Genomic DNA, 123,964 nt, shown 5'->3' on the forward strand with positions numbered 1-123,964 from the left:
TGTAGAGTGGCTCTTAAATGCAGTATTTGGTTTGCACGCCAGAAAATGTTTGGCTGATGGTCTTGCACAGGAATGAACTGGGGTCTTAACTTCCTGCACCTGCTGGGGAAATGAAAGTGAAGAGCAATTTTCCTATCAACTTTATAAAGTTTATTTTAGAAAAAAACAACAAAAAAAGTTTGTTGTTGTCCACTAATCTGCAGTTTTTATTAAAATGTTCAGTTTTCTGAAATTACTTGAGATGTTAAAGTTTAAAAAAGGGAAAAATTCCCAAAGAGTAAACCATTTCTTTGAAATTATTTGAACCTCAATAGTTAAATTTCTTCGTGAGCAAATGTGCTACCCTGACAGAAAGTACGCTTCGGAGCACCCAACAAAAAGAAAGAAGCCTCGAGACGGGAAGAATACCAGGAGGTTGAAAAACAACATGCTATCTTAGATGACCCCACCCTTGCATTGACGTGTTCTCCCTACCATGACAAAGGTGGAATGATTTCATGTAATCCATGGACACCAGTGAGGATCACAAATCATTGAAGAAAAATGGTTCAGAGCACTGTCTAGTGGGTCTAGATGACCCAACTCCCAATGTCAAAGTGCCTAGGATAGCACAAGGGTTAAATTCTCAGGTTAACCAGGAGCAAAAGAGCAAAAGAAGGCCTGTATTTTCTTTCAATGGTATTTAAATCTCAGGATGTGAGCTTCTTTAAAGCTTCTGGTAATAATTGTGTGAGTGAGGTTGTGAGTGTGAGCCTTTGTGAGCGTATTTACTATTTTACAATTTGCTCTGATTATTAACCAGTTCAATGGCATTGTGGTAGAATGCTATCCCTGAGACTGGAAGGTTGTGAGTTCAAATCCATGACCACGTCATACCAAAGAGTCTAAAAATTGTCCACATACTCAATATTTCCAAGTGCATGGAAGTCATCAGCAATGATTCCGATCTACAAAAATGGAGACTCCATGTTGCTTTCAAATTACAGGCCAATCAGTATCATACCCACAGTGTCCAAGCTCGCAGAAAAACCTATTGCCCAAGAAATTATTTCACACCTCAACAATTCATCTTTTTCTCTTCATCCAATGCAGTTTGGTTTCAGAGCTCAGCACTCAAAAGAGACAGCTAACTGCTTTCTCATATAAAGCATCTATTAGATAAAGGTGGGGTAATTAAGCCTGTGTTTCTTGACCTGAAAAAAGCTTTTGACACTATAAATCATAAAAAAAACTATTGACTAAACTGACCAAATTGAATTTCTCCTGTAACCAGTGAGGTTCACAAATCATTGAAGAAAAAAGGTTCAGCACACTGTCTAGTGGGTCTAGGTGACCCAACTCCCAACTTTAGAGTGCCTAGGACAGCACAAGGGTTAAAACTATGAAATGGATGGAATCACATTTATCAAATAGATCTCTGTCAGTTAGGGTAAATCCTCAACGTTCCCCTCCTCTGCAATGTTCTTTTTCAAAATAAACCTTAAAAATATTTTGGCTGATGTTTTTGCGGCAGGAAAGAAAATAGAAGTTGTTGAAAATTTAGAATATCTTGGAATTTTAACTGATTCAATTTTAAATCTCAAATCCAAAAAGTATGTAACCGTGTTAAGTTTAACATGTCTAATTTTAGATTTATTAGGACAAATTTGTCACTGCAAGCTGCTACAATGAATGCAATGACCTTATCACACATGACATACTATCTCACTACCTGGTCGCAGGCAAACAAATCAGCATTAAATAAGATCCTTCTTCCAAGGAGTGACACGAGGGTTGGTTCGTCTGTATAGTTCCTCTGTGGAGAAGTGCCTTCAGCCATGGTGCCTTCTCCGTAACAGCAGCACACGAATGGAACTCTGTTCCTCACGTTAGTAAAGACCTCACCACATACACTCTGTTTAACCCTTGTGCTATCTTAGATGACCCCACCCTTACATTGACGTGTTATTCCTACCATGACGAAGGTGGATAAAGGTGGAAAGATTTCATGTAATCCATGGACACCAGTGTAGATCACAAATCATTGAAGAAAAAAGGTTTAGCGCTAGTGTTTGTCTAGTGGGTCTAGATGACCCAACTCCCAATGTTAAAGTGCCTAGGATAGCACAAGGGTTAAAAAATGCCTAAAAAACTGGTTTATATCACAACAAACATGTCTACATTGAACTATATTGATTGCCTGGCCCTCCTTGTCCAATCTGTCACCTTTGTGTCTTGTTTTTATGTTTCTTACTGTGTGCATGCTTTTATTGTTTTTTAAAAGATTGTTTACTGTACATGAATATTTTCTATTAATGTAATTAATTGATGCTTTGAGCCACCAAATGGTTCCCAAGCATGGCTGTGTCTGCAGCTCACTGCTACCCCAGGGGATGGGTCAAATGTGAAGGATATTGAGATTTTAACTTTAAATTATGTCTTAAAAGCTGTTTTTTGTGGCAATGCTTAACAGACCTCCCCAACTTCTTTTTTTTACAGCTATTTTTCAAGATATGTTAAACAATAATTACACATGAACCTGAAACTGTATAAAAAATCAATTACAAGTAGTAAAATTTATTTTTTAATGCAGAAATCCCAAAAATTGAGATTAAACAGGTTTTTATGATTTATAACAAAGGTCAAACATTTAGATCCATCCATCCCTTTTCATAACCCGCTATATTGCTTTTAGAGTCATGGGATTGCAAGAGCCTAGCCTGGCAGGGTGCACCCTAGACAGGTCTGTGGCGGGCCACACAATCACACACCCATACACACTGCACAGTCACACCTACGGATAATGTAGAGTAATCAATCAACCTATGAAGCATGTTTTTGAACTGTGGGAGGAAGCCAGAGTGCCTGAAGAAAACACTTGCATGCACAAGGAGAACCTGCAAACTCTTCTCAGAAAAGAGCCAGTTGGGATTCGAACCAGTGTCTCCTTGCTGTGAGGTGAAGGTGCTAACCACTGCAAAATAAAAATGTATAAATGCAAAGACAAAGTCAAAAAGTTGTGAAAATGTCTAAAAAACCAGACAAACTCCACTAAACAATAGACTAAGTTCCAAGGATTTATTCCAAGAAGTATTACAATTATGTGTTGCAACTTTAATTACGTTTGTTTGAACAATGATGCATTTCTACATCATTGTAAAGAGCCGATGTGACTGATCGGTGAGTTCACAGACTACTGAAGGTTAATGTCAAGCAGAAGCTCAGTGAGCTTCAGCCTTAAATATTTGTAGAAGAACGAATGAAAGCAGAACTTTTCCTTAAAAGTTACATCTGATTTCTTTTTATGTGAGCAGTAGCTCTGGCTGAATGAAGCCTTTATGGTAAAACTTCAGAAAAATGCAAATGAACTGACATGACTCCGAGACAGACTCAGAAGTTCCTCTTACGTTGGGTCATGCTCACATGCTTTTTTATTTACATAAAACACATACTACTAAATTTCCATTGTGCATGTTTACACAAAACAACATTCTAAAAATGTCACCAGGATTGGCATAAAATCTTTTTACACAACATATCTCACACAAGAAAAAAAAAAGTGTTTTAGTTCCCCAGTGACCAGTTGCTATGAAACCCTCCCACCTCACTCAATAGAGTGGCTTAAAAAGGAAACTGCTTTAAAAGAGTGAAAAGGTCACATGAATTATGCATTATCAAGTGTCATCATATTATAGACGAACCCTATTTCATGTATGTTTTTCTCATTTACAATGCTTTCCATTTTCCTTGAAACATAATGTGGAATGTGGACCCCAGTGACTGGACCTTTGACCTCTTGGGTGCATAGATGTGGAAAGTAATGTGTGACTAATGGCCATTTAGTGCTTCATATTTCTCTTTTAGCTTTGTTTGCTCTTTTTCATACCAGTTTAAAACAGGATTTTCTATATAAGGGTGAAATACTAAAACTATTTGTATGTTCAGACGCATCCTAAACTGTAGAAAAATCCACCTGATATTTCAATTCATTCTCTTTCAAACAAACCGCTTAGAAGAAAAAGATCTAACACCATGTTATTAAAAGTTTGCTGAAGATTTATATCATTTGCAATTAGAAAATATCTCCTGTAAGCAAAGAACTGGTGTCAAGATAAATTCTAAGCTTATTTTATGCCTAAAGCAAAGTGTAAGAAAAGCAGTTTTCAAATAAAAAATTGGATCAATTAAACAATATGAAATTCAGATTTTATCGTAGTTCATTTATTCATTTTGATATACTATTTGTATTATGCCAAAAGAGTAATTTATTTCTGAGATTGTTTTCTGAAAATTTTAATTTTGTTCTTAAAATGTGGACTTATTTTCTGTATAGTAAATTTCTTTTTTTATATATATTTTTTTTTTAAATAATGACCAATAAAAAAAGTAGTTAAAGGAAGTGCAAAAGGCCAGCTAAATCACAGTTCTGCTCTCTTCCACAAACAATAAAAAATAGAAACTAAATGAACTTTAAAGAAAAAGGGTTTATGCCATCTTGAAAATATAAAATAGGCTTTTGGCTGCTTTCAAAAGAAGAAAAAATGCAGGACAAACATGTAGATACATATCAAATAACCCTTTAGTGTGGATACAGCAATTTTTTGTTTTTCAGCGTGACTTTGGATGATGGAGTATGTGCACAAAGTGTAATACACACTATTTATAGCTCTATCATCCCCCTTTAGAGTTGATGGCCTTTAAACTGAACTGTTTAATTGTCTTGTCAGTCCGTTTTTTTGCCTTTTTTAGAGCACAACTTTACACTCGAAGCAGCAAACAGATGTTTAAAGTGCTATGAACCAGACTGAACCTACTGTAATGGTAATAGGATACAATGCGACCAACAGTGTTTTCCATAACCTCCTGACTTGCAGAAAAAAGTCCCAAATGTCCTCTATGCATTCAAAAAGAAGTTAATACTGTAGCATGCAGTGGTTGGAAGATATTCAGGTTTAGGAATGTCCTCTACAGAGGAATAATTTGCATTGCTGGTAGTCAGGAGTATGTGGCAAATTTGCTATGAAGCAAATTTATTTGCCGTCTACATCTTGCCCATGAATAATAAATTCAATATATGTTTCAAGACAACTATAGGACTGGCTACTCAGCTAACGTTGGTAAAGATCTTGAACTCTCCAATCTCATTTTTTTGTGGTCGATACGAGATGGAAAAATTGGTGCAAAGCAAACTTAGAACCTGCTGGAGAAGAAAATTTAATAAAAAAACTTGATCAAATATTGGACATATTAAAAAAACATATCTCACCATAGTTTGAAGGATTCCAGTGATATTTGTATTGATATCTTACATTGTAGATTTACACCCTACACATATAGCTTACATCGATGTTTAAGAGTAATCCATCCATTCATTCATCTTCTTCCTCCCATTAGGGACCGGGGCAGCAGTCTATGCAAAGATGCCCAGACTTCCCTCTCCCCAACCACTTCTTTCAGCTCCTCTTGGGGGACGCTGAGGTGTTCACAGGCCAGCCGAGAGACATAGCCTGTCCAGGGGTCTTTCCCTGGACACCTGCCCAATGGGATATGCCTGGAACACCTCCTAAGGGTCCAGGAGGCATCCGGACTAGATGCCTGAGCCACCTCAACTGGCTCCTCTGAAAACAGAGAAGCTGCGACTCTGCTCCAAACTCTCTCTGAGTGACTGAGCTTCTCACCTTATCTCTAAGGGAGCACCCAGCCACCATACAGAGGAAGGTCATTTAGGCCGCTTGTATTCGGTACCTCGTTCCTTCTGTCATGACCCAGAGCTCATGACCATAGCTGATTATTGGAATGAAGATTGACCAGGAAATTGAGAGCTTTGCTTTCTGGCTCAGCTCTCTCTTCACCACAATGGAGCGGTACATAAATTGCTATGAAATGTCATGACTTACAAATACATCAGGGGAAAACCCCACCAGCGTCACTGTCCCAGCTAGTAATTAACAGTAGTATGTCAAAGATTTGGCAGTTTATTAATCACGCAAGTGGGAAATGCATTTGCAGCTTTGGAACAAGAGCAATGGATTTAAACATTTGCAGTCCTGGTTTCATTATTAAAGTAGATGTTATTATAAGAGACCTTTGTGTACTGGCTCCCTATTCACACAATGCATTATCAGAGTAAACATCCATATAAATGATAATATAATACCTTTGGCACACAAAAGATTTTTTTTTTGATGAAATATGACTTATTTTCGCATCTCATTTTCCTATCCGAAATTAAAACGACTCGATCTCTGAGGCTCTGGCTTTTGCTCCTTTTGAGTGCCGCCCATTTCATGATGTCAACCTAGAGCCGGCCTCAGCTGCGTGTTTGCATTTCTCAGATGAAAACAAACATCTGAACATTTGCAAAGATGGATGCACATATTATGGAGCCTCACAAAAGAATTTTGCTGATCACCAATACCTCAGTGGGAAAAGTGCAAGTGTGTTAGCCTGGGGGGAAGTGCTGGCAGAGCAGACTCTTCCTGGAAGGGGCGGTTCCTCACTTTCATACGTTAGAACCTGCTCGATTACAAGGATTGGGAGGGGCTGGTACTCAGAGCACAGGTTTTTTAGAGGAATGCTCAGAAATGCGAAAATAGATCAAAATACCACTTTGAGGTTGTTTTTTGCGAGGAATTAATTTTTCACTTAAAAACTCAAAAAGTTGATTTTGCATGATATAGGCCCTTAAAGACCAACTCGAATAAAATATTTTTGATGCTTTTAACATGTTTTTATGGCATTTTTCTGATGATGAAGGACATTTATAAAGAAAATTAAGCTCAACATTGCATTGCTGACTATTTCTTTATTCAAATTGTGAATCAGGAGCAGATTATAAAATGCCATTTGAAATTGTGATGTAGATATGTATGTAAAATATGTATTTGTAAAGAGACTTTCAGGAACTATGTCCAGGAAAACATCACAGGTTTTTTATTTTTTAGTTTGGCTAAAATCAGCATAATCATAATTAAAAGATGCTTTCAAAATACCATATTTTTCAGAGTATGAGTTGCAGGACCCGGGACTTGCTGTCCTGCTTTAGTCAAAGTAAAGAAAAAATATTAACAAAAACAATATTGTCTAGATGCAAAAAAAAAAAGGTATGTAATTAGGGTGGGGTTACGGTTAGGGTTAAACTATGTGTGGGCACTGCAGCAATGTGCATTTTGGCTGCACAGATTAGGTGTGGTCAAGATGATTTTTTTAATCAGTTTTTGTACTTGGTCGCATATAAATATTTGCATATAACATTAACCTAAGAAAAATATCATAAAGTTCAGGAGGAGAACGATCTGTTTGTTCTGGACAGCACTTCTTCTGTGTTTCTGCGCTGAGTCAGCAGCAAATACTGATACCCACAAATACAGTAGTCTCTAGGGGTTTTTAGTGGGAAACTATTACTAGTTGTTAGTTGGAAAAAATAACGAATATACGTGACAGTATTAATTTTTGAAATATTACAAATAAGTCACACCCCACGCCAATTTATGCAAAAAAGGCGCGGCTTATACTCAGAAAAATATGGTAGATCGAAAGATGATCAAAGTGGGATTTTAATGTCTTACTTATTCCTGTATCACAACAAAACAATGTCACAAACGTTTTACTGTGTGTTCTTTGGAAAACACTTGAATCTTGCATCTCATGGTAGAAGGGACTGACCTCTGCAAAAGTAAATCACACCGTTTGATCAAAGTGGTCCCTTCCACAGTTACACGAGTGGAACCTGTTTTTTGTCAGTTTCACAGAGTGTTCTGAACATCTGGCTTTAACTGTTAAGTATCATAATTACACAGAATGCACCGGAAACCAAGAGGTTTTTGTTGTTGTTGACTGTGTTGCTGCTGACCTCACTTTAGCTTGCATACTGAACCACTTAAAAAACCATAGAAACATGCCTTTGATGTGCTTTTACAATAATGCACTAGCTCTTTTCGGAAACCACAGCCTCTGCAAACTGTCTGACGGGTACAAATTGTTGAACTTTTCTTCAGTTTTTATTTCTTTTTGCTTATATTTTTATGAAACACCACTTCATGTTCTTATTCTAAAGTCACAAAGACTGATTCAACCCTAAGGGGCTGACAATGGTTCTCATTTGACATTTTAAGCATGCAGCTGCTAAGCAGCATCTAACATGGGCATAAGAACACGCTGTGCAAAAAAAAAGGACAATTTTTCATTAAACAATGGTAAACTTAATGGTAATTTACTGAGTTTGAGCAGACACAATTTGTGTCGTATTGTCTACTGATTAAAATTATTTCGTTTTCTCTCGGAATGGGACTTTAGGGGTGTCTTGGCAAAGAAATGTTGCTCAATGCGTTACAAAAACGCTTATGGAAGCTCATTGAGGCAATAAAGGAACCTTTTTTTCATAAAATAAATTATTTCTGAATCAGATAAACCTGCCTAACATGCAAAAGCAGGGAGTTTAGGGGCGAGAAAACTTCAAAAAACCCTATACGTAAGGAAAGGTTTAGGCATTTCAACTGAAATACTTCAATCAAAGTCTGTAGAACTGTCTTGTTCTAAACACACCCTGAGAGTAGTCCACTGAACCTTGCAGTCGACCAACCTGAAGAAAATGATGTATTATACCAAAATTCAAGCAGTGTTGGTTAAAATAAAGTACATGGCATGAAAATTTTCCTATCATTTTAACTGGCAAAAGTAGCTGGTCAGTCAGTGGTTTTGCATGACTGACCAGCACGACATGTTTTGCTTGAAATCTTTGGGTTTTTATTACGTACTAAAAACTTTACTCAGATTGGGATTTTTCTTTAGAGACGTATTCATGTTTAAGAGATGCACTTGTAACTTGTACAGAACTGATGCTAAACGTACATGTGTTGGGATCAAGCAGACAGACATCACACCAGCAGAGGTCTAGATCCAAGGACACTTGCAGGGACATCTGCTCTCCCTTCTCACGCCACTTGATGGAGAAACGTCAACTCTCACTATTAATGGTTTTCGTGCGTGAGGTGATGCATAGATGGCGTGCTTACTCACTCAGGCCGAGCATTAAAGCCTCATAAACTGTCTGCGGGACTATTGTTAACCATAGTGTAGGATTGATCACTGCACAAAACACTGGGTGAGTCTGAAGCTAACAGCAAATCCTCCTGAAGTTACAGTATAGAAAACAAGAATGATTTAGCTCTACAGACAGATCACACCCAAATATCAACAGTTTCTGCTGGTAGTAGGTCTTTTTTTAATAACCTGACAGCGCAGATATGCATTGGTTAAATGTCCCCCAGTGTGTGGCTTCTGCTGGGTCCCCAGTGGGCACGCTTTAAAAACAACAAGAGGTTTTGTTTTGCAGCCTTGTGGAAAGCACACAAGGAAGAGAAGTCACGCAATGACCTCAGGATGTTTTGTTATCTCTGCATGTAGAAATTCAACCTCATGGCCTTCCAATTAGAGGGAATTTCTGATGTTTTTTTATTTACTTTGAAATTTCAGTGAATATCTTTAAAAACTGAGAATAACTTTAGACTGAGAACAAGTTAAGCAGACCAATTTCTCTATAAAATCCCTTCCAGATTCTGTTCAGCTTGCATTCAGATTCAGTACTGCTTTCATGTTTGACCTACTTTTACATGACAGAGATGGTCACAAAGACGGAGAGGAAAAAGGAAATTGATAAAGAAGACAAAAAAGGACTGGCAAGCAGGAAAGTTAGTGCAGAAGGACATAAAAAATGTAAAGAGGAGAAATAAAAAAATAAAAAAATTATCCATCAAGTATCAACAGCAAGAATGACAACATTAAAAAGTCGAGAAGAAGAGGTCTAAACAAGCGAAAAGGGGGGGAAAGAAAGCAGCTCAGGGTGCCTTGAAGGGTATAGGCTGAACCAGAAAGAGGAGGGAACCTCTGCTTCTTCTAATAAAGCGAGTGTATTGGAAGGCTGTGAGAAACGTTAGACTGAGCTGTGAGCGGTGTTACAACAGAGAGGGAGGAAGAGAAAAACAGAATAGAACGAGCTTTGTGTAGCTGCTGAGAAAGGACCCATGTCTACACAAAGAGGTAGGTATACTGCTACGACTGGTACACATGTGCTCAGAGGCAGGAAACCTTTTTTTTATTACCCAGTGTCTCCAGCAGCATGTACCCATACGTAAGGTCTCAGCAGAGGGTGTTCTCCTTTTTCCCCTCTCCCTTGCTTTATTGCTTGCAACCGCTGTGAAGCAGTGAGGCAGGTGTATCACTTATGGGGGCGTTGAGGAAAACCAAATCCAGGTGCTTTTGTCTGCTTTTATTTTGAAGTGACACAGTGGCTTTTTTTCCCCATGGGATTATCTTCTCAGGTAAAGGTCTTTGTATGCCTTTGATGAACTTGCTTTTCAATGCGTTACTGAAAGTTTAACCCTCAGGCTTATTTGTGTTTTTTTCAATGCAGATGCTGTACGAAATTATTAAAAGCATAAGTTAATTTGATAACAAGTCCAAAACATGCAGCGTTAGAAGGGAGTTATGGTTTTATTTAGATTGTGTGTGTCTAAGTCTTGTATGAAAACCGTGAGCTCTGCAGATCATTTCGTCAACTCTTTGGTGCTTCTTTTTTATCTTACCAGTTTATTTCTACTTAGGAAGTTGCAAGCTTTCAGGATGAAGTCCTTTAATTAGATTTACTCAAGAAAGCCATATTTCATGACCATAAAACTACAAAATGCCCAATGCATGAGATTTTCTCATTTTGACATGCAGTTTCTCTTTACGTGTTTTACTGTTTAGATTCAACACTGAAACTCGGCAGTTATTGATCTGCTGAATGAAGTTGCTGCAGTTTCCCACAATTATACCAGTAGAAAGCCTTTTTCTTCTAATTCATTACATATTTCTTATAGTTTATGGTTTTAGGGAAGATGTCAAATCACAAGTTGATGCCAGCTTGTTCGTATGACGATGCCGGAAAACGTACTTCCCTTTCTAACATGTTCAGATATCAGATGATGCTTTCGGAGGTTCCCTTTCAGTATTTCACAATAGCCCTGGCTAGACTTCACAGAAGCTGACTTTGCTGTCTGTTTGGAAGTGCTCGATTTGTTTTTTTTAAAGCCTACAAACCTTTGCGAATATTTTTTTCCCTCTTAAGTGTCTCATTCCAAGACTACATGACAAAGAAATACATTTAACAAACAGAGATCTTTGTGGCTGAACAAGTGTGCTAGACAGTAAAACTGCTGCAGAACAAAATCAATAAAAAGAGTAAATAAGAGGATGCATGGAAAGTAATCCACTTGTTTAACATGTGGGATGTTATCCTCAGTATTACATAAGGTTACACAATGATTCACAGCTTTGAGCAGTGGCTTACAATGCCAGATCCTCTCAGTGAAGTTTTGCAGCAATGTGTCAATACATCATGGTGAAGATGTTAATATAAACATAAGGAGAGACTGCAAATGGTGGTCTGACTTTCACTCCTCAAGCCTCTACTTGTATTTTAAAAGTGTGTTCTTAAAATGCTGCTGTTACCTTTTTTTTAACATTGCAGAACTTTTTTAGGTAAATGTCAAATTGCCATCTAACATTATTAAGCAAGACTTTTGGCAAAAAGGAGAACAAACTTGAGTAGACGGAATAATTCATTCGGATTTTCCAGAAGATTAGGCTCTTAAACATAAAGTTGCTTCTTCAAACTGACAAACATTTTTCATTATCCTTATTTCAAATGTGGTGAAAATCAGGATGGGCGTGTGGCGGCAGTATTTTCAATAGATTTCTTTACCTTCTTTTTTAAAGTGTGGCACATCTTTATCGTGTCCCACTTCCTCCGATTGTTAGGTTGTCTTAAGTGGACTCTGGAAAGTCTGAGGCAGTTTTTTTTTGTGTTTATTTGGAGCAGGATAAGCAACAAGCATTACTTTATTGAGGTTTTATTTAGTACTCCATTCATATGTGTCTGACAGCTTGTTGTTTTCACTCATGCAGACTGCTGTCTTCCTGTAGAAAAACACCTCCCACGAGGTTTCAGAGAGATTTCTGGAGCTTTAAGAGATTCCTTCCATTTCGCTGATAGTCTTAAAAATCAGAGCTTTGTAAATAAAAGTCCTTCTACTTTATGGGTTAAATTTGCCAGATGTCACTCACATAAAATGGCATTTTAAACATCCTAAAGCTTCCTTTCTCAGTTTGTTAAAGAAGGTAAGTTGCAGGCTTTTAAGCTTCAAACTTTACTTTGTTACGGCCAGCCTGCAATCTTTTAAATGCTTCTATCTTTGAACTAAAGGGATAAAAGAGGTTTCTCTCAGGACTCAACAATAAGAGAGATCTCAATTTACAACAGGGTTCACCAACCTTTTTGAGACCGAGGGCTATTTCATGGGCACCAAGTGGTATGAAGGGCGCCACTAAAAACCTCCTAGCCCCCCCCCCCCCCCAAAAAAAAAACAACACAATTTGAGGACTTCCTTTTGTGTGCCCTATTTTTATTTGCTCATTTTACACAAAAAAACATGCATGAATTTGGTAGACTCGTATTACAGGGGGGGGGGTCAAACTCAGTTGCAGAGGGAGCCTAATTTCAAAACAGACTTTAGGTTGCAGCCGAACAAGATAAATATTTATTGAACACACTAAAGCTAAACTTTTAAACCTTTAAAACTTTAACTTAATTTTAACTTTTTAAACATAAATGTAAATAAAAACAGACAGGAATATTAATCCTCACATTAATGGATTACTCAACCACCTCAACCTATTCTCAAAATCTTTACATTACATGAATCATAAGAATGTCCAGAAATTGCGTAATTTATTTGATCTATTTAAACTTTTGTAATAGACCCTTACTTTTAGTGATTATTTTTTAAGTTATATTTGTTTACATATTTGGGTTTTCTTTGTCTACCTTTATCTCAGAATTGATATTGTTGTCATTGACAGACATGCGGTGGTTGTTTGTTGAATATTTGCCTCAATAAAAAAAAAAAAAAAAGATTTTTTTTGGGTGCATTCCCTGCGGGCGCCACAAGGGTTGCTCGCGGGCGCACTGGCGCCCGCGGGCACAGGGTTGGTGACCAATGATTTACAAGGTAAAGTTTTACCTGTATTGTAGAGAACTGCTTCCTTCTTGTAAGCTGCAAACAACTCTTATCCACAATTTGTTTTTCAAAAGTAAGTCAAAATGAAATAGTAGGCCTAAAAAATTGAAATTAAAATTTAAGGTCAGGGTGTCACAAGAACAGGCAGACAGTTGGTTGCAAATGCAGCAAGTTTATTAGCTCAGCTAAAAGTCCACAAAGCCAAATCAGGGTCAGGCAGGCAGGGGTTAATAACGAGCATTACAGCATCAGAGAAGAAACAGGAGTAGTCAGGATCCAGGCAAGAGTCAGGGCAGGCGGCAGGCACATGGAGTCAGACACAGGGTCAGGAAAGCAGAAGGTCAGGTCCAACTACAATGCTCAGAGTGACACAAGGAATACTTCACACTGAGTGAGGCTCAGTGCAGTGCTTAAGTATGCTTTAATTGATTGGGTGAAATGAGAGTCAGGTGTGTGGGATCCAGAAATTGTGCGCTGGGGTTGCTGGTAGATGTAGTGAGGTTAGAACTCTGGATATGGTTCCTGCTGGTGACCAGAAGGAGAGATAGAGCTCTGACTTCTGACACACTGGGTCGAAATTGGCCTTGCAACAGACTGGCAACCTGTTCAGGGTGTACCCCGTCCTCGCCCAATTGTTGCTGGATTGACTCCAACAACCATGTGACACTGAATGGTAGTCAGCGGGTTCTAAAGGATGGATGGGCATAATTTGACTATACTTCTTTTATTTCAGTTAGTAATAGGATATATATCAATGTTGAATAGTCTTGGTTGGTCAGAAGTTGGGGCGCTGTCTTCCCCTCTGGTGACCAGGGGGAACCATCTCCAGAGTAGCCCGACAGAGGATGCCCTTCATCTCCCAGCAACCCTGGCGCACAGTTTCTGGATGCCACACACCTGACTTTCATTTGCAATCACTCACAGTATACTTAAGTACTGTACTGAGCCTCACTTAGAGCGAAGTATTGTCTGTGCCATTCTGCATGCATTACCGGGCTTTATATCTGGATCTGATCCTGTTTTGTTTCTGACTCTGTTTGTATGCTGGCTGTCCTGAATGTCACCTGGATCCTGACCACTCTTGTTTCTTCTCTGATGCTACCATGCTCGTTTTTTACCTCTGTCTGCCTGGCCCTGATTTAGCTTTGTGGACGTTTAGCTGTGCTAATAAACCCTGATGCAGTTGGAACCAGCCTTCTGCCTGTTCTTGTTACAGAATACTTCTGCAAACATGGATCCAGCAGCAGGAAGTCCTAGTCCGACAAACTCGGCAGGGTTTGCTTCTTTGATGCAAAGTCGCGAGCTAATTGGTTGGCAACACCAAGTTTTTGGTGGACTTCCATCATAACTGTAAGTACTTTGGTTTGGTTTTTGGTCATGGCTTTGTTCATGTTCTTTTTGCTGTTTTCCCTCTGTCAGTGAGGTTAAGGTTGCAAATGATCCACAACTGTCTTGATTTATGCTAATTATCATCAGTGTATTCAAGTGTCTGGCTTTCAGTTTATTATCTTGTCATCTGCTGTGTCACCTTTTTGTTTTTGCTCTGGTTCTTGTCTTGTTCAAATTCATTTATTACATTTTTTAAATATCATCTACAGAGCCAAGTCTCCTGCATTTTGGGTCTTACTACACCACCAGTTCTTCAAATCAAATCAAACTTTATTTGTGTAGAACTTTTCCAACTTGTGTTACTCAAAGTGCTTTACATAAAAAAATACTAAAATTTAAAAAACAAAAGGGTAGTCATTCGTCAAATATTTTTTATAAGAACATCTAGACCATAAATGTGGCCTTAGGAGCTTCTGGAAAATCCTAATCCTAGAGAGAAGCAGCAAAATAAATATTTGAGTGTGAAACTGCTTCGTCATGTGATGTTTAAAATAGTTAAATTACATAAAAGAAATATGCTGAAGAAGTCTAAAGTGAAGCTTTGTTTCCTAGACGACAATAGAATAAAAAGTAGACTAGCACAAGCCCAATAGCCTTTTTATTTCTTTCATTTTTGTGAATGATCTAACGGTTAATCACGGTCTTCTGTTTGGTGCCCTGATATTAACAATGGGCTCTTATACCAGAATATGACAGACAGCTGCTTTCCAAAGAAGATGGCACCAAAACATGAATGAAAAGGGGAAATTAGGAAATGTGTGTACCAACATACAGCACACTGTGCAACTGTTGGAAATTTAATAGTCAGCGAAGTTCCTTGTTCTCTTCAAATGTTCATTTTCCGCACTTGTCAGACAAAATTCAGACTCTTCTCAAGAAACTAAAACAATATCCTGTTCCCATTTATAATGCGTCTTTTGTTAGATTTCAGAGTGGCCTTTTCTTGTGGCCAGTCTAAGGCACACCTGTGCAATAATCATGCTGTCTAATCAGCATCTTGATATGGCACAACTTTCGAGGTGGGATGGATTGTCTTGGCAAAGGAGAAGTGTTCACTATCACAGATTTAGACAGATTAGCGAACAATATTTCAGAGAACTGGTTATTTTGAGTATGTGGAAAATGTTTCACATCTTTGAGTTCATACCATAATAAAATGGGAGCAATAACAAAAGTGTTGCGTTTATATTTTTGGTCGGTGTATGTTTTCTCCAAAACTAACATTCTCCAAGTTTAATTTTTAACATTTATTTTATTTTATTTCCCTTAAGGGGATCTTAACCTTTTAACGCCTTAATTTATTTCCAGTGGAAAAAAAAAAGAAATTCACACGTTTTTGCTTTCAAGGACAGTAGACGCTATATAAGCTAACTTTGGAGCCAAAATGGTTTGATGACACTTGTGTCATAAGATGTCAAGTGATTTTATTGATAACAATCTATGACAAAAACTGTGAAGTTTGAGCCTGTTAGTACTTAAAACTTAATTTTTATATTTCTAATGTTCAATGAAGAAAAAGGACACTTTTCAAACAGTGACAACCGTGTTCCCAAACCACCATAGCAGAACTACTTTAAAGACCCACCAGTCATATTGTTTTTGTCACCTTCCTATCATTATAAAGCCACAAAGTAGTCATCTGATGTGTCACACCTTGACTCTCTGCAGTTTGTACCGTCATAACTACATCCCAAACATCCTTATTCCCACCGCCTTCCTCCTGTTATCGTAACTCCTGAAAGTTTAACAAGTCTTTCCTTGGTTACATGTTTGACCAAAGTCTTCATTTAGCTAATGTAAGGTACAGATTCTTCCAGGATGTGTATCTCGTTTACAGATAGTCTCATACCACGTGGTGTGTATCTTGGGTCTAGCCTTTAATCGTGTTTAACTGTATGAATACCCAGCTTGATGTTGCAAGTTAAATGTCAGACCTCTTGTTTGCTGAGATAATTTGGCCTGGCATTATGTCTCTCTCAAGTATAGAACGTCACAACCTTGCCTTTGTGTAACGTAGCATTTGGGGATTTGTGCCAATATCCAGTAAATGATCATCCTTAGAAAAAACTTTCCAGTTGAACATTGTGTTATATGTCTTAAATGTTTAAAGTTTTTGTGTTGGGGGATAAATGATCTGAGTTCTACTCTTCTACACAACACTCACTCCTGCACCAAGAAAAATGGGATGATGTCAGATTTCCTAAATATCTTACAAGGTCTCCTTTAAACTGGGCCTTAGGACTGGACTACTTGACAATATTTACATTAAACTCCTTGAACTAAATGTTTGCAGATGTTATTCTCCCCACTCAGGCTTCTACTTCCTGTTTTTCCCCCCCTTCCTTCCCCTAGTCATTGTGAGCCATGCTGGCCTCACCTTCACATTTAATCTGTGTTTGCAGAGCGATTGCACTTAAAAGCTGTTGTGAAATTACTGTGCCAACGTGTTAGTTTGGTTTTACAGAAAAGGCTAAATTTGGGAGGAAGTCTGCAATGTTGGTAAGTTGAAGCAAAGGATTTTAGGACAGCAATTGGAATCAAATCTCTAGTGCGTACAAAACTGAGCTGAACGACGAATAAACACACGAGCACACTTGGAAGTTTGATCAAGGAAATCTGTCCTGTGATCTCAAGCCCTTAATTAAGATCCTTGGAAAGTCTTGTTTTCTGTCTCGGCAAGTGTTTCTTTTCATTCAGCTGCCAGAAGCAGGGAAAACAGCAGGAAATGCGCATGATTCATTCCTTTTTTTTACTTCTTCATTAAAAAGAACAAAAAGTATTTTTTGTTTTTAAGGGGCTTAAAAGTAACAGCAAAAAAAGGAATGTACAGTAACACATTTAGAGCTCTATAAACACACACAAACACACACACACAGACACATCTTGGGTTGGGGTTTTGTAACTGCGTCCAGACATCAGTGACGCTAAAACTGCTTATGGATTTCAGCAGACAAATTCCAGATGTTCTCCTTCATTCTGTGGTAAATAGTTCCGATATAAACGTTAAAGTAAATGCAAATCAAGTAAAGCCTCTTGGCCAGCACATTTGCTTTTACTGCTGTGCTTCGTAGTACGTGTACTTTCTAGGAAAGCTGCACTGACGGCTGCACTGGATTTGGTTGCTAGCTGTGTGCAGGGCAGCTCATTTCCTGTGTTTCCTGAAAGTTGTGTTACAGTAACAGTGCCTTGTGAATTTTAAGAAGTTTAGGGAGGAAAAAAGTGAAAGAAATTTAGAAAAGATATAATGTGACAGATAAAGAAAAGTTTTTGCAACAACACAATAAAATTGTTGCTGTTATTTAAGCTCTAAGTTTAACAACATCTTTTCAAACAGTTTGTCCATTGTTGCCTTTCAAATGTTTTCCAAATACTATTTGAAAAGGATAAAATATATATTAATTTATTCTCTGCAGACTCAAGGTCTTTTTATTTCCTTTACCGCTACCACTATTACACAAATGTCAAAAATTGTTCTTCACAAATGCAAGCTACATTGCATTTGTGACTCAATCAATATTTTCAAATGCTGCCAAAAGTGCACCACTCCATTGAATGCCAAACTTCAAAGTTCAAACTAAGATAATTATTTCCTAACACTCCACAACAAGCACATATACTAAAATGGAAACTACGTCTAATTTCAATGGGAAAAGAACACCAAATCAAAAGTTATACTTTTTAACTCTGCTGCTGCAGCAGATTTCACAAAAAGAAATATTTGCATGTAGATAATTCTTTTAATGCTTAAGTTTACAAACAGTAATTTTTTTATATTTTGTTAGAGTAAAAAAGGTTTAATTTGTCATGTATGAACATTCAAGTTTAAAAAAGATTAATTTTTAATCATGAAAATGTCATTGTAAAGTCACATTTTTCAGGACTTTCAACCCAAATATGTTTTTATTTTTCTAAGAACACAAGAGTTTTCAAACAAAATAAGACATCTCGCAACTGTCTCTTTGGGGGAAATTAAAAAAGAAACTTTATAGAGTACAAGAAAATCACTATTATTTTTAGTCAGTTACTCACTTTCTGGTTAGCATGTTTTTAAATAAATCGTTTAAAAGTAAAGCAAAAGAGGGGAAAAAAGCATCAGCACCATCTGTGAGAGGATCCTTACATTTGCAAGCAAGTCATGTTTTGAGTCTGCACAAAAACTTACAAATACACAAAAAGTTCTCAGCAACGAGTGCACTTTTAACAAATATGCAGACACGTAAACACACAGCCAGTGCAGAAAGCTGGGGATCCCAATCCTTCACTGAGATGACATCACAGTCTGTCTGTAAGGAAAAAACAGCCAAACAAGGGAATCCCCGCTTCTGCTGCTCCTGTGAGTGCAACTGGAAGAATAGGAAGGATCAGTGGAGTAAGTAACTCTCATTAGTTCACAGAGAGTTCCTCTAAAGGGGGTTCACATGCACAAGAGAGCACATGCAAGCACGCTTTAGCTGTGTCTCCATAGAGACCAGCTTTACGGCCCCAGCTTGGAAAGGAAATGCCAAACTCGGTGCTTCAGAGGAACTCACACACAGCGCACACACAAACTGTCCAGCGACAACGGAAAAAACTGTCCTCATCTTCCCACTTTCTCTTCTCTTCTTGTCCTTCCTACTTTTTTGCTCGCCCTTTTGTTCACTTCCTCTCTTCTCTTCCTCTTATGATCCCCCTTCTCCCCTATCAGAACAGAGTTCACTGGCTTTGAGGTAAGCGGACTCTTTTACTATCTGTTAGCCATTGCAGCTTTAGTGTGGTTTGTTTTCCTGCTGTGGACAAAGGTGCACTCCTGTTCCTCAACTGCTACAGGCTCCTTCTACATAGTTAGGAGAAGTTCCAGCTGCTGGAGCCTGGCAGCTATTAAGTGCACTTGATTTGTGTCAGCATGTTTGTTAGTTACCAGCCTTCTATTGTACCTGTGTTTATGTAAGTGTGATATTTTTGTGGAGACTTTTGCGTCACATGTGACTGTAGGGAACCTATTTTCCTCAACAAGGGAATATGTGAGGATGTTATCAACAACACCATCTATGTGTATTTGTGTCTCTGTGGTTAGAGGTGGAAACCCCATGGGCACTCAGGATGGAATGGGACATAAACAAAGTTTCCTTCAACACAACTTTCAGCTTTTTTGTCCTTTTTGGTCAACATTTACAGAATAAAATAGTTTTTATTTATTTTTAATTTAGTTCAGTTAGTTCCCAAAACAAAGCCATTTCTTTTTTTTAAACTAGAAATCTTGTTTATCTTTAAAATGAAGAATGGAATAGACTTTCTACTGTTCATCACAACTGGCATAGGTTCTGAGCATTAATCAGAAACCCATCTGCAGTCCTTAGTTACCAAACAAAACAATTAAGCACTCCACATGGCCCCAAACACATTTTTTATAGCATCATCCACATCTGGATGCAAGACTAAGCCCCTGTTTTTTTTTTCTTTTTTCTTTCCATGTCTCACTGTCTTCCCCTTTCTAACCCCGCAACCCCCTGGCTTCTCCTTCCTGTTTGTCTGTCTTTCCGCCCCCACGACCAGAGATGAAAGAAAAGAACCCCTGGCACCGGCCTGTGACCATCATCATCACTGTGATTGGCGTCATAGCGATTGTTACCTTGGTGACAGTTCTAGTTATACAAAACAGGACTATTGCCCAAAAATATAAGGTATGTTGCATAGTAAAATGTTTGAAAGGTCTGTCAGTTGTAGACTTAATTGTCTTACGGTGAAGTTAAACACTATTTGTAGCTATTATGATTTTATTAACATGCATTGTTTAAAAATCAGTGAACGTTAATTTCGAATTTAAAAGAATTTTGTTGTGAAAAATATACACATTTAAATTCTAGGTTCTCCATATTGGGGTGCATCTTATTCACTAATCATAACATGAATTCCTTTCTTTCCTCACTTCAGTATGGGATTGTGCTGGATGCTGGTTCTTCCCACACATCGCTTTATATCTATCAATGGCCAGCAGAAAAGGATAACAACACTGGAAGAGTTGAACAGAAACATCACTGCCAGGTAGCAGGTGAGGTATGCACTCATTAGCTGGGTGAAGAGAGATGTTCTTGATTGCAGCAGTCCAAACAACTGAATGTCAGTACAAAGATCAAAGCGAAGTAAGAAGTGATATGAATTCCATAAACACTGTACTAAATCATTTAATTTAGTTCATTTCGAATCAATTTCCTAATTTTTCCAACATACTCAATTGTGAATTACAGAACATTTCTAGTTATCTGCCATTACTTTTAAAGTTAAGTATTTTAAATGCAATTAAAATGGAGGAGAAGTGTGATGGTGGTGGTAAAGGAGATATGCAGAGTTGGGGCAACTACAGAGGAATAAAGCTGATGAGCCATACAATGAAGTTATGGGAACGAGTAGTTAAAGCTAGACTAAGAGCAGAAGTGAACATTTGTGAGCAGCAGTATGGTTTTATGCTAAGAAAGAGCACTACAGATGCAATATTTGCCTTAAAGAAGCTGATATAGAAGTACAGAGAAGGTCAGAGAGAGCTACACTTTGTTTTTGTAGGGTGACCAGAGATGAACTGTGGTACAGTATGAGGAAGTCTGGAGTGACAAAGAAATATGTTAGAGCAGTGCAGGACATGTATGAGGGCTGTAAGCCAGTGGTGAAGTGTGCTGTAGGGATGACAGAGAACAGAGGAATCACAGAAGGAATCACCATGGACTATGATGTTTGCAGACGATACTGTGATTTGTAGCGAGAGCAGGGAACAGGTGGAGGGAAGCTAGAGGGGTGGAGGTTTGTCCTGGAAAGGAAATGAATAAAGGTTAGTCGCAGCAAAATGGAGTACGTGTTTGTGAATGAGAGAGACCCAAGTGGAAGAGTAATTTTAAAGGGAGGATTTGAAATATCTTGGGTCAACAGTCCAGAGAAATGGAGAGTGTGGAAAAGAAGTGAAGAAGTGAGGGCAGGCAGGTTGGAATGGGTGTAGAAAAGAGCCAGGTGTGTGATATAAGAGTTCCAGCTTAAATAAAAGGAACGGTACTAAACTGTGGTGAGACCAGCCATGTTGTTCAGCCTACAGACGGTGGCACTGAGAAAAGACAGAGAGTAGATCTGGAGGTAGAAGATATGAAGATGCTGAGGTTCCCTGTCCATAATGGGGGTGACCAGGATGGATAGGGTCAGGAATGAGTACATCAGAGAGGACAGCACATGTTAGATGTTTTAGGGATAAAGTCTTTAAATCCTATTAAATCCTATTGAAACAATTTATTGTCTTTAGCTTTATTCTTCTGCTAGTTTAATAGCAAATTTGTTGTGCTTTCAAAGAAAATTTTAATTACATTTTGTGTGTTTATTCCTGTTACATTAAATCAAGCTTTGTTTTTTTTTGTTCTTGAGTTTTTATACTGTTTGCGTATGTGTTTAATACTTAATATTTAAAACAATTTGGTTGATTTATTGTATGAAGAACCATTTTAAATGTACCTTCCTTAACAAGGATGAAGCAGAACTCTGATGCTCAGGTTGAAAACAAAAAAATTCCCTCGTCAATTAATGTAACTTACAAACAGAACAAAGCAATGTCACCATGCTAGGCATGAACAAAAAAAGGAAACTAAAGGAGGAATATATGCAATATAAATGGAGGTGTTATTGAAAGAAAAAAATCACAGAAGATTGTATTCTTTTACAATTGTGATTCATCCTTTGAGCTTAAAACGTAAAAAAGGTTAAGAAGGCAAATTTTCTCCGTGCAGGAAATAAAAAAACATTATATTGAACGTATATTTTTAGATATACATACAAAAAATGACAACAGCTTTGATCTAAACTAGTTTGACTAGAATAGAGAAATGATTAAATTTACCCCCTGAAAATGTTTATATCCTCTTATGTTCTTCTTACAGTGTATAAATAAAAGGTTAACATTTCAATTGTTAATAGATCCTCTTTTTATATGATCATGCATAGAGTTTATAATTTAAGTTTTTAATGATCTCTTTTTTGATGACTATTATTAATCAATGTAGACTCCCATCATGCCTGTGTAAACTTTACTTCAGGACAGACCTTGTGTTGAAATTTTAACAAATTTTTGACTCTTTGGAAAGTGTTTCATCCTAAGAGCAACTTCAGTTTTGTGCAACCTAATGCTTAAGTATTCACCAAAAGTCAACTTCATTATTGACCCAATGGCATGCAGGTATTTAATCAGTAACATAAAAAAACCTTGAGGTCTAAATGCACGAGGGATGTCATTCTTTTAGAATGTTTTAAAGCATTTCAAATTAAAGGACTTCACATATTTGCTTTTTTTTATTTTTGTGACAGGTAAAGGGATCTCAAGCTATACGGCAACACCTTATAAGGCAGGGGAATCGCTAATTTCCTGTCTGAAAGAGGCTAAAGAGAATATCCCCCAGAAAATGCACCCAGAGACCCCACTTTATTTAGGAGCTACTGCAGGAATGAGATTGCTGAAGTATGGAGCACATACACACATACATGTACACATGCTAGGCTATGCAATGTATTTATATATCTTTTCTTTGAGGGCATTACCCCAAACAATACAATCGTAGGATCTTATGCATTTGGGAATGCTTGTAAGGATAGACAGCACTTACTGATCCATTGCTTTATGAAACACCAATATTGCACCATAAACTATGATATGAATAGAAAATATTTTCTACAATAGAGTCAATTTGGTTCTCATTTAAAGATTAGTTCCAAATGGTAATAACAGCCTTCAAACCTTCAGTAGAAGACCCTCATTAACACTGACAGAAGCCTTTCTCAATAAAATCACTTTTGGACATTTGCACCCACAGCAATACAATCCTCCATGGATTTAGGGTGCATGCAATTTGCATACCAAAAACTAATTGCACAGCCTGAATAGGGGAAAGCAATATAAGTTGCATCATATCATGGGTAAAACCCATGCAACTCACGTTGTTATGATCCATCTAAAGCTTCATCCAGGCAGACGTGCTTTCCCTGCAAGAACAAAATGCTCTTGTCTCTAGTTATTTCCACATGCGAACATTGTGATTTATGACCTTGTAAAGTCTATTGCATTAGTGCATATGTTACTGTCAAACCCATTTTAGATGATACAGTCTATTTATTATTTATGTGCTGCTGTATTGACATGAATAATGGATGTGGCTGGATCTACTGTCTGTATACAGGTTGGAAAACAGCTCAGCATCAGATGAGGTTTTTAAGGCTGTGGAAAAAACCCTCAGAGGTTTTCCATTTTCCTATCAGGGAGCCAGACTACTAGCTGGTCAGGAGGAGGGCGCGTTTGGCTGGGTTACGGTCAACTACCTGGATGATCGCCTCACACAGGTTTCCATGGGGGGTTTTAAATACACTTCTGTGCATAAATGTCCTACAAGGCATGGTTTTGTTTGCATATGAGGGGATAAAGTTGCACACGTTGTAATGATGAAACTGCATAGAAAACCGAATGTTAAAATAACATAGCTTTAAAAAAAACAAATAAACACATGATTTGAGAGGATTTGATGCTTTTGATTTTAATTTTAGTTATTTAGCAAGCAAACCTGAGAAAAGAACATGGCATATTGTTTCATGTGCCTAAAAAAGTGTGCAGTACCGTAATAAACAAAAAATCCAAAATCCCTTATTGACTTAAATTGTGTGGGGACTGATGGTCTTTTGAATGACAGGTGACAATGAATTTCACAGCTCCTCAATGACCTCAGTGAGTGTGATAACTGCCAGACCTGTGCGTCTCTTCTATCTGCTGGTGTCAGTCACATGGTGGAGATGGTGGCATTTGCAAAGCCATGGAAATGAGTCAGCAAAGGGCCACTTTCATGTTCACTTTTTGGTCTGTGCAGCTTTTTCCTCCCACTAATTGCATTCAAATCTCTACGTAAGCAAACAGGATGTATGCATGCTCAAATTGTCTATTCTGGTTTTTTTTTCTCTACATTTCTTTTTTAAGCCAGTCATTCAAGTTCATGTTTGCTACCATTCAGAGCACTTTCCTAAAAAGGCCACTTTGCTTCACAAATGATAAATGCAAGAACAAGTTGCAGAAAAACCCAAAAGCTTTTTTTAAGCCAAATACTTCACTTTCCTTTAATTGATGTTTTTACTGCTACTTCTGTTCACCTGAAGCTTTGTCCCACTATTTAATCAGTCTATTTTAGCAACTGTTGGCCCTCACGGTTAGCACGCTCATGTTATTGCTACGTCTCCGTGTTTGTCTTCATCACAGGGTTTGGAAACCACAGGTGCCCTTGACCTTGGTGGAGCCTCAACTCAAATTAGTTTTGTTTCTGATGAGTACAACGGGTCAGAGTCACCTGACAATGCAGTGAGCTTTCGGCTCTACGGATATGACTACACCCTGTATACTCACAGTTTCCTGTGTTATGGGAAAGACCAAGCTCTGCGGTTGGCGCTGGCACACCAAACTAAAGTAAATGTCTTCAATTTATAATGCCTAAAAATGACACTGTATGAGAGCTGAAATATATGATAAAATGTTTAATAAATGTTGAATTTATGAGGCTTCCTCGCCATTTTCTCTCCTAATGTTTCTTTCTCTCCTAGTCAGGTCCAACAGCAATCATGGATCCTTGTTTCCACAAAGGTTACAATGAAACAAAGCACTATGCTGCCGTCTATGACAGTCCTTGTGTGTCAGACCAGAAACCCCAGATAGTCTCGGAAACCTTCATCCATTTGGGGGGAGGAAACTTTACACAATGCCAGGAAGTCATCAAAAGTGTCTTCAACTTTACTTCCTGCAGATACAGCCGCTGCTCTTTCAATGGGATTTTTCAGCCGCCTCTGCAAGGGCAGTTTGGGGTAAAATGAAACAAATCTTTCACCACCAAGACCTTCGTACTGTTCATCTATACACAGCGATTCCTCAGTATACACAAGGCCACAAGTTTTATTTAAAAGAAACAATGACCAATTTTTGAGTCAGGACTTGGCAAGACATCTTTCTGAGCCACATTCAAAGAGTTGAAAAACATGATTGCACGTGATAAAGTTCAAATGTCATTATAAGGATCAGGCTCCTGCCTTTTTATGCCTCGTTTCATCTTTTTTTCATCAGACAACTGCTTGGAAAGTCTTTGATATTAACAGCTAAATCAAAAAGAAACTTTTGAATTCAGTCTGAAATTCAGTATTTTACGATCCTTTTTTATATTAAATGTTAGGAAAACTTAGGGAGAAAGTAAAGATGTGACACTTTTTACAACACTAACAAAAACATTATTTTTTGGGTGAATCACATCATTGCCCTTAACGAAACATAGTACACTTGAAGCTTATTTTAATTATAGGTTATTATAAGTATGGCAAGTATACTTTTGTCCATGTACTGTATGTGTAGTGTAGGAAGTATACTAACTAAATACTTCTTTAGACTAAATTGGAACATTTTAAGTTTACATTAGAATGTATATAAAAAGTAAACTCAAGGTATACTGCCTCTCTTTTAGTATAGATTAAGTGTACTTGTAGTACACTCAAGCTACTTTATACTAAGGGTTGATTCAGATATATCAGTTTTTGTCCTCTGACGTAAGCTGTGTGTTTCTCATTTTTAGGCTTTTTCAGCTTACTTCTTTGTGATGAACTTTCTAAACCTGACTGATACATCAGTCCCTCTGAAGACGGTGATGCAAAAATTATCAGACTATTGTGCCACCCCTTGGACTCAGGTTTGTGCGTATTTCAGCATGAAAACTAATTTTGCAGCACTTGTCCAGTTCCTGTCTGCCAGTAATCTCCATCCATTTCTCTCCCTCTCAACGCCTACAGATCAAGAAAGAACATGATATCCCACTTAAATATCTGGCTGAGTACTGTTTTTCCGGCACATACATCCTCACCCTAATGATGGAAGGATACAACTTCACCTCAGAGACCTACTCCAGCATAAAATATATCCAAAAGGTCAGTTGGTTTCTGTCCATGTCCAGTAATCTTTAAAAATAAAAAGACATTTTGCTATGATAACATGCGTGTTTAAGCATTTTAAGAGATATAGTTTGTTCATTTAAAAAAAAATTTTTTTTAATATGTGGATTAGATGCTGTTAACTTCTTACGGAAACTTGCAACTTTAACGTATTCAACCAAAAAAATATTTCATTGCAGACATTAAAGAAAGTCATGCAAAGAAGAACCCCATAAAAATGTGTTTAATATGCAAAGAAACAAAAATGTCCTAATCTAAGTCTTGTTTAATATGCCATAGAATTTACCATCCCTACATATGAAATGAAAATACTATGATTAGATAATAGACTGATGACAGAGAATATGGCACTTAAAATAATAAAAGTGCACACGACCTATGATATAAATTAACGCTTTCACAAGAAATGAAATTGGTAAACTTGAAGAAATGTTAACATGGAAGGGATAATCAGAAAATGTGGTTGGTATGCATATAACTTTCTTTTTTTAAATACTAAAACTATAATACATAAACAAAAAAAACCAGGGGATCTTCCCTCTGATTTTTTCTTATTTGTTTACCACCTGATGTAACTTGATGAACTGATAAAGAGAGAAAAGCAAAGGAGCACCAGGTGTTTTTTGATTTGAGGTTTCAGGCAAAAACTGTTTATCTGACACAGTACTTAAGAAACCATGAAGCACCCCAGGGCTTGTGCAGGGAAAAAACAAAAACTCAAAAACTAGTCACACAGAATCTGTAAACCGAAAAATGATGCACTGAAATTTCCCAAATCTATAATAAAAAACAGGACAGTGTGTCCTATGAATAATAAAAATCCAAAGTCAGGAATATTTTTACATAAAATTTAATTGAATTTTGTCATAATCATCCAGGTTTCTGTTTTTTGAGAGTAATGTATGTTTCCCTTCATCTGCTAGATAAAAAACAGCGATGCAGGCTGGACTCTGGGCTACATGCTGAATTTGACCAACATGATTCCAGCTGAAGCTCCAGACTCTCCTCCTCTAACATACACCAGCTACGTCTCTGTAGTAACCGTAATGGCAATACTGCTCTTCGTCATTTTCATCCTCATCTTGTACTCTTTATGGCCCAAATGCAACACAGAACCAAAGATAATATAAACATTTGTGTGAAAAGTTCACTGACTTTGCAAACATGCATGGTTTATGTGAGTTTGTGTCTGTGTGTGTGTGTGTAGGAGCATGTACATGGGCTACAGCCGATTTTCCACTAAGGTCAGCTGAATGTTTTGGAAGTACTAAAACTCTCCTGTTTAAAGATGTGTGTGTATGGGGTAAGAAACCGTCAATAAGAAACATATTCATAAAGACAAAAAATATGAATGCATTTAGTTTTACGTTAGACATGTCTGTTTTGAAAAATATTTTTCTTTGTTTGAATATGACTCTTGCAAGTCTTGAATACAAGATTAACTGTTTGAATCGATGTTTCCGGTCTCGATGTATATTCCTGTGACCCCGGGACATACAGTACAGACCAAAGGTTTGGACACACCTTGTCTGTCCAAATTTTCCAACTTTTGGTCGGTACTGTATTTTCGACAGTGAGCTAAGAGGACAAATTTCATATTCAAGACTTGCAAAAGTTGTATTCAAAACAGACATGTCAAACATAAAACAAAATTTTGTATTTCGATATTCTTGCAAAGTTCTGAACAAAGTATTAATTTGTGCACAATTTTGTCTTTACAAATACGTTTCTTATTGGCAGTTATCTTACCCCATACGTGTGGACGCTACAGAGAATGTTTGCATTTCAACTTGTGCTCGTCTAAACACGAATGTATGAATTTAATTTCTTTTTAAAGAGTGAATGTGTGCAATATCAGTTTTTAAAAAAATCAAATGTGAAAATGTAACCGTTTAAATAAACCACCAATGTTTATACATAAACCAATGATTCTGCTTCCTTGAGAAACTAATAAAACATAAGCAACCGTCTTACGGACATGTTGCAAGATTTACAATTTACATTATTTTCAAAGGGTGAACTGGATTTGACGTGTAAAACAAATAAGTTTAGAACCTGTAATTCATAAAACTCCTAAACCAAAAAGATAAAAACATCAACAGAACCTTTGGAAGCCCATTTATAATCTTTAGATTTGTAACAGCTGTTTCAAAATTGAAAATAAAGAGGATACAGATAGTAAATCTTAATGATATAAATTTAACAATAACATATGTACAGAATAGAACCAATAACACTGTCAAAATCAAACCCACATGTAACATGAAAATACTTCCCTCTAGTGGTAATGGAAGGAAGTTTCTACATGACATGAAGAACTAAGGCTGTTATTATGACCTGAAGGAAACCAAGAAGGTAAACATGTTTACACCTCCAATACTTTCTTTTTAAATATAAATACATTATCTGCAATAAAAATGCTCAACCTTGTGGGTTAGCACTATTTATTTTCTCCGTCAAAGGCAAATTTCTGATGCAAATGTCATTATAGATATGTGCAAAGAGATGTTGTGGGTGTCTAGCGAGCAAAGAGTGCCGCTAAGCAGTTTCAGCTTTAAGACTGGGCCAGGAAATGGAAACTTGTGGCATTTCCATCCGTTTTTGAAGGCCCGGCCCTTCCTCTCCCTCAGATCTTTATCTGCAGAGCCAGGAGCAGCAGCGGCAGAGAAAACAATGCCATTCTGATCATTTGTGGGTGGTTCCTGCTTTCACACCACATGTCTGTGTTGCTGTTGGCAGAGAGCAATCGCTTTTTGAACGATTCAATTCTTACCCTTGAGTACCAATCTACTCTCAGGAAAGCCCACACTCTTGACATTTAGAGACGGGGTGCATCCTGAGCAACAAAGCCTAACGGAAAAGTTCATAAATCAATTCCTTTAAAATAAAAGGTACTTGATACTCCCCCTATAGGCTGAGATGATGCCTTTTATCCCTGCTCTCAGTTAACAGCTGATCCTGAAGGTGGGATGTAAGGTATTGAGGTGCCGTTGTGACGCAGGGTTTCTGCCTGTTCGGAGACAGATGTGATGACCATTTGTGGATCTGGCGGCGATATGTGATCTGCGGTCTCTGCCAGCTGCTCGCTCATGTGATCACGGTCAATGATGTTGGTGGTCTCAGAGTCCAGGTCTCGAACATTTTCCTGGTAAAACCTCTGCCTGAAGCGTCTCATCTGAGGGAGCTCGCAACACGTCTCCATCACCACCAGGACGCAGACAAGGCCCAGCAGCAAATAGACTGAAGGCAAACAAACACAGAATAAAACTAATGTTTGGGCATAAAGGATGTAGACTAGAAAAGAACTGATACTAAAGGGAGGAACTAGAAAAAAATTATTCTCTTCACTTTCATAAAAAATGAGAGTTAAGGAGATCAAGTAGACAGGAATGCAGAAATAAATATTTAATAATTCAGTGCCTCTCTGTGTGGATTTTCAAAATTACAGCGAAGACTAACAGAGGGACGATAAGGATAATGTCACATCCACAAAGGATCAAACTTGCATCTCAGATACTAAGATGTTATAAACGTCCATCCATGTCATCTACTCGCAGAGTCAAGTGCTGATTTGGGGGATTTTGTTACTTCACATTTAATGCAGAGTCAATGAAAACATCATTAAAATAAATTCCCAAACATCTATAAAGTAGATATTATTTCAGATGTTTTCTCTTTTTTTCATTTGAAGTGTAACGTGTAGTGTTAAGTCTAATTAAATTGTTATTTTCTTCTTCTTGGGAGGGACAGAGTTGCATTTTGTGCGAAAAACAAGTCTAAATTCCAGTTTCATCTTAAATTGTCAATGATGAGGTATATACAAAACATACATGAACAACCTTTAAAATGATTGCATCATATTTGCAAGTAAAACAACCATATTAAAAGATATTTAGTGTATTTCTGCTTTGATACTTAAGAGGTAGTTTATAGGCGTGTTGTAGGTGAATATGACAACATTACTTAATGCTAAGCTGTATTACATTCGGTATTAACTGTGTGTTTGCTGGTGTGTCTTTTACCCAATGTACACTGTTTAGTCAGAAAAATTAGCATTTGTCTGTTGCGCAAAATTTGGAGCCTTATGTGGCCTCAAATAAAAAAAGACTAAAAAAGGTTTGTGTGCAACAATCTGGAAGCTGAAGTGGAACTGTTCTCAGACAAAATAATGGCTTTTCTTTGAATTAAAGTTAAAATGAACAGATTTGAATGGCTGTCTGTTCACCCAGGTGCTTACCTGTGATGGCCAGCCGGTACAGATGTGGGTGGGGGCTGGCCCCTTTGCTGTGAGTTTCCCCCGGAACGTAATCCCCAAGGCCGATTGTCGTCAGAGAGATGAAACAAAAATAAAGAGAGTCGAGGAAGTTCCATTTTTTTTCCAGGTTGACAAAAATCCACGAAGGGATGAAGATGAACAGAACCGCTATGATGATTGCTAAAACAGTGGCATGGATGAGAGCAAGTCTTGACTTTGACATCGCCCACCGACGATGGAAGTAGGAGACGGGGCGTCGACTCAGGAGGTTGACGAGTCTTTCCACACAGGTGGAGAGGAAGAAGAGGGTCACAGGAATCCCTAAAAGGGAAAAGAAGATGCAGAAACCCTTCCCTTCATCGGAGAGGGGAACAGTGTGGCCATATCCTGGAAGCACAACAGAACAAAACTCTGTGTTAGTAAAAGTGGGGCTTATATGAACCTTAAGTAACCTACAAAGCACAGTGAAGCTTTATACAAACACAGCAAGATGCCTTGTTTTGGTTTCTTGCTCCGTCCAAAGTGTCTGATTCAGAGTTTCACACAATCCTTACCGCGAAGGGGGGTCTAAGGGCAGGGATGCCAGTATAGCTTAGTCAGTTTGTTAGTTCATTTTAGTATTTTTCTATTGAACTCTTTGTATTCGTGATCCTTTTGATTTCATGTTTTACTTCGAAGCCCATCGAGACGACTGTTGTTGTGATTTTGGGCTATACAAATAAAATTGAATTGAATTGAATTGAACTGGATACAAGTAATAAACAAGTAGATAACTGAAGAAAAAGTCTCACTCTGATCATTTTGATCTGTTGTAAAAAATCTCCCCAGTGCTCTTTTAATTCAAATTATGCCAATTTTAGGGAACATTTGAAAAACCTGTGTTGTTTTCTTTGACATAGATTCTGCAGAGCGGCAGTAGAAATTCACCTCTGAGTTGCGGGCGCGAAGTAAGCCTTCCCCCATTTCCCGTCATCCATTTGTTTACACGCGCTTGCACCAGTTTATAGCCCCTTTCAACCCCGATGTATCATTCATTACCCGTGCAACAAAAATGGTGAGCGATATTGGAGCTATCCAGCCATACAGCTCAGACAAGGAAGACGAGGAAGGGAGCTTGTGGCTTGATGTAGTAACTTTTAGGTCACTCTTACAACCTTTGTCAAACTGCCTTTTTTTTTCTACTCCTGATTCTCAACAGTTTACAAAAAGAAATGCTTAGTAATTTTAATCGTAATTTTCCTAATATGCGTCTTCCGTCTTGACAAAAATACCACAAGAACATTACCGATAATCTTTTTTTTCTTTAAGTCTTAAGATGCACTTACAAAAAAAAAATCTCTCTGGCTTTAAATCTTATCCTAAGTGTACATTTTTGTCAATTTTATAAAAGTACAAAAAGATACAAATAGAGGAAATTATTTTTTGTGTGTTTTACATTCACATGCCAAAAGTTTTTATTCTAATTGATGTATGTTCAGATTTTTAACATTTTATTTTAGAATGATTTTATTTTAAAACACCAGTACTTCAAGGTTCATGCATTTCAGCTCATTTACTTGATTTGATTTTTGACACAATATGCATTGAAAACATTTGAGATCTTAAAGGCTACTATCCTATTCAGTGCAATCATGTAAAAGAAAAAGATAAATGAAAAAGTGAGCCTAAATAAGCAGACTATTTCATAAAAATAAAAAAAACTTCTTCCCAATCTCTAAAACATTCTTAACTAGGGTTAAACTAGTAGCCAGACAGAGGATGTTTTTGTGTGGTCATCAGCTGAGGGTCGTGTTCAGAGGGCAAAAGGTGAAAGTTGCAAAACAATGTCACTGGCTAACTTATTTTCTTTTAAATTGACAAAATTGACCCCAAAAAAATCGTTAATTTGGAGGTAGACTCGATGTTCTTACAGGATACATAGAATACTGAACACAACAATGATGTGAAGCTCACCTGTGGTGGTTAACACGGTGCTGGCGAAAAACAAGGAAGACACAAAGTCCCAGTTATGGCTGGTATTATTGTTTCCAAGGACGGATACTCCATAATTACTGGCTTCCAGCGCGCGAGCCAAAAGGTTGTCCAGGTGCGCGTCGGACACGCAGGTGTGGTTACTGAGGAAGTCCCGCCGGATGGCTTTCAGCTCGTCGCGAAGCTCTTTTTCGTAGGGCAGCTCGACGGCGGAGAAGATCCCGGCGCCGACCAACAGGTAGAAGATGTACGCCACGACGAGAAACGCGAAGTTGATGGTGGACCGGTGCCGGTGCATCCAGAGAGCGCACCAGCTCTCCACGGAGCGCCACATAATCATGAAGAAGGAAGCGAGTTTCCCTGCGCTCGAGCAGTGTCATTTAATAAAGTTACCTCTTTGTATTGTCTTCCTCATTCTCCACGTTTCATTGGAAGCGCAGCGTGACGTCAGTGACTTACCTTGCCAGGTAGGGCGTGCGTGTTCAGCCGGTTTGTTGCAATGCGCATGTTCGGGTAGTCGCCGGTCAGACAGGTTAAACAGGTGTTGAGTTTCAAGTTAAAAGCATCAAACTATAAAATTACTAACAAAAATTTTAGTGAAATAAAATAGAAATTGATTTAAAAAAATGTATGCTTTATTAATTAACTATTTTTCCTGCAGCTGCTAAACCTAACTAGAGAATTTTTTTGTTAACTTTTTATTATACTCTCTGTTGCTTTTGCTTTATTGTTGGATCTTAATCTTTGTCAATGCAGGGCTTCTCTTTTCAGCTCTTCTTTCTGCCTTCAAGGGACAAAGAATCTTGAACAGTCAGTGTAACCAGTTTCTATGTTTCCAGTTTCTTCTGCTTGTTAATCAAGAAAATACTTGACCTAGTTTAAATACTGAGACATAATGCACTGCTCCTTGAGCCATTTAAATATGCCATTTAGTTTGTATTTATTAGTGACATGTTACTTTGTATATATTTATCAACTTATCACATATTAAGGAAGATGTTTACGATTATTATCAATGTTGTCACCCAACTCTTTCTCTCTCACCTTCTTTGTATATCAGCCTCCTCCTTCACTACATATGAAATTCCTCTTTGCCCTCCCTCTAGACCAGGGGTCTGCAACCTTCAACACTAAAGGAGCCATAGGAAATATATATTCTTTAAAAAATTGAAATGTGTTTTTGCAATGTATTAGTTCATTTTCAATTTGACACCCTGTGCAAAATAGGATCATCCAGCTGTAACAAATGCACTTCAATGAAAAGTTTTATCCAAATCAAGTTTAAAAATTGCATTTTCCATTAGACCTTAAGTCTCCTTTGTGTCTACTTTTTCCTACTTTCTCATGTTACCTGAATTTAAAAATTGGTTTATGATCAAATGGAAAAATTACAAAGCTTTGGAAATAAACATTCAAAAAAAAACCTAAACATTGTTTGGCAGGATAAGATAAAATATGCTATAAACTTTTTCTAATTCTTAACAAAACTTACAATAGGTCAAGTATCTTTTTTTTTTCAACCAAACTTTTGCACAGTTTAGTTTGACTGTTTTGGAAGCACCTCAGCCATGTATTCATCAACTTGACTTAATAAAACTAAATGGTATAAGTAGGTGACCTGTACTTTTTAAAATCTTTTTTTCTATGGCCAGAAGGTCACAAAGCTAGAGCTAGACAAGCCACATGTGGCTCCAGACAGTTTTAGTATGAGACTGGGGTGCTCCAGAGCCTCAGGTTCCAAACTCTTGCTCCAGGCTTCTTCACTGCAGCTTCAACCTCTGTGTCTTTTTACCAACATAATCCTTGTTCCTCCTCTGAATGAGTCCAAGCCATCTCAATTTGGCTTTCTGTCATTTATCTCCAGAAAGAACATCTAACATAAATTGTTCCTCTAATGTATTCATTCATGATTATCTTCATCCCGGTCACTCCCAAAGAGAACCTCGACATCGTCATCCTTCCTACCTTCAGCTCTTCCTCCTGTCTCTTTCTCAGTAATGTCTAAAACATGGCTGCTCTCTCCACAGTCCTCTACAGCTTTATTTAAAATTCTCGCTGACACTCTTTAGTCACACCAGAAACCTTCCTTCACCCCAGGGATCTGCAACCTTTAACACTTTAGAAGTCAATCGGGTGTGTTCTTTACCCAGGAGGAGCCACAAATTTTTGGCAAGAAAAACAACAAAACTGCTTTGTGTTTGTTATTGTAACTTTTACAATATGTAAAGTGAATAATCAATTTTTTAGGGGCACAAATAAAAACATAGAAATATAAAGAAAAATTGCCTTTATAAAAAATATATTTTTACTTTTGACAAAGACAATTAGTTTTTTTTTTTTTTTTTAAATAAGACACTTTGTGAAACGGAATCATCGTGCTGTAACAATTAACTCCATAGAAAAAATGCTAACAATGCAAATAAAAAATGTGCTTCTTCAATGGTTATATCTTTAATTTACTGGGGCGGGTTCTCATCATTTTCTCTACTTCCTGTTACTGTTAACTTGAATTTTTAAAGCCGTTCTCTTCTGGACAACCAAAATAATGTTGTGTAGCATAAGATTTCTTGAAAATTTTTCTTATAATAAACAGGGCTTACAAAATAAATCAAAGCTTTTACTAACATTTTGCTAAGTTTTAAAAAATTGGGCATTCTGGTTGTTTTTTTTTCTGTCGTCAGTGGATTAAAAAATTGCACAGAGTTTATCTTAATGTTATAAGACTATAGGCCAAAAATGAACAAATATAGTATATCTAAAGAAAACTGAATTAATGCTAACTAACCCAATTTTATTTTTAATTACTATCCTTTTATTTTTCTTCAGCCAGAGAGCCACAATGAGTAAAAGATCCACGCGTGGCTCTGGAGCCTCAACTTGCAGACCCCTGCTCCACCTGTTACCTACCTGCTTCACCTCCTTCCCACCCTCTCTGTTGCCAGCATCATCTGTCAGTTTTTTCATCTGTCTAGCAAAACAAGAATGGGTTTAAATTTGATACTTGGTACAGTCCCACCTTCACCTTGTGCTGCATTTAACTTTTTCTTAGCTAACCTTTTCCTCTAAGCCCACTCCAGAACTTCTTCATTCCACCTCCAACCATTCTCTTTTGCTTTCCTCATTCCAGATCACACATCTAATAACTTCTTCCCAGTCTTCTTTAGCTGTAGCTGTCCAGTCTTCTTGAAAAAGCTGCTAATTTCCCAAACCCAGTTTCAACTCCTCCCCTAACGGCCACACAGCACTCGTCCTTTTTAAACTTCCACCACTTGGTCCTCCTCATCTTTCTCACCATGCAAGTCACCCTACACCAGGGGTGTCAAACTCCAGGCCTTGAGGGCAGCCTACTGCTGGTTTTCCAGAAATACTGTCTTACCTGGTGCTGATTACCTGGATCAGGTGTGTTAACCCAAAAAGGAACTTCAATGGCAGGTCAATTGGAAAACATGTTGGATACCAGGCCTCGTGGCCTGGATTTTGACAACACTTCCCCACACTTCCTACTCCCTATCATTATCACTGACAGATTTTGCTTCTACCACCAGATGGCGCCAGAGACAACATGTTTTGCGATCTTTTCTGCTTTTGCGTCACTTGACAAAAAAAAGGGGCAGCAACAAAAGATGTATGGGTGTGAACAAAAGATGTATGGGTGTGTAGAGTTGATTTAAAAAAGCGTATTTTTTATCAATATGTTACTATCCTTTAATTATACAGCTTACCTCATTATCATTTTTCATCCATCTCTCTCATTTATTGCAATAAATAATTATTTACAGCCATTATAAAGGTGCAAATGAAAAGCGTGCTAGAGGAGTAATATACAGCAAATGAGACAGCCCAGAATCAATACTCTTACATAAAAAGCAGACAGATAGATAGATGATGGTCACTCATTAATAGACTTGGCTGGATGAAGGCCCAGATTTTTGCTGCATCCTCTCTTGTCTTTCTCTCTCATTGTTATGAATATTTTCTGAATTCAGTGTGGATCTCTGGAATCTTGTTGTGGAATATCTTGAAGATGAAAACTGTTCAATTGTCTGAAAAAAAAAAAAAACCAAATAGCTCATTGGTAACACAAGAGTGCCATTAGTGGAGGTATGTAGCTTCTGTATCGTAAAAGTATGATCAAATAAATCCATTTAATGCTTCACATTTTAATGCCAAAATCCCAAAGAGGAATGTTACTTTTTATTCTAACCACTTCATGATTTTTTAAGAGTCTATGGTATCACAGATTTATTCACACATGCATTGACTGCTCCCTGAAAAGAAATAATGAAACAACCCACACTTTACACAGCCTGAGCAGTGTGACATTAATTTGGTTTGCTGGGTACATCACTTCCATTGCTCTTGAACAGGGAAAGTCTGGACTTATTAGATTAGTTTTCTCTTCCTCCCCAGCAAATTGGAGCTTTTGTTTCATAGTCCACAACAAAAGGAGGATTTTTAAGGACATCTTTTTAATCCCAATACTCTAAACTTTCTAATCATTGTGCAAGAATAAAGCACTGATGCTTAACTAAGTTGGGGTGTTTCTTAATCTACTATTATTTAGATGAACTGCTGTCTTTTTTTCAGAATAAACAGACCCCACTTGACCAAATGAAACATAGGAAATTGTGCTAAGTTTCCAATGTGAAACATTTAGCTCTAAACAAAACACACAGTTGTTCATTTGATTTTTTTGGGGGGTCAGAGATTTTAATTGGATAAAGATCAAAATGGAATAGCGTTACTACAATTTAGCAAAAAAAAAAATGAGAAAAATAGATTCAAAAGGTTTTTGGAACAAATACAAAACATACATCCAACTCAATAACTAACAAAACCAATTCTTATGTCATCCTCTATCTTCAAAATCAGTTTCTAAGGTTATTTTTCATCCCTAATGAATCAGATGGATTGAAGGTTGTAATGGAAGATCTTACCTCTGCATTCGTATCTGAGGTCTGAGAAGAGGACATGCTCCTGAGAGAAGACGAACAATCCCAGCCTGCCTCCTGCCAAAGTGTGGTCATACACTGCCCCTGAGTCGGACAGAATCTCTCTGCCCTCATAAACCACCACCCTGCCGGGCAGCACAATCAAAAAAAAAAAAACACGTCATCATGTGACACTATACCAATGATTTGAAAACATATATTTTGGTTTTATTGTTACGAGCTAGGAGTCATTTTTTATGGTTGCGTATGTAAGAAACATGAGTTTGGGCAACAAACAGCAAAGATGAAATCCAGGTTGGATTTCATCTCTCCTATCACCCTCCGATCCCCTCCCCCCTCTAACATCCTTCTTTCTTCTTCCTTTCTTTTCTTTTCCGTCCGGTCCAGCAAAAAACTGTTACACATATAATGAATATAAATAAAGTTTAGTCTAAATTACAAAAGGGGTTTATTCAAATATACATCTGGTGTGTCAGAAGATGCATAACCCCACGTTGTAAAAGTAAAATATGTCCAACACAAGAGGCCTTCACCTCTCATCTGTTTCCTCAGCTGTTGGACAGGACAAGTTTAAAAAAAAATGTTTTGCATGATGAACTCCACCATTTGATAGCAAATATAGTCATCTCAGAGAATGGTTAACAGTATGTACTTGTATAGCACTTTGCTATCTTCTCAGAGGGTCCTAAGCCCTTTACAGTAATAGGCCCATTCACCCATGCACTTACACATTCACACACTGAGGGCAATTCCGCAACCGAAACTGGTACCAACCAACAGGAGCAATGTGGGATTCAACGTCTTGCCAAAGGCCACTTCAACTACAACCAAATCTGTGATTTTTCTAACTGAGGTTAATCATTTTACTTCTTCGCCACAGAGGTGAAGGAGTTTATTCCGCAGAGATTTAGGATAATGTCCTCAAACCATCACACCACTCCTCGAAAAGATCTAACACTACTGATGCAAAATAGCACAGTTGACTAAGTTTGAACTCAACGCTGAACAAGTCCTCCTTCTTACTTGTTTGGGTTCTGGTGCATGAGTTACACCCACCAGCACATACATATGGAATTTAATCTTCATGTCTGAAATCACACAGAGTCTCACATTAAATAGCACTGCCACTTCCAAAGAACATCAACTTTTGGCTTACATTTTGGCTTTGTTGCACAATTCTTATCCACATCAACCACATGTAGCACAGTAATTTTTGGAGCTGACTGTTGAAGGAGTTCAGAACAAGAGCAAAGAAACCTGTTGGACACTGGCAGAGGACATTTTCTTCATTGCCACCGCTAACACTGCTTATTCCACAAATGTATGTTTTCTTAAAAACTGGGGAATAAAATGAAAAAGCACTTTACAATTAAATAAAGTCTTTTAACAAAGAAGTAATGTTGAAGGTAATTTGTTTTAATTGTGTTTAGAAATTACTTGTGTAGATATGAAAAACATTGTAACATCACACCAAAAATATCAGTAAAAGTCCTTTTCAAGTACACTTCTTGAGAGTACACCCTTGTGATCATTTGTAAGTACACTAATGCTTTCTCACTCAACATTATGACCATTGATTATATCTTCAAAGGAACACAATTTTTTACATCTCTTTTTGGAGCTTTATTTTGTGTGTCTTTGTATCAAGCTGATAATCTTTTGAGGTAACTGGTTGGGTTTTTGTCATTTGACGGTAAAAAAAATCCACATAGGTTTGGCTTAGTTCTTACTTTTTTCAGTTCTGTCATATAGCTACCTGATAAAGCCAGTCTTTGGTCTGTGTATTAGATGCATCCGGTACGCTGTGAAGTCCTTCCAGCCAATTTTGTTAGGGTCATGCCACAGTGTTCTGACCTGAAAATGATGGAAAAACTTTTTCTGAAGCCACAACCAACTGATGACACTTTCAAGGTTAATGTTTTAATTATGGAATTTCTTGCAATTAGGAATAAAGTTGATCAGACAGTAAGATGAAATGTTATAACCTGTTTTCTGGTGTTTCCAGTGTGCCAAAGAGCATTGCGTAGAAACTCTCCTGGTCCTGTGTTGGAATTCACGAGTTTGATGGAGAGTCCGGCCGTGGCAAAAGCTTTAGATGGTCTTTTTTCCCAGTAAGCTTGGGACACCTGTCCCCCACAAAGACAAAAACTCACAGGATTAATAATATAACATCATCTAAAACTCAAACTTTAAGGCTAATGTGAGATAACTGTAATGTTATGGCACAAATGGCACAGTTCAAGTAAAACATTAAAAGATTGGTCTGAGGATTGTTTGTACCTGTTTCCACATCACAACATAAAAGCGCCGACTAGACTGGTATGCAAACACGATTCCCGCATAGTCGTCATCTCGGTTGGTGTTGACATAAAATGTGACACTGAAGTCTACGGCGCTGAATTTGTCAAATCCTGTTCAAACAAAACGTAATCATTTTTCTTTATCAGCCAGCTAACTAATAAAAAAAAAATCGTCTTACCTATAGCTACCCCAGGGTCTGAGTTGGCCTTTTGCAGCAGTTCAGTTCCCTGACTGCGGATAATCCAGAGGGGGTCGGACTGTGTGGTTCCTTTGGGGTCCAACAAAACGCCCTGAAACTTCCTGAAGTCTGTGGAAGTGATCTCCTGGTTTTGTGGACAAGGGTCCAGAGCGTCTGGTATGGTGTCATTATCAAAGTCATCGAAGCATGCGTCTCCACTACCATCACCTGAGAGACAGGAGAATATGGGTCAATATTGGACAAGCTCTGACTGGAAGATCACAGGCTCAGTTCCCACCTTGCCAGGCCATGTGTCAAGGTGTCCTTAGGCAAGACACGGAACCCTACATTGTTCCTGGTGGTTACAGGTTGGGGCACAAATCAGTGTGTAAATGTGTGTGTGCATGGGTGAATAGGACTGTGACTGTAAAGCACTTTGGGCCTTCAAGGAACGCAGCAAAGTGCTATAGAAGTGTTTGCCATTTGCAATTTAGAGATCAAACAACCTCTTAATCATGATTGTAAGTGAATACATTGATCAGTTTTAGGTTGGACAACAATACTGATGTTGAGTGGTTCCGTTACCTGAACCTCTAGAAGGCATCAGCCTAATATTTACACGATGAAGGACAAGTAAGACAACTCATTCATGCCCATTTAAATGACAAAACACATTTACCATCAGAGTCCAACTGGTCCTTGTTGGGAACCAGCCTGCAGTTATCCCGATCATCAGGGATACCATCATTGTCATCGTCATGGTCACAAACATCTCCTTTTCCATCCTTGTCATGGTCGGCCTGGTTGCTATTGGCGATGTAGGGGCAGTTATCCAGAGAGTTTTGGTGACCATCCTCATCAACGTCCTCGTTGTTGTCGCACATATCTCCCACGAGGTCGCTGTCAGAGTCCAACTAAAAACACAGTCACTCATTGGAAAATGTACATATATGTATGCTTTATATTAAGCAGTATTGAAATGATTTTATTCTGTTTTTTTTTTCTTTTTTAAACCTGCAGTGGGTTGTTTAGAAGGGGACAGTTGTCACATTGATCTCCAACACCGTCCATGTCTGTGTCCCTCTGGTCAGTGTTGTACACAAATGGACAGTTGTCATGTTCATTCAGTACCTCTGAAAGAAACGAAACACTGCAGGTAAACAGTTTGGCTGAAAAACATAGTTAAAATTAAGAGCTTGATTAAGCTTGGTCCAACTCCTAATTTTTTAAAAACGAATTGTCTTTTTTGTATGTAGTTAATTACCTCTGTAGCAATGCTCTTAGATTGCAAAAAGGGTTTTATTTCAGTCCTTTAGGACTCATTCAGTGATTGAGGGCTCCCTCATGTCTCATTAAGTTCACATTTTTGTTTAGACACGTCTCAGGATTTCCAAGTGTGTACCCACAGAATCTCAATTGATCTTTTTGCTATTCACTCAAAAGGTAATCTACAAGAAAAGAGGTTTGCTGTTTAACAAAATTCAATGATTTGGAAACATTATGACTGAGGATTTAATTTAAATACGGAAGGTAAAAGTTGTAGCCTGAAATGCTGCCAGTTTATTGTTTGAACAAAAACAAAAAAATGTGACATATTTGTCCCGTTTTGCATCATCTCATCTCATCAAACAACCCTCTGTGAGCTTTCGGGAAGCTATGAGACCAAGCTCTGAGTCTGACAGGTAAATATTCTCCAGTTTTAGCTGATACATTTTTGGGCCTCCTTCATTGCATTTTTCCCCTTTCATTATAAAATAAATGCTTTCATGGGGTGACAGGCCTGGACCATAAGCAGGCCAGATCCAGCACCTGGTTATCTTTATTATAAAGTCTGCTAGTCCTAATATGTGCGTGACGTTGTTTTGGCAGCTAGTACGTTTTAAAAAATGGCTGCAGATGTTATGTATGATTTCAAAAACCTATTTTCCCAGAATTTTCCCAGAACTTAAACACTTGATTTATCAGACCACACGGCAAATTGCCACTTCTCCTCATTCCATCTTAAATGAGCTTGCCCAGAGAAGGCTGTAGGGTCTCTGAGGCATGTTCATGCTTTTTGTCCTTGTGTAGAAACATTTAATGTACATTTGTGATAGCAGTGCTAAAGTGTTTTCACTGCTTATGGCTTTTAGAAAGACTCCTGGTCCAGTGAATAGATTCAAGACTATTTGACAGGCAGAACTCTGTGCAGGCTAGATAATGATTCAACTACTGTCTATTTCTGTCTCGTCCTTTGAACATCAGGGTTTTTCCTGATCTTCAGAACGTGCTAGAGAAACATTGATGAGAGGTTGGCGGCAGAATATCCAAAGTACTCTGGTAGACAATGAGTTGCGTCCACTGGTTCCTCAGGCTATGTTCACACTGGGAATGTGTTGAGTGTTCAAGAACCCGCTATGTGGTTGCATTATTGCGCATTCAGCTGGACAAGCAGGGAGTATGAGGGAGAGGCTTCTTCTTCTCCTGTTTTTTTTACTGTTTTCTAGCACTTGTCCTCCAATTACAAGTGGTAGAGGCTCAGTGTGAAGAGTCAAAGCGATGCTAAACCCAAAAATCTTGCCCCAGGATTTCTCTTTCACAGCTCTATTCCGATGTAAAGACCTGGCGTGTGATCAATCAACGGGCGTTTTTTACGTAGAGCCCGAGACTGGAATTAGAAGCTTGCGTAGTGATGAGTGAAGAGTTTTGGACACGGAAGTCCAAAATGAGATTTTATTTGCCTGTACATAGAGCTTTCATTGAAAGTGGCCAGATGGACATGGTTCAACGTGTCCAGTGTGAACGTAGCTTTACTGACCGTGCACAAATGCTGCTTGCACGGTGTGAGCTGGTGATACATGAAGGCACATAAGATGCCCCCAGGATGTGTTTAGGATACACACAAACTGTGCTTTGATTGTCTAATTGCCTCAATTCTAACAGTAAGGCTGCATGCAAGGGGCATCAAGGAGCATGCACTTATCATTTGATAAGAGCTTATGGGCCCCTTGCACAGCGCACAGGGTTTGGGGGTGTTGAAAAAATGAAAAATTGAAAAATCTGTACGACGTGCCTGTTTCTCACCTACTTCACCTTTACTTACCCTTTTGTGTTGTATAAGTGTTCACTATGACATGTTGCCCACAGCATACACATAGAAATTAATGTGCATGAACACTTTGGCTTTATGGTCTCACTAAGCAGTCTACGACTTGGATATTTCCTGCGGCGTACCTGCATGCCCCATACAAGTTTTCCCATTTTTCCTCCTCAAATTAGCCCATTTCCACCCATAAGGTAGCTGTGACTAAGGCCATGAAATGAATGCCGAGAGATGCATGACAGACGCATCTAAAAAGTTATTTTAGAAGTGTACTTGAGCTTTTTTGGCTGCATTTGATGTCTCTGAACCCTGGCCTTTTAAAAAATGGACAAACAGGTGAAGCAAACAAGGTTGACAGTTGTTAGAACACATCCAGTAAAGAGGTTGTAAAGGTGAGAATTTGTTGATCTCCTGTCATTTTGTACACAACGCTCCTGCTTCTTTGCTGTTTCAAGAGCAAATATAAAATGAAAAATTGAAGTACTGGAAAAACTGTCCCTGGTGCAGTTTTTATAAATAATAAATCTAGTTGTGAAAATGCTAACATTTTCAAAACTAGGCAGCATGTTTGTGTCTGTTGTAAACATGGACCATTTTACATTGAGGCGATCACTTGTATAAAATTTTAAGTTACCATTTTCGAACAGCCTTTCACATTTTCTAAAATAAAAGAACTTCACTGAAGTAAAGAATTTTAATCATAACAATGATTTTCAACAATTAAACAAACTAGCTGCTATACACTCTACCATCAGCATTCAATATTATTTCGTTTTCATACTATTCTTTTGCTTGTGTAACAGCATTGAAGGCCATCAATTCGGAGTAAAATTTGCTTTGACAGTTTGTTTAATGTCTTTTTTTTATTTCCGTATCCTACCGTCTCCGTCTATGTCGATGCTGCAGGCGTCGCCTTCTCCATTGTCATCAGTGTCTTTTTGCAGAGTGTTGCTCTCAAAAGGACAGTTGTCACAGCTGTCTCCCACACCATCCATATCAGAGTCGAACTGCCGTGGGTTGTACATCAGTGGGCAGTTGTCCTGCATCATACAAAAATATGCTCATACACTCTTGGTGAAGTGAATATACATGTTTTCACTGTGACAAATTTAAACTTTGTACCTTACCATATCATCTATGATGTTGTCATTGTCATCATCGGGATCACAGGCATCTCCCTGTCCGTCTTTGTCTAAGTCTTCTTGCCCAGAGTTTGGCAGCTTGGGGCAGTTATCCTGCAGCCAATCATTACTCTCTTTAATGACATCAAATCAGATCACATCCTGAGACACAATTTTTTTTTTCTTTTTACCTTATTACCTTTTGACAGTGATACGTGGCATTCTGCTTACAGGTCAGTGAATAGTCGGGCCAGCCATCCAGATCAGAGTCCTCTCCGCAAAGAAAGCCATCGCCAGCAAACCCGACAGCACATACGCACTTGTACAGGACCTCAGACGCTAGGCCAAGGTATACACACTCAGCATACTTGTGGCAGGAGTGTGTGTTATCTTTGCAAGGGTTGTATGGTTCACACACCTACAACCAGAACACCGCTTACTGAATCCAAAACCTTCAATTATTCCTGGGTTTCAGAAAAATAACATGCGTAAAATATTTATTTGATGAAGAAAACACCCACCTGCCTGGTATTCAGGGCTTGTTGCAGCCCAATGCCGAACGGCTGAGTGCCTTTGAATCGAGGAGGACAGGGCAGGCAGTAAAACCCAGGGTCTGTGTTTATGCACTTTGTTACACACACACTCTCCACTTCACACTAAGGACATAACAGACAGGATAATAAAGTCATTTTCGCTTGAAGACTGCAAAAGAAAAAAAAATGCGCTAAATGTGCATTCTTGACAAGCAGGGAGGGGCTTCTTCTTTTTATTTTGCTACTGTTTACTAGCGCATGTCCTCCACCTACATTTGGAAGAGGCTCGATGTAAAATGTCGAAGTGGTGCAAATCTTGCTCCAGGCTTTTTCTTTCACAGCTCTATTCCGATATAAAGACCTATTTTCATAGAATTCTGGTCGGGCACAAATCAAAATGATTAATTTCTCCTCCATGATCAATTTTCAAATGGTTGGCGCTTCCGTGGATTAAAAGGGACGCCATCCATACGCAACTCCCAATTTAAGTTCCCAACTGGTTAAAGTTTCAACCTGGTTTAACTTGCATCGTCTCTTTAATGGCCACGCATTTTGTACATAGAGTCTAATAACAGTGGTGGAATCTACACGTGAAGAGTTTTAAATGCAGAAGCCCAAAATGCAGGTTTACATTGACTTTTCATCAGAAGTGGCTGCTTGAATGTGCATTGCTGAGGGCGATGTGAGCTTGATGCTTTTAATCTTAAAAGAAATGTAAAAATATACAGGACTTTTTCTAAGGTTTTTGGTGAAAGGAAGGTATGAGTAAAAGTTTGGGTCAAAAAAACAGCTGACCACAAATGTTTTTGATCCAATAAATCTAAAAATTGTGGATCTAAATGGCAAACAGCCAATTGTGAAAGCAGATTAGAATTAAATTCATTTAAAATATATATCTTTAAAATTTATTTTGGATTATTCGTGTCCAAAATTCTGTGTGACTTTATTTATGCAGTCTGATTATTATTCTGTCATTTTCACCTCATTCTCATCTTCACAGTGAGTGCCATTCCCTTTCAAACCCAGTGGACAATGTCCACATTCCCAAGATCCGTCCCTTGTTGACGTGCATTCCACACCAGGAAAACAGGGATTTGACATCAAGCACAAATCTGAAACATATGGACATTTGAAAAGTTAAATCAGAGAAATTTGCTGTGACCATAACACAAAAACAAAGGATAGGGTCACCAGCATTGTAATAATTAAAAAAGAATCACAAGCCTTTTTGGATAAGTGAGTATTATCTTCACTTCAGTAGTTTGAGCTTGTCTTGTTTGACTTTTTAAAGTGCCGTTTTTACAGTTCAGAGATAAGATGAACATGCATCCAGCAGGCTTATGCACCTATAGGACATGGTTGCTTGTTGCATGCCTCATAGTCTGCAGCCTCTCCAGCACAAGGCTTTCCACCATGCTGAGGGGCCGGGTTTAAACACTGGCGCTGTCGACTCTTAAGGCCTCCTCCACATGTCATGGAGCACTCTGACCAATGACTCCATGCTGTCCAACCTCCTGCAACTGTGCACAAACATGGACTTTACATCAAAGCTAAAGAAGAACCATGATGTGTGTTAAATGTGCTTCTGTTCTTACTTGGGCAGAGTGTGTTTTTGCAAGGTTGGGTCTCCATGGCAACACCCTTGCATGCCTTGCCACCCTTCTGAGGTGGAGGGTTGTTGCACAGTCGTACCCTCGTGATGTTGCCATCTCCGCATGTGGTTGTGCATGCAGACCAAGGAGACCAAAAACCCCAGTTCCCACCAGCACGTGCTGAAAAAGAAAGACACATAAAACAAATCTTTTTCTATTGCACATATTTAAAAAAAGCCACATTAATAAAAAAATTAGCTTTTAATGTATTATTATTATACTGTAAAAATTGCATTTTGAGTCATGGTTTGGCTTTTCTAACGACTAGAACAAGTGGAAACTCCAACATTTGTCAGAGCAGACATGCAGATGGATTTCTTACTCTTGCGGTCACACTTTGTCAGTGTGCAGCTGCGAGTTTGGAGCGAGGGGCCAGAGCAAGAAGGCATGATGCTGTTGCAGGACCGGCCACGTTGCTGCCCTCCACGCCCGCAGGTCGTTGAGCAGTGCGTCCATTCGGACCACGGAGACCATCCATCTTTATTGTCTTTGTGCACAAACATAAAGAAATGAAAGATAAGTTTAAATTTATTAGTTTTGGGGATTCCAAATACATATTTCTGACAGAGAATCTTACTCACCAGGACAAACAGGACAACATTTTCCATCAATAAAAGATGGATTGATGCAAGAGACGGGGGGACATGACACCTGCTGACAGACCACTTTCCCATCCTGGATGAGACAGAACAGCAGTGATAAATTTACATTTTTGCCAAACATAATGTCATCTGATCCAGATGTTTTGTCTACAGTCAGAGAAATGATATGCTTTCAGGAATAAGTCTGGCTCCCTAACACATTCTTGACAAAACTAATGATGTTTCTTAAAGAGAAACAGACAGGGAGGAACTTGAGGCAAAAGTATGATGTAGAAAAACATTCTAGAATTAAATGAAACCATATTGGTTGCACACACAACACCATACAACGTTTAGAGTCAAGTTAAAGAAATAATTTCATTTTTAAAAAAGGTCTACATTTATTTTTAGAGAAGGAAATATCCTACAAAAATCCATTACATTATATAAATGCAAATCTGTAACTTTGTTAAAGAGAAAAATTGCAAATTATAATTTAAATTGTTTGTTGTTAATTTTAGAAAAAAAATGGTATTATACACTTATGTCTTCCTCTACATTGTAAGTCCTTGTAAATTTGTTCATTGAGTCACAGATGTACCACTCTCTCATGTTCTTCTTGGCTTTATAATCATGCAAAGGGATTTTTTGTTATGCAGAAGTGGAAAGATGATTCTACAGTGTGGCACTACCCAAAATAATTGTTTGCTAAAGCATTGAGACCGGCCTTTTTCTGGAAGTCAGAACCAGGCCAAAGCCCTGGGAAAAAGATCCATGCGATTATCTGTCTTCCATCATACTTCACAGTTGCCACAGTGCAGTCAGCAATAATGTGATTCATCTCTCAACAGAACACATTTCCACTGCGCCATAGTCCAGTCGAGTTCGGATTTGGCGCTTGACATCACACTTGCTGGTGTGAGGTTTGCACGCAGCTGGTCAGCCATGGAAACACATTTCCAAAAATAAAAAACTCGATCCTTACAGGTTTTGTTTTTCCATGAATGCCTGAGGGGATTTGGAAACCTAAAGTCATGGAATCAACACTTTAAAAGTTACTTTTTTGTCTCCATCTTCCTTCTCTCTGTGGCTTTAGGATCTTCTGCTTCATGGAAAAATAGCAGATTTTCTCCACCTCTGTTCAGTAATGCGAAAGCTGGGAGTTACACACTTAAAACAATAAATCGTACTTATTCACCTGATTTTAATTAAAAACCAGAGCATATCGTGTTGCTATTTTCTCAAAGAAATGGACCGTAACAGCGTGAGAAGATTCTGTGAGGTTGTCAGGGTGTTATACGTCCAAACATTTGTGACTTTCTGTGGAACTGCTTGAGAAATCGTCGTGCCACTGTGATTAATGCAACCACAAATCACCTGGAAGTCCATTGGAAAACCAATGTCACCCAAAGCTCAGATTTGCAGAGTAACCTTAAAGAACATGAAGAAGCAATAAATCAACTCATCACCAGTATTTTTTTTCTTCGGGAAAATCCTCCCAGATGGACAGATAGAAATAAAAACCTTCAATGCATCTTTAGAGAAAGATGCTGAACAACAATTATTTTTACTGCACCAGTCTATTAAATAATTTTGGATGTGCACTCCAAGAAAAATTCATCTTAAGGCTTGTTTTTCAAATCTGCCACATGAATTACCATTCAACATACTGAGATGAATTATTGTACCAGCAGAAAATCCATGCATGGGGAGAACATGCAAACTCAAGACAGAAGAGTTCCAGCTGGGATTCCAACCAAGACCTTTTCACTGCTGGGTGTGAGCGCTAGCCACTGCACCACTGTGCAACCCTCATGATCTACTCAACACTAATCTATACTCAGATTTACACTTCCAAGTATTCCCAAAATAAATTTTGCATGATTTTGTTATCTTTTTACTAATTTTTCACACATTTTCATTTGTTAGTACGTTTGTAACACATCTACTTCTGTAACCATCATGCAATTAATGAAATCACAAAAAAATTCCATCCAGTTCCAATTGTTCTTTTGTTGAAGAAAGAGTTTATATTTTTCAGCAAATTAATGTTCTGTTTCATGGCCATGCTGTATAAAATGAAAACTTCTTTCTTCCTCTTTTGGCTTCTCCCATCAGGGGTCGCCACAGCGAACAAGTCGCATGGTATATTTGGCAATGTTTTACGCCGGATGCCCTTCCTGACGCAACCTTCTCAAACCGGGCTTGGAACCGGCACAAAGGTAGAGAAGGGAACAGGGAGCAGCCCGGAGTCGAACCCTGGTTTCACGGATGGAAGGCGCCGCAAACCAGCACGAGCTAAACCAGCTCCATATAAAATGAAAACTGTTTGCATAAAAAAAATACATTTATTATTGTGTAAATACAGTAGATATTGTATGTCTATCGCTTCCAAAACATAGAATTTACCAGCAAATTGGTGTGCATTTGTCTTTCAATGTTGTGCAAGCTCAATAATTGTTAAAACAATTTTTCTTTATTACAAAGACTTTTAACTTGTCTTAAAGTATTTTTTTTTCTTAATGCAAAACAAAATGTGTAAAAGTGACACGTCATAAATATGGATCAGAGCTGAGGCAGATGAGCTGATTTGAGCAGCTGATCCTCTATAGAGAAAATCTTTGCTTGGTGTCTGAGTCGGAATGTCACGGCATGATATTTGTTCAACACTGACCTGGCAAGCACAGGAGGTGCAGCTGTCAACCTCCCACTCCTCCCCTGCTTCGTACACCCGTCCGTCCTGCACACACCACACCTCCCCATCTCTGTCTTTGTCAATGTCATTGTTGTGTCCGGCTCCATCGCCTCTGCTGTTGTTGTTGCTCAGCTCGGCCAGAGTTATCCTCATCTCCTCATTTTCTCTTGACTGACACAAAAAAATAAACAAGACATTTTAAAAGCGTTTCTGTTTAACTGTGTCTTATTTACACTAAAGCAAGTCCAGCTACTCTGGCCAAGAACTATAGTGCAACGCCAAGCAGACAAGCCTTCATATTTTTTCTTATTTTTTCCACTTCATCAAACGAAGCTTACTACTAAAAGAAACTCAAGGTTATAAAAAGATTGTACGGTACTTATTTTTACTTCAAGTAATGGAGTTTAACTCACAAATTCCCATATTTTGGAAGACAAATTTTGGTTTTAAAAATTGTGCAAAAACCTTTTGGCGTCACAAGTTATTTATGTTTGTGTTGTTTTTGGATTCAAACCCTCACAGAAAAACTGTAGGATGAATCTACAAAAACAAATTTCAATTTTAATAATAACTGACCATAATAATTCAACATTTTTCTGTTTCATAAATATTTTTTTCTTTCACATTTTTTTCTTTAAACAAAAAACAAGTTTATGATGAAAAAAGTTAAAGATTCCTTCTCTGAGCTGTAACCCTATAATTCAAGAGATTTGATTTTCTATCTACCAGTAAAGATGTTTGTCTAAGTGCCAGTTATCACGTCCTTAAGGACAAAATTATGCAACTGTTTTGCAGCTGCAGAATCCTATTTTTCAGTTGCTTATTTACAATAAAATATCAAACCCATTCTAATTGGATCCAAATTGTTCTAGCAGTTTCAATGGATTATTGTTTCTTTTTTTTTTAACTTTTTTTCATTTTTTTACAAAACACTACTAAATGCTTTTGAGACTTTGCTGAAGGATTTTTTTTAAACCACATATAGACTATGCTGTGTCCTCTGTTTTAATTGAAAATCACCGAAAAAATACATATTTATCCTTTTTTCAGGAAAATGCAACAAGTCTGAAATGAATCCATACTTCACACAAAAAGAGATTACACTGCTACACACACACAAATTATCTCTGAATCTCAACTATATATCAAAGTTTCAGTCAAAGCAAATAATGCCTTTTAAATGAGTTGAGTATAAAGTGACCAATTTGTACTTTTACTCAGATAAACTCTCCAAGATGTTTGAAAATGTGTTCCCCTTTAGTGAGTTTGTGCGTCTTACGACTCTCTCCAGATCTTCAATGAGGTTGCTAGTCACTATACGCAGACCGTGGATCTCAGTGATCAAATCCACTAACTCATCACAAGGATGACGACACATTTCCGATGAAATGTTGCTGACCTTTGCTCCACCTGTGAATGAGGCACAAGACGGGATGCTGTACATTTAGGGGTGTATGTCTATATCACTGCGCCCCCCAGAGTGCAAGAACAAACACACATGTGTGGTACCTGCACACACAGCTGCTGCACAGAGGGAACACAACAGCCAGGGCAAATCCCTCAGAGGCCACATTCCTGTTCACACATGAATCAAATTTGTAAGAATCATAAATAACCACAGTATATATCACAAACAGCAAGCAGCTCTTTTGCCTTACAGAGAAGATTAAAAAAATGAGGATAAAAAAGGAATTAACCTTGCATCCCTGCTTACTTGGTGTTGATCTGCCTTTCTTTGCGATTAGAAATCACAGCTGGTAGGCTCGTCCTTCTCTCAGCTCCACAGGGGTTAAACTGGAATGTCTTTCTCCTTCTCTCCTCTCCTTGCTTCCTTGTCTCCTCTTCTTGTCACCTTCAGACCAAAGAGAAGTTGATAACTTGAAGCATTCAAATTGAATTGGAGACCTGCGTCTGGATCCTGGATGTAGAACATTAAGACAGCTCTGTTTGTTCTGTAGAAAATCTCTGCGGTTATGTATTTGTTTGAGTGAGTGTGTGTGTCTGTGTGTGTGTGCATGAGGCTGGAGCAGGGGCCATATATTACCCGTGTGTCTGGCGACGAACTGCGCTGCATATCTCCCAGAAATCTCAGAGAAACCCAGCTGGATGAAGGGAGCTGTGTCTGTGTGCACGTGTTGACGTCTTGATGCTGGTCTCCCAGACACATCAGCCACACTCTGCATTCCCAAAACTGAACACACAAAGCCATGTCGTCCCTCAATGACACACACGCTTGCTGGCTACGCAGGTTTTCCAATATTTTGGGAGTGGAAAAAGTGCCATAAATCTTTTTTTTTTAAAGTAGGTTTTACGTAACATTTTTCGTGTGTGTCCCAGCAGTCTGCAGAGGATCATTTGCTAAAGATGAGCAAGCCCATAGAATTTTAAAAAATACGTCTCTGTGTTTGTTTTTTTCCCCACAGAGTCAAAAAGGCATCATCGTCCCGAATCAGATTTTCCATCTGTAGACTCCACTTTGGAATAATGAATCTCACAGATGCACAGTGCACACAAGTGTCTGCTCATACATTCACACTGGAGCAAATGTTGCACAAGTACCTTAAAACACAAAGAGCGAAAAGGAACAGATAACACATTTCTATCTGAAGGAGCTTCAGTGCAGCAGGTGTTGTCACTCCTAAGAGAAAAGCCCAAAGGGAAAATGAGCTAAGGAGATATAAAAAGAATTTGGTGAGATTACCTGGCAAATTCTGAAGTGAAACTTTTGAACTAACATAGGCACAGCATGTTCTGGATTTTTTCTTCAGGTTTCAGTTGCACACTGTGTGTATTAGAAAAAATAGAGGTTTCAAGATGGCACATCACTCAGAGTGTGAGAAAATTAAAGGGTAATTGATCCTGCAGGTGATACCTTAGTTACATGCTTTTATTGTGAAAGACTAAGACGGTTCAAAGTGATCAGGTTTTTCTGAACACATTAAAGATTGTCTTTTTTTTGTTTTTACTTTTCCCGGTTGGACATGTTTTGTACCCAAGATAATCTAGCTATTTAAAAAGTTAGTAATACAATGGCCAAATTTAGGATTTGTAGTCTATCTATTTAGACAAAGTATTTTTACTTTTTTAGATTTTATGTATTTTGAGAGGGGAAGTCAAAAGCAGCCTCTTAAAAGCAAGTAGAATTTTTTTTATTACCATACCTTTATTTATTTGACAAAAAAGTGCGACTAAAAAACAGTATTCATTTTTTGTAGGGTCATTGGGTCATGTATTTATGGAAGAATGTAATAGATTATCCATCTTTTACTTTGCCAATGTTTGTTTTGTTAAAGTTATGTGATTAAATTTGGGTCACATTTTTGATTTTGACAGGACCTATTAAAAATCCCTTTTTGCTTTTGTGTTGCACATTCGCTGCATTACTTTTGATTGCTTTCTGGCCCAGTTCTGATAGGGTTTAAACTGTTGGACAGATGGCCTTATACATGCCCCCTTGAACCCCCCAGTGAGTTCAACTTATGCAGCCCCATTGGCTGCAAAACAAGTCCATATAATTACTGACTTATATCTGACAATGATAGTAAACTATTTTCTGCTGCAAAGCTATGCTCGACCTTCTGCAAACACGCCACAGGCCACTAAGGCCAAATGACTTTTGGCTTCATCTTTCATTGGAAAGTGTTCATTATGAGTTTGTTAATAGACAACATTTGTGTTTAAATCTTTTTTTTTAATAAAAGTTTTTTTTTTTTTCCAGCTATTTGACATTGAACATGATGCATGAACCTGTGGGGTCTGAGATGCAGCACCTTTGTTTTCCATTTTGGGATTCTTTAGGCATTGCATTCTCTGACCTTGAGCTAAACTCTTTCTTAGGAAGGCTTACAACATCTTGAATGCACTCCACCTTGGGGAAAAAAATGCTTTTACAGTATAATATTTATATCCAAAATCAGAAATTCTATTACAATCCAGATTAATTCACTCCAAACATCTAAAGATATTTAGTACAGCAGCTGCTAATTCTTGTATCTTTGCAAATATAAAAAAACAAAAAAAACAAAACAAAGATGTTGCTATTTTGCCAGGTTACATTATGAGTACACACCTAAGGGACTGAAGGAGGATTGAGAAAGCAGTAGACAATCAAGCAGTTTAAGAAAAGTCGCAATGCAACAATTGCCTCATTTCTCTCAAAATAGAGAACTCAAAAGGACTATTGTACTCTAAGCCGTCTCTGTGGGCCATTGCTTTTGTCCTGCTATTGCTGCCCTGCTCTAGGCGTGTAGTCTTCAAAGAATTACATGGGCTTAAAGCAAAAGGGATTTACGTGGAATAGCGCACAGTGAGAAGAAAGAAGTTGGTGTTAAAGGTGTCCTAAAAGAATGAAGAACAGCCACAAAGACAAGACTAAATAAAGAGAGAACGCTTCCTGTTAGTGGATCTGAATAGGGATGGGTTAGTGGGTCAATGGAGTGGGAAAGGTGCAATAATCCATTTATCAGATCATCCTTATATTCTGCAGATTAGCTTGCTGCTACACACAAATAAAGAACTACTGGGATTTGTAGTCCAGACATCAACATTTCTCACGTTACTTACTCCACTGCTAAATAAAATGAGTAAAAAATTCTAACCACATTGACAGATATCTTTAAATAAGCAAATAATTTCTGCCAATGGGTTAACAAAAATTGTCTTACTGAAAATTTTATTTTAAGAAAAAAACTTGTCTCCAAAATGTGTTATTTTCTTTTGGAAAAACCTTCTTGATAAGACTATATTTCTTGCAAGACCAAAAATAATTTAATTTAATTTTTCTTAAAACAAGTTTTTTCCCCCTTAAGTCTTAGGTTTTGCAGTTTCAAATAACAGTTTGATAAGAATGCAGATCCTCTTAATCAAAGCATTTCAGAATTGTTGGCTTTTATTTTGAAATACAGTACAGCATACATACTTTACTGTCAACAAGACAGAAAACAAGACAATTTCTTGAAACAAAGATCTATTTACTTTCTTAAGATTCGGTTTTTAGTGTCAAATTGCAGTTCATAAGAATGCAGATCCAGCAATTTAAAATATATGAAACATATTTATATAATGCAATGCACGTATAAAAATATGTACATTGTCTTTAACCCCTGAAGGTTAAAGGCGGAATTTTGTGCATGAATAACCCCTTATTATTTAGACTGGGGCAAATAGACATTGAAAATATTGTAACACTTGAGTGTATGGCCGCCATCTTTACAAATGGCTGCCATCTTTACAAATGGCTGCCATCTTTACAAATGGCTGCCATCTTTACAAATGGCTGCCATCTTTACAAATGGCTGCCATCTTTACAAATGGCTGCCATCTTTACAAATGGCTGCCATCTTTACAAATGGCTGCCATCTTTACAAATGGCTGCCATCTTTACAAATGGCTGCCATCTTTACAAATGGCTGCCATTTGTGGTACATCCATGGCAAATTTGGTGCTTGTTCCACAAAATGCACAATTGGCTAAAATATGCTAGAATGCCATATTTTACTTAAATGTAAAAAACAATATGAGTATTTAGATATTACAGGTTAATAAAATATTTTGAATCTACTCCTTGATTTTTCTGAGTATTTATAGAACAGTGAAGATTATAGTTTTTAAATTTTAGATTAAAAGAATTCTAATGTATTTTAAGGAAAGTGTCAGCAATTATTTGATCATAAACCTTAAATCTTAAAATAAACAATTAGGTTAAAAGTTGAGGATGTACTGCATCACACTAAAAGATGGCAAATGAGAAATTCTAATTACACACATCCATGCAGAAGGCGACCTTTGACCCCTACTTTGTGCCCCCATTACTGTATGTTAAAATAAACTGAAATCCACGCCCATGGTCATACATGAAAGTCCAATTTTATCAAAGCTCTCCCTGCTGGTTGCTTAAATCAAAGTCTGACTTAAAAGTAAGTGTTTTTTTTTTCCCCTGCAGAACCTGCAAGGCCCCTATCTGCCATTAACCCCCTGTGGTGTGCCATTCCTAAGCGGGTGTCTGTGTGATGTGAGGCCGGAGCGGAAGCGGCTCCTTCTCCTTTACGCACGGGAGCTTTGACCAGCTCAATTAGCGTGACACACTTTCCACGGTCGGCCACAGCGGATTATGTCCTCTGACTTCAGCGGCACACTTTCCAGAAGCCACTGCGATCTACGGGAAGCTACTCTGTCCGTCCAGGTGACCAACGGGGGGGACATGACCGTGGACGGGGACATGGAGGGGTTTGTCCCCCAGAAGGAGATAGTGTATAACAGCCTGCTGCCGTACGCAGACAAACTGGACCGAGAGGCCACGGAACTTTTGTCAGAGATCAAAACCAACCTGTGCAGGGCAGTTCTCCTCAGGGAACTCTGGCCCGGGGTCGCTTTCTGGTCCAGGAAACTCTTCTCGTAAGTCCTGAACCAAATTTTAAATAAATGTATTTACAATAAATTATTAAACACACACATTTATAAATAAATGATGCTAAATTGGTCTTTGATATTAAGTCTAAATTCACCAAAGAGAACCAGTTAAAGAGGCTGATTCCTCTTTCAGATTTCTGAAGCTGTATGGCCGGAGGTTCAGCAAGGAGGACCACATCCTCTTCATCAAACTCCTCTACGAGTTGGTCACCCTCCCAAACCTGGAGCCAAATATGATGCAGTGCTACGCCCGGCTGCTCATTCAGCTCCTCAAGTGGGTAGAAAGCCTTTGCACTTGCGTGTAATGGATGTCTAGCTGCTTTTCCCAAAGGTGTTCCTCCCGGTGGCATCCAAGCTCATTGCAGGAAGAAGGATATATATATATTTTTTTGCTGACCTGGAAATGTGCTAACGGCTTGGAGAGAGCTCTCTTTCACAGTACAATGATTGCACACCTAATAATACTTAATCTGACATGAGATCATTTGATCCACTGAAGCTAAATTCCACCGGATATAGCTTCGATGTATAATAAGATCAGACCGCAGCCCTGTTAGTAAATATCGCTACTGATAGAGGGTTTACTGGTTGTCGTCACATGATGTTGTTAAAGTGGATTTCTTACTTACCTCTCCACCTTTTGGACAGCAGCCATCTGCAGATTTGAGCGACCTGAAGAAGAGAAAGGACAAATGTAGCTAATTAGAGAAGATCCTATCTGGGAAAAGTTTTAACCGAGGGAAGTTTTGAGTCCATCAGGCATAGATATTGATTGGAAAGATTGTAAAGATAAAGCCATATTGCGACACAATGTCTATTTTTCTGATAATTCATTGAAGTCATGCCCAGCATTTTTGGCTTCAAATACGTCAGATGATTAAAACATAACCTCAAATATCATAAGTAAAATAACAATAAAAAGAATAGTATATTAAAAACATAAAGATAATAATAATAGTCCTTAAAATAAATAAATAAGTGGGTAAATAAATAAATGTATTAGGTAAAGAAAATGGACAAATTAAGAAATAGATAAAGGATAAAAGACTTAAGCAATAACTGAAGTCATGTAAAAGCCAGATTGAAAAGGTGGGTTTTGAGGCTCTTCTTAAAAACCTCCACAGTCTCTGCGGCCCTGAGGTTCTCCAGCAGGCTGTTCCACAGGTGAGGACCGTAATGGTGGAACGAAGCCTCACCGTGTGTTTTGGTCCTCACCTAAGGAACGACTAGGAGGCCAGTGCCAATGGACCTAAAGGTCCAGCCGTACAGTCTTGAGCCAGATTCCAGCACAGACGAGGAAAACAAAGACGTACACGGATCTATTTGTATACAACTGGATGCATCACAATGGAGCAGACCAGGAACTTGTGGCTTGCCGTAGTAGCTTCTACGTCACACCTCCAACCTTTTCCAACAGCATTTTCTTTTGACCGCTGCTGATTCACAACGATTTGAATGAAATATTCAGGTATACAATTTTAAGTGTAATTTTTCTTTTTAATCTATATTATTAGAAAAATGCTACATACATGTTAAAAACATTGTCCCAATAGTGTCAGGGTTCACATCAATGCCTAAAATCCTTGAACATTTTTCAGAATGTGCTTTTCAAAATTTAAAAAAGATATATTTTTATATAAATTGCTCCAAATTCGTTAGTTATGCAATATTTTTCCCTAGAAGTCTCCTGAACAAACTTTCCATATAATAAAAAATATGTCGTAATTTGTTGTAAAAAGTTTCCGTTCATTTTTTTGGACTTTCTGCTCTCAGGAAAAAAAGTTTTGATCTCTTTGATATGGCAGCCCCACAGCTGTTGTAAGAAGATGGAAAGCACAAAAAAAATTGCATTGGACACACTTAAGATGTGCTTGGATTGGAGCTGCAGGAACCGCTGTTGTTACACAATCGTTTGATCTGCATGAGTGGAAACACATGCAAAGCAGGGGAAATTGATGCTGTTTTGACATCAGGTTTGGTAACACGTAAACATCATCCTATTGTTGTAGGTTTATCCTGTTTACAATCAGTGGGTGGCACAATGACAGAATACATGTACCAGTGGTTCATATTTAAGAATACAAAACAAAAGTACCTGCAATTTGTTACAATTGCAATTTAAATACAGTTTTTTTTTTAAAAAGAATACAGTTCCATTTTTGAAGACACAGAATAGCATTCTGATATATTTTTTCTTTTTATCTTTAAATCCAATGAGAAAGGTACAGAAACAAAACTCGGGAAATCACCAAATACAGCATGTTTGTTTTCACTGTGAGGAAAATTCAAAAGCCAAGTGCCATTATGCACAGTAATGGAGCAGCGCTGCTCCTGGATACTTTTGTGGACTCCAATAAAACCCTATCAATAAAACCCTTTACACTTCATTAGAACAAAAATTCAATTTTCCCTCTCTGTTACTTTATTATACAGTTGGGCGGTTCTGGGATCAGCTGGATCAGTTTTCCCAGAGTCTGCCTCACTGCGGCATAAAAGCACCCATCTGTGTGAACTCTGATGTAAAATACGAACATTGTTCACTTCGGTGTCATAAAGACAGCTGATATAATATTTCTAAAGCTAAATTACAAAGTTTTATATTTACAATAGATTGTCTCTCTTATTTTGAAATGCATTTCAGTGGTGTAAGAACCTGTATTTCAGATTTTACACTTGAAATCAAACTGCAAGTTGATGTGTATTGTCATTAAAATAACACATCAATAGTAAATTAAAATAATTTAAATTAAAATAAATTAAAATAATTATGACAGAGGCAAATCAAGAAGAAGTTTGTTCTGCCTTTTGTTGTCGGTTTACCCTGTTTGCAATCAGCTGGTGGCAAAACACAGCGCTAAGATGATTTTTGTTTTGTAAAAATGTTTAAAAGTACTCGAGTTTCAAATTGATACTTCAGTGAAGTGATGAAGATACATAGTGTTTGGTGACAACCTGAACTTGGATTTTTCAAAGCTTGTTGTTTTTCGAAATCTGGATATAAGATGAACATTTAGCAGCTTAAGTATTTTTAAGGCAGAAATGCAGACAGAAAATGAAAATAACTTAATAAAATAGGAGAAATATCTCTGCGTTTAAACAGGCAGTGAATCAGAATGACTCAAATAAAAACAAATGAAGAACGTCAGCTCTATAGCAGATTATTTACTTTTTAAACCCTGACCAGACCACAGACTCCACGCTATTGTCTCACAGGTCAGATCTGTCACTCCTGCACTGACGCTCAGATATTCTCCAAGACCGTCCCATTCGTCACTTCCCATTTGTCTTTAGTTGTTCCCCTGATTTTCACATCCATCACAGAGCAACATCTTCATGTGAATGCCATTTGTCTGAGGGTTTTCCATGAGATGAAAAGAGAAAGATCTGGGCTAACGGTATATTGAGTGCCAGATTTCACAGCTAAAAGCTGAATTTGATACGTAACATTAAGCATTAGGTCTCAATGGGCTTTTCTTGCCATCCCTCGCATTTCACAGCCATTTCCCCCTATTGTTTCTTCCCCTCTTCATTTTTCAAACCTCCCAAATGAGAGTCTGTTCCATCACTGTTAGACGGATAAAGCAAGAAGGTGACATGAGGAATGTGGTGATGTGGAAATTATTCATATTCCCAAGTGAAAACACTTTGAACCCTTTCAGCAAATTCAATCCAACAGAGCCTGCGAATTTACAGGAACACATTGGTAATCGAGTACAGATAAGGAATTCTACAGAGAATAAAAAAAAAACGTCTGCCCATTAAGCTCATGCAACACCCGCCTGTGGCTTGATATGAAATCTAAAAGCTGAGCGGGATGTTCGGAGTAAAAGCTAATGTTAGCGAGCAGCTATGTTGACGTTCAGATGTTAAACATCTTTCTTAATCTCAGTGGAACCACATGCATGTGGGTTGCAATGTGAGCATTCAAACTAGCCGAGCATGCACCAGCAACTTGTTAATGCTTGCAGCTGTCAGTCCTGTTACGCTTTATTAGCTGTAAAGAATCAGTGGGTTATGTTTGCAGACATGTCTTTAAGTCATTTTGTTGAGAGCTGCATGTGAGAGTGACTCATTTTCCCATGATCACACAATCAGCCACCTCTTATTGCACCATTTTCCCCTTCAATTCTTTTCCACTTCTATGAATATTCATGACCATACCTGACATGCTCTGAAAGTCTAACCGCTTAAAACTTTTTATTTTTTTTTTCAAACAGGAAAAAGGAGCTGCTGTCAAGGGATGACCTGCAGTTGCCATGGCGACCACTCTATGATTTATACGAAAGGGTCATCTACTCCAAATCCGAGCATTTGGGACTCATCTGGTTCCCCAAGTATGTAGTTTTACTACTACATGTCACTGCTGTGTGATGAAGCATTGCATCAGGGCACTTTCCATCATTCATTTTTTTAAATCTATTTTTATCTCAGAGGTTCTGCTTTTCCAAACTTTTTGGGGAGGAGGGTTGAGCTTTGAAAGTATGCTAAAGTTTTCTGTTGCCAGGAATTTTTTTTTTAATAGGAAGACAGATGTTTCTGATGTGGAACAAATCTACTTGGTTGGTCTGCATGTGTGTTTGGTGTTATGGAATGGCTTTCCAACAGCCTCACTTAGACTTTACCTGCAAGTAGGTAGAATGTGAAATTAAAGATGTGTTCATTTTATTTGATTATTTAAAGGTGTAAATTCAGAGCCATGATTTTCACAAAAAGCAAAAATAACATTAAGAAGACTGCACAAATTCATCACAATGAGGCCAAATTGTTGTGACCTTTTTTGAACAAGTCAAAAGGTTATGATTCGATTCATGCCATGAAAATAAAATGCATTATGCTATATTTAAATCAAGTATTTACAAAATAATTTTGGAAAATTATGTTAATGTACTGTATGAAGTAAAACAAAAATCATTTCAAATTCTGTCTATGGTAACCATTAATAAAAATATGTGCTTTAATGAAAGTCATTCAGATTTTTATTATCTTATAACACAATTTTACAGATACCATAGTGAAATTCACAATAATAAAAAGCCTAATCGGATTATAAAATGTGCCACTTGATCTTTTCCTAAACATCAAGTGGCACTTCAATCTTAATTCCTCATTTGGCAAAAAATAATTTCAGCTGTGTGCTAATAGTTTGTTTTATTTCCAACATGTTTGATCAACTTTCATTTGATTAACTCAATATATTTGGTTGACAACTTTAAAAAAAAAGATTAATTACATCAAGCAGCACAAGAACGAATTGGGACAGCAACAAAAACAAACAAACAAACAATAAACACACAGAGCTATGTACAAATAATTCAGAAAGAAACCACTTATGAAGATAAAGTTTTCTCTGCAGCACTTCTAAGCTGTATTAAGTTCCTGTTTCAGTTTTAGTTTTCGAAGGAGCTATAGATTACTTTTCACATGAATTGGATGTATTGGTGGACTGAGTTCTTCTAATTGTGTATGGATGAATTTTCTTCACACTTTGGCTTCCTTCAGCAGTCCAAAAATAGGCTTCAGAGGTTAACTGGTGACAATATAAATTGTCAAAAGTGGGTTGGCTCTGTTATTTCCGTGACCCCCAAATGACATTTCAATAAGGATGAAAATAAGAAGGAAATGCGTCCATTATCTTTGGTGGTTAATCTCTGGGCAGCTGACATCTTGTGTGTTTAGGATGAACTCGGTTCATAGAGGAATAAACCCCAGAACCTAGATGCTGGTGGTGGTTAACGATCACATCATTCTAAAGGATTGCTTCAGGGGTGGAGGAATTTCAACGTGAAATATGGTTGTGTTTGGCTGAGAGAAAAGGTGAGCTATTTAGCTATTGGTTTAAAGAAAAAGCCTAATGGATAATGGTGTGTAGAGTGACAGAACAACCTGTAGGTGATCCTCCTTGCTTAACTAAAGGGGGTGCAGATAAAGGATGAATGAATGGGTTGTCTTTAGTGTTTGGGTCGTCTGGTGCTATTCTGCAACACACTTTCAAAGTACACACAATTCCACCATAGTGCGAGTCACATGTCCTGAGAAAATCAGACGAAATTCAGCATTTTAGAGGTTATTTTTTGTTGTTTTTCAACACTTCCTCAAAACGCCACCGGTTCAGTTCTTGTACTACTTTCATGATTTGTTCTTGGTGGTCTCAGGTGTTAACGTTTTTACTGCGGTGGGAATAAATGGAGACTAATATGGGATGTGTTGACTGTTTCCCGCTGGGATGACAGGTTTATGCTTGTTCCTCGAGTGTATTGTTTTTCTGCTTTTTTTTATTTCCTTCAGATCATTTTGTTCAACTTTGAAACAGTTGGTCAGTTATAATGAGACATCTACTTGACAACTTTTTCCTTATCTTTTATTTACACAAACACACATATGTTTCTTTCTTCTTTTCTACAGCTCAGTGGACCACATTCTGAAGGCTTTGATCAAAAGCTGCAGACTGTAAGTCTTGTTCGCTGTGATCATTTAAGCTGCTCGTGTTTCTCTGTGATCTTCGCTCGAGTTCTGTGCTGTAGATCAGTCTGTGTTTTTGTCCACATCTGTTTGTGCTCACGACTGTTCTTTTTTGTGTTTTTGCGTGCGTTGGTTGGATTCATTGCCAGGTATTTTCCCGCGTCCGCTACAAAGGAGATGCTTGATGAGTGGCGCCCCCTACTGTGTGTGTTTGACGTGGTTATGCAGAAGGCCATCAGCAACATGGAGCTGTTCCTGCCCACCATCATGCCCCCTGAGGAACACAGCCAGGGCTTCCAGTAAGTGGGGCCAGCTGGAGCTGCTCTGTTTTAGAAACAGTATTGTGTGCCAGGTGCTGCATGTCTACATCCAAAGTGAACACGCAGGGTTTAGAGCGTTTACACAAAGCCCTTCCTATGGAAACAAAGCTAGTTTTGGTGTCAAATAATTGATTTTATTTTACTTTTACTGATGCTTGTAGTTGGCAGCTTCACTGCCTTCTTCGTTGAACCCAAAGGCTTTTTCATGTGTGGACTCACTTTTGGAATAAATAGCAGGAAAATTTCCACTTCATATTTCCTCAACTTTTTTAATCAATGTGTGAATATCTCGCTCAGATTACAGAAAGTGAGTTCATGTTCTTCTCTGGGATTAAAGATAAATTAGAGAGACTTTAGCCTTAAGTGTTTGTGTGTCATTAGATGATGAGCCAAGTGTTTTATTTTGTGTGTTCATTCAGGTTATGGTTTAATGAGCTGATGAATCTTTGGATGGCCGTGCAGAACCAGCCAAGCTGGGAAGGGGTGAGACACAAACGCACTTGCCGTGATCTCGCCGTTTTTTAAAATCACTCAAATCTTGTAATCCAAACAGTTAGTTGGGTTGATTTGTAAATTTTTATGTCATTGGAAATCAACATTAAGTTAAAATTTGATGGATATTACAGACCTTAAATTTCCGTTGGTAGATTAAAATGGATTCAATCATGCTAAGGAATCGACTCGTGAGGTTTCTGTTTTCTTAAAAAAAGACTCTTTAAATTTTCCTGTCATGATGACAGAAATGTTGTTGAACTGTTGCCGGTTTCCACTCAGCGTGAAGATAAGATTTTCCACTTGCGTTTTGCTCTGCTTTTATTCAGCCTTCAGGCCCAAGACGTTCTGGCTGAACAACCCCCAAACATCTCCATTTTTTTTCCCTTTTTCGGATCTGTTCTTTGAATATCAGACTTCACTTCTGGGAATTGTCCGTGGACTCACAATGATTGCTCTCCAAATTTTATCTTGCAGCACCTTGTGAACCTGTTTGCTCGCCTGGCCAATGATAACATCGGCTATGTGGACTGGACTCCTTATATTCCCACAGTGAGTCATTAGCAGAATGATATGCATGTCCATGTGAGCTTGTTAGTCTGTTTGGCTGGGGGAACACCGAGTCATGTATGCAAAATGAAATGACTGTTTATGTGTAGATCTTTACCAGGATTCTGCGCAGTTTGAACCTTCCAGTTGGGGTCAGTCAGATTGTGGCGCCACGATATCTTACCAACTCATATGACATTGGGTATTTGGTTTTATGGATAACAGCTCTTCTGGTAAATCTTTAATTTCTTTTTTGAATTAGATTAGTTAAAAACTGCATTTTGGTGATTGTCTCCTAACTTGTGTCTTGTAGGGTGGAGCAGGAAACCCAGCACAGAAAGAGCTGACCTGTCTGTTTAACAGCATTGCTTCCTTTTACCACCCATCGAATCATGGCCGCTGGCAGGTATAGCTCCTTTCCTCACACTCAGAAACTCTCTTGTGGTTTATTTACCATTTATCTAACATCTCTGTAAACAGAGCACTTTCTGAATACTAAATCTCTGCTGGCAGTCTCGACTCATGCGGCTGCTTCAGCGTCTCCCGGTGAGTGTCGTGCGACGCGTGCACAGGGAGCGTCATGCCGCACCAAGCTGGATCACAGTGGTGCCCGAAAGTCACCGGTTAAGTGATGCAGACCTGCAGGAGTTCACCCGCAGCCTCACTGGAGCTGCCCTGCTGGCCATGTTTAGGTACTGCACCTAAAGAGATCCTCTCTGATGGAAATTGTGTTTTTTAACATGTTCTTCTGGCCTTTTTCTGATGATGGAGGATATAAATGAGACATTTCTCAGTATTTCTTTATTTAAATCATTGTGAATCAGGAGCAGATTAAAAAATGCCAGCTGAAAAATCTTGTAGCTGTGACATAGAAGTTAAAATCAGCAGCCATAACCTCGCCGCTCTGCTCCATTCTAATCCACTTGCAGACAGATAGATCCATGTACGTCTTTGTTTTCCTCATTTGAGCTGGCATCTGGATCAAAACTGTGCCGCTCTGTAGAAGCTATGAAAATGACACAGGTGTTTTGATTTAGGCTCAAAACAGTTTAATCATAATTAAAAGACTTCTGGGAACATTTTTAAAATAGATAAAAATGATCGCAGTGGGACTTTAAGAATGTTTAAGTTCCTTTTTTCAAGCAGACTCCATTTAAATATTTTTTCAAGGAGTGAAACATATAATATACCTTTCCTTTTGGTGGTTTTGTCACTTTTTAAAGACCAAAAAAATTTGTAAACAAAATAAACTTCAGAAGATTAAATAAATTAAGCTACAAAAAAGTAAAACAAAACAACAAAAACAAATCTTGTTAGGATGTATTTTTCAGGAAAGCTATTTTACAAAAACAGGCTGTGCAACGACTTTAAAAAACAACAGACACAGTACAAAGCCAAACTTATGTGAGAAGGCTGATGGAAATTATTTCTATCCCAAAAAATTTATAGAAAAAAACTAGGGGTGTCACTGTGGGTGGAAGTGGCTACATTCTGTTGCTTTGTCTGGGCTAGTCAGTGGTTGTGTTTGCCAACATTTAATGATCAGAATATTTGCAGGATTTTTCACCAGAACTGCAGTTAAATTCATTTGGAGCAGACCTATAATAGACCTAAAATACTGTATGTAGGCGGACTTGTTGCTTTAAACAGAAATCAAGCAGATAAGTGAGCATTTTCTATGTCCAACTGCTTTTGTCCCTGCTCATCATATCTATGTTCAGTGACTTGTAAACATGTAAACAGCCGTTGAGCACGCATCTAGTTATCTAAGCGCTGAGCCTCTTTAATGAGTTGCTGGATGCACTCGGCCTCAGCCGCAGTGAGTATAATCTGGACAAAGACAGGTCATGTCTGATTATCTGCCTGTTGTTGTCCATGCTGTTCTCTGCTTTACATCCGCTTTATGTGCGTGTGCCCTCTCCTTTGTTATTTGCAGTAAAACTGGAAGCACAGATGCAGCTTATGCCTTTCAGAACCTCGCCCTCCTCACGCCACAACTGGTCATACCGCCTGTACTCGAAAAGTAAGATTTAGGACTGCCCTAAACATGAATTCACAGTGACAGTTTGTTACTGCTTTTCTTTTATTTGAATGACTTAAGGTGCCGTGTTTCAACAGAAATGTAATTATATGCAGCCTGGCACTGAATCATCTCTCATCTTCTTTTGTTTTGTTGTCACGACATCCATACAACAGGACCTACGCTGCGATAGAGACACTGACGGAGCCGCACACCCTAACTGCAACACTCAGCTGCATGATTGGCATGGCACGAAGCCTTGTTTCCCCTAACAACCATTACCCAGAAGGCCGTGCGCACGTGCTCCCACTGCTTATGGGCTCCCTCCCAGGGATTGACCCCAATGACTTCAGCAAGTGCATGGTAAATAATAAATGAGTTGATTAGTAATTAAAAAGAATTTTAGACAACTACACTGCATGCTTGTTTCATTGTCTTTGTGAATTCCCTGCCTGCTTTCTGAGGTTTATACCATTAATTGTTCTAGAAAGTTGAATGAGTCACTGAGTTTGAAGAACCTGCAACTAATTTGCCTCCATTGCCTGCTTTAAGCAATCAAACAGACCAGTGTTCTCTTTAGTTGCACCCATGGTGTTTCTTCCTAATTAATATTTATATAAAAATAAATGAAGGCATCTGAAGAATCTTATCTGCCAAGTAGTTTAGCATAAACCATGATCACAACAGATGAAATAAATCGATCCGTTTTGCCTCCATCCAGATTACGTTCCAGTTCATCACCACCTTCACAGCTCTGGTGCCTTTAGTGGATTGTTCATCTGCTCCCTTTCAACGCTCCGATCTCACAGAGGTAAAAGGAGATCACACAGATTGCAAATAAAGAATCTGATTGTTGACACACTGACCTGTAAGTGACCTGTAAAATGCAGGAGAAATTAATGACTTTGTATTTACAAAAATAATATGTGAGATCTCCAGAGAGGTGAAAGACGTTCACACTGTCCTCTGCAGAATAGAGTTGTGAAAAAAAAGTCTGGAGCAAGATTCATGAGATCTGCATCATTTCGACATTTTGCACCAAGCCTCTTCCAACTGTAGGTGGCAAACATGCACTAGTAAACAGTAGAAAAAGACAAAGAAGAAGAAGCCCCTCCCTGCTTGTCCAGTGTGAACACCATGGGCTAAAGGCATGTTCAAAAACTTCTGTTTAACATCAACTTACACTTAGTTAAATCCTAAGCTAAGTCCTAAGGAAATGTAATCAGCTTGATGTCTAGTTCCATAATTTTTACACAATAATGTACATAAATAAACTCTTAAGATCACTATTTATTTCTGCAAGGCTACCATAGACATTAATCTGAGGTGTGGTTTGGAAAATATTTGATGGCAAGGACTAAGAATGGGATTTGAGGTATATTTATAAAGCTTTTTCTGACAAGTCCCTTTAGTTTTGGTATAGGAACAGCCTGCCATTGCAGGCAGACTCAGGTCGTATTTGACAGAGTGCTAACCTCATAAAAAGGTTAGCATGAAGGAAAACTTATGATGCTACTGTCCAAATTCTGAAAGCATTTGGCATCAATTCTGCGGTGCAACTTTATGTCATGAAAGCCTCCAGCAGCAGAACAGTTTTTGTATCAAATCTATTCTAACTGTATTAAGGTAGTATACTTTTCTATTCTGGTTGACCACTCGAAGGGCTTTTGCCACAAGCCACATTAACCCGTTTACACACACATTCACACTTGCTCATCGAACACACTCTGATTGAAGTGCAAAAGATTACGTGTTTGCCCCGAGGAAAATTTGTGGAATGTCAAGGTTAGGAATCAGCAGATGACTCCTCCACTTAATCCGCTCGGAAAAAATCTTACCAGCTCTACAGTTAGTGCAGGTGTGTCACCTCTTCTGTCTATGCTTTGCCCTTTAGTACCAACGCATATGTACTCCTGAGTCACCAATTAACATAATTATCTGAATGTTAAAAAGCATGCTGCTATACTTTTAGTTTGTGTTTTTTATTTTTCTCAAGATTTTGGCATAGTTTTAGCTAAAAAGATCATTAAACCTTTTAATTTATCCATCATTGATTTACAAATTACCTCAAGGATTTGGAATCAAGTTTTCACATAAGAACTTTAGGATGTGCAGCCTCTTTTTTATATACAATTTAGAGCTCTACTTACTATATTTAACCTTATTTCACAATCTTCACTTTATCTATAATAATTATTTTTTAAAACAATGCTTAAAGAATTGATCCAATATGTTTGGCTGGGTACTTTTGCATTTGTAGTATTGTTTACCAATATGTTTTTCCCCCAAATGTTTTGCATTTTAGGGCAGGGCATAGAGTAACAGTTTCATTTTTCTCTGTATTTGATTAAAAGCAAATATAGTCTCAACTATTTTTGTGTTTAAATATATGTAAATGTTTATAGTGTTTGAATTTTTTTTTGGTATCTGGAGTGAAATCCAGCAACTTTCATAAAGTTTACAGCTTTTTACACCCACATTACCTTAAAAATAACAATGATGGAATGCATTCCTCATTTCTGATTTTTAAAAAATCATACTTTTTAGAAAGTGCACTAATGTGAAATTTCCCACTTGTTTGACAGAAGTAGACTTCCCATGTCTTTGACTGAGAAAACAGTGGCACAGTCTGCTTTGCAGGATGTTCAAAAATCCAGCTGTTGTTAGTTTAAGTAATTTATAAGTCAGGGCAAAAATTAGGTATATAAATTCAATATAGATTTTTTTCTCAATCTGAACTGCCTTGTTACTTTGAAGTTTCTAGAAACAGACAGCAATTTTTTTCATTTGCCCTCCATCCAGCTTTTGTGCTCAGCTGACTATTTCATCCATATTTAAAAGGAACTCATTGTGTTTCCTCTCAGGCCAGCAGGGAGATTTAAATCCTCCTTCCTTTGGTCAGGATATGGGCATTCATCCAGATTGCTGTGACTGATAGACCCTTAACACATTACATCCAAAGGGCTTGTTTAAAGCAGACTTTGTTTTTCCTGGAAAACCTTAAAATTGTCCAACAAAACCTTCCCCACCTCCAGCCACTGAAGAAATTAGGAACATGAAATAAACAATTGAAGGGTGAAATCTTATTCTGTTGTGAAATATATAGGTTTTTCAGCTGCTTTTTAAACATACCATCTTAAACATGTTTCTCCAAAATGCAAAAGCTCATCTCCATCACTTAAAACCACACACTTTTAAGGATTCTTTCAGTCCTTTAAAAACTATGAAGATATTATTTGCTTACATTGTCTGTCTCTCCTCCAGATTGAAAAAGATCTGTGTTTTGCCTCTGCTGGGTTTGAAGACTTCGTTCTTCAGTTCTTGGACAGGTAAATTAGCAAGTCAGATTGTAACAAGTGGAGCTTTGTTGTCAGAGCCTGAACACAAGATTGTCTTTCTTTTTGAAAAATAAACTCACTGCCTTTCAAGTCAAACTGCTTTTTAGTTATGCCAATCATATTACCGTTGACATCTTTATTGCTGACAAGTGACTTTAGCATTTGTGTGTTTTGTGTGTTTGTGTTTGCCCTTGTGCAGGTGTTTCGCTCTGATAGACAGCAGTACGTTAGAACAGACGAGAGATGAGACGGAGACGGATACGCAGACTCATCTGGAGAGTCTTGTGGAACTGGGACTGTCCTCGACTGTGAGCACAATCCTAACACAGTGCTCCACAGAAATATACAAGGTAACGCATGAGTGCACCAGCACAGTGGCTTGTCTTAGGGCTCCTTTAGTGATAATCAAAGTGAAAAATCAGTTGCGACAAAGAGCCTCCTGGTGTGTCGCCTCATGTTGCCAGTGTCTGGGCAAAAAATAGAGCACTTCAAGACATGGAAAGGATGACATCAAACTGTCAAGTAGATGTATAATCTGTGCTGCATGCCGTACTGAATGAATGATGGAACACGTGGCGCTGCAGAAGGATACCAGCATTGGTGTTGTTCAGTAGATGCTGAAGATAGTGCCTCTGATATTTCCAGCATGTTCAGGAAGTTGCCCAAAGGCAACTTTTAAGATATGAGTCAGATGCAGTTTTGGTTCAAAAGTATGTCGAGCTTCGTAGATAAGCTGCGGAAGGCATGGATGCATCTGGTATCTGTGTCATGTTCCAACAGCCTGCGCAGATGCAACCATAAAAGCCAGACTGTGCTCGACAAATGTCTAAGTGTACGAGATCTTTTTTTTTTTTTTTTTGAGGGAATGTGAGGAAGTCATTTCCAGGAATATTTTCCTTAAAGTTGAATTATCATGATGGGGTGTTTTAACACTAAATGAGCTTCTCCTGCAGAAATGGCAAGAAGCCCATGATGATCTACCCAATTTTCTGAGGGTTCATAGATGCTATAATGAACTTTTCTTTTGCCAAGTAGTTTCAAACTGTGAAAACGGAGGCCATTACTGAAATTTAGAGCAGAAGTGATTCTTTTTTTTGCATCCATTATGGTCTTTAAAGATTTGGATAAATCTTTATTGTCTGTCTCCAACTTTACATAAAAAACATTAGAAGTCTAAAATAACTACTGTTAAAATATTTAACCGCAATGCTTGTTAATGAGATTAGGATTGCAGGTAGCTTTTAAAAAGTAAAGCTGTGAACAATAGCCTTCATTCATAAGGAGACGCTTTTTTGTCTGAAAGTAAAAAAGTCCTCACACAGACCTGAGGGGAATCATCTTTCTTTTTATTGCCTCAGGTTGCGCTGCAGAAGCTGTATAACTTTGCCACGTCCAGCATTTTTGAGACGTGTGTTTCAGGTCGGATGGTGGCTGACATGTGCAGAGCTGCAGCAAAGGTATGCTTGTCCTCTATGATACGAAATTTTGAATTCCCATATTTTTACAAACTGAACTGTATTTGCTTTCAAATGCAGATATATAGAGAAAAAGTATTTTAATTTTTTCTTTTCCTGCATTTATTTTCTTTCTCATGTCTGTTTCCCGCATGCTTTTGTTGTTAGTGCATACCTCTTTAATGTGTCTTACACTTGTGTCTGCAGTGTCATCCTGCTGAGTCTCTTCGTCTCTTCGTCCCTCACTGCTGCAGCGTCATCTCCCACATTACTGACAGTCAGTACCACGCTGTGCATGTAGTGCAGTTCATTTAATAGGAAAGCTCTTACCACACTCACAAGCAAACAGGTTTTTTTTAATGTGCGTCTAAGTTATGACTAATTAAATACAATTTTGAAAAAAAAATGTAGGGGACTTTACAGCTTGCAAGAAACAGATGTGTACTGGTATTAAAGTCGTTTTCTGCTGCAGAACAGCTTTGGCCCAAATAACTGGACTGGATTTCTCATTAGATGTTCTCTCTGTCTCCATTCGGCTCCATCAGGGAGATGTTTGATCACAATGAGGGACACAGGAAGCAGTTTTGCAACAATATTTTCCAAAATAATAAATACCAGAAACCCCAGAAGAGAATTAAGGATATAAATCAGATAATTCATGTCATTTTTATGTTTTGTTCATTTATGTGCAAAATCACAACTTGAACTAGTCGTTATAATGTAGAGTTTGTTAACAATCATTTATCACATTTACTGAATTGTTTTCCACATATTAATTGACAATTACTCTGCAGAGACATTTTTCTTAACCCTTTTGGTTGATGTTTATTGGCAGCGATCTGTTTTCCATTATTTCAGGTTTATCAGCATAATAATCATATAGATGTGTTGCTTGAATTCACCTTCATGCCTCATATTTTCTGTTTTACACCTAAAATATTTACATATTTGTATTCCTGTGATGATTTAGGGGTTTTCCCTTTTGTCGGTTCTAACTTGCAGAGTTTTGAAAATGAAAATAGAAAAAGGTCTAACTCAGACAATTTGCAGGCACCAGCACTGCTGTGTCAGCTAAATGGATATGCCGTTTTATTTGAGAGTTTTATTGGTTCTTTATCCTCTTCCCCGGAGGTCTCTTTACCGTCACAAAGTCAGATTTTGTTGTAAAAGAGTAACTGACACTTTTTGCAAAACTGCCAACTGTAGCACAGTGGCTCCTGAGACTTGCAGCGTGGTCATGACTAAAATGGACATGGCTTTTGCTGAGCCTGCAATTTAATCGTTTAAAAAATGTTAACAGCTTTGGAGTCTACTGACTCTTTATGGAGTGGATGTATTCTGTTATTTCTGTTGAGGTGTTTACTATTGTGTACTGAGAGTGCACAATATTGCATTTTGAATATTAAGCATTTAGTCATAAAAATATGTACTTATTTATTTCTAACGTTTACTGGTTCCTCTTGTCAATAATCAGCATTGATTAGATGCAGGAAATTTTACTGTTTTTCCTTGCAAATGCAACATCTGAAATTGAATTGTCTCTTGGTTCAGTTAATCCTTCCCCAGGGTTGTGGCCAGCACATGTTAGACACTATTGGAATGCAGCATAACAGTGCACGTTTATGCAAAATTGAGACAGCTGATTTCTGCATAACAAGAAAGGACGTTTACTAAAACAGTGATTTTTTTTAACACAGCATAAATATGAAATTATTTTTGTTAACATAGATGATGAAATCCAGAATGAAGAGGGGCTGGATAAAGAGCTGCTGTGGAATCTACAGCTCCTGTCAGAGGTGAGAGGACAAAGGCTTAAGTGCAGTGGCGGAGCTAGAACATTGCCGGGAAAGAGGCAGAAGACTTTTGAAGGGCTGCAAATGAGAACAGCAGAGTAGAAAGTGAATGGATCAAAAATGCATATTTTCATTGATATTAATAATAATACAGCAGATATTTTAGCTTAGGTGCTATTACTAACATCTAGAGAAGCTTGTATTGATGATTATTTTAAATCGTTGTCAATACTGATACTAATATTCACTCAAGGGGTGGTCCCCCCCCCCTGCACCCCTGCAGCTCCACCCCTGGTTAAATGTCTTCACACTAAAAATCCTAGGAACGTGTTTTTCTTAATACTAGGGGTTCATACTTCAACGATTACATGATTTCAAATGCTACCTAACAGTTGTTGGCAAATAATATTGTAATAGTTTATTGTAGACCCCTGCTTTTAAGTTTGCATACTAAAACAAAAGGGCACACGATGCATCTAACCAGTAATGTTTAAAGTCAACTTACTTGAAATAAAATCTACAGTATTTAAGCTCACATTAAAAGACATGAATTTGTACCTAAATTACATATTAAAATTGAAATAAAATACAAATTTGATATTTAAAAAAATGGACCAGCAAAATCAAGTTCCATCCCTGGATGAGTCATAGTGACCCCTCCCAGTGGGTGGGGGGGTTAAATGCCCTGCCCATGTGTGCCCATTTATATTTGACATTTCAGATCCAAAACAAAAATAAACAACAAACTGGTGGGTTTCTTTATGGATTACATTTGCCTGATACTACAGACACACTTCATTATCTGCTCTGTGATAATTGATCTAAGGCTCACAAGCAGTCTGGATTATCAAGAAAAAAGTAAAGACCATCAAAGCTGCAGGTGAACAGACCTGAGTGTGGAGGCATGAAACTGAACTAACTTTTTAGCCAAAACTGGAGACAAACTGAAACTTGACTAGACTTACTTCAAATATGTGTGCTGTCATGTGCGGAAATTTATTATTATTGTTATATATTTTGCCAGTGTCTTTGATGAGTTTGGTCACCCAGGCATTCAGCGATGCATGACCAGACTCACAATTCCATTGTTTACTGTTTGAAATTCTGTTTTTAATACAGGTTTTTATGAGACTTGTTAAGAATAAATATCAATTCTTGATAGCATAAACATTCTGCTGAAACCATGTTTTCATTTTTTTCACATTTTGTGTTTTTTTAATGCATAAACGTATGAAAAATGTCTGCAGACTCAAAAACTCAGCAATAAAAATGCAAAAAGTTGACAGCTCCAGTTAATACCTACATCTTAAATGTGTATAGCATTTTTAAAAAAATTGACTAAAAATATTGGATTACCACTACTTTCATCTGTCTCCATATTTTATAAACATAAAAAATTGTTGCACTTACAAAAAAGAGGTTGAATCAAAAGAGATTTTTTTTGCAGAGGGCATTCTCATGGTCATAAATATCATGGAGTGTCGCCGTTAACCTGAACATATTGACACTCTTTCAGTTTTGCTTTATTACCCTTGGGAGTTTAAAGCAAGTCAGAGTGAGCCAGACGCTGTGATTTATTGGACGGCTTTAGTATTTAAGGTGCAACTCTCCACTGAATTGCATATGAGTGTGTCTGTGTTTTTTTATGTGTGCATTTGTGTTAAGGTAACGCGCGTGGATGGTGAACAGTTGTTGAAATACCAAGGGGACCTGGAGCTTATCCTGTGCGTGTGTGTGCGTCTGCGCTGCAAGCACGCGTACACACTTGCCTGCAGTCTGCTGGAACACACACTCCGGTCGCTGTCCCTCATTTATCCCACCGAGTACCGCAGCACCTCTGGAGGCTTTAATACCGACCTCCCTATTCGGGTAAAACACACACCTTGAAACTGCTGCAGCAGCACAAAGAGAACAAAACAAAAGCCACATTATTTAATCTTGCAAGCTGACAGTTAAATTAAATCTAGCCGCTGGTGTGTAAGCACACAGTTTAGGTGAAAACAGTTCCATTTGTTTACTGGCTGCCATCACTGGTATTACAGTAGTTAGTCAATAAATATATTTTTAAACCAAAAGTAACCTCACTTTAGTACTTTAAAATGAGATTTTTTGAGTGGATTTCTATTAACTTTAACTGCAAGGAATTAGTCACTGACATTTGATGACTACAACTAGGTTTTGAAGACATACAGGAGTCAGTAGTGATAAAATCTGTCAAGGTGATTCAAAGCTTTTAGCAGTTTTTGTACTCTATTTGGATCTTCCTTTTAAAGTAGATTTTGCAGTTGTTTTTTTTTTGCAAAACTGGATTTGGAAAAAAAAACATTTATCAACTATTGTCTGTGTTCCGCATATGAGTGTGAACGAGGTAGCAATTATAGATTGTAGACGTATACTGTGTATTCCAGAGAGAATGTGTGTATCAGCACACCACAGGATTCACATTAACCGTATATCATAGGCTACTAGCAAATAAATGTTTTTTATTTATGACTAAATATCTATGCAATAATTTTCAAAATAGGAGAAACTCATTCTTTGAGGACAACTGACAGAAACTGGCTTCCTTCTGAAAATATTGGGATTTAAAATGTTTTAAAATGTCGCACTAAATTTCCACTCCATTCATCGTTTGATCCACTTTAAACACATTCCCAGTGGTCTTTTAACTGGGATTATACTGTTTAAGCCAAAATTAAAAAAAAGCTGTTGTTATGTAGGACATATTTTCTGCAGAGCAGCAGGAGTTCATTGGAAATTCACCTCTAAGTTGTGGGCACGGAGCAACCGCGGCCCCCCCTTCATAACGGAGCCACCTGTTTACCTGCTTTCCGGCGAGCCCCTCTCACCCCCAACCTAACGTTATTGGTATCCAGTCCTACAGTGTAAACCAGATGCCAGCTCAGACGAGGAAAATGAAAACGTTAATTGATCTATTTGTCTGCAAGTGGATGCGTTAGAATGGAGCTGGTGACCTGCCCAGCCCAAATAAGCTCCTCTTTCAAACTGCATTTTTTCGTCTACTACTGATTCAAAATTATTTGAATAAATAAATTTTTCTTTATATATTTTCTTTATATATGTCCTCTATCATCCGAAAAATGTAACGAGAACACGTTAAAACACGATTTTAATCAGAGTGGGTCTTTAATGATTAAAAAGCTCCCTAAAACAGATTATAAAGACAAGGCCTCTCTCTTGTTTACTCTTGTTATGGAAATATTTTAGACTTTTTTCCCTCTTTTCTTTTGTTCGGAGATAGTTAAGTTTGTCAATATCTTTTTTCTTCCATGCAATTATTAATACTTTGCAGCTACGCAATAGGTTTGAAAGAATCTTGAATTTATTTAGCTTTCTTGCTGGGAGTTTACTCATTGAAATTCTAAAGCTCCATCTCATAGTTGTAAATGTCAGCTTTTCTCTAATAGTAGTTCATGGTCACAGAGTTTGTCTTTCTCTTTAGATTTGATCGTAAGTGTTTTTGAATGAGAGTTTTGTGGGTTACATTCCTGTGGCTGGATTCAAATCCTATGCACGTGTTTTAATTATTTAGATAAACGTTGCTGTGGTTTTGACCTGCTGTGTAGTTTGGCCTGCCTCTTGGAAAAAGCGGTAGCAGCTCTCAAACATTTTCTGTCTTGTTTTTCAGGACTGGGGCAGAGCTGGAGATGTGGCAAACTTGGGTGTGTGCTGGCACGTGCCCAGCCAAGACGAGGTGAATTTTGTCTTCCAGTTGTTGTCTCGTCTTCTGCGGCCCGAACTGGAGCGAATCAGACGGCATGTCTCTGGAGTTCAGCCAATGTCCAGGTATTCTTTACTCTACCACAGTTTTGCCATCTACCTTTGTATCTAGGCACACATTGAAGCAAAACGCAAACCTAATGGTATATTCTGAAATGCTATAAAAGTGTTGACATATTTCAAGCAGTCACACACTACATTAAAGGCCCACTCTAATCATTTACCGTAATTATGGTTATGCCTTTTTTACCCAAAATTCAAAAAGTGTTGTTTTTTTATTCAATTAAGGAGAGTTGCCGTAGTTCAGGGGTGTCAAACTCAAATTCACAGTTGGCCAAAATTAGTCAGTGAAGTAAAATCAACGGCCAAACTGAATATTTATTGAAAAATTAACTGCAACTGATACGTAATGTTTAACATTTTCATATAGTGTCTTCTTATGTTATATTCTGTTGTTACAGCCACGTTAGCTCCGCACACAAGACAAGCAGGTCTGTCCTTTATATTCGTGAACAGATAATCTGCCTTCCACCTGTCTGAAAAGCTCCTGTTGTCCATCTTTTGTTCGGCCACTTTTTGGAGGGTGAAATTAATTTGTCTGACGTGACAGGAGCATGGCTGTCAATGACTGTCAACAGAAAAAAGGAGCGCTTGCTGGTTTCGACTGCGTGCCAATGTATAGGCACAGCATTGTGGGATTTGTAGTATGAGCGGTACAGTATATACCGCGGGCCAGCTCTAATGCACATTTGATATGATCTTGTGGGCCTTAGTTTCTACACATGTGCTGTAGTTCATTAGAAATGGGCGGAACTGTTGGAGCGGAGTAAGCCTACCCCCCATTTCCCATCATTCATCTGTTTACACTGTCAACCCGCCCGGTAGCTTACAGACCCTCACAACAACAATGGTGAGCATAGGAGCCATCCAGCTGTACAGTTAGTGACAGATGCCAGCTCAGACGAGGAAAACAAAAATGTACATGGATTTATTTGTCTGCAAGTGGGTGCATCAGAAGGGAGCGGAGTAGGGATCTTGTGGCCCACCGATTGTAGCACCCACGTCCCTGCTATATGCTTTTTGCAACTGCATTTTTGCGTCTGCTGCTGATTCATAATGATTTTCAATAAAGAAATACTCAGAAACACATTTGTAATCTTAATTTTCTTTATATATGCCACAAGAAGATGCTAAAAACACAAACAACATTTTTTTAGTGGATTGAGTCTGTAAAGTGTAATGTAGCCTCTAATTCACAGGGAGGAGTTGTTGCAAAGTCTTGCTATTGTGCAGCATTGCCTTCTGGGAGCTGGAATCATGCTGCCGCCTTTGGATGGACCGCACGTACCAGACCTGTAAGACTGCAACTATGCACGCAAATATTAGTGCTTCTTTTACAGCGTCATTCACGTTATTCTTCTTAGGGCGCCATCCATGGTCAATCTGGGGGAGATCAAGCTGCATGTGGGCATTGAGTACAGTAAGCCAACAGCCCTCTTTCACACACACCCAGCTCAGTTAGCGATAAGTCAGCTCTTTCTGGATTCTGTGCCCATAAGGGATGTCTGTGTGTCTCGTCCTTGCCAGATGATTCACAGGAGAACTACAGAGAGTCCATCTGCCAAACCATGAGACTGCTGCTTCGTGAGTAAAGACTTCCCAAACATTTCTTCAATCCTCACTTGAATTTTGACCACACAACAGTAAAATCCATTTTTCTCTATCCAGACCACATCTTGGAGCACTCAGAGGATGACACAAAGTCCCTCTTTGTCATCATTAAGGTGTCTAGCCCTTATAGTATCTCTGTCAGTAGTGAATAAAATGTTTTTTCGGTCCCACAGTAGACCTGTAAGAGTCTCACTGTGCCCTCTGTTTGTCTAACTGCAGATCATCAGTGACCTCATGTTTTTCCGTGGCACTCACAAAAAAGAATTCGACTCGCGTTGGAAAAGCTTCACTCTCGTCAAGAAGTCCATGGAAAACAGGGTCAGTTAAAGGCTTGTTGTTATGAAGGGAGTTCTGTCATTTTCAATCCATCTTATGACTTCTTGTTTTTTTTAATATGCCATCTGTCCTGCAGCTTCATGGGAAAAAACAGCACATCAGAGCACTGCTCATTGATCGGGTTTTACTCCAGCATGAGGTCGGTGTGACAGGGCATAAACGCCACGCAGGGTCACAGACTGAAGCATGCATGACTTAGAGGGGATTTAGTTAGTTTTATATACTGAGTGTTGTGTTCTTTTGTGCAGATGAGAAAGCTGGTGGTTGAAGGCAGTGAATATAAAGTGGTTCATCAGGAGCTGCTGTGTGATCTGCTGCTGCTGTCCACCAGCACATACAGCCAGGTACAAAACTAACAAATGAAATGAGAACATCAGCACGGTCCTGACTCACAGTGGTGTCCTTAGGTCTTCAATCTGAGCTGAGGAGGAACTGGCTGTGGTTTTATGTGTCTTTTGGTGTGTTTTTGTACGATTGCAGGTGCGGAGCAGAGCCCAGAATGTGCTGACGATTGCAATGGGAACCTTTAGCTTTTCCTACAGGGACATGATGCCGCGCATCATCCAGCTGCTGTCGCCACAACACACTGCAGGCACGCAGCAGCAGTTCAAGGTACCAGACATGCCTTCAATCGGGGGGGGGGCATGGTTGTGTAGTGGTTAATTCACTCACCTCACAGTGAGAAGGCCTTGGTTTGCATGTTTTCTACATCCATGCGTCAGCTTTCTGTGTGCACTCCGGTTGTCCACCTCTGTGTGGCCCTGCCCTGGGATAGGCTCCAGTAACCCAGTAAAATTAGATGGATGGATGGATGGATGGATGGATGGATGGATGGATGGATGGATGGATGGATGGATGGATGGATGGATGGACGGACGGACGGACGGACGGACGGACGGACGGACGGATGGATGGATGGATGGATGGATGGATGGATGGATGGATGGATGGATGGATGGATGGATGGATGGATGGATGGATGGATGGATGGATGGATGGATGGAAACCTTCAATGGTACTTTTTTTTGTAACGTCAGAATACCACTTCTGTAAAATATATAAAAAGTCAGCAAACTAATGCATAGCCATAACTAAATGAATTCACATGTATTTCATGGACTTTTAAACAATCATTTCACAGAATTTTTGTTGAAGAAAAATGTTTTTTGATTGTTGCCTTCCAGGCCACAAGTTTCAGGCTAATTTAAACTTTACAGGATGACAAAACACAACAAGAAAAATGTTCTTAGCCTGCGACGAGTCTAAAGGGTTTTAGACTAATGGGAAAATGTTCAGAGAATTAATATAGTTAATGGGAAACATAAGTTCCAGCCTTCCATAGCAGTGAGTATTGGATTAACATGATTTACTCAGCAGGAACAGCACAGTTTACGTCTGTGGCTTTTTAATTGAAAGCAGGTGTAAATGAAAAATGGTGAAGGATTTGACAGGGCCTCAACAAACATACATTCTTGGAAAAGATATTTCCAGACCCGACATGATGTGTTTTCACAGTTTCTGTAGTGTCATTTAAATTTGACAAAAAAACACAATCCTCTAAAAGTACCTTTATTTTGTTGACTGAGACTTTTCATTTCCTGCTTTATGTGCTCTCATAACATGCATGTCCTTACCAGGGTGCTCTCTACTGCCTTCTGGGTGCACACTGTGGCTTCTCTGTGGCCAGTGTAAGGGACTGGGACTGTGTGGGGGAGGTGTGGCCCGCTCTGGTTCGCTGTGGTTTGTCGCCCTCAATGACCCTGGAGAAGCTGTCCATTGGGTGCTTGCTGGACGACATCACAGACAGGATCCATCGCCAGCACGACACCATTGGGATCTGCTTCACTGTAAGCAGATCGCCGATGCAGCAGACCGCACTGTGCTTTTCACACGAGGTGTTTCATGAACCACATTTGTCCTCTTTGGCTGTTTTCCTCCTTCTAGGTATCTGAGAGTTGTGTCCAGATAGCCAACCAAATTGCACACCTTAAAAGCCCCATGCCTTGCTCAGAGATACCCTCCAAAGAGGAAGTGAAGGAGGGGATTCAACGCCAGCGAATCAGAAATGTGGTTGCTGCACGGTAGGAGGATGAATTTCAATAGGTGTTCTTTTTTTTCCTTTTCAGCGGTAGAGGACTTAAAGCTACCTCATTTTAAGTAAGACTCATCACCAGTATATTTATGCTCTTTTCAAACAGAAAGTATGAGAAGTTGGTCAATGACCTATTGGACTGCCTTGAAGACAGAGACTTGTAAGTGGCTTTACCATCTGTGAACTTTGAGTCCAAACCATTGACTGTAAGAGAAATGGGCCGAGTCACCCATAGAAAACGGCTCATTTCCGACTCCAACGAAATGAAGTCAATTTATGGAGAGAAATTAGACTCAGTCGGATTTGTGCGTGCGTAATTCTTGATTTGTGCGTAAATTAGGATTTGTGTATGCATATTCTTGCTTTGTGCGTTTGTAAATTAGGATTTGTGCATAAATTTGGATTTGTGCGTGATTTGTTACTCACATAATACGTTTTATGTATAAGTTAAAAAAATATAAAATGAAAAAAATACAAAATGCAATTTACGTATGCACAAATTAAGATTACAACAGTTTGAAACTACTTACACACATACATCTTTAAAAAACACGCACGAATCCCTTGTTACGCACACACGAAGCCAAAGTTACGCACGGATCTCCCGTGAGACTGATTTCACGTCTCACAAATTTGTCCGTAAGTGCTGCGTTTAAATACCAGTGGAATGCTCGGTCATTAGAATTTTCCTATCAGCCTTCCCTTCTAAACGTATCCAGACAATGACTCAATCAATACATGAAGACAGTAGATCTTAGTGTTGAACATAGAGGCTACTTACTTCGGGGCGCTGACCACCGAGATGGGCCGCCATTCTTGCCGTGACTCTCTCAGTCTGACTGCCTTCGATTTTTCCGGAAGAAAAAAAACAGTGCCCCCTACTGGTCGTTCCTGTTACGCATTTTGTATCAATTCGGTGTCTTGGAGAATAATATACTTTTAATATATATATTAGCGTTCAAAAGTGAACGTCATATTCTCAGATAATAATTTTTATTTTCCTTTAAAGTTTTTTTAAGCCCTGCTACACCCACTGAAGGAAATACGTTTAGAAGGGAGGGCTGATAGGAAAATTCTAATGACCGAGCATTCCACTGGTATTTAAACGCAGCACTTACGGACGAATTTGTGAGACGTGAAAACAGTCTTACGGTAGATCCAGGTGTAACCTTGGCTTCGTGTGTGCTTAACAAGGGATTCGTGCATGTTTTTTAAAGATGTATGTGTGTAAGTAATTTCAAACTGTTGTAATCTTAATTTGTGCATACGTAAATTGCATTTTGTATTTTTTTCATTTTATATTTTTTTAACTTATACACAAAACGTATTATGTGAGTAACAAATCACGCACAAATCCAAATTTATGCACAAATCCTAATTTACAAACGCACAAAGCAAGAATATGCATACACAAATCCTAATTTACGCACAAATCAAGAATTACGCACGCACAAATCCGACTGAGTCTAATTTCTCTCCATATCAATTCAGTTGCCATGTTTGGAACCAAACAACATCAGTAAATAGTGATTGATCTGCGTCAGTCTGAATCAGTGTTTCTTTGGCAACCATTCTCATCGATCAGGAGTGAGCATGTTGGAAGTCCACTACAGAAAAAAGACTGGGAAAAATAGGAAAAAAATAAAACGAGCAAGAACATGTTTAAAAAAGGTAGGAGAGCAAGAATGATTATTCTGACAAATATAATGACTGGGCAATAGCTGTTCATTTCACAATAGAAGCATATAGGATTTTGGTGGGTACGTCCTGTTTGAAACTGAAGGAAGGAGAGTTAACTCAGTCCAGTTCTCATATACAGTCAATGGTCAGAACACACCATGAAGTTATATTCTTAAACATAAAAAAGTCAGTGCGTTCATAATGCACCATACTGAGGTATATTTGTTTAATCATACTAATTTAAAGGTTCCAGTAGATAAGAGAGACAGAACCAAATGATTATTGTAACATTTCTTCGAATGTTTGTTTCTATTTCAGGCCCTGGAAGTTTGAACACATGGCTACAGATTTGTTGGCTCTCTTGCTGAGGGATGATCACCCGCTTCCCCCAGATGCCGTACTCTACTTCACACAGAGCCTTGTACATGATTCCATCAGCATACGCAAGGTCTGCATTGCTGTGTGTTTGTATAGATTTTCTTTTTTTCATTTGGACTAAAATCCAAACACTTTATGGTAGGATCTGTTTCCTCCCTTTGGTTATGAAAATGGAAATGTGGTGAATAAAAGCTTCTTTTTTTTTCCTCCTGCAGTTTTTCAGATGTGAGATTGAGCTTCCAACACACAATTGCCCTGTGGTTTCTCATGCAAGAGCAGCTCATAAGCATAGATATTGAAAAACCGCGCTCACACACAGGTCGAGGCAGTGATTGAAGTGGTCTAGAAACAGCTGCTGTGCCCCACTTTCATATAACATATGAACTGTAAAGCATGTACTATATTTATCATGTTTAATGTTAAGTTTTCAAAAAGTAAACTTACTTTTGGTATTGGTAATTTTCTTTTTGATATAAACGTCTCAAATAATAGTTTAAGTTAAGCTAGAATTGCTTGTCCTGCAAAAAAACAATAAAAGAACAATAAATGTAGTAATATATTTGTGTCATAACAGCAGATCCTAACAGCCGCTGATCAATACTGCCAGTTCATAAAGGTCTAACATCCGTGTTACATCTGAGGCACAGCGGATTTTAAAACAGAGCTGAACACAAGGCAAACTTTTTTCACTTACATGCACACAGGAGCCCACATCCCACTTTGTATTGTAGCGTATTAAACAAACGACCACACTGAAACTCAATGCAGGAAACGTGCAACTTTTTAAGAATAGATTTCACACTTCCTCGTGAAAAGAACAAATTATTTCTCTCCGTGTCACAGCACTCCCCCTGCCTTCTGTCTATACAGCAATGCATCATTTTAGCTCTTTTCTCTTTAAGCCCCCTTAAAGGCCACGTCTTCTCTAATTCGGATATAAGTTTGTTAAAAACAGGCAGGTGCATTTATTATGTTCACTAAACAGGACTTATTATGGCTGCTTTTTTGATAAATGAAACAAATAATAAAAAAGAAACTCTAAATTAAGTTGTATAAATAGCTCAGGAGTCTTATCTCACACAACAGAAAAAAACTTACTTTAGTTTGGACTTAAGGCTGTTTTCTTTTGGAGACTTTTGCATGCAGAAATAAAAGATGAAAAAACACTGCCAGAAAAGGAAATCCCCTGAAAGGATATTATGTTCTCCATAATATTATTTTACAAGACCTAAAGGTAGCCTATTTGTTCTACTTATAAAAGTAAAAGCCTCTCTGAAACATATGGGAAGTTTTATGATGACAAACAAGAGACACATTGAAAAACTGTATAAAAGCATGTGTTTTTTATTGATTTATTTTTGCTGTTAGGTTGCAATTTCAGCAATGGCTGGTATCCTGAAACAGTTGAAACGGCCAAGAAAGAAGGTGGCTGTGAAGCCGTCAGATTTAAGTGAGTTAATAAACAATGATTCCCCTTTATTTACATGAAGAACAATGGGTCTTTGCAGTTCTTGATGTTGTTTGAGTAAATAAAGGATTCATCGTGTAGTTTTAAGTATTCATTTAGTAAATTGCCTCTTAGAAAGCAGCATACGTCTTGATTTGGTGATTGTTAAAGGATGGATTTCTTTACGTTGTAGGCCAGTTTTGGTTTTATTCCTTCTGCAACTGTCTGAAAATGCTAATTTGTGTGTGTTTTGATTATTTTGCATTTTTCGCGTAGGTGGCATCCAGGATCCAGAGGGGGTGTGTGTAGGTGATCGTCAGGCAAATCGCTGGCTGCAGTATGACAGCAACAACCTCCCCCTGAGTCAGGAGCAGTGGGACTCACTGCAGTTTGTGGAGAAAACCCACTGGGGCTACTACTCCTGGCCGAGGTAAAGCCGAGATGACTGAGCGTTCAGCCGGTGCTCGACCAGCAGCTGAGCGGCTGATTAACTGTTCTGTTGAAATGAACTAAATATCTGATTGACTGAACTGCCTGGCTGATTTGGAGCTTGTCTTTGTGGCTTTGTGGCCACGTTTGTGTCGGACTAACTGCTGGATGAGTGATCTGGGGAGGGGGGGGGGATAACTAACGGAGGGGGTTGCACTGACTTCCTGTCACGGCAAAGCCCAGATAAGGTTGAATGAACGACTTACTGCCTGCCCTAAATAGCAGAATTGATGTATAGGCTGGCTGTCGTGGTATGCGGGTGGCTTGCTGACTAACTGACTTTATAATCAGCCATTTATCCTTTGTGCTTATTTGAAGAGAGTATGTGTCTATCCAGATTTCTTCTTTGTGTTGTTATCTATAAATCACAGCTGCCTGTTTTACTTTCCTGCTCCTTTCAGAGAAATGATGATCTATGCAGCTTCAGAAAAGCCACAAGATGACCTGCCATATGAGGAAATGAGTGAGGTGAATTCTCAGGCTGCACCACCCACAACATTATCACTGTGAGGCCTCTCTAATGTTTTAAAAATACTTCTTTTTTTTTGTCTCTCAGGGTGAAAAGATCATATATGAATATTTCTCAGACCCCGAGTTTATTGTCCAGTTGATAGAGTTTCTGTCTTTGGAGGAACGGAAAGGAAAAGACAGCTTCAACCCTCGCCGCTTTTGTCTCTTCAAGGTGCAGTTTAAATTCTCATGCTGTGACGCTATGACAAGCTATTTTTTTGACAAAGAAGTGACACAGCGCAGTGCTTTTCGCCAAGGCTGAACTCAAGAAAGCTGCAATTTCTTTCATCATCTCCTGTGATTTATTGTTCTCTGTCAGAGAGTGGTTCACTTGCATCAACCAAATGGCTGTAATCTGTCTTTTTCAGAAGAAAAAAAATATATATCTTTTTTTCTTCGTCGCTGAATGAACCCTTATGTTCATGCACACTTGATTTGCAGGGACTTTTTCGTAACTATGGCGACATATTCCTGCCATTAATGTGGCCTCACCTGGAGCGGCTTGCCGGTGACCCCCACGAGAGCTCACAGCGCTGTGTGTGTGAGATTACTGCTGGTCTAATCAGAGGTAGCAAGCACTGGAGTTTCAGCAAGGTGCTGGAAATACACACGCATCAAAAAGAAAAAAACACACTGCACAGGTTTTTTGATAAGAAAAGTCAATATCAATAAGAAACTTTCATTACTGCTTGTGTGTGTGTCTGTGTGTGCGCTTAGCTGGACAGGTTATGGCGGCTTTTGTGCCCTTTGATCCGGACGGCATTAGCCAACATCACCGTGGAAACCTTCACAGACTGGGGCACATGCATCGCCACAGCTTGTGTGAGTTCATGCAAACAGATTTATCATACAAATTACATATGACTGTTTTCTACTGACAATCTTTCAAAATTATTATTATTGTTTGTGTTTTTTTTTATGTCAATAAATCAATACAGCAAATCTAAAGCAGAAAATTGTGTCGGTGTAGAATTTCTGAATGAAAAAAAACTGCTAAATCTTTCATTTTCTAATGAGTGCTCAAAGTAATTAGCATTACAGCTAAATGGAACTAGTTAAGACTCAGATTTTTTTGTACTTTTACGTTTTTGTTTAAAGATCCACTACGAAAATCGTAATTTTAGTGTTTTAACATTTTCTCGTGGCATTTTTCTGACAAAGAAGGACACACATTAAGCAAATTATCTTGTAAATTGTATTTCTTGATTTAAATTGTTGTGAATCAGAAGCAGATAAAAAATGAAAAAAAGAGCTAATTTGTAACGTAAAAAATACACTGCACCGAGCTTTAAGCAACAGGGAGGGGAAGGGAGGTTGGGGTTGCCTATAACTCACAAGCAAATTTCTATTGAATAACGGTTACTTTGCAAAAACTATCCTAAAAAAAAAGATACAGTTTTTTTCTATATCATTTTAGCAAAAACAGCATAATCAAATAAAAAACTAATAGGAACGCCTTTACAATAACTCAAAAGATAATTGGAGTGGGACTCTAAATTTTATTACCAGCCAGAACAAAGGAGGAAGGAGAAAAGATTGCTTTAGTCAGAAAATAAAAAAAAGACCTGTGAAAGCTTACAATTAGTAATGTATATTTACATTAATCCCAATGAATTTATATTGACTAAAAGTTGTAGAGGTTTTGGATTTTCGGTTAATGTTTGCTTGACTTTCACATACGCTGCCTATCACTAGCAGGAAACTTCAAAACATCCAATTCTCTGTTTTATCACCGCTTCCCTTTGAACTTGTGCCACTTCAGTGGCTCTTAAACGGTGTCACCTGCAATGCTGACTCTTTTAAGGACATACTGCTGTTTAAAAAAGGTTTAATAATTTGAGCAATTTGAACTAGAATATTCACTCCCCCAACATTTTAAGAGACGTTTTAGCTAAAGTCCAGTAAAATCGAACCAACTGGTGAAACATTAGCGGTGAATTTGGATAAAAGTGGCAAATTTTGAGCAATTAATCTGTAATTTCAGATTAAGTACATCTGGACAGATGATCACAACCGTGAAAAAAGTATTGGTTGGTCAAGAATATCAGTATCTGAAACGCATTTTTCTGTCAAAATATAACACTTTTATTTCCAAAAGGACTCAAACATTCAGGCAATTATCAAACTGCTACTCGCTCATCTGAGCTACTTCTGCTAAAAATGACTTGGTGCTGCTTTTGGATGTTGACCCTTAGGAAGGAAGAGACCCCAGGAAACTCCACTGGCTGTTTGAGTTGCTGATGGAGAGTCCTCTCAGCGGAGAGAGCGGCTCATTCAGGGATGCCAGGTGTGAAAAACTGATGTGGAATGCTTGTAATGACATGAGCTGAAATATTTTGCTGCGCTGAAGCACATCAAACCGTATCTGTCCATCTTCTGTGTATTTTTTAGCTTGCTGTATGTGCTTCAGGGAGGTCTGGCCCAGCAGCAGTGGAGGGTTTCTGAACTGCTGCACAGGCTGCTGGCTTATCTGGAGCCTAAACTCACTCAGGTTTACAAAAACGTCAGAGAGCGCATTGGCAGGTAAAGCAACAACAAAAATAATCAAACTTCTTTCAACTTTATTTTGACTTGTCCTCTGTTCTTCTAGTTGCTTCTATTCTACACATTTTACTCTTCTCCCCTCGCCTTGCTTTTCTCTCCTCACTTACCCCCTCTCTCCAGTGTCCTGACCTATATCTTCATGATAGACGTGTCCCTGCCACACACCAGGCCCACGTCTTCCCCCCACGTGGCAGAATTTGTCACTCGGGTCCTAGAGAGACTCAAGCCCCTCACATCAGAGCCAGAAATCCACAACCACGTCCACGAGGAGAACACCCAGGAGACAGATGAGCGCACCCAGGCTGTCAAACTGCTCAAGACAGGTCAGAATGTGGATGCTGGACTGTTAACTGTGTGGTGGATGAACGTGGTGGAGGCCACAGATGACTAAAGCTTTGGAAATACACGACTCCTCCAGATCTTTTTTGATTCAACAGAATAATTCAAGTTGAAAACTTCTTATGTATTCAGCTTTTACTTTTATTTAAGAGAAAGTATTGGGATGCAAAGTACTGATGATGTGCAGTTCTTAGGATCTCTAATAGATTTTATGAAAAGAATTTAAGTCAGATCTTGGCAGTGTTACAGTAATTTAAGAGCTATATTTTATCATTAAACTGCATTCATTCGTGGCTCCTTCAGGGCTACTGTTTTGTCTGTTAGGGTGCACGATATTTAGGTCTTTCTGGTGACTTGCAGATGTGGTGACCTTTCCATTTCTGTGTTGGTGCTGGACGATCTCTGATGAGGCAGTGTTGAAGCTCATCCTTTGACATGCAGCGTGGTGTCATTCTTGCACAGTTTAGCATTAAGAGTGTTTGACAGCTTTTAGGGTAATTGTTGGCACCTATTGTCTCTTGTGTGTGCGTGTGAGACACAGTTCTGGTGAATGTAATCTGAATAAATAAGTAGGTAGAGACACGTGGACAAAATTGTTGGTAAGCCTCTGAATGAAAGAAAAACACACACTGATATCCCTAATTTGACTTCACAGTGGCAAAAGTACAAAGGAAAATGTGCTAAAAATCAACCAATGATAATCAGACATAGTTTACTCATTCCACAAAAAAAGAAAAAGGCCTGGAAAATAAAATGATGGCGCCCTTACTTAAAATTTTGTTGCACAATATTTATGAGGTGCTATACGCCAATGGGAGAGCATCTAAACAAATGGATTATGGGAAATGGGGGCAGGCTTACAACAAACCAAAAGTTCCTCATATAACTCAGAGGCAAATTTCTAATGAACTACTGCCACTCTGTAGAAACTATGTCCTAGTAGATGACACAGGTTTCTTTGATCTCGCGTTTCTAAGACTCCCATCTCATTACCATGAGCATGACCATTGTATAGAACTTGGTACATGTGTTCTACCCTGTAGTACCTTATCATTCCACTAGAGACAGTAGAAGGGCTTTTCCTGCTCATTTCAAAATGGCTGCTTCCACGAAATCTCGAAAAGAGACTCAAAATTTTGTGGCTAGAAAATCTCATCTATTGTAATTCATTTTTTTCAATGACAACTTGCTGTTGTAAACTAATTCAAATTTTGTTGATAATTAACACTTTATAATACAGTTATAACATATTAGAAATTTGTGAATATTGAAAAAAAAAGTGGATTTCATCGAAAGGTTTAAAAAAAATGTTTAATTTAATTTGTAAAAGAAAATTGAATTTTCTTTTATGTTGTGGGCTTTACAGGGTTAAAAAAGTGTTTTTTCGTTACCTTTTTTAAGCATTTGTGGGACCAAGACTGCATTGTCAGCTTTAAAAAAAAGTGAAATTATTTCCATATGAGAAGGTGAAAATATTTCATGGAAAAGCATAAACAGATTTCTCCTGTAACCAGAATTTCAAAAGAAACAAGCTTACCGATGTGCATCTTAAAAACCTCTCCTATTATGTTCATTTGTTTTCAGATTTGTATTTCTATTACATTTATCTTTTACACTCTTATAACCTCTTTGCCAGAGTCTTTTCCATTTTTTTTACAGCTATTGTTATTGTTATTGTTAAGTCTCTATTATACAGTGGCATAAATTGGGATTTGTCTTTTGCTAGCAGAGCTGTGCAGTTATGTTCCAGCTAAAGTTCCTGTTATTTGGCAGTAACCCAAGCTTATCTTTGTGTGTGCATGCACACATTGGCCAACCTTTCCTGTGCGTTTGCAGTGTTAAAGTGGCTGATGGCGAGCGCTGGGCGAACTTTCACCACCCCTGTTCAGCAGCAGCTGCAGCTCCTGCCTCTGCTCTTCAAGGTAAGAGCACACAAGCCCACAGTTCCCACCACAGCATTATTACCCACTCAATCTTACTTGCCCATTAAACTCAATTTCTCTCTTCATTTACCCAAAATGGTGCGTTGCTGTGTGTCTTCCTGCCTCTCTGTCTCACTCTGTGTTTGTCTCTCCCTGCAGATTGCCCCAGTGGAGATTGATGAGAGCTATGATGAGATGAAGCAGGATGCGCGCACGTGTCTTTCTCTCATGTCCCAGGGCTTGCTGTATCCTGAACACATCCCTCTGGTTCTGTCAGGATTGGAGGAGGTATGTACACATAAAAATAAAAACAAACTGTCCTTGTGTCTTAAGGTCCCACTCCGATCATCTTTTGATCTATTTTCAAAGTGTTCCCAGTGGTCTTTTAATTATGATTATGCCGTTTTTAGGCAAAGTTTTAAAAACAGTGTCGTTTTCTACGACATAGTTGCTGCCGAGCGGCACAGAGTAAGCCTTCCCCCAATACCCATCATCAGTCTGTTTACACTCTTTAGTTTACAGACCCTCACAATCCCAACCTAATATTACTGGTGCAACAAAGATATTGGAGCTTTCTAGAAATACAGTTTTGAGCTGGAGGCTAGTTCAGACGAGGAAAACGCACATCGAATCTATCTAGTCTAGTCTACAAGCGGTTGCATCAGAATGAAGCGGAGCAGAGAGCTTGTGGATTGCCATAGTAGCTTCCATGTCACACCTACAAGCTTTTTCCAAGGGAATTTTTTTGTCTGCTCCTGATTTACAACAATTTGAATAAAGAAATACTCAGAACTCAATTTTCTTTATATGTCCTCCATCATGAGAAATTGCCACAAGAACATGTTAAAAACACCAAAAACACGATTTCTTCGGGGTGATTCTTTAAACCAAATTGTATCTCAATTAGGCTAAGTTTTAACCAAACTATGCCCCTAAATATCCTATCCTTCTAAATAACCTAATAAACTACAGGAATTGGGGGATGTTTTTTTTTCCATCTAATAGCTAGCACAAAAGATTTCAGATAAGGAGCTTGGGGTTGTGTTCCTTTTCGCAGCAGTGAAGCAGAGGATGTCACATTCCTCTGGGACTCCATGATGTCATCATCCCGGGAAAGAAAAAAAAAGCCTGGAAAGCAACCAGACGCACCAGATTTGCTAAAAGCCTTTATGCGTCTGAGTGCAGCTGCTCCTAAGCTCTTCACACAGCAGTCATGCTGCATCGGCCCAAAAATGTCCACGCTAATTCACTGCTGTCGCACAAGATAGCAGAGCCATGTTCCGAACAGAGTCTCCTAGGTTGGACATTTTGGTCAAAAAAAAATAAAAAAGAACTTAAAACTTGCATCTTTCTCTTCCCCCCTCGTTCCATTTCCAGATGACAGGTAGCAGATCGTGGCACGCTCGCTTCTCGGTGCTGACCTTCCTCCAGATCATGGTTTTTTACAACCTATTCACCGTGCTCAGTCTGCCCACCGAGGTTCTGCGAGTCCAAAAACTGGTAATGCAGCTGCTGCTCGACGAACAGCTTGAGGTACTCCACAAAAAGACGCCTCCATTCAAATAAATGATTGCCAGCTCTTACAATTCACGCTAAAAGATAGCTCTCTACTTTTTTTCATGCTCCGATTACACAGCTGTAGCCTAGCACTTCATAATAGCTGTCCAAAACCCCGACTACATTTAACTTCTCTTGCTCCTCCTTAGAATTATCAACATTTTTTTATGATTTGATGAAGTGATATATCTTTTGTAGTTTTTGACCTATTTTGCCTGCTTTTAAACAGTCCCCATATGGATGTACAGAAAAGCAAAATCCATTATATCTTTTTTTTATTTGCAGTATTTGCTATATCTTTGTGGAAGTTTCTATTTTAGCACATCAACTATCACTCCCAGGATATTCATAATTTACATCAAGGGATGTAAGAGGGCACTAATGTTCAGCTAACATCTTCTTTTCTGCTCATCCTCTGTCCTGCATCCTCCCCTTTCACGGCTTTTAATAAATTACACCAACCTTCCCCTCACTCAGTTGGTTACAAGCTTCTTCTGACTTTACCAGGTCTAATTTTACATTCCTCCTCTCTTCTCTTTCCCGTTCTCCCTGAAGGTTAGGGACATGGCGTGCACCACCCTCAGCGGTTTACTGCAGTGCCAGTTCATCCCTCTGGACTCCAGTCTGCAGACTCAGCTCCAGACGCTGAGTCAGACCTGCATCCCCAAGGCCAGAGGGGAGCTGGCCTCCACAGGTACATGCTTCAGCTCACGTCACTTCCACACAAGAAGGCAATCACAGCAATACTTGCCCTATTACCCTTCCTTATCTCAGGGGAATTGCAAGCTTAGACGTTTTTAAGCCTATTTTCACTTTCCCATTTGTGTGTCTGCACGTTTCCATCCAGACTTAGTGCGGCGCCATGCTGGAGTGCTCGGCCTGAGTGCGTGCATTCTGTCGAGCCCCTATGACGTCCCGCAGTGGATGCCTCAGATACTGATGGAGCTGAGCGACCATCTCAACGACCCGCAGCCTATAGAGGTGCGCCGTTATACTCAGACAAGGAGCCCTGAAAGCTGTGATTTGAAACAATACAATTTCATTGTCCAATTGAGGAGAAAATTGATCTTTAGTCTTTATCTTATGCATGAAGAATACACACAGTGTCGCTCCAAGAGCAGACTTTTACTTCCTCATTTTATAGTTTGAAGGTTTTTTGATGAGAATTGAAAGAAATGAAAAAAATTAAAAGAAAAAGTTGAAAGAAAATATTAGGGAATTATAAAAAAAACATTGTTCACAAATAATTTAATTGTTTTAGCATTTAGTTTTTTCGGAAAAAAATCATAATATTGCAAAAAAAAAAAATATTATTCTGCTTGAGAATTATATTCTTTGCATCATATAACAGATTAAAAATGGATTCGGCTCAACAATGTTTACGTTTTTACAGAGCTCACATAGTTGTTAATGTGAGGGCTGCTGTATAGACTTAATGTTTCATCTCCAGCCACCCTCAGCCCACACTCTCCTAGTTTTAATGTGAAATCCAGCAATGAAATATAGAGTGAGAGCCATGGTTAGTTTTTATCTGTTTTCACACCTGAGCTTTAATGAAGAGGAAGAATTGCTGCAAACATCCTCTTTAATGCAGCCCTGCTCTCTGCACTGCACCCTGATAATGAGAGTGAAGGGCAGCCCTTTGGGCTCAGCTGAGAAAAGGTTGTTCCTCTTTAATCCAATGAGTATTCCTATTGTTTAGCTCGAGTAGGGAAGGTAATTACAAGTTAAACTTTCTTATATTTTAAAAAGTTTTTATCCAACTCGCAAAGGAAAGGTACGTTATCTACTAAATATATAGACATTCTTTTGAAATTTGGAAGAACTTTGATGTTATAGGTAATTCTTATTCTTTATTTTTTTGAGAATTTATTTTTTAAATGATGACATGACAAGAAAACCACTTAACTTAAAAAAAAAATCTAGCAAATTTGTCACTTCAATAAGTCTAGAACTAGCTATTGTGTGCTGTCCCACTTACATAAAATCCATAGGCAAGTATGGTTATGTGTTTATGGGGGTTTGGAACTTATGGATGTTTGGCGATCTTCCTATTAGATGACGGTGAAGAAGACCCTGTCGGAGTTCAGACGCACTCACCATGACAACTGGCAGGGACATCGGCAATGCTTCACTGACGACCAGCTGCTCGTGCTCACAAACCTGCTGGTCTCTCCCTGTTACTACGCCTAAAGGTCTACCCAACTCTCCCTGCGCTGGACTTTCCAAACACATTAGAAAAAGAAAAAAACAACTTCTTTAAAGCTGGGAACTCCGAAAAATGTGTTAATTCTGGGACTTCATGAGGCACTTTTGGCCTTTAGTTACAATTCAGAGGAAATCCATTTCAAATTGTGACACCAAGCTGCAGAGCAGCCTCAAAGGCATAAAAATCCTTTAGGTTCCACTTTTTAATAATCTTATAGCAATAATGTCAAAATAAAAACTAAAATCAGGTCATTAAATTTCAAACAACTAGAGTATAATCAAGAAATATATTATTATATAAAAGTAAATTATTTAATCTGATATTATTATTTATATATAACACAATTGTCTAACTATATAATACATACATATATATATACATATATATATATATATATATATATATATATATATATATATATATATATATAAAATGGAAGTTGATCAAATTAAGAAATACTGTATAATATCAGACACACTCCTAAACTGAGAAAGCATTCGCTAGTTAAATCTGTTTTTTTAAAACTCCGGTTTTATTTCTACACAGCACTCTACCACAAAGGCTTCTTTTTGCATGGATAGGTTTGTGCCAAAATGTTTAAAGTTGTTCCTGCTACAGCCAATACATACCTGTAAAGAGTTTAAAAGAAAAAATAAAATCAGATAAAGGTGTGGTTGTTGTTTCTACTCTGACTGTAGTTTTGTACTAAAAGTGATGGGACTTGGGTGCCATCCCTTTGTTTGATGACAGACAGTCTTTTCAGGATGATAAGTAGCAAAGACATGCTTGAGATCTTGATAATTACATTTTCTTTATTTCTAAATGAGGATATTTATCCTTTTTGGGGACATTTTGTGATTGGATGCTGATATATTTGATCTATAATTCTACTTGTATGTTGCATATGGGACATGACTGTCCAGCATTAGGATGCAGTTTGCCCCATGGAGTTCAGTGACATCCTCATTGCAATATTGTAGCAATCGTAAGATGTCACCATTTATTAAAATTACATGTGATTTCTCTTCAAAGTAATAACCTATAACAAAGCTAAAGCCAGCTTTCAGTCACACAAAATACAGGTACAGTTGTTGAGAATGTCCTGCAGGCCTTTATTGTGAAACATGATGTGCTGCTTGGCCAAAAAGAAAACATAAATGTTTTTATTTGGATTTAACAATTCACAAGTATGGGTAATAAGGGGAAAAAAAAACTTCTTAATATTTTCGCTCCAAAATGTAATTTTTCCCCCACAACTCATTAGCTACTTTAACATTTCTGTAGAAAGACACATCTTGTGGTCATGAAGAAGAAGCCCTGGCTATTGTCAGGCAGAAGACAGAGTTCACTCAGGACAAACTGACACCACACAAGAACTATAACAAACAACCATCAATTCTAATTTTAAGACTTTTTTAAAGGCCTTTTTTTTTAACAGAGTTTTCAGCAAAAAGCAACAAGTTAACATCTGATTGCAGTGAGATAAGTGATCAATACAGATTCCGAAGCAGAAATAAAACCCTGAAAACCCTCTTCTCCATCTTATAACCTGCAAAAAACATCAAAAAGTTGCCATTTTAGGAAATATTTTTACTAAATCTTTACATTGTTACGTTTATTGTGATTGATTTTTCCCAGGGCTATGTTGTTGTGAAGTGGTTACCATCTGGGTTTGGCCCCTTGGCCTCTTTGCATGTGATGGGCATGGCCTGTTCTTGGTGTTCCTTGCTTCCACCTGGAGACTGCTGGGAAAAGGTCCAGCTGCGACCCGGATTAGGAAGAAGCAGGGATGGAGACTTGATGAGTAGATAGATTATTCTGTACGTTTAACAATCTTTCTCTCACTAGGGATTCAAGAGAAAACAGATGTGCATCTGAATCCTCAGGCAGGATGGACCTCACAGCATCGGCTAGCTTGAACAGATACTCTGTATTTTTCCCGCTGGGGCCTGTAGAGTTGATAATCTGATTGGCTATGTCGTCCATAGAGGCGGGGCCAAGGTAGTTTGGATTACCCTGAGAGCCGATGTAGAGCAGTGTCTCACATGGTGAAGAAGTGGATGATGGACGGGGATAGAATGGGACGGTGATGACTTGATAACCACCTTTTTCTCTGTGGTCGAGGTAGTCTTTCACCTCCTGCTCTCGGCCTTCTGGCAGCTTGTAGGCAACACCCCAAACACAGCCCTGAAAAATAGTATAAAATCGTATAGAAGCAGAAACGGATAGGTTGACCACGAGAGGAGGTGGTATGTTGAACTATACACACAAAATATATTACCAGCATGTAAAATGGAAAAAACAAATGTTTTTTTTATTTTGATTTATAAAAAAACTAAACATTTCACATTTAAAAACATTTTCTAAAATGTTTAAATAATAACAAAACTTTAAAATTGTCACAAAATTAAATATAAATCATTTCTTCAGAGAGGCAGGGTATCATCAGAAATTCGCCTCATCCATCTGTTTACATGCCCTCTCACTAGCTTACAGCCCCTTTTGAGTCAAATGGCAGCTCGCAGTAGGAAAACAAGCACCTACATGGATTCATTTATCCAGCTGCTTATTACAGAGTGGTACCATTAGGAAAATGGGCCATACAAAGATATAAGACTGATTGTATTATCATTTAACTACATCCCTAGTAGAAAACAGAAGGGGACAGTTAGCACTCTTTACATCTTGTAATTGACTGAAGCGTCTCGCAGTTATACCCTGTTAAAGTTTTAATCAAAAATTATTTTGAAATTACATAAATCCTGAGCTATAAGTACCAATATACTCTGATTACTATGTGAGACAAATCTCAGTTGCTTTCTGTACTGCAATAAAAGAACAATTGCAGGTTAAAAAAAAGAAGCAAACAAGTAGGCAGACCTTATCAAAGAAAATGTGATTGCTTTAGGAAAATGTCCATAATAAACAATGGTCTGTACTTGGATGTAGGAAATGAATCGTGATTGTATGAAATGAGTCCATTCCTGTAGCATTTATGGACAATATTTCCATTTAAACTGCTCATAATTTTAAAGCATTTATCTACAGTTTTGATAATCTCTCAAATAATGTAGACCTTTTTAATTGTGTTTTTAAAAATAAATTTAAAATAATTTTTTTTACAGGTTTTGTGTACTGTGCAGGCTGGCTGAGATGAGATTTTTCAAGGTTGTTCGAACAGACTGTAGAACGAAAGAACAATGTGACATGACAACTTTTGAGTAATTTTTCAAATCAAGACTTGGCTCTGACTTACTTCTGGATCTTCCACCACAGTAACAACACGGCCGGGCTGGAAAGAACAAAAAGGATTAGAGTCGACAAGGTTGCAAAACACTGTATCAAATGTTACTTTATTAGGCTTACATCTTAAGTCTTAGTCTCGTAATCTTAAGTATTAAATTGGGTGGGTGTTCATAAAAACACAGGATTATTTTATGCCCCACATCCCTGGTATCATGTTGTGTGGCCTCCCAGTTTGTGATCTAATAACCAATCTTTGAAACCGATAAAGTGGGGGACCCAGTGTTCATTGTACTAAATGTTATTGCATGCCATCCCTATCATTTAAGATTTATTGTATGTCATGTTTTTCTAGTTTATTTTGAGTCAAAATGTGACATAAACCCGCACTTAAAAGACAGATGGTGAGGTACGCAATAGCATCGTCTCAACAGAGAGGGCGCTAGTGAGCTCTCTAGTAGAAAATATATGTATATAAAACCTAAAATTATAAAAATAAATAAAAAATGACAAATAAATAAAAACAAAAGGGGTTTATACAAATGTATACCTTGTGCACATTATAAAGTACGCTACGGTAAAGTCTATTGCTAGGAATCCTTAAAAATTAACTTTTATGTTGAGTAATATTCCAATCATGTTACTAAATAAATGTTTTACAAAACAACAAAAAAGTGGTTACAAAAAGTTTTTTAAGTAAGGATCGGTGAAGGACATTGTTCGCCAGCTGGGGATGGGGGGTTGTTTTCGCGAGTGTCTCCGGTCCCTAACCCCCGTAAATATCGGGTAGTATGAGACTGTAGTCTCCAATTTTGGACAATTGTTCCACCAGCATTACTTTTAAATAGAAGAAAGCCAGCTGTTTTTTTTTTTATAAAGATGTAACAGGTGAAAACATTTTTCCATTTGGTACCATTACCACCACAAACCTATACAATGACGTACAAGTATGACCTGTCTGTCTCTGTTGGCATACATGGAGATAATATTGAACTCTACAAGCAGCACACTTTAAGTGCGTTTTCTCTTTTTTAGTAAATGCTCAATAACCGTGTCAAAAGCCCTTACCTTGCCAGGAACTCCTCTGTGGTCGGTACTGCCCTGCCAAAAACGCCGGCTGAACCCTTTAATATAGCCAACTCTCTTCTCCTGATAAGGAAAATCAACTTTCCAAATGAGGGACCCGTAGCCGAACACCCACATAGTGCTGTTAAGCTAGCGTTACCCTGACAACAACAGAGACGGTCGGAGCTGGATGAGAGGTAGTAGGTTTGTTCTAAGTGCTTACAGGTTAAAGCAGAACTTGCGTCTCTAACAGGCCAGTCATGTTGACCTATCAGCGCACAGGTAATATTTAACTACCGGCATATTTATACTTGCTACGACACCTGCTTGTCCCGAAAAGAAATTGTCACGTCATTTTGATTACGTAACTAGAACCATTTCCTTTTACGCCCTTTCAGAAGAAAATTCACTCGTCAATTATTTTCTAATGACATTGAAATAATACAAAATAAGGATAGACGTTTACTTTTTATATATTAAAAAAAGTACATCTAGTTATATTTTACATCAATAGGAAATGCGATGTTGTGATGCTTATTTTGCTTTCAGAAGTTAGACTTTTATTGTGAAGGGAAGTCACCTGGCCGGACATTTAACTTTTTCAATCTCATAATCTTTAAGGGTAAAAGGTACAGGTGAGAGGAATTTAGTAGAAACACTGGTGCGATAAACGCGACCATAAAAATAAAATATTTAACAAATAGCTAAATAAAATCACTGACAATCCAGTTCATCTCATTGTGAAATGTTGTGCTACTCCATGAGAAGTTTGTCACAAAAGTTAAAAATTGCTCACTTAAGGCAAATTGATATTTTTTATACATATACTTAAACAGTTATAGATAAATAAATGCAATAAAAAACGTATCCAGGACTGCGTTTATTTGTGCTGCTGATAAATAAATACATGCAAGCTTTCACAATGTTTACAAAGTTGCATATAACACTAACAGATGAACAAATAACATATGACTTCTTGCTGCCTTGGCAGATGTTTGGTGAATTAAACCATATTTAACAAACTTAGCAGGACTAATTCTTTTTTATCTTAACTCATGTATTTATCCCAAACACAAAATATTTCTATTACCCTTTATTAATGAGTAACTTTTAATTTCCCTTCAATAAATATCCATTTGTGTCATTTACATCAATGAACTGAGCACCCAGATTTTTATCCTAACAGCAGGGGGTGCTGACTTTCTATTTCCATACTGCCTCATATTTAGTACTTCCATAGCAAATTGTTTTCATTTATGCAAGCGTGTGAGTTTTTCAGAAACAAATGAAGTGGATGGCAGCCGTCTGGTGTAATGTCAGTTCCATGAACAGCTGCCATGCTCATTCTTGTCTTTCTGAGAAATGTTAGTCAGCAAACCTTTGATCCGATGTGCCAGACTCTGTGGCTTGACTCTCCAGCTGGGCTGAAAAAGGTTGCAAAGGAAAGATCTGGCACGCTGGAAGCCTTTCTTAGAACTGAAGCTAAACCAGCACAAGTCTAAAGCTCAGTTTTTACAGCAGAAATGAACACAAAGGTTGGATGGGTTTTTAAACACTAAACATACATTTTGTGGTTTCAAGATTGTAATTGTGCTCTTAATGTAAATCAAATAATCTATATGTATTTTTCATTTAAAATGGTGCATCTCAAAGTGATTAAAAATAAGCATTCACTTGCAAAATGTGCAAATGCAAAAATAGACATTTAGAGGAAAGAAAAAAAATGGAGTGCTGTGAAGGGATAAAATATGTTTTATAATATTAAGGAGGTGCAAAATATTTACTCGGTTGTTAAGATGTGCTGATAAAACATATACTCTTGCTCAACAGAGGGGTTGAAAAATGCACCAGGAAAACCTTGTGGCAGAGACAAGGGGACAGAATTTTACTGCAAGATTACTAGAACGTCTGCTGGAAGACCCCTGAGAACTTTACTGGAGGATTACACCTGCTATATCTAAAGGAAGAATATATATAGAGACCAGTCAGACAGTTTCTAGTATAAGCACAACCACACAACAGTTTGTGTTACATTGATCCAATCATTTATGACCTGTTTGCTCCTTTCCTCGTCAACCAACTCAGGGAAGTGTCCAGTAGAACGCCTCAACAGCTGTCAGACTCCATAATGTGCATAATCATATTGTCATATTTATCACCTGTATTTTGTTGAAACACCCTTACACAATCTAATTCCTGATCTTACTCTATAGAGTTTTTTAAGTCTTTGAATGTATATGTTCTGAAAAAAAACATGTCTCCTTATTTTACAGTAATTTTAGAGAAATACAATAAACTCAAACACTGCAAAATAAAAGTAAAAACTGAATGTCGACTAATAATTAAAAACTAACACTTGAACAAAGGGTATCAATGAGGATTGCAAAGTATTTTTATAACAACTGCACTTGAGTTCATTCCAACAGTCTCTTGATTTACCTGAACTGCTTTCAAATTTCATTTGTGATTTTTTTTTTTAAATAAGAAAAAATAATTCAAATCTTTTCATATCATCTCATTGGTTATTGTTGGTGTCCTTAATTGTTGTTGTTTTTTTGTTTGTTTTTGTTTTGGTAACTTTGCCCTTCATTATTTGTGGCACATATACTTCAGGTTTCAACGTAGCCCATTACTGAAAAAAATTTGTTAACGTTTAGATTTTTTTGGTTTTAGTTTATCACGTTCTGATGTTAGTATACAGTATGTTGAAGGGTTGTCAGCTCTATTCTCATAGCGAGGTGTCCTTGTTTTAGCTCTCTGAGCAGAGTTTGTGCTTATTTTTCACGGTGCAATGTGAGGTTTCATCTGTGCATCCTCTTAAAGTTCAAAAACAAGTAGATGCCACGGTTTTTATAGTTTTTCATTTAGAAAGTAGTTGATGACTCTTGCTAATGACAGCTAGGATGGGGCTTCACCAGAATCCATGAGTAGTAAAAAATGCGTGAATGTTTATTTGCTTTTTATCTAATAGTGCTGGCTGCTTTTGTATTAAGTTGATTAATTTAACATTTTTATCATCTATTCGAGGAGCTAACAGTTGTTTTAACAAAATTCCTAAACATCTTAACCCTTTACCAATAATCAAGACAAAATCAATTAGAAAGATGATTTTTTTTTTGCTGCGTGTTGCCTTAGAGGATAATGCACACAATCAATGTTTTTAATAATATGCTTTCTAAATATGCTCTACTGTTTGGTGGAGCAGGCGCTGAAAGGGTTTTTAAGATGAAAAACTGATGTTAATGTGTTTGTGGATATTTTGGTGAGTGTGTTACTATTAGGGATGCAATGAAACACTTTTTCACAATTTGGTTCAAGCCTTAATTTTTGGGTCACAGTTTTGTTTTGGTTTGATATATCATTTCATATTACAAAATAACAAAAACAACAAGAACCCCTCAAAATTAAGAAAAACACATTTTAGAAGTGCTTGTAGGCAAGTATCAATCAAGAAAAACCTTCCAGCGTTGGTCTATACTAAGCCTGGTGTAATGTAATAAAACAATAAATAATAAATCCTTCTAAAATTAAGCACAACACACGTTCGACATTTTAAATGTAAACCTAACGGTATGTAGTTCGGATTCAACCTGAACACTTCCCCACGGTTCAATGGTGTAACATATGATTCGACTTTAGAGAATTCTGACATCCCCAGACACTAGAGTAAATGTAATGAAATTGTCTTGTAGATCTTGGTTTCTGGTGAAGATCATAAAACTAACAATAGAATCGCTTCTTCCCTTTCTTACTATTCCAACCTTAAAAGTCACAATGTCAACAACAAACTAAATCGATAAATAATTCATGCAATATATAAAAGAATTCCTTATTGCCAAAACAATTAATTACTGCAAGCATGTGCGCTGGTCTTTGCTTTTCCTGTACAAATTTAGTTTTTCTCTGACTAGACCTGCTCCACATTGCAGAGCTACCAACTGTGGTGAGTATAAGTCAGCGTTGATGGACATCCAAAATACCAGACTTCAGTGTGACAGACCACTGGCCCTTCTCAAAGCCCTTCTGTTAGCTATGATTGCTGTTGTTAAGAACAATTTTTGTGTAATATTCATTACTATTAAGTAATTTAAGCTTCAACAAAGCTGTAATTTTAGTCAGTTCAGGACAGGGATCTTTAAAATATTTTTTCTTTGTTCTTGAGGCCAGGATCTAATCTAGAAGTGTCTTCACAAAGGATGCTTATAAATCTGATAATTAAAAATGTGACAAATGTCAAGGTGTGATTCCTATCCCAGTCCGAGTTTCTCAGCTCTCAGTATGATCGCTGCTCCTTTACCTAGTTCTGCTCTGATAGTTTTTTCTTTTTGAGAACATAAAATCCATGATAGTCTTTGTGTTCCTTCTCTTTTTGTTCTTTCCCAGAAGTGCAAAGGCCCTCCTCTTCCCAACACAGTTAAACAATGTTTCCAACATCCTGAACTTTTCTTATATTTCGTTTAATCTAAAAGAGGAAGCTATGACATGTTCTTCCTCATTACCACTGCTCTTACTATGGCCCGTCACCTCCTTTGGCTGTCCCCCTTTTTTTTTCTCTGATTAGGCTCTTAAAAGAGTTTTCTTCAGCCACTGCAACCTTTTCTTCTCTGTGTCTCCCTTTAGGATGTTCCTTTCCGCAGACTGACCTACGGTATTTAGCTGTTCTCTTTACAGCAACCCAGGTTCTCAAAACCCATTCAAAGGTCTCCAGCACGTCGACTTACTCTAGCAACAGTGGTCTCACACAAAAAAGCTCTTGAACTTCTGACTCCATCTCAGCAGCCACAGCGAAAAATTGGCCGACCGAGTTGTAAAAGTCGGCTGCAAGAGAGGAGAGGAGCTGAGAGCATCATTTCTGGCTGCAAGGCTGCAGACTGTTTGATCATGAACTGCTCACACGACTCCTGAGATTGCTCTCATATGTGGGCTTGGTGAATGCAGCCATATCCCCTGCATTAAGGGTGTTACACTTGTTTGTTTGTGACTAAGAATAGCAAGGATGCTGATATGAATGGCAATAAGATCTTTTAAAAATAAATTTCCTCTTTATATTTTTAGAGTTTTATTTGCACTTAAAAAATACCCAAAGAATTGCTTAAACGAAAACTTTAAACTTGATCATGGTCATTGTCTTAAAAACTGCAATGTAACAACAGGATCTGATGGGGGTTTTTTTTTAAGAGAAGAATTTTATAGATAAATGCTGAAGTTTTATTCAGAAACCAGAGGCATCAAAATAATATCTCAAGGCTGCAGAGGTGAAGTGGACTCTTCAGTGTCAGTTTTACTTCAACATTATGAAAGAAGTCTCAAAATCAGTGAAAGTCAGCAAAATTATCAATAGATGTTCTTGTGTGGAGTCTTCGACTTTTGACTTTGTTTATTGACATTGTAACCAACCAGCTTCTGACACCAGCTTGGTTAAAATTTATTTTGAGTTTCTTGGCTTTTATGTATTGGTGAGTCTACTTGAGCTACAAGGAATAAAAAATATCTTGAAATATGTGTAGTGAAACCATGAGTTAAAGCCAAATATGTGGCACTTGAAATTGCCAAATATGCTGCACTTACGTTTCTTAGAGTCTGTAGATAACTGGGATAACTTAGCATCAGTTAGATTTTTGCATTGTAAGTTTTGGAAGAAGGATCAGTCTGTTTGTGTGAGTGACAAGCGACATGGCAGAATGTGGCGCTCAAGTGTCATCGCTCAGCTCGATCCGCAGCGCAAGCATGGTGTGTGGAAGACGAGCAATAGTGGCACAACCAGGGCAATATGTTTCCGAGATATAGAGCTGCCTATTTGAAGATTGAAAGTGTTATTGACTCAAAGCTGTTCTGTCCCCATAGAGACAAAACAACCTTTTTACCATAACATTTCAAACACTCTTCTTTCATGACTCCTTATTGTGACCAAACTTTCATCCATCTTGATCTCATTTATCAGATATGAATCAGAAAATAAAGGATGATCTCAAAATTTGTGTGAGGTTGTATCTCTAATCCTACTGGGAAAGAAGGTCAACGTATTGAGTTTCAAATGACAATTTATTAAAAATTCAAGACTTGCTCCATTGGTATTTACATTATTCTAAATTGTGTAGCCTTGTGACATGAAACCTGTCCAAGTTGTATCCTACCTTCATTCAATGGTAGTTGGGATATGCTCCAGTGAACCAGGAAGGGATTCAGCAGGTAAGAATAGATGTTTAGGATTTTTTTTTATAGAAATAACATTGTTAAACTAAGTAAGTAAGCAATGTTTATTTAAAAGCACTATTCCCAGAAAAACGCACAAAGAGCTCAACAACACAGGGTAAAAAAAACTAGACAAAAACTGCATGAAAAGTACTAAAATTAATTAAGTAAAAAATAAACAACAAAAAGTCATGCCAAAAAAAAAAAATTCACATAAAGCTGAAAACGTGTTGAAATTAATTATTCTTCCTGTGTAATTTAAACCCTCCAATGAAGGTCATGTTTAGCCTTTTTAATGAAAACTAATCATTATTTTTATACATTCAAATCCTGAAAATTACACACAGAACTCCCTGTGGTTTTATTGGCTGCTAGATTTTAACTTACTTTTGATACAGCATGTGAAAGAATGCAGAATCTGAGGAGAGCATGAAGATTTATAGACTAAAAATAAACATTCATTATTAAATTAAGAAGGAAAACAGAGAAGTAGTTTTGGTTACGTTCAGTCAACATGTTTTTTTCCCTCTATTGATAGTAATGAACATATTAATTGAAAAACATAATAATAAAATACAAATTCATGTTACTGCTCTAACCTAGAGACAGCGGGAATGTCCAATGGCCATTTTATTTTTTATTTTTTTTTAGGGGATAAAAATAATTTGTCCCGTGGTGTTTAATTTGCAGGTAACAAGCAACTACATAGTAAAAACTGAATATTTTTTTTACTTGTCCTGTCCAACAGATGAGGAGACAGATCGGAGCTGAAGGCCTATTATGTTGGACAGATTTTACTGTTACAACAGGGGGTTGTGGATCTTCTGACACACAAGGTGTGCATTTGTATAAACCCCATTTGTAGTTTAGGCCAAACTTTACCCGTACTGATTACATTTGTGTCCCAATTTTTTTTTTTTTTGTTGGACTGGACGGAAAACATGAAGACGAAAGAAGGGAGGGATGTTGGAGACAGGGGGTAACCCTTGTGCTATCCTAGGCACTTTAACATTGGGAATTGGGTCATCTAGACCCACTAGACAGTGCGCTGAACCTTTTTTCTTCAATGATTTGTGATCTTCACTGGTGTCCATGGATTACATGAAATCTTTCCTCCTTTATCCACCTTTGTCATGGTAGGGAGAACACGGCAAGGGTGGGGTCATCTAAGATAGCACAAGGGTTAAGGGCACAGAAGAGAGGGGAAAAGGAGAGTTAAGGAAATCTGGAAGATGATGACAGAAGTGGTGGTGAGGGGTACAATCATTAAGCAACAAGATGCTGGAGGATTATCATCATTACTGTCTTGTGTAAATGTTAGTCAAAAGGGGTGGGGCCTGTCCACACACATACTCAAGTGTCACAAACATACCTGTTGGCTCCAAAAATCATCACATACAATCATGTCAACATGTACTCAACACAACTGCAGTTCACACGTACATATGCATACAAACAAACACAAAGCATTTCATTCTGTCACACATACTATTTGTGCAAAGGTGAGCTGACACCTGTGCCCAGGTGGGTGTTAATGTTCTGCTGAGGTGGATGATGAAATGCAAAAAGAGGGAGAGTGCCTGGCTGTCCCCACCCCAAGACCCCCGCTGAAGCGGTAGCGGTAGCCAGGGCCCCCTGACACCAGCATGGCATAGCAGATAGAAGGAATCAGCCCACTGGGTAATCCAGCCAGACACCTGGACCAGGGCTAGCAGGACCACTACAGGTCCCCAACGCTAAAGAGAAGGGAGGTACAGGAGCACGGAAAGTGCAGGCCCCAACCCAGCCAGGGAATCCAGCTCGGGACTGCACCCTCGGAGAGCACCCCCAGACAAGCATTAAATCTGGCAGTTGGGGCGCTGAAAAGGCATCTCCTGCTTGCTGGCAGTAATGTCCAAGCAAACCTTCCCTACCAAGGGTTTCTACACATCTAAGGTGCAATTCGAAGCGAGAGGGGAGGGGCCCAATTCTTTGCGACAACCTTGGGAGGGGGGCCACTGCCAAATAGCTTCCCCCCAGAGGAGCTACCACTATAGGCCCTATACCTTTAGTGGGAGCCCCCCCCCCCCCCCCCCCCCCTCTCCCATCCTACAGACAGCCCCCCCCCAGGAGAGGGCCAGGCCCCCCCAACCACCACAGCTATGGGTTTCAGTTAAAAAAAAAACGTGTACATCAATGTCATAAAAGCAGCGTCCAACAATAAAAATGTTAAAATGTAGGAGATAGCAATACATAAATACACGTATTGTTCATCCAAACACATGTATTTAATTATTTTTATTGAGCAAATTTTCATTTTTGTCTAGATGTCATGGTTGCCCTCTGAATAAGCCTTTTCACATAAAACCGTGTATATAAGATTGGTGCTAAGCAAATATCCAATAATGACCATGGCTCTTTGCGGAAACTGAGGTTATTTGTTGAAGTATTTTAAGATCATTTAAAAAGAAGAAAGTGAGAGCTGCTGCTGGCATTTGAGAAAAGGTCATGGGCATCCGAAATTGAATTTAGCTTCCTTGTGAAAACTTGCTTATGTACTGAATCATTTTCCTGACCATGTGAGTTATAATGAAGTAGGCAGCATCAGTGCCAACCATTCAGGAAAAGCTTAAGTCTTTAGTGTGCTGACGTAATTTTTTGATTGGAGAAAAAAAAAAAAAGGAAGAGCTTGAGTTTGAGGCTTAAGCGCAGTGATGAATCAGAGCTGGAGGACAGTTGGCATGGAGTCATGGTCAGGATGGAGTTACTGCAATATCAGAGCACATCGGATGACTGTGTCAGTCTTGTTAAAGAGCCACGGAGAGATGGGGAGGAGATTTAGTCATGACATATTTTGAGCGAACATAGAGACGTTGCCCATTCTGGAGAAAGTGGGAGTTGAAGTCAAAGGAGAGTATCGCTTTTGCTGCAAAGGCTGAAGATGATGACGAGGGAGAAGATGAGTGGAGTCAGAGTTGCGTCCAAGTGGAACCAACCAGATAATTGCTGGAGAAGAGCCAGTGAAAAGCTACTGGAGTCTAAACTGAAATCAGAATAAAAAGTGGAAGCGTAAATAAAACTGGAGAGTATTTTCTTCTGTACCTCTAATTCTAAATCTGATTTACTTGTTGGTTTTAGAAGGCCAATGAAAAGCTGACAGGAAGAAATGTACTTTTGGTGGATTTGTTGAGCCTGGCAGATGACGGAGATGTAAACCTAAAGACTAAACTTCACTACAGCCATGGGGTCAGTCATGCAACATTTGACAGTTAAGGTCTTGTGTTTTATTATTTTTAAAATGTTTAAATCTAAGTATCAAAACAGTTACTGATAATTTTCCTGTTTCTTTTATTTTAGCAAATTGTTTCCTCTTTTTTTTTTCTTGGAGAAAATGATCAATCTTGATTGTGCAATACCCTCATTTATTTTTGATGAATGCATACTTAAAATGTTTATGTAAATGACACAATGGCTTGCTTTTCACAATTTTTTTTGCAAATTAAATATCCATAGATGATGAATCCTGATGACTTCCATTCAGCCACGATTTTCTCTGACAGCATCTTTGACCTGCTGAGCCGATTAAGACATGTTGTCTGTAGCTTAAATCAGAACTACTTCTTACCTTTTTTTTAGAATGCTTTACTTACTGTCACAATTTTTAGGTTTTTATTCTTTAATGTATTCAAAGGTTTTTGTCTCAATAAAACATTTAGCAATAGTTTTGCAGATAATTTTTGCGACTTTTTAATGCAGAATTCCATTTAGCTCAATGATTTAGGAAAATATTTCTTGGATAGGAAGATATTTAATTAGCAGTGCATTACAAAATAACAATTTTACACCTTCAAATTTTTGACACAGTTTTTTCTCTCAATGAAAACCAATATAACAACCAATAAATTAAAACAAAGCAGTTACTAAAGTAAAAAGCATGTCTCTACAGATTTGTGCTGTTGAGGAGAAATAGATTCAGTAGACACAATAATGATTATGAAATATAAGTTGTAATCAAATTTCAAGCACACTTCTCCATTATCCCACTAAGAACCTGCTGCAGCCAGATTAATATGATCTTCACTAGTTTTTATTTGTAGTGGTAATTTTGCCAGGCCTCATTTTTACTTCATGCTTTTCTTCTATAAGTTTTTTTTTCCTTTTTGTTTTTTGTTTTCAATCCAACCCTAATCTCTTCTGCAGCTCCCACAGTTACTTTTTGAACAAAAACCTTTTCCAGATGCTATTTACTCCTTGATCTTTGGAAAAAGAACCCACAGAAGAAAACCACCAATTCTAACAAAATGTGTTCACATATTTGTCCTTAAAGAGAGATTGGAAATTCATCTAATCACTAACCCGTCTTGTTTCAGCTTATAATTCTGGGAGTGATCATTCTATAAAGCTTAAGAACGATTATTATAGAAGAATAAATGAAAGCAGTTTAACAAACATGGTTAAAATGATGAAAAGTCTGCGTATCTTATGTTTTGCTTTGGAGATAAATTACCTTCTTTTCTCAGTAAAAGAACAAAAGCTTCTGCCTAAAACACTGTTGTTTTCTTCATTATCACTGCTGCAAGCAAAACCCAAACTTCTTGGTAACCCTGAACCAACACATGCATTTTCTCAGAAACACGGCCTGTCCTGCAATTTAGGTGTATTTTGCATATGTAGACGTTTTTGGGGTTCTTCATCCCCACCTCTGCGTCAGTGATGCAGAAAGTGTTAGGTTTACTTTGTTGCACTTAATATGCTCATTTGCCATTTATTTTTCATTTCCAAGGTTAAAAGATGGTGTATTTCTCCAATTGGCAACCCAACAAGTTGCACTTGAAGTCCAAAGTGTCATGCGCTCCTGAGTTGTCAACAATCCAGATCTAAAAATATTCAACCTCATAAACAGTGATGTGTCAGGTGGTACACAAATCAGGTGGTTGTTGTGGCTTCAGCAAGGGTTTACTCGATGTGTAAAGACTGTAATTGTGTTGAACAGTGTCCGTCCTGGGGAGAATCCATCCTTCATGTGGACACCCCTGAGGATTCTCTGTTTTTTTGGGGGGGAGTTTTTCCTTACCGAGGGTCTGAGGGCAGGGATGCCCAGTTTAGCTTAGTGTGTTTAGTTTAGTTTGGCCATTACCCATTGAATTGTAAGACTTCCTGTTCTTTATGATTTCATGCTTATTATTCAATTACCGGTATGAAGCCCATTGAGACAACTGTTGTTGTAATATTGGGCTATAGGAATAAAATTGAATTAAACTGAACAAACTATAAGAATCAAAGAGCATGATACTCACTGTGCTGGTTGGTGAGTACAGATAAAACTGATGAAATCCTTCTGGAACCGAAGTCTCGTTCTGGTTCAGTGTCTCCACGTGATTGGTAAAGACAGAGGGGTGGAAGGGTGGCAACAGGGGTTTTCCTTTATGTTCTGATGTATCTGAGACATAACTGTTAAAATGCTCTATGATGAGGGAGGCGCAAAATGACTGCTGTGCAAGACCAAACAAAAGACTTTAGTGGCATTATTGTTAAAAGAAATTCCAAAATAAATTTATCTCAGATTTTTTTTTTTTATTGAAAAATAATTTGGTTCAAAAAAGACACTTTTCACTGAGGGGAGTACTTCTTCTTTACCATCTAATGAAACCCTCTTGTTTTGTGTTAAGCAAACTGAGATATTTGATGAAGGTCTCCGTTTTTGTTTTGTTCTCACAATACTCTCTGTATCTCAAAATTAAATGTGCCTGAGTTTAAAAAAAATGTCTTCAGTCCCGCACTTTTATGATCTTCACTGACCTGACTGAACTCTCACAAATGCTACCAACAGACATCAAAGGAACAAAAAAGGTAATTTAAATAATTCTTTTGAAGAAACTGAAGATGATAATATTTCCTTGATTATTTGTATTTGTTTTAGCAGCTTGATGATGTTTAACTTAGCAGCTGTTCAGTATTTGTTGATATTTCAGTGTCAATCATTTTAAATTACTGAATATCATATCTTTCTTTTTGTTTCATTTTACTAAGCAATTTAGTGATTAGTGCTAAAACAGAGCCACAATTGGACTGCAGCCAGTTGGTGGCTTGTTGTGATGAAACAGTCGTTGATGTGTGATGGGTTAGATTGAAAATTTAGCCAGGACGACCAGGGAGGGTAATTGTTTTCCAGGGATGGCAAGGGTTACACAGGGAAGGCTAAAGGATGAAATAGGGAATGGTAATGGAAACAGCGAAGGGAGGGTCAGAGTGAAGAAGCGACACAGAGCGCTATTCTCTCCACTTTTTCCTCCTCTGTCATTAGCATCACTCTGTCCTCCTCTCCTCCTGTTTCGTTTCGTTATCAGATAAGCGGACGCCTTCATTTTAGAGAAGCCGCCAGATGTCTCCAATGACTGTGTGTGTTTGTACCACTGTGTATACGTGTGTGTGTGTACTTTAAAGTCAGTTATGGGAGCTTGTCATCATGCTCCCCTAGATCAATGGAGCACAGTTGCCTAGCAACCTGCTGAACGGAAGAAGGAGGCAAGAGAAAGAGAGAGGGAGGGAGCAGCATAAGATTAGAAATGAGAGAAGACTGGAGAGGGAAGGAAAGAGGAAAGACAAGTGGGTGAGCTCAGCACTAAAGAATGCTGTGGTTGGATGACAAGAAAGAGGACCTAAAGTAAGACATTAGAGCTTAGCGTGTCAAATCTATCTTTGTGTGTACAGTAGGAGTAGGAGGAGGTGGGAGGGTGGGTATAATAGGTGGCATGAATGCCTGAATCCTGCACATGTGCACAATTGTGACTGAGCGCGCACAACAGTAGTTTGTGAGTGATGACACGATGTTGATACTATCGGGCAGAAATAGAACATCAAAGTACTGCCATGGTGACGCCAGCAGCACAGTTTCTCTCATTTAGCCTCTGATTTAATTATCTTTATCTTAAAAGGGAACAAAGTGGTTAAATGCAGCGCGTTGGGAAGGAGCAGGGGTAGAGATAAACAGTGTGGGGGTGGACGGCGAGGGGAGGGGGGGGGGGGGGTCTGGGAGGTGGTGAATCTGGATAGGGAAAAAATGAGGAGAGGGTGAGAAGCAAGGACGAAGCAAATGAAAGAGAGGAGGGTAGAAGAGAGTCTGATAATCAGGTGCTGCCCGGCCTCATGAGAGATGCACACATATGCTCCGAAATGTCTATGATATCTGCATGCATACATTCTTCCGTGTGTGCAATGACAGGAGGAATAAGGAGGAGTAAAGGGTGTGGAGGGAAGACAGGGATGCCATTTAGAATGAGGGAGGGACAACTATACATCCTGGAGGTATCCTCTGTGACTAAGTTAGAAAAACATGTGGCAACAGAGTGGCTGTTAAACTTTATGAGGGATTGAAAATGGACAATTAGCATCTCAACGAGTTCACTGTCACCTGGAACGTTCTGCCTTGTTGTCATAGTAACCCCTCCTCTCTCCGCTCATGCTTCCTAATTCATGTTATCCCTTTCCCCAATAGCCCAAGCGTTCATTCTGGCACCCTGATTCTTCTGGGCATCCAAAACATGCAAATTGTCACCTTTTTGACAATGATCAATAAAAACTCAATTTTCATCTGTTTTTTATTCATGGAAATCTTGATACTGCAGCAATCTTGGATAAAAAGAAATGTTGACTCAGTTTTCACCTTCTTTAATAATTGAATTTAAAGAAAACGAAAATAATTTCTTTAAGGTGGATTTAAGACATGGCTGGATTACACCACTCAGTGTTTTGCCCACGGAGACTTTAACGCATGGATGGGATCTTCCAATCAGAAGGTGACCGATCTGCCTCTGCACTATGGCTGCCCCACAAAGGCATGGTCCTGTTGTCCATACTGAGGATAACCCTTTGGCCCCCAGACTGAATTCAGTAACAAAAAAAGAGGACCCCTATCTCATGGAAATTCTTTGAAAAATCACCAGGGGGCTTGTTTCTCATGCATGGTTCCTTTTTGCCAAATTATTCAACTCTAAAACAAAAATGAACAAAGTTTCAAAAATGTTTTCCCCTTTTGGCTAGATTGTGGCAATAACTCAACTATGGAGAAAGTTTTTCTCGTTTTGTGGAAATTTTTTGTTTTAAAATATTTGGTCCACCTTTATGCCCATTTTCAGGAATTCCAGGATTCAGTAAAGTCATGCCAAGAGAAACAACAGCTAAAAAAAACAGGTTTCCAATTGGCTCAGTATAAACTAGTGCCTCACATGACCAGATCTGTCATCCTTCTCTTTTACAATTATTAGATTTACGGATAAAAATTGAGATATCGCAAGGACTTCCTCTCAAATAGTACTTGTAATTTGTCATAAGTTGTCATGATGCAGCAATCTTGTCTTAGTGACAGAAAACACCACACATTTATGTTTCAGAACCAGTTCAAACTGCTCTTATCAGTTACCATAAAAACCCACACTATTGCGTGGATTTAAAGATCTGCAACCGCAGATTGATGCTAAATCACATCCTCCTGACACAGATGCCAAGGCAAACATATTTAGTCAAGCCATGGATGTGGAAATGTAAATTCTAGTTTAGCCTCCAGAATTAATAGCCCAATTTTTCAGCTTACTGAGTAATGTAATCATAAGTGATAGGTTACCCAGGACTTAATGTTCCTGTTCATTATTTAAGTGCATGTGATTCTGGAAAAAAAAGCAAAAGTAATAGAAAAGCTTTGTTGTCATAGAACATTAGCCTAAAGGTTTTGAGATTGTGCCGCTGCAGAAAATGCATGTTGCCTTCATTAGACAATAACAGAAACCTACAAATAACAAAAACTATACTTCTTGACTTTTACCATTTGCATATTATCTGATGACATCTCAAAGAAAGCCATCAAACTACATTTTAGCACCAGTGTTTTTCGAATAAAATCTGCTTTTGGTTTATTCATGATGTGTGAGTGCATGTCCTGCAGGTTTATCAACTTTGTGTGAGGTGCATGTAGCCTCAGGTAACAGGGCGCTGCAGTGTTCTTGGCGTGTGCCCTGCAGCTAATCTGATATTCTGGAAACCAAAAGCTAAGAGGCCACAGGTCCAGCTAAAAGGTGACAATGTGCTGCTTGTTACTGTTTCCACTGATCATTATCCAGAATGCTTCTCTGCTTCGAACTGGCGGGACCTCTGACCCCTCACTGTAGAGCATGGATTGCCTCAGGCTAAGGACTCTGTCGCTAGGACAACCCCAGTCTTTAGGTCAGAATTATGGTCATTTTGATACTCACAGACACACTTGTGCAGTAGGAGATTTAATCAATATAGATCCTATTTCATGCTTTTTAGTTACTCATAAAGTCCACCATTACTTCCACCTCTTCTCGTTCAGCCTCTTCTGTTCACACTCATGCTCACACATGGACGTATTCAGACAGGCTTTGTTTTGTCCTTGTCGGTCACTCTCCATCTGCTGGTCAGATGATCAATGCCGAAGCCTGCTGAGAGTCCTAATGACACACAGATCCATACACAGATGGACTGCACGTTTGCTCTCGTGCTTGTGCGTTGATGTGCGAGTGTGGGCGCCCGTTTGGGCCCGCTGCAGAAGCTAATGCTATTTGTGTTTAGAAATTGCAATCCTTTGATGAGGACAGCTCACCAGTATTGTTATAAATGAGAGGAAGATTGCTGGGAGGTGACCTCGCCCACCTCACACGCGCACACACACATGCACACACATGGCTGTTTGCACTATTGGCAAGTGGAATTAGTAAATGTATGAGCTACACAGAAACTCATTACAACAAGATTAGAGACAAACCTCCCATTTAATCTCATTTAGAAAAGGGTTGGTGCCTGTCAAACACGCTCTTATATACACACACGATCTCACTCATGCACACGCACAGTTCCATATTTATGTATATGCAAAGAGTAGCCTTTCTGAGTGACATCAAACACCTCTGACTGACTCATAAAAAGATTCTCATTTTTATTTTCTCTCCATTGAGGGAGGAGATGGCTCAAAGAATCCTCCACTTAAATATGATCCCCCACCCTCTATGTCACATCACCATTACAAGATATTATATCTTGGCAGTCTGTCGCCATTCACAGCTCTACCTGAGTAAACCCTACAGTCTCAAGCCCAACTCTAAACACTGTAGTGTAAGCTAACATAAATATGAGCACAAAATATGGGTGCACGAACACACAGCGACTGGATGCTGACAGATGAGTTTTTATTTTTGGCTGTATTTTCTCTCTGCTGGCAGTACAACACATATTACCAGTGCACAAGCACTCCTGCGAACCCACACACACACAGTATGGAAAGAAAATACGTATACACTCCCAGACTCACACACACATTGACTGACCTTCTCTCTGCTGAGTAGGCAAAGAGTCAGGGGTCGCTGCTTGCTGTCAGCTTGTCAGAGAAAGCAGAAGAAAGAAGAGTGAAGTGAGAAAAGGTTGAGGAAGACAGATTCTGGCTGAAGGAATGTAAAGAGTCGAGCTCGTCCACCTCATTATTTAGTAAAGACTAATGCAATCAGTGGCAGCTCATATCTGTCTCGGCTGATGTTGGCTGATGGAGTTGCGGCTGTTTAAAATGCTGGTGGTGGAAGACAGCTTCATACAGGCCGAAGATGCATCATGTCACACCTTGATCACTCTTAGCAGTCAGGGCTAACAAGCAGCATGTTTTACTGCAGCTGCTTTATGGGTGACCGTCTTTCTTTCAAATTTAATCTCCTAAAGCAGGGGTCGGGAACCTATGGCTCGCGAGCCATATATGGCTCTTTTGATGGTCACATGTGGCTCGCAGACAAATCTTTAATTATACTTTTTTTATCATTAGTCCAGTCCTTCTCGGGCGCGAAAAAAAAAAAAAAAAAAAAAAAAAAGAGGCGCGCAATAGTAGCGGTGCTTGGAGAGAAAAATCTGCGCCAGCGCTATCAGTTTACTATTATCTATAATTTCACAGAGTTTGTACCAACTGGAAACCTGTGAATTGCCGTGCCTAAAAGTGCGCGCTCCCGTCTCTGAGAAAGAGCGCGCAGTTGCGGGGACGGGATGTGTGAGGGAGAAAGCAGGGGGGTGGGGCTGAGGTGTTGTGGGGACAGGCAGCAGGTGAATCGCGCAGGGATTGTAAAAACGTAAAACCCGCTGCCCGTCAGTCACTGCGGCGTGTGAGTGTGTGTTTGGCTCCCCGTCTGCATGTGATCAGTCTTTGTCACATCTACAGAACATTCAGACCTAAGATCACGTTTAAAGTCTCAACGCCTGCGTGAAGCAGAAACTCACCACGTATCAACCAGACTAGACCATCAGCAAAACTACCACGAGAAATACTCATCATTTATCAGCAACAGCATAACCATGTTATTAAAAAGAATCCACAGACTTATTGTACTTTAAAAATGTTGAAATTACATCAAATGCACACATTCATTTGTATATTTAGTTTTAAACATATTGTCGCGGACTGAGTTGGATGGCTGTTGGGCCGCGTTATAAGTTCTGGAGTTCATTGACCGCATCAAGCAGAGATCTGATTGGCTCTCAGTTCTGTCGCTCAGCCTGTTGTTAGGTAGTTTGGACCAATGGGGTTCAGCTATGGGCCGAATAAGGGAAATGGGAGGGCTGGAGCGGGAGGGGGGGGGATATAAAGTTGGTAGAAGCGCTCTCTCTCGTCTCGTGTCGACAGGAGAGATTAAGGAGTTGCTGAATTAATTTTACGGCGTTTGTTGTGGTCTACAGTAACCAGAATAAAGAACCTTAAAAGAGGTTAAGTCTCCGTGCCTCAGTGTGGGAAACTCTACATTATTGTATGGCTCTTTCGAAATTACATTTAAAACTAGAAGGAGCTGCATTTCCAGAAGAAAATGCAGGGTTGAATGCTGTACTGCTGAATAAAAGCTGAATTTGCTGAAGAAATGGCTGAACTTTGCTTGAAAATCTTGAAAAACTAAAGGATCAAAAGTCATAGAAAGAATAAGCTGAAAAAGTTGAACATTGTAATAGTAGAATGGCTAAAATAGATGTAAAAAATGTAGAAGGAGTTAAGCATGAAAGCATTGGAATCAGCATCATCAACTGACTCAAAAAAACAAAATGTTTGAGACAATCATATTGGTAAAAGCTACATGTTATAAGTTGACAGAAAATCCACTTTTTTCAAAATGGCGGCTTTTCTATTAATTTTATCTCCATAGCAACCATTTTACGTTTGGGGCGGCATGGGATGACGAACAAATCGACATCAGTTTCAGACAAATCGGAAAAAGTAAACCTTTGGACGTCCTTAGCAACGAACTTTGTTTGCTAACCACGCCCACATTCCTTATATGTCCAGATCCAGTGAATTTCAATATGTTCAGTTCCAGCCATGGATGAAGTTTATTGCAATAATTGCTTCAGATTTTGTCAAAAAATGCCCACCAAACAGTAGGTTGTGTTGCCATCCCATAATAATTTCAAAACGTATGTTGAAGTCCAAAGCCTTGTGAGCAGTTCAATGTTTGAACGGTGCCTCTAGCTGAAAGCATGTTAAAGTTATAATGCTTGAAAGCAACAAAGGTTTTCAAGGATTCTCCATGTATTTAAATGAAGCAAAAATCTTGGAAAATCCTGGAAAATCTTGGAATATCTTGAAAAGTTCAAAGATTTGAAAGACTAAAAGTCGTAGCTGAAAGGAATAAGCTGAAAGGGTGTAACATTGTAATAGTAGAAGGATTAAAATACGTGAAAGTTTGAAGAAGTTTAAAATTGCCTCACATTTTGGCACAAAATGGCCACCAAACTGTAGGTGGTGTTGCCATCCCATAATAATTTTGAACCTTATGTTGAAGTCCAAAACCTTGTGAACATTTCAATATGTGAACGGTGTCTCTAGCCAAAAGAATGTTAAAGTTACAATTGTTTAAAGAAGCAAAGGTGTGGCCAATGGAGCAAAAAGATTGGAAAATCTGGGAATATCTGGGAATATCTGGAAAAGTTCAGGGATTTGAAGGACCAAAAGTCATAGCTGAAAGGAATAAGCTGAAAGGGTTGAACATTGTAATAGTAGAATGGTAAAAATAGGTGAAAGTTTGAAGAAGTTTAAAATTGCCTCACATTTTGGCACAAAATGGCCGCCAAACTGTAGGTGGTGTTGCCATCCCATAATAATTTTGAGCCTTATGTTGAAGTCCAAAGTCTTGTGAACATTTAAATGTTTGAACGGTGTCTCTAGCCAAAAGAATGTTAAAGTTACAATTGTTTAAAGAAGCAAAGGTGTGGTCAATGGAGCAAAATAATTGGAAAATCCGGGAATATCCGGGAATATCTGGAAAAGTCCAAGGATTTGAAGAACAAAATGTCATAGCTAGAATAAGATGAAAGAGCTGAACATTTCCATAGTCGAACGGTTAAAATAGGTGAAAAATTGTAGAAGGAGTTTAACTGTGAACTTCTGCACGAAAAATTCTCCATGTATTTCAATGGAGCAAAAATTCCCGGAAAACCGGGAATATCTTAAAAAGTAAAAGGATTTGAAAAACCAAAAGTCATAGCACAAATAAGCAGAAAAAGCTGAACATTTTAAAAGTTGAATGGTTACAATCGGTTAAAAATTGTAGAAGGAGTTAAGCGGCGAAAAACGGCGGAAGATAGGCGTAAAGAATAACTAGAAGGAGCTGCATTTCCAGAAGAAAATGCAGGGTTGAATGCTGTACTGCTGAATGAAAGCTGAATTAGCTGAAGAAATGGCTGAACTGTACTGGAAGAACCATGAAAAGTTAAAGGTGCAAAAGTCCTAGCAGGAATAAGCTGAAAAAGTTGAACCTTGTAATAGTAGAATGGCTGAAATAGGTCAAAATTTGTAGGACTTAAGCATGAAAGCTGAAATTGTTGAAAAAATGGCTGAATTGTTGAAAATTTGAAGATGTTGCTAAAATGGCTAAAAGTACTAGCATTGGAATCAGCATCATCAACTGACTCCAAAAAACACGTTATTTGAGAGTATTATATTGGTAAAAGCTACATGTTATAAGTTGACAGAAAAATCCACTTTTTTCAAAATGGCGGCTTTTCTATTGATTTTATCTCCATAGCAACCATTTTATGTTTGGGTCGCCTGGAGATGTCCAGATCCAGTGAATTTCAATATGTTCAGTTCCAGCCATGGATGAAGTTTATTGCAACATTTGCTTCAGATTTTGTCAAAAAATGCCCACCAAACAGTAGGTTGTGTTGCCATCCCATAATAATTTCAAAACGTATGTTGAAGTCCAAAGCCTTGTGAGCATTTCAATGTTTGAACGGTGCCTCTAGCTGAAAGCTTGTTAAAGTTATAATGCTTGAAAGCAACAAAGGTTTTCAAGGAGTCTCCATGTATTTAAATGAAGCAAAAATCTTGGAAAATCCTGGAAAATCTTGGAATATCTTGAAAAGTTCAAAGATTTGAAAGACTAAAAGTCGTAGCTGAAAGGAATAAGCTGAAAGGGTTGAACATTGTAATAGTAGAAGGATTAAAATACGTGAAAGTTTGAAGAAGTTTAAAATTGCCTCACATTTTGGCACAAAATGGCCGCCAAACTGTAGGTGGTGTTGCCATCCCATAATAATTTTGAACCTTATGTTGAAGTCCAAAACCTTGTGAACATTTCAATATTTGAACGGTGTCTCTAGCCAAAAGAATGTTAAAGTTACAATTGTTTAAAGAAGCAAAGGTGTGGCCAATGGAGCAAAAACATTGGAAAATCTGGGAATATCCGGGAATATCTGGGAAAGTTCACGGATTTGAAGGACAAAATGTCATTGCTAGAATAAGATGAAAGAGCTGAACATTTTCATAGTCAAACAGTTAAAATAGGTGAAAAATTGTAGAAGGAGTTTAGCTGTGAACTTCTGCACGAAAAAATCTCCATGTATTTCAATGGAGCAAAAATTCCCGGAAAACCTGGAATATCTTAAAAAGTAAAAGGATTTGAAAAACCAAAAGTCATAGCACAAATAAGCAGAAAGAGCTGAACATTTTAAAAGTTGAATGGTTAAAATCGGTTAAAAATTGTAGAACGAGTTAAGCGGCGAAAAATGGCGGAAGATAGGCGTAAAGAATAAATAAAGAGAAACAGGAAAACAAAGGGTTGAATGCTTTACAGCATTCAACCAATAAATAAAGAGAAACAGGAAAACAAAGGGTTGAATGCTTTACAGCATTCAACCAAATATGTGGCGTTTATGGCTCTCTTGGCCAAAAAGGTTCCCGACCCCTGTCCTAAAGTGTGTCTTTTGATGATACAAAAGTCACAGGGAGTTCACTGCTCTCACTTCGGAAATTATTAATCACAACCTTTACCGGGACTGTATAAAAAAACAATAATCAGAAAATGTAAATAAAATAAAAATAAAATTAACATCAAAATTGCATTTCTGAGTGTTTTTTTATTCAAATCGTTGTGAGAATAGAATAGAATAAAAGAGCTTTATTGTCATACGTACAGCTTTTACACTTACATACGAGTGAGTGAGGTAAAGACAAAAAAAAAATTCTGTTAGAAAATGGGGAGCAATAATGTTGGTGCTACCATCGGCGGGCCACAACTTTCCTGCTCTGCTTCTTTCTGATGCATCCACTTGCAGATAATAGATTCCTTAATGTCTTCAGTTTTCCTCATCTGAGCTGTCATCTGGTTCAAAACTGTATGACTAAATATGTCCAATGTTGATCATCGCTGATGTTAGGTTGCTGTACGGTCTGAAGGCTTATTCCATGGCAGCAGTTCCACCCCCAAACTCCTGGTGCTCTGCAAAAACTATGTCCTAGAAAACGACATAGGTTTTTTGATTTGGGCTAAAAATGATCCATATTGAAATACAAATGAAAATGCTTTGAAACAAATCAAAAGATGACTGGATAGATACTTTAAGGAGCAAGAGCATTTGCTTTGTACCACATCAAAATATATGGAAACAAAAGAAAAAAAAATTGTTTTAGACATCACTTTTTTTTTTTTACATATAATGCTTTAGATGAGTGGAACTCTGGATGTATTAGCACTATTATCTCAATATCACGTTTGTCAGTATTTCTCGAACACATGGATTCTTTGTGCTTTATTCACAATCTAATCTATCTTTTTTTCATTCTATCATTTCTTTTTGCAGAAGGGTGGTCCAACATTTATGGATTTATTTACAAAACTTACAAGTTTACAAAAGTTTAGGTATGAAAAAAGTATATGAAATTTAAAGATCAAGAGTGCTTCTAATTATCTAAACTCAATTAAGCAATAGTGGTTGTATTGGACCAAAGAAGCTTTGGTCTCCTCAGTGCAACAATACAATCAGACTGGGTGCCCTGAAATTGGTTTCCAGACCTACTGTAAGAAACCAAGTAGTCCTTCATTAATTAATTTATTTATATTGACATCTGATATTGGATTAATGCAGTTTCTATGAATATATTTCTATCATTTATGTAACACATCAAAAAAGAGATTTCCTATTTTAAAGTGACACATAAAACAGCCAATGCATTTGTTTCTTCAAGGCAAAACCACTGGAGTTCCAAAATGTCAGGCTGTTCTAATGAACAAACCTCCAGCAGATCCAAAAAGCTGCAACCAGAGTTCTAATGAAAATTGGTGGAAATTGGACACTCTACAATTGACTTCAAATACCAGTTTCAACAAAGCACTTTGGAGCACCAACACCTTTTCTATCCTTTAGCTTAGGCTAGACTTAAAACGTTCCCTTCAGATAAGGCTCATAGTTTACGTTGCCAAGAGTGACCCCAAGCCATGACTGCTATAAACTGATGGACATCTTTTATAGATGCACTGGGTGTTTTCTTAACATTCCTCTGTGTATGCCTTTTTTTCCTGCCAGCTATGTTTCTTATTTATTAATAAATATGTCATATTTTAAGTTCTTAACTTGTATCTCAGATATTTTGAAATGTTCTCTTTCCTGTAGTACTAAAGCCAAACCGGTCACAGCACTTGGCCGCCCGCTCTGACTAACTCTGGTTCTGCTGGAGGTTTCTTCTAAATTTTACAGGGTGGCTTTCTTCTCCACAGACTCATTTTAGTCTGTTTGTCACTTGTTTGGACTATTAGAAATGAATTGACATTGTAGCCTTTATGGAATAATCTAGACCGAAATTGATTATATCAATCTTGATATATTTAACTCAACTTGGTTCTTATTTTTCTGTTTTGTTTTTGGTTGTGAACTCGGGCTTTTTAATTAAATTACAATAAAAATACATTAAATTGAAAAAGTTTAGTTATCATTCATTTGTTAATATATTTTGCTGATGTGGTGGGATTTATTTCTTGCTTTTTTATCTTGTTTTGGTGACATTTAACACCAACTTTGGTACTGCAGTTTAAAAATCAAATCAAATCAAACTTTATTTATAAAAAAACACTTCTCGTGCCTTGCGCAACTTGAAAAACTTTAACATATAACACAAAAATTGTACATATTATTACATTAAAAACCCAACCCACCCTTCACTCTTCCCACTCCCCTCTGTTAACAGATACGACACATGACCCAACACACAATGGATACTTATAAAAGTGACTTCTAAAAGACCTTTAAAGGCTTGGCAATGTTGTGAGGAAAGAGTATTTGGGAATTTCCTAATACCAGGAGCCAACTCGGCCATAGAAACATCGCCACAGTGCCTACCCAGACAAGGACAGCAATGGCTGTAAGAAAAGTAAAACATAAGCGATGCTTCCAGACAGAGACACTCAACCCTCTTTGTCTAGGATGGCTTTGACCTCAGCAAACAGCAAACTTCACAGCTGTCAGAAGTTAAAGCTCTGTTTCCCCCTCTGGTCACTGGTGGGAACCGTCTCCAGAGTCCTGAATGCATTTCATCTCCCACCAACCCCAGCGCAGTTTATGGATGCCACACACCTGACTTTCAATTGAAATCACTCACAGTATACTTAAGCACTGTACTGAGCCTCACTCAGTGCAAAGTATTGTTTGTGCCACTCTGCCTGCATTACTGAGCTTTAGAGCCAGACATGATCTTCTGATTTCCTGACCCTGTTTAGTCGCTGACTCCGACTCTGTTTGCCTGCCACCTGCGCTGAATCTCGCCTGGATCCTGACTACTCTTGCTTTCTGATTTTTGGGATGTTTCTGATGCTCGTTATTGACCCCTGCGTGCCTGACCCTGATTTAGCTTTGTGGACTTTTAGCTGAGCTAATAAACCAGCTGCCGTTGGAGCCAGCTGTCTGCCTGTATTGTGACATAAGCTGTGAGGCTGCAGTGTTAAACTCCAGCCGCCCCAGCATGAGGCAACAACCGCGGCACCAACCACCAACCAAGCCGGCAAGTCCTGGTAGAAAACATCCCCACAAGAAACACTTGGGCTAAAATCTTGAGATGCTGAAATTAAATACATAAAGTTTATTTTTTTCAAACATAAAATTGAGAATAAGATTAAATGCATTAAAAAATGTATTCAAATTAATAGAATAAATAAGCAGGTAAGATCAACTAAAAGCGAAATTTAAAAAGTGGGTCTGGAGCCTCTTCAGAAAAACTTCTACAGTCTCTGCTGCCCTGAGGCTCTCCGACAGTCTGTTCCAGAGGTGAAAACCGTAATGGCAGAATGAAGCCTCACCATAAGTTTTGGTCCTCACCTTTGGAACAACTAAAAGTCCAGTCCAGGACAACCTCAGGTTCCGCAAGGGCTCATAATTTAAAAGAATATCATTTCAACCAGAAAGCCCAAGACCATTAAAAAATGTAAAAACCACTAACAGAATCTTAAAATCAATCTGAAACGAACAGGGAGCCAATTTTTAAAATGGGTGTAATGTGTTCCCACCCCCATGGTCCTTGTCAGGACTCGTACCGCAGAGTTCTGCAATAGTTGTAAGTTTGAAAGAGACTTATTGGGTAAACCAGAGAGCAAGGCATTATAGTAATCTAAACGACTAAAAATAAAAGCATACATCAGCACCTCTGTGCTGGCAAGAGAGAGGAATGGGCAGACTCTGACAATGTTTTTAAGATAATAAGATCCAGTCTTAACAACACTTTCAATGTGTGGGATAAAATTAGTTAATTTCATCTTCTTGTATCTCCCCTCTGCTCTCCTGCAGTTATTCAGACGCTTAATGTCATCAGTCTTGCATGGACTTTTAGGAGTGATTCTTAATGTTTTTGTCTTGAATGAAGCCACTGCATCTATGGAAGACTTAAGTCTATTATTAAAATGATCAACAATACAATCACAGGGTGCAGTTGAAATCTGAGCAGGAGTTTGTTTAGGAGTTTTATACTGTTTGCTCACATTTCTCTCCGAGGCTTCCTTCTGGATTACACTGGTGACATTAAAAACACACAGTAATGGTCTGATATGGCCTAGTCAACAACAGGGGACATCCTGGTGGACAGGCCGTAGCTAATGACAAGCTCCAGGGTTTGTCCTCTGTTGTGAGTTGGTTGTGTCACATGTTGCTGAAAATCCATTCTGCTCAGAGTATTTCAAACTCACAGGCAAAGGTGTCATCATTTTGGTCAACATGTAAATTAAAATCACAAGTTATTAAAATCTTATTGTACCTAATGTGAAGATATCATAAAAATTTAACCAATTCTGTGACATTTAAAACAGGTGGGTCACCAAAAAGAAAAGCATAATGCTCAAATGAACAGTATTTGCTGAGTAAAATATTTTCAGATGTTATTTTTGTTGTGAGCAATCGATGCAGTACCCCCTCCTTTCTTTCCTCCACTGATTAAAAATAAAAAGTTAAAATTAGGTGTAGAAGCCTCAGTGAGAGTTGCTGGTGCAACAGCACCAAACCAGGTTTTAGTTAAAAACATACAGGTTAAATAATGGTCTAAAACAGATTAGTAATGACAAAAGAAGTATTTTAAATTGATTTGACATTCAAAAGAGCCGTCTTTATAGTTGTAGGTAAAATCTGATGTGAGCATGAGATAGGTTTTGTGACTGCTGGGTGAATTGTGCGACATCTAACATATAAGGTATGTGAATGTAAATGGAAATGATTTGAATATCTATTGGTGATGCGGACTGGTATA

The 123,964-nt window shown here is 38.3% G+C and overlaps 5 protein-coding genes across 8 annotated transcripts; 2 read left to right on the forward strand and 3 right to left on the reverse strand.

Annotated features, from left to right (window-relative positions):
• The first annotated feature begins 9,887 nt into the window (after nucleotides 1-9,887).
• On the forward strand, nucleotides 9,888-28,309 carry entpd1 (ectonucleoside triphosphate diphosphohydrolase 1). Of its 2 annotated transcripts, none has more exons than XM_011488269.2 (10): nucleotides 9,888-10,017; nucleotides 19,959-20,086; nucleotides 20,337-20,454; nucleotides 22,737-22,887; nucleotides 23,603-23,762; nucleotides 24,664-24,867; nucleotides 25,002-25,259; nucleotides 26,015-26,128; nucleotides 26,229-26,363; nucleotides 27,311-28,309. In XM_011488269.2, exons 1-10 carry the CDS (start codon nucleotides 10,002-10,004, stop codon nucleotides 27,515-27,517), a joined length of 1,491 nt encoding a protein of 496 aa, XP_011486571.1. In that variant the 5' UTR covers nucleotides 9,888-10,001; the 3' UTR covers nucleotides 27,518-28,309. The 2 variants fall into 2 exon arrangements, with proteins under 2 accessions (XP_011486571.1, XP_011486572.1); XM_011488270.3 differs by lacking the exon at nucleotides 9,888-10,017 and adding an exon at nucleotides 18,944-19,132.
• Nucleotides 28,310-28,489: 180 nt separating this feature from the next.
• Nucleotides 28,490-33,074, reverse strand: LOC101155889 (potassium channel subfamily K member 1-like). The gene is made up of 3 exons (XM_004080573.4): nucleotides 32,596-33,074; nucleotides 30,625-31,029; nucleotides 28,490-29,627 (listed from the first exon to the last, which is right to left on the reverse strand). Exons 1-3 carry the CDS (start codon nucleotides 32,951-32,953, stop codon nucleotides 29,329-29,331), a joined length of 1,062 nt encoding a protein of 353 aa, XP_004080621.2. The 5' UTR covers nucleotides 32,954-33,074; the 3' UTR covers nucleotides 28,490-29,328.
• A 3,268-nt stretch (nucleotides 33,075-36,342) lies between these two features.
• LOC101156126 (thrombospondin-2) lies at nucleotides 36,343-51,884 on the reverse strand. 3 transcript variants are annotated; one of them, XM_011488273.3, is made up of 22 exons: nucleotides 51,753-51,884; nucleotides 51,406-51,560; nucleotides 51,218-51,283; nucleotides 50,988-51,118; nucleotides 49,688-49,879; nucleotides 47,014-47,107; nucleotides 46,755-46,919; nucleotides 46,376-46,552; nucleotides 46,127-46,300; nucleotides 45,762-45,892; nucleotides 44,769-44,903; nucleotides 44,447-44,665; nucleotides 44,254-44,361; nucleotides 44,007-44,166; nucleotides 41,059-41,177; nucleotides 40,724-40,958; nucleotides 40,045-40,272; nucleotides 39,846-39,976; nucleotides 39,551-39,691; nucleotides 39,322-39,419; nucleotides 37,551-37,690; nucleotides 36,343-36,656 (listed from the first exon to the last, which is right to left on the reverse strand). In XM_011488273.3, the coding sequence occupies exons 2-22, from the start codon at nucleotides 51,410-51,412 to the stop codon at nucleotides 36,649-36,651; spliced, it is 2,859 nt and encodes a 952-aa protein (XP_011486575.2). In that variant the 5' UTR covers nucleotides 51,413-51,560; nucleotides 51,753-51,884; the 3' UTR covers nucleotides 36,343-36,648. The 3 variants fall into 3 exon arrangements, with proteins under 3 accessions (XP_011486575.2, XP_011486577.2, XP_011486574.2); XM_011488275.3 differs by lacking the exon at nucleotides 51,753-51,884 and having other exon boundaries at nucleotides 51,423-51,696; XM_011488272.3 differs by lacking the exon at nucleotides 51,753-51,884 and having other exon boundaries at nucleotides 51,406-51,696.
• Nucleotides 51,885-55,546: 3,662 nt separating this feature from the next.
• Nucleotides 55,547-93,816, forward strand: LOC101166994 (proteasome activator complex subunit 4B-like). Its single transcript, XM_004080451.4, has 47 exons — nucleotides 55,547-56,101; nucleotides 56,250-56,390; nucleotides 60,334-60,450; nucleotides 62,519-62,563; nucleotides 62,725-62,874; nucleotides 63,315-63,378; nucleotides 63,865-63,939; nucleotides 64,047-64,169; nucleotides 64,250-64,342; nucleotides 64,450-64,628; nucleotides 65,873-65,959; nucleotides 66,133-66,319; nucleotides 66,678-66,767; nucleotides 69,221-69,285; nucleotides 69,494-69,644; nucleotides 70,653-70,751; nucleotides 70,956-71,025; nucleotides 72,477-72,544; nucleotides 74,207-74,410; nucleotides 76,191-76,348; nucleotides 77,542-77,637; nucleotides 77,707-77,762; nucleotides 77,870-77,926; nucleotides 78,011-78,066; nucleotides 78,173-78,271; nucleotides 78,366-78,428; nucleotides 78,538-78,633; nucleotides 78,770-78,901; nucleotides 79,927-80,136; nucleotides 80,234-80,370; nucleotides 80,488-80,541; nucleotides 82,380-82,509; nucleotides 83,808-83,889; nucleotides 84,163-84,316; nucleotides 84,777-84,843; nucleotides 84,932-85,057; nucleotides 85,327-85,479; nucleotides 85,603-85,707; nucleotides 87,081-87,172; nucleotides 87,277-87,408; nucleotides 87,550-87,752; nucleotides 89,605-89,690; nucleotides 89,850-89,978; nucleotides 91,068-91,223; nucleotides 91,803-91,941; nucleotides 92,095-92,228; nucleotides 93,306-93,816. Exons 1-47 carry the CDS (start codon nucleotides 55,818-55,820, stop codon nucleotides 93,438-93,440), a joined length of 5,529 nt encoding a protein of 1,842 aa, XP_004080499.3. The 5' UTR covers nucleotides 55,547-55,817; the 3' UTR covers nucleotides 93,441-93,816.
• A 731-nt stretch (nucleotides 93,817-94,547) lies between these two features.
• Nucleotides 94,548-98,145, reverse strand: chac2 (ChaC cation transport regulator homolog 2). The gene is made up of 3 exons (XM_004080452.3): nucleotides 97,768-98,145; nucleotides 96,713-96,748; nucleotides 94,548-95,643 (listed from the first exon to the last, which is right to left on the reverse strand). The coding sequence occupies exons 1-3, from the start codon at nucleotides 97,900-97,902 to the stop codon at nucleotides 95,230-95,232; spliced, it is 585 nt and encodes a 194-aa protein (XP_004080500.1). The 5' UTR covers nucleotides 97,903-98,145; the 3' UTR covers nucleotides 94,548-95,229.
• Nucleotides 98,146-123,964: the final 25,819 nt, after the last annotated feature.

Source organism: Oryzias latipes, chromosome 19 (genome assembly GCF_002234675.1).
Source record: "Oryzias latipes chromosome 19, ASM223467v1".
Lineage (NCBI taxonomy): Eukaryota > Metazoa > Chordata > Actinopteri > Beloniformes > Adrianichthyidae > Oryzias > Oryzias latipes.

Excerpts from the sequence above, each read along its gene's own strand:
- entpd1 (XM_011488269.2), top strand. Across the intron at positions 20,455-22,736 it reads ACATCACTGCCAGGTAGCAG|GTAAAGGGATCTCAAGCTAT; the intron begins GTGAGGTATGCA and ends TTTTTGTGACAG. Across the intron at positions 22,888-23,602 it reads GCAGGAATGAGATTGCTGAA|GTTGGAAAACAGCTCAGCAT; the intron begins GTATGGAGCACA and ends GTCTGTATACAG.
- LOC101155889 (XM_004080573.4), bottom strand. The coding sequence starts at position 32,953 with ATGATTATGTGGCGCTCCGTGGAGAGCTGGTGCGCTCTCTGGATGCAC. Across the intron at positions 31,030-32,595 it reads CACCGTGTTAACCACCACAG|GATATGGCCACACTGTTCCC; the intron begins GTGAGCTTCACA and ends TTGTGCTTCCAG. Across the intron at positions 29,628-30,624 it reads GTACCGGCTGGCCATCACAG|TCTATTTGCTGCTGGGCCTT; the intron begins GTAAGCACCTGG and ends GTTTGCCTTCAG.
- LOC101156126 (XM_011488273.3), bottom strand. Across the intron at positions 46,920-47,013 it reads ATGTTGTCCTGTTTGTCCTG|ACAATAAAGATGGATGGTCT; the intron begins GTGAGTAAGATT and ends TTGTGCACAAAG. Across the intron at positions 46,301-46,375 it reads CAAAAACACACTCTGCCCAA|TTGCAGGAGGTTGGACAGCA; the intron begins GTAAGAACAGAA and ends GTTTGTGCACAG.
- LOC101166994 (XM_004080451.4), top strand. The coding sequence starts at position 55,818 with ATGTCCTCTGACTTCAGCGGCACACTTTCCAGAAGCCACTGCGATCTA. Across the intron at positions 71,026-72,476 it reads CATCTCCCACATTACTGACA|ATGATGAAATCCAGAATGAA; the intron begins GTCAGTACCACG and ends TTGTTAACATAG. Across the intron at positions 89,979-91,067 it reads TTCTGTCAGGATTGGAGGAG|ATGACAGGTAGCAGATCGTG; the intron begins GTATGTACACAT and ends TTCCATTTCCAG.
- chac2 (XM_004080452.3), bottom strand. The coding sequence starts at position 97,902 with ATGTGGGTGTTCGGCTACGGGTCCCTCATTTGGAAAGTTGATTTTCCT. Across the intron at positions 96,749-97,767 it reads ACAGAGGAGTTCCTGGCAAG|CCCGGCCGTGTTGTTACTGT; the intron begins GTAAGGGCTTTT and ends TGTTCTTTCCAG. Across the intron at positions 95,644-96,712 it reads CTGTGGTGGAAGATCCAGAA|GGCTGTGTTTGGGGTGTTGC; the intron begins GTAAGTCAGAGC and ends ACTATTTTTCAG.